The sequence below is a fragment of the Dermacentor andersoni genome, chromosome 3, assembly GCF_023375885.2.
Source record: "Dermacentor andersoni chromosome 3, qqDerAnde1_hic_scaffold, whole genome shotgun sequence".
NCBI classification, from domain to species: Eukaryota; Metazoa; Arthropoda; class Arachnida; order Ixodida; family Ixodidae; genus Dermacentor; species Dermacentor andersoni.
In genome coordinates, this window is record NC_092816.1 from 126,719,058 (window position 1) to 126,853,637 (window position 134,580).

General features: G+C 48.1%; 1 protein-coding gene and 1 long non-coding RNA gene across 2 annotated transcripts; both read right to left on the reverse strand.

The window, feature by feature from the left end:
* Window positions 1–29,459: 29,459 nt before the first annotated feature.
* On the reverse strand, window positions 29,460–32,233 carry LOC126538467 (uncharacterized). The gene is made up of 4 exons (XR_011893065.1): window positions 31,286–32,233; window positions 30,602–30,810; window positions 30,202–30,528; window positions 29,460–29,794 (listed from the first exon to the last, which is right to left on the reverse strand). It is a non-coding gene; the product is annotated as an uncharacterized lncRNA (long non-coding RNA).
* Window positions 32,234–43,241: 11,008 nt separating this feature from the next.
* Window positions 43,242–99,221, reverse strand: LOC129386477 (neprilysin-1-like). The gene is made up of 10 exons (XM_055074486.2): window positions 98,980–99,221; window positions 96,972–97,109; window positions 91,202–91,381; window positions 79,472–79,631; window positions 67,363–67,461; window positions 61,486–61,782; window positions 59,211–59,408; window positions 53,048–53,280; window positions 49,309–49,443; window positions 43,242–43,585 (listed from the first exon to the last, which is right to left on the reverse strand). The coding sequence occupies exons 1-10, from the start codon at window positions 99,058–99,060 to the stop codon at window positions 43,247–43,249; spliced, it is 1,860 nt and encodes a 619-aa protein (XP_054930461.1). The 5' UTR covers window positions 99,061–99,221; the 3' UTR covers window positions 43,242–43,246.
* Between the last annotated feature and the right edge of the window lie 35,359 nt (window positions 99,222–134,580).

Consider the following 134,580-nt stretch of genomic DNA (forward strand, 5'->3'; position numbering starts at 1 on the left):
GACTGCCTCAGCGAGACGGTTCGCGTGGCTTGCACTTTGTTTTTAGCCTTGACGGCGTCAAAATAACCAATAGTATTTGTTCATGCTCTAGATAACTGCAAGAATATGAATTGTGCATGCCAAAATTGGACATCTATGACGAGCTCGAGCTGGATCGCATTCGTCGTCGGCATCTGTGTCGAGCGAGCTAAATCTATTGGGTCTATCGGCTGCACTCTAAAAACAGTTGCACCATTTGAAGTGTATATTTGCCACTGAACAATAATCGTCACCTGTCTTGCTTGCGCTTCCTTTCTTAAAAACGCTGCGCTCGTTACTTTCCTGTCGGGAATGCTCTGTCATGCTGATAACTGGCATGCCGTTCCTAACTCGGAAGTACCGCGCTCGCAGCGTTAAAGAAAAATGAAATGCGGGCAAGACGGATGACTATTATTGTTCTGTGGCAAATATACACCCCAAAGGGCGCAACTGTTTTGATAGTGCGGTGTCAGTGAATTGCGCAACATTGTGGTGTGTTGCTCACGTGAGCAAGCATTTCTTCACAGTCTTTGTCTAAAATGAAGCCGCTCCGCGCGAATATTTTTTGTAATCACTGTGCACACATGTCTTCCGCAAAGTACTACACAGTTCGCGTAGCGCACAGAATCTGATTAGACAAGGTTCGGTGACGTTAGACAACGGATAGGACCATCGATAACATTTGAGGAACTTCGGGTACATGCACGTGCGTCCTGCACTGAGAGATAACGTATAAGATTTGTTAGTCGGTGAAAAGCCGTCACCAGAGAAAGATACACAAGTGCATGTGTGAAAATAAAGAACGGAAATAAAGGTAGTTATTTACCTCGTTCCTCTTGGACGAGGCAAAAGACATGCAGGCCTGGTAAAGTCCGGCTGCTTTCTCCCACGATGCTTGATTGGAAACCGGCACGTTGACGCCGCTGAGGTAGTCTTGCGTCGTGTATATGAGGTCTAGTTCAAGCTGGAAAAGATGAAAGCCGCATGACAAACGACGCCCCGACGAGTGGCGTTTCTCAGATACCGCATTTACGCCAGTCAGCGTCTAACTACGGCACTGCCCTGCAAAACGCGTGGAATAAGCCAAGTGGCTCGCATGGCACGACACTATCTTCGTATATTGAGTATTTCCTCTCAATGAACTTGAAATATGTCGCATGGAAATGGCACAGAGTCTGGTGTAGATGAAGTGCATTTACAATGGCATCAGTGCTGAATGAAAAAGCCATGGGCCATCCACCGGTAAATGCGAAAGAAATGCGTTAGCATCACATGGTACCTCTTCGAGGTGCGCAATCTATTATTTCAATCGCCGTTATCGCATTGTATATTGTTGTTGAGGAGCGCACTCCACACATCCTGCCTATTCTAGGAGCGAAAAGCAAATGACTGTGGTCAGGAGCAGCGCGCCGCCAGTTGGGCTGAATGTATATTATCAGGCAGCGTTTAAGTTGTCGCACTGTTCTGAATTCTCCCGAGCGAGAGACCCACGACGTAGGTCCGAAACGGTGATAATGAGTATGTACAGATGAGAAGATGAAGCGCATGAATAATGCTTACACTAATTGCGCCGCGCGCGTGAGCGGCCAGCCAGGCTACGAGTTGGCCAAGACGGAAACGCGGAACGAAACGTTTGAGACGCGAAACATCAGCGATCTCCCAACCACGGTAACGAAGGTCCGAAGAAACCTCGGCGGGAGTAACACGATAGTTCACTGGGGATGTTTCTTCATTAATAATGTAATGTCCATGGAAGCGGGATTCACACTTCTGACTCAATCCGGCTGCACGAGTGGCCGTCTAAAGCAGCACTTCATCTCGAGGACGAAAGGACACGTCTTTACGAGAGATGTAACATTGTTTGCGATCTTGAGGACTGACTTTTGTGTTGAGGGGAGCACATGGCCGACATTCGTCAAGCATCGAGACGAACTTTTACGGTATAGTGGCGCAGGTGTTAGTTGGGACACTTAAGAAAGCGGCGTCGATGGTTAGTGTTGCCGAGCGGCCGTAAACAAGGTAGAAAGGTGAGAACCCTATGGTTTCCTTGAGAGCGGTAAGCCGTCTGTTTGGGGGTCAAATGCGGATATCGTCTTATGAACTGTGTCACAAACTCTGAGTACTGCTTCGACTATTCTTGACATGAATGTTTTGCCGCGATCACTCAACAGTACAAGAGGTGCACAATGACGGATCACAATGGCGTCCAGAACAAAGGCGGCTGTCAGATATCGCAAGCGGTGCGGAGTAGACGGTGAACTGCAGTGTGGGGTGTACACGGTTTAGAGAACGACTGTTCGGGATGTACGCCATGTTTAGACAGTATCGCGCAAAGAGCCAATAAAGGCGGCAGAACGACTTTTTCCACATCCTATTTTTGGTGCCGAAACCCCGAAAGCTATCCTTCATTCCCACGAGCTGTTCTTTCTGATTTGGGACGTGTTTATGCACCGAGACCATCACGGAGCGTGTCAAGAATAAGGCCGCAATCTAGACGGTCAGAAATCACAAGGGTTGTGAATGAGGTGAACAAACTCATCCAATCCGAACAGCCTGTACTTTCGACGCTTCATGTCCTCTATAGCCGACTGCAGGTGGTGAAAACGAAATTATCTACGCTGAACGTCGAACTCGAAATCTTAGTAAATGAAGTGATCTCAAAACCATCATTAACGATGTGCTAATGTACTTCGCCTTCATCATCATCATCAGCCTAGTCACGCCCACTGCAGGGCAAAGGCCTGTTCCATACTTCTCCAACTAGCCCGGTCATGTACTAATTGTGGCCATGTTGTCCCTGCAAACGTCTTAATGTCATCCGCCCTCCTAACTTTCTGCCCCCCCCCCTGCTACGCTTCCCTTCCCTTGGAATCCAGTCCGTAACCCTTAATGACCATCGGTTATCTTCCCTCCTCATTACATGTCCGGCACATCATCATCATCATCATCATCATCATCATCAGCCTGATTACGCCCACTGAGGGGCAAAGGCCTCTCCCATACTTCTCCAACTAAGATGTCATTTCCACTAAGATGTCATTTACCCGCGTTTGTTCCCTCACCCAATCTGCTCTTTTCTTATCCCTTAACGTTGCACCCATCATTCTTCTTTCCATAACTCGTGGCGTCGTCCTCAATTTCAGCAGAACCCTTTTCGTAAGCCTCCAGGTTTCTGCCCCATACGTGAGCACTGGTAACACACAGCTGTTATACACTTTTCTCTTGAGGGATAGTGGCAACCTGCTGTTCATAATTTGAGAATGCCTGCCAAACGCACCCAGCCCATTCCTATTCTTCTGGTTATTTCAGTCTCATGATCCGGATCTGTGGTCACTACCTGCCCTAAGTAGATGTATTCCCTTACCACTTCCAGCTCCTCGCTGTCTATCGTAAACTGATGTTCTCTTCCGAGACTGTTAAACATTACTTTAGTTTTCGGCAGATTAATTTTCAGACCCACCCTTCTGCTTTGCCTCTCCAGGTCAGTGAGCATGCATTGCAGTTTGTCCCCTGAGTTACTAAGCAAGGCAATATCATCAGCGAATCGCAAGTTGCTAAGGTATTCTCTATCAACTTTTATCCCCAATTCTTCCCACTCCAGCAATTAACACCAAATGTTTGGGTTCGACCATCAGTGGTGGCGCTATCAATTTTGGCGCCATTGAATTTTGGTCCCACCAAAGGTCGAGGGTTCGACTCCCACCAAACTGCCTTGGGTCAAGTGCTCTAATTAGATATATCTTAATTAACGGTGCCTTAAAGAACTTCGCCTTAATTAACACCAAAGTTTTGGGTTTGAATCTTACCAGTGGCCATGAGTTCGCCCATCAATGGTGGAGCCATCAATTTTCGTGTCATTGAATTTTCGTGCCACCAAAGTTGGGCGCTGTGGCCCCCACCAAAGGTGGTGGATTCAAGTGCCTTCATTGACGTTGGCCTAATTAACACCTAAGGTCATGGGTTTGACTCCCACCAGTGATCGTGAATACCACCATCAATTTTCGTGTGATTGAATTTTTGGTACAATTACGTTGGTCGGTTAATGTTTCAATAACGCCGAACAACGGATCTTTTGATCCATCTGGAACTTAAGGCTCTCACTTCAAAAGCTTCATGGAATAGTTGTAAGTTATGCGGTTCTAGCTCTGTATTTCTCAGGAATACGAATGGAAAAATTCACAAACACCTACCCTAAAGCCAGCAGCGCAAATGAGTAGCAAAGTTCACATTATATCTGGAGCCTAATAAACGACACTTACTTACTCCCAACTGCATTTATTAACTTATTTATTTTAGCCCACGGCTTTCTGTAATGCCAGAACGCCCCTGAGAAGTGCATAAAATTAGGTAAACACATAACTTCAATAAAATCTTAATATTTTCTGATACTTTTCATATAGATATAGCGCGCGAAGTTATCAAAAGATGGCCCTGTTAAAAATGGAAGCATATCATGTCACGTGTGTGAACAGAATTGCGAAGACCAAAAATAAAAACACGTGCACCTCCAACTTTGTATCACTAAAATTTAATGAATGGAAGTCACGCCGTGCACGTTCAATTTACTCAAGAAAGTGCCTAGGCAGGCAGGTAAAGTATGAAATAATTATGGTGCTATCCATCTGTTCTACAAGGGGAGCATGTGTAAGCGCTAAGGCCCTTGTGTTAGTGAAACAAGAGAAATGCTATATTTCGAGAAGGCACATTTTGTGTGACTGGCCTTCCTTTCCACCAACTCATTTTTGGAACATGGCTTTCAAGCACTTGTTCTTGTTTCCCTGTGGTTTTTCTTCCCGTCAGGGTTACTGTTTTCCGCATTCATTCTTTTCGACACCATCCTATTCACCAGCACATTACAAATTTAACCCTAACATGTGCCTGCAACGTGAGTATTGTGTGCAACACAAAAACACGCTCCAGCAGGTCGCCCAAAATAATGCTTCATGGACTTGTTGGTGCTTGCTCAATTATGCACCCACAGTGAAACCTACACAGAAAAATGTGTAAAATGACATATTAGCTGCCCAATATGTCTTCATGTGTATCTTTCCAGAGGTGAGCTACTATTTCACGGTGTGGTCGGTAGGCCGATGCTGCTGCTGCAATTGCGGAGTTTCCTCATAGATGAAGCCCTAGCAAAAGGACAATACTAGCTCAATAACTTAGAATAAAGGCACTAAGGTACATTGAACATAGAGATAGTGTGAGGGATTGCAACTTACGTGTTTCAGCATACTCAGACCCCGGAACCTTCCGCAGACGTACCCGTAGAAATCTTTGCACGGTTCTTTGGAGTAGTCGATACTGGACCGTAGCCGCTGCGCCACGTAGTTGCAAAATGGCGATGTACAAGTGTCGCTGCTTCTGCTGCGGGTCGGTAAATAATGACGCCCAATCGCAGGTGGCTTAGCGACTGAAGCCGTAGTCAACGGTTTATGGGCCTCCATATCGGCTGATGGTGGGCTGCTTACGTCAGGCACGGAAGCCTTCGGAATCTCGAGCCCAGCCAAAGTGTCCACCTAGTTCACAGGGAAGACAAGAAATTAGTACAATTAATGGTCGTTGCCTTATTTCCTAATTGTATGTGACGCTTTATCCACAAGGACGCGCTAAGGAATCAGATTGAATAAAACTATTAGACGGCCTGTCATACCACAAATGGAAGAGAATCTTACTCCCCCTTTTTCAAACAGTGCTATATATTGATGCAGGAAGCTGTTTAAAACAATTACTTTTGTATTTCTGTCTCTTAAATGTGATTATTGTTCACAGTATGACAAACGGTTAGCTCGTCAGCCATTATTACCGTTATTACCATTATTAGCATTGCCCAGCACCTCCACCACCTTGTTACGTGCGAAGTAGACCATGTATAACCTTTACGGATGAAGGGGACCGTTTACTTTAGGTCGTGAAGGTGAGCGCAAGAGCGGCCAGCTGCTTGATCAGCTCAGCGTCATTCTCTTCTTCCTTCCCCCACTCAGGACCGCAAATTCACCGGTCTTCGTTTTATTCATGCGTAACATCATGTCGAAATTGGTACCATCATCATCATCATCATCATCTTAATCAGCCTGTTTTATGCCCACTGCAGGACGAAGGCCTCTTCCCTGCGATTGCTAATTACCCCTGTCTTGGAGCAACCGATTCCAACTAGCGCCCGCGAATTTGCTAATTCCATCGCTCCACCTAGTGTTCTGCAGTCCTCGACTGCGTTTCCCTTTTTCTTGGTACCCATTCTGTAACCCTAATGGTCCAACGGTTCTCTAACCGATGCATTACATGACCTGCAGAGCTCCATTTTTTTCTCTTGATGGCAATTACAATATCGTCTATACCCGTTTGCTCTCTGATCCAAACCGGCCTCTTTCTTTATTAAAGTGGAAAGTTGGGCGAGAATGGTATATTCATAATGGGAACGGCGCGAACAAGACGACGACGGAGTGTAAGGACAAAGAACGAGCGCTGTTTTGTGTCCTTTCATTCCGTCGTCGTCGTGTTCGCGCTGTTCCCATTATGAACGCTCTCTTTCTGTCTCCTAACGTTATCCCTAGCAATCTTCGTTCCATCGCTCTTTGCGCGGTCTTTAACTCGTTCTCAAGCTTCTTCGTCAGTTCCAAAGCCTCTGCCCCATCTGTCAGGACTGGTAAAATCCACTGAGTGCACACCATCCTTTTCGATGATAATGGTAAGATTCCAGTCAGGAGCTGACAATGTCTGCCGTATGCGATCTAACCCATTTTTATTCTTCTATGAATTTCCTTCTCATGATCAGGCTTCCCTGTGATTAATCGACCTACGTAAACGTACTCCTTCATAGATTCTAGAGGCTGACTGGCGATCATGAACTCTCGCTCCTTTTCCCGGTTATTCATCATTATCTTCGTCTTCTGCATATTAATCTTCAATCCCACTCTCTCTGTTAGGGTCCTCAATCATTTGTTGTAACTTGCCTGCATTGTTGCTGAATAGAACAATGTCATGGGGAAACCGAAGGTTGCTGAGATATTCGCTGTCGATCTTTACTCCAAAGCCTTCCCAGTTTAATAGTTTGAATACTTCAAAGCATGCAGTGAATGGCATTGGAGAGATTGCGTCTCCCTGTCTGACCCCTTTCTTTAGAGGTATTTTCCTGCTTTTCTTGTGTTGAATTAAGCTCGCTGTGGAACCTCTGTAGAGATTTTCCAATGTATTTACGTAGTGCCTCTGTAACTGCTGGTATCTCTACTGAATCAAATGCCTTTTGGTAATCCATGAAATCCATATAGACAGGCTTTTTGTATTCTGCGGATTTCTCGATAACCTGATTAATGACATGGATGCGATCCATTCTAGAGTATCCCTTCCTGAAACCAGCCTGTTCCCTTGGTTGACTAAAGTCCAGTGTTGCCCTTATACTATTGGAGATTATTTTGGTAAATATTTTACATAATACTTTGAGTAAGCTAATGGGCCTCTAATTTTTCCGTTATTTAACGTCTCCTTTTTTCTGGATTAGTATATTCTTTGCATTCTTCCAGTTTTCTGGGACCGTTGCAGTCAATAGACAATTAGTATGAATAGTCGCCAGTTTTCCAAGCATTGTGTCTCCTCCATCATTGATTAAATCAACTGTTATTCCATCTTCTCCTGCCGCTCTTCCTCGCTGCACGTTTGCAAGGCCCTTCTACCCTCATGGCTAGTTATAGGAGAACCTCCGGTATCCTGTTCATCACTGTTTCTAAAGAAATTATCCTGACTCTTCTGGGTACTGTACAGGTCAGTATAGAATTCTTCCACTGCTTTTAGTGTACCTTCGATATTGCTGATGATATTACCCTGTTTATCTTTCACTGCATACATTTTGGTTTGCCCTATGCCAAGTTTCGTTCTCACTGATTGCAGGCTGCGTCCATTTTTACGGCTTCTTCAGTCTTTATCACGTTATTGTTTCGAATAACACTTATTTTTGCCTTGCTGATGAGTTGCGACAGTTCCTCGCATTCTATTTATTTCATGGGTTGGACACTTCCATTCTTTGTCATTTCTTTACGAGGTCCTTTGTTACTCGGGAGAGCTTGCATACTGGTTGCCTTGGTGCCTTGCCTCCCACTTCAATTTCTGCCTCTGAAGTCAGCATAGTTACAGTTTCATTCATTACCTTTATGCGATCTTCATCTCTCTGTTCTAAGGCTGCGTATTTGTTTGCAAGCACCAGCCTGAATTTGTCTGCTTTTACCCTTACTGCCTCTAGGTTGAGCTGTTTCTTCTTGACCAAATTTCCTCTTTCTCTGTTAAACTGAGGTGGATCCTATCATCCCTGCACTTTACCCTACCTATCACTTCTACATCATGTACCATACTGGGATCAGCAGGAAGTATGAAATCAATTTCATTTCTTGTTTCATCATTAAGGTTTTTCCAGGTCCACTTTCTTTTGCTACGCTTCCTGAAAAAGCTGTTCATTATTCGAAACTTATCCCTTTCTGCGAATTCTACCAGTATCTCTTCTCTAGTGTTCCTAGAATCGACGTCGTAGATGTCAATTGCTTGTTCACCAGCCTGCTCTTCCCCCACTTTTGCATTGAAGTAGCCCATTACTACAGAATGCTGAGTTTGCACTTTTCTCATCGCTAATTCAACTTGTCCATAAAACTGATTTACTTCATCATCATCGTGACTGAATATTAGAACGTAGGCTTGTACTACCTTTAATCTATACCTCTGATTAAGTCTGATTACGACTACAACTACCCTCTCGTTAATGCTGTAATATTCGTCAATGTGGCCCACTATGTCCTCGTGGCCCACTATGTGGCCTTGTGGTCAAATATGTGCTCGAGAGAGGACTGAATGGTTAGCTGGAGGAATATTGCGAGTGATTACAGATTCGGAATGGGTCCGGTACCCCCCGCGCACCCACCAATTACTATGCCGGACCTCTTACTATGCGGAATCCTACCACGTATATCTTCTTATCTGGTAGACATCTATAGCAGAGGACGTGCCTCACCAATTCATCTAATCTCACTAAGGCCAATAATATCCCAAACAATCTCTGATAATTCCTCAAAGAGTCCTGCTAAACTAGCCTGACACGACAGAGTTCGGCAATTAATCGTTGGCAGGGTCAGTTTCCATTGGCTGTCTGTCTGGACCCAGAGATTCTTAACACCCTATGCTGCATTAAGATCTGACCGCCGTCCTGCTCAGGTGCTCACAGCTACGGGGGACATGGGTTAATTGCACCAGGGATGCCAATTTCTGTTCTGGTGAGGGAGGGTCCTTGTTGAAGCTTAGAGGGCCTTCTTTATTTGGTTGTACCTGGACTCATAGAAAGATTCGAACCTCCGAATCTACAGGAGTACGAAGGTAAACGAGCGAAAACGAATATAAGTGCAAATGTAGAAGTAAATGGACGTAAACTACGGCCTTTTCTGTCTTTCTTTTCCTTTTTTTTACTCGATGACAACGTGTATGTGAACTTTGCAATAGTTGTTACGTTTTTTTTCTTATTGCTTTCGTGATATATCAAACCTTCTCATCACTTCTTTCACTTCCTTTAGCGCTACATCTTTTTTCGGCGGGTTGAGCGGGGGGAGGCTCTCTCTAGAAAAGCAGCGCGGGGCATGCCGGTAGGGTCAGTTTAACTCGATTTAGCATATCTGAAATGCCTGAAAACATACTTGAATTATCCACGGTATACGGGTTCTCCTCATCGCGGCAGGAGGCACATCATAGTATTTCACAGTGGCTCTAACGCCGTGGTTTCAGAATCTCCTTACCCAATCGGCCATGAACTCGGCTAGACACACGATATATATTTGGCGAATTCAACAGCACTTAAAGGCAGTGTGGAAAAAAAATAAGAAATAAAAAAAAAGCTTTCGGCGCTTACCGCGAATTCACAATTCGCGTGTGGAAGGAGGTATACCAAACAGTTCAAGGTCTCGGCTGCCTGGCTCATGCAGCGCAGAAGTCTCTCCGAACAAGATGGAACTTGTACTGATGCGCCGCGCAAGGCTGAGACGTTGCGATCATACAGAGTTTAATACTTTCCTAAAGCCCTAAGTTGTAAAGACGAAATAATCTACCAGCAGATAACAAAGTACATGTTGTTTCAAGCATATCAGAGAAGCAACCATTATTGCTTTTGTCTCTGGGATCAAATTGAGTTATTCAAAATATCAAGCGCCATCTACTGGCCTGCTGCAAACGCTATCTACCGTCTAGATTGAGGTACGTCAAGATGAAACTGCTTGCTCCATAGCATACGTACTACACGTGTAGCTGCTGCTTTCACCCTTTTCTGTGGCGTCTGCTAGTGCTACTAAATTTTGTACGCATAAACACAGAACCTTGGCAACATTGGCACGGACTTAGAGCTGTTTTGTTCAGACATTGGCACAACAAAACGAGAAAATCAGATAAATCCTTACGTCAAACAGTGGCCAACACACACGAAGTTGTGGAACGTGTGTTGCTTTTTAGCACCTATACATGCCTGTGATAAGTTAGTTAAAATTAAATCGCAAATATTTATTTGCTTTACTTGTTCAGATTTCACACAGTGGGTTTTAGGGGATTGCAAGAGACGACAAATACAGTCGTTTATAACAAGGCTCACATGGCACATTTATCTCCGCGCAAGCGAGGTGGTTCACGCCACGGCTCGGGTATTTGCGCGCCGAGCCGCCGAGCCGCCCTGGCCAGGCTCGAGAAGGGACTGAATGGTTAGCTACAGGGATATTACGAGTGATTACAGATTCAGAATGGGTCCGGTACCCCCCGTGCACACACCAATTACTATGCCGGACCTCTTACTATGCGGTTGCCTGACACTTCCTTCCAACCAACACGTAGCCGAACCTGCGTGGTGGCATATAACAACTCCCGCTCAGGCCAGTATACGGACAAATGTGAGTTGTATGAGTAACCGACGGACCTGCCAGACAATCTGTGGCCTTTCTCTCAGCCAACCCGACATCATCATCATCATCATCATCATCATCATCATCATCAGCCTGGTTATGCCCACTGCAGGGCAAAGGCCTCTCCCATACTTCTCCAACTACCCCGGTCATGTACTAATTGTGGCCATGTTGTCCCTGCAAACTTCTTAATCTCATCCGCCCACCTAACTTTCTGCCGCCCTCAGCTACACTTTCCTTCCCTTGGAATCCATTCTGTAACTCTTAATGACCATCGGTTATCTTCCCTTCTCATTACGTGTCCTGCCCATGCTCATTTCTTTTTCTTGATTTCAACTAAGATATCATTAACTCGCGTTTGTTCCCTCACCCAATCTGCTCTTTTCTTATCCCTTAACGTTATACCAATCATTCTTCTTTCCATAGCTCGTTGCGTCGTCCTCAATTTAAGTAGAACCCTTTTCTTAAGCCTCCAGGTTTCTTCCCCGTACGTGAGTACTGGTAAGACACAGCTGTCATAAACTTTTCACTTGAGGGATAATGGCAACCTGCTGTTCATGATCTGAGAATGCCTGCCAAACGCACCCCAGCCCATTCTTATTCTTCTGATTATTTCAGTCTCATGATCCGCATCCGCAGTCACTACCTGTCCTAAGTATATGTATTTTCTTACCACTTCCAGTGCCTCGCTACCTATTGTAAACTGCTGTTCCCTTCCGAGACTGTTAAACATTACTTCAGTTTTCTGCAGATTAATTTTAAGACCCACCCTTCTGCTTTGCCTCTCCAGGTCAGCATGCATTGCAGTTGGTCCCCTGAGTTACTAAGCAAGGCAACATCATCAGCGAATCGCAAGTTACTAAGGTATTCTTCATTAACTCTTATCCCCAATTCTTCCCAATCCAGGTCTCTGAATACCTCCTGTAAACACGCTGTGAATAGCATCGGAGAGATCGTATCTCCCTGCCTGATGCCTTTCTTTATTGGGATTTTGTTGCTTTCTTTATGGAGGACTACGGCGGCTGTGGAGCCGCTATAGATATCTTTCAGTCAGGCGGCCTGACAGAGCGTCATAATTACAAATTGAACAGTGGGAGGACGTGCTGCTCAGCTCGGCACCCGAAGACCAAATCGGGGACGCTCAGTAAAACGAGTTCTTCGTCGAGCTGGTCAATTATTGCCGGCATAACAGCAGCGCCGAAAAACCGACAGAAAAGAGGAACATTGACAGAGCACTCGTTTTACTGAAGTATATTTACTCTACAGTGAGCCCTTCTTTCTCTGTTAAGCCGTAAGCAGCGATTGTTCGTGTCCGTCAGTGTTCCTTTCTTTTGTGTGGGTTTTTTGGGACTGCTGTTATATCTGACATAACGGCGACGCTCTGCAGGCCAAAAAATCGGGAAATCATGGAAGAATGCTGCCGGGAACCGCGACCATGATAAAGAAAATTTCCTTTTACACACAGACACTTTGATGGTGTTGCGATGCCGTTTTTTCTTCAGTTACCATGTGGAAATTACGTTTTCTCAAATGTCTTTCTGGTTATTATCCTTAAAACTCACTTGAGTTTACCATGTAAAATAAATGTTTCGCGCCAGTAATGGGTCCAGGAATCCAAGGTGTTCCAGTACCTACTCAGAGTCTTATAAAATGAAGGTTCTACATGTCAGAAAGACTTCCTCTTTAATTCTGCAAGGTTCTGCCCCCATGACCTGTGCAGCTGTAACAAATGCTTATTTTTCATAGCGCTTACACAAGCCTCTATATCTCAAGTTGCGCGTCTTCAAAAAAAGCAATATCATATTAGCATTTATTCCATTTTTGTGACCGTGCTAGGCTCCTTATCCTTCCCGTGTTCCTTACCGATTTCTGATTACGTTCACGTTGATGTCTCTTGCACGAATAACTGCATGCGAAAGCTCAACAAAGCCATGCGCTATAGTTACTAGCTCAATCGCGTATTTCTTACTGTTCGAAATGCAGGTGATGCTGCAAAACTAGTCGTAGGAGTGCTTCAAAAAATATTTTAGGCCCTGGTTTGCTTCTTTCGTGTTCTATTTGTGTACGGTCACCAGAAGTCCTTTCTAAAATTTCATCGGGTGTAACTACCGATGCTGGCGTTTGAAACACTCAAGTTTGACGACTGGCGGCGGCCGAGATCCACAGCTGTTAGTGAAAGAGCGATCCCACAAGTCGTATAGAAACTGTTTAGTAACATGCGTAAATTGCGTTTCGGCGGGGAGCAGGCAGAGCAAAACATGAAAGCCGGCGAATGGTACCAAGTAGCACCTTCGGCACTTTATCTACCCTACACTAACGCGCAAAGTGTGGCAATAACTTTTACGTAAATTCGGTTAAAGAGCCTAAAGGCGAGAAATAAGCGTTGGACTCGAGGGGGTGCAAGCATCAGACGTTGCAGGCATGCGCACTTACACTTCGGCAATAAGTTAATGCACGGAAATGTAAATGACGCAAGGAGAAAAAAACATACTCTGCCAGTTTCGGAAATAACCGTCCGCCTTATACCCGCTCAAATATCATCATTATCACAATCAGCCTGGTTGCGCCCACTGCAGGGCAAAGACCTCTCCCATACTTCTCCAACTACCCCGGTCATGTACTAATTGTGGCCAAGTTGTCCCTGCAAACTTCTTAATCTCATCCGCCCACCTAACTTTCTGCCGTCCCCTGCTACGCTTCCCTTCCCTTGGAATCCAGTCCGTAACCCTTAATGGCCATCGGTTATTTTCTCTCCTCATTACATGTCCTGCCCATGCCCGCTCAAATATACGTTCAAGTAAGTTCTCGATTGAAAGAAAGCGCTACACCTATTTTATTAAGCTGATTAGGGTTGCAAAGGCAAAGCGGAATTTATCGCGGCAATTGCTTCTAACGCACAGTTTTTTTTTTTTTCGTGGAGTCCTATTCGGGCATCGCTAATAGAACACGTAGCTTTCCTACTAAAATGATGCCAAGCAACTGATTACGCATTGGTACAGCGTGTGAGAGCTATAGTGAAAAACGACAAATCTGCATAAACGATCCGGTAGGTTATTCGTATTTTTCACAAGTCTTCGAGGGTTGCGAGTTTCGGTATCGAAACATTTGAAAACTGTGCGTTTAGCTTATCTCAAAGCTTATTGTAGGCCAACAAAATTTACCTTACGGGGGCTACTCCTTTCACGCTGATAAGCTGCAATGTAACTTTTCTACTTTAATAAGCGTGAGCAGCAGTGTGCCCTATTCTCGTTGACACTTACAACTTTATCATCTACAAAACACGTATATATATATATATATATATATATATATATATATATATATATTTATATATATATATATATATATATATATATATATATATATATATATATATATATATATATATATCAATTATTATCCGAAGATCATGGGTAACTAGTGATTACTTAAATTTTTGTGCAGCATTTCCGGTTCAGCAGGTATTCGGATTGGCATGCGATGGCCTGACAACGTCTCCCACTCTCAGGCAGAAAAACAGAAGAATAAAAACAGGGTGAAATAAAAAAAAAGACTAGAAAATAAGCCACACATCCAGTGCATACAAAATAATCCGTCAAAGATATGTCGTCGCAGTAGATGTGTAACAGATTCGCGTAACATAATGAGGAATCGCAACCAAACCTTCACGAAATTGACATAAAGGACGCGTGGGATTGTCTAAGAAAACAAAGAAAACGAGCAGCGCAGATGAGCCGATAAGCGGGCACAAGTGATGCCGAAATATTTGAACATCTGTTGCGGCAACGACTTTATAAGAAAGACATTTCTAGTGAATTCTGATACGTGATGACGTGGGGTATGGTGTTTGGTCTCAGAAAATGCTATCGACGCCAGGGCGTTATGAATGATCTTACGCTACGATCAATGCTGCCATGGTGCTCACCGTATTGGCGTCGCCTTCTGGCGAATGATTGGAGAGCAGAAATATGGTCAGGAAACTGCAGCACAGCACTCCAGGCACCATAGCGAGCAGGCACAAGAAGAACAGCCTTATCCAACTAGTCTCGCGTTGACGCCACTGCTCGTAACTGTCATCGACAAGGAGCCTGCGCTTGCCAAGCAAGCGTGTTCCGGGATCCTGGATAATAAGTGTTTGATACCGGAAGAACAAGTTAAGAAATCGTGAATCGTATTAGAGAGATTAACTTGACGCGAGTGCCGTAAATACGCTCCTAAGTAACGAAACGCATTCAAACCCGCATAAAGTGAAATTCCGTGCTAAAAGTACTTGATCCGATTTAGTATGTATGCATCACAACGGCACGCGCGCCTAACTAATGTAGCGCATGAATGCGACATATCCGAGACCGCAAAGCCGCCGTGATCAAAACTAAAGCTTTTGTACCACTTCGAACAACTGCACCGATCCACCCCGGCGGCTCAGTCGCTATGGAACCGCCCTTTTGAGCACGAGGTCATGTGATCAATTCACATTCATTGGCGCTGCATTCCGGCGGTAGAATAATGCTTAACACACACAAAAAAATTCTCTCGGTGGTTTTAGCTGGCAAAGCCACAATTTCGTTATCGTGCACGCCGTAGTGCGAATAATTTTGACTAACTGGAGTTCTTTCCCGTGCCCTCAATGAACGCGTATTTGTGCAATTCGCCGACGTTGAAAGGCGGGTGCTTTGGCGGGGATCTGTTCACGTGATCTGGCGCTTAGCAGCGCAACGCCCTATCCACTAAGCCACAACTAAGAGAGAGAGAGAGAGAGAGAAATAAACTTCATTGTTAGACCAGGCTTCTTGAGCCCAAAGGTGGGTGGCCTCCTCAGTCCAGGTAACCATGGCTCGCTGCCACCGCCCGAGCCCTGTTCACCAACCGTAGCTGGCTGTCAGGGTCTTGCGTCACCAGCAGAGCCTCCCACTGGTCTTCCGATTCTTCCTCTATATTCGCTTCTTCCTGCATGTTATCGCCTGGTGGTGATGATGATGGTGGTACTTCGCGGTTATTTCTGCACTCTAGCACCATATGGCGCAAGGTGTTGGGCGTGTCCGGCGGGCAGAACTTGCAGTCTCACCCGTAGGTGCCCGGATACATGGCGTGCAACAGTGTTCCATGCGGGCAGGTTCCAGCCTGGAGTCTTCTCCAGGTTACCGCTTGCTCCCTACTCATCGTCTTATGCGCGGGTGGGTAGCGACGCCTCTGCTTCCTGCAGTGCGCCAGGATGTCCGAGTACTTCTTGGATATCCGTTCATCATCCTCGTAGTAGTTGTTGGCCCGTGTTCTCTGCGTGTCGGAGATGGCTCGGCGTGCATGATCTTGAGCCGCGGCGTGCGCCGCCTGGTTCCCCGCGAGAGACTCGTGTCCCGGCGTCCAGAGGATTTGTGCTGTTTCTATGTCGGCGTTGGTCAAGACCTGAAGTGCTGCCTTTCCGATCCTTCCGTTCACATAACTCCTGCATGCTTCTTGCGAGTCCGTCACCACGGTAACCAGGGTCGTCTTGCATGTTGCGATGGCCAGAGCTATGCCCAGCTCCTCCGCTGTGCTCGCGTCCTTGGCACGTATGGATGTGGCTGTAAGTTGTTCGCCCTTCTCGTCGACCACGCTGATTGCTAATCGGTCGTTTGTTCTGTACGCAGCTGCGTCCGTGTATCTCACATTTTCTTTGCTCTTGGTGCGTTCCAGTATGTGCTTGAGCGCCTGTATTCTCGCCTGTCTCCTTTCCTTGTCGTACTCGGGATGCATGTTTCTGGGAAAGGTACTTATGTGTAGCTTGTCTCTGATCTCGTGAGGCTAACAAAAAGGCTTTCGTACAGTGTTTAGCGTGCGCTTGAATAACACCTGGTAGAGGAAATTCAACTATAGCCCTCTACTGCGGCGTATTTCACAAACTGCGCTTTAGTAATCATATCGTAAGAAGCCAACAAACAATGACACCAAGAACAACATAGGGCAAGTTACTGGTACTCACGAATTGAATTAAATAAATACAATTTAATGGAAATGAATGTGAATGAAGAAACAACTAGCCGCAGAAGGCGAACGATCTCACGTCTTCACATTACGCGTGCGATGCTCACGTCCGCCGCCAAGGTTTGTGAGTGATGACGCTGGCTAAAACTCCCAAGTTTATTTCTAGTAGCAAAAACACAGACACCCAAGAAAGTGTATAGAAGAACGGCCCGGGCAGTAGCTCAACTGCTTAGAGCATCGCACGCACAATGCAAAGACGTGGGATCGTTCCCCACCTGCTTCATTTCATTTCTATTAGTTTCATTTATATTTAAGTATCATTTCTTTATTTCAATTAGCAAGTACTAGTAATTTTCCCTATGTTGTCCGTGGTGTTATTGTTTGTTGGCCTATTATAATATAGATAATAAAAATCGGGCGTCTCGGTTAACTCCTTTCTTCTCTTTCAAAATGCGCTTTAGGGAAGTTAGAGAGTACGGTTTCATTGCCAAGTGTAAGGTTGTGTTTACTATGCGCGGCGTTCTATAAATGGACGTGAAATTAGCCTCCAGAACACAAAATAATGCATCATTATTTTGTGCAGCTCCATAGTTATGCTGCGAAACCTCACTTACTCAAGAGCGCTTTTGTTAAACTGGTGGTTCTAATTGTTCGCTTCTCTTGCAAACGTTGAGGGACATCCGCTGCCCTGTCGGCGCTTCAGATGGTGAGATGACACCGCTTTATTCAGCACGTGCTTAGTCTGTCTACGTGTGGACGCGTCAGGGGTATCTTAGTTGCACGAGACAACCACAAGTTTTGGTGACGTATTTCGCCGCCTTTTCTCAAGCTACGTTGCTCTTGGTACGTCTTTTATTTTCACAGTTTATCACAACCTGTAAAGGAGAGTGGTATATAACATACTTAATCCCATAATCACGTTCTGCGCAGCTAAGTCTGTTGTTCAGCACTAAAAGATGCTTTTGTGATTTCTTTGCCTCATAAGTCGAAAAATTCTTTACCCGTCGTTATCGAAAAATTGACTGTCCGGCGTTATTACACCGAAATTCAATGGCACCACAAGTGGCAGCATCAAACGGTGGTGGGAGTCGAAGCCACAACCTTCGGTGGGACCAAAATTCAATGGTACCAAAATTGATGGTGGTACATAGATTTAGGTGCACGTTAAAGAACCCCAGGTGGTCGAAATTTCCGGAGTCCTCCACTACGGCGTGCCTCATAATCAGAAAGTGGTTTTGGCACGTAAAACCCCATAATTCAATTCAAAATTGATGGTGCCACCATTGACGGCTCAACCCGCCCCAATTGGTGGGAGCATAACCCACGATATTTCGTGATAATTAGGACGAAGTTAAGGCATATTTACTTAAGATATATGTAATTAGGACACTCAAATACATGACCTTCGGTGGGAGTCGAACCCACGACTTATGATGTTAATTAAGGCGAAGTTAATTAGGGAACTCAAACTGACTTTTCGTGGGAAACGAACCCATGACCTTTGGCGGGACCAAAATTAAATGGTGTCGCCACTGATGGTCGAGCCGACGACCATTGGCGGGTGTGGAACCCACGACCTTTGGTTTTAATCAGGATTAAGATAATTAAGGCACAGTTATTTAAGATATCAGTTTATTAAGGCACTCGAACCTAAGAACTTTTGAGGGAGTAGAACGCACGACATTAGAAAAAATATGTAAATCATGATGAGTCTACGGCGTTTGGGAAGCCTTCGGAGCTGGCTAACTGTGGCATTGTGTTGCGCCATGCGTTACGCGTGGTGCTTCCCCTGCCTGCGTGCCTCACACCCGTAGGCGGGAGCCGAGCGCTACTTCGAGCGCCTCTTACCCAAAGACCAATGGGTAAAACCGTGCGACACCTGCGACCATTTCTGGTGAAGCAGCTTCTGCAATCAGAGGCGTCTTAGACCAGAGGTGCAGCGTCACAACGTCAGCGTCTCAAACCCCAGTGATCACGAGAGAAGAATGTGAGAACGGCCCCCTCATCACCAGTAGGAGTACCAGCGCAGACAGCGCTACTACCGTGCGGCGCTACTATAGCACCGTGTGGTTTTTAGCAATTTGTTTGCGACATGCTCCGGAACGGCCCACGAAAACGCGTAGACAGTCGCAAAACGCCACCGGCACTTCCCAAAAAATACTAAACACAATAATATGCGCCCAGGCTCTACTATACACACTCGACAAACCTAAATATCTCGAGTTTAATTTCACGCATGAGAGTTCCACATTTCATGACAGTCGCACTATAAGATTTGTGACTGTCATGCCACGGGAATTATGCTCGCGTTTAAAACAGGCATGGAAGCATGTTACTTCTGCACTAACCGCGCGAAACCAACTATGCAAATTATCTTGTGACACTTTGAAGCGGCTGTTTCTTAATGAATACATGGAGGTCGAAACGGAGGCTACAGTTACGTAATAGTGTTTAGGAAGACACGTGACCAGCTGCCTGGCACACTGGTCTGTGACTGACACGGGGCGTTGCCTGCGCGGGTTGACATCGCCTTACCATACTGAATATTTCCGAAGATTGATATTGAAGATTCATGCAGTCTAATCAGAGTAGCCGTGTGTGTATGATCTACGGCGAAGTATGCATACATGCTACAAAAAGCTGAAGGCCAGCAAAATCTGTGACATTCCGTTTTGCTGTGGCGTAGATCCTGTGTTACCTATTATACGTTAAACTGTTCAACAAACAATGTACAAACATGCATAACGTCACCATAGTTTGACTGAATGACGCTCGGAGAGCCCTGAAACACAGGCGATGATCTTGTGAGGCCGTGAGTGGTGGTATGTTCCTACAGAATGAAGCGGCGCAGCCGAATGCGGATTATGATGATGATGATGATTTCTTGTATAATGACTCAAACCCACTGTGAGGGATAACCAACAAACCGACTGCCATTATAATAACATTGTTATTAAATAAAATACGCAAAAATCTGAAAGAAACCAATAGGGGAAATGAAATCGTGTGCAATAATGTGGTCAGCGTTGTATTTGTTGGTGCATTAAAAAAAGAGCTTAATAATATTATTTCGTACAATTAAGTAAATTATTGACATAGATAGCGCTGTAAATTTGGAATAATAGTATTGTTCTTATTATTATCGTGCACTAGTGTTTTTCGTATTTCACTGTGTTTATGTTCTCTTTATTTCTACTTTACTCATTCAAGCAAAAGTAACCGACTGTCATGAGTTGACAATGGCGATGTTGTTTTTGTGGCCGTAAAATGTGGCCCGTACTCACCAAGGAGATTGTCCATAACACGGTAATTAAAACGCTAGAAAATGAGGCCTCAATTTTCAATACAGATAAAATTTAGACAAGAAGACATGAAACTGGCTTAGGAAAGCAAGATATGGAGAAATTCAAATATAGGACGAAAATGGGAAACAAACTCCCATTGCAGTCAAGATGACACCACCAACAATGAAACGTATACAAATTCGATGGATACCCGCAGTGCGCTGCACTGCTGCATATGTACAATACACATTTTTGTGCTCATAATTCGGCGTGCGCTGCTTTGTCCTGTGGATAGCTGAATTCTGCTGAAAGGGTAAGCTGGATACAGCTATGGAGGCAATTAAACCTTTTCTTGCGTTTTCTTCCAGAAAGTTAATGTGGGGTGATATAACATAGAACTATTCCAAACTTTCTATTCCAATTATGCAATGAGCCCACCGCGATTGGTCAAACCTTTTTTGGACCACCCCCACTTAACCTGTCTGTCACGCGATGTCACGAAAACCGCGATAGCTCCCCATCTGATATGAAGTGTACACACTGATTATGCAGAATTTCACCGAACAAAACAAAAATTGTTATTTCTGATTCGACCACTTATTGCCATTAGCCCTCGGCTATCGGCCAAACGTCTTCGGGCTGCACCCACTTCACTTGCCTGTCACGCGACGTCACAAAACCGCAAAAACGTACCGCGTCAAAGTGACGCGTACGCGTTAAAGATGCATTAATATGCCGAACAAAACCGAATTTTCTTCTGCATAGCCACAGGCCTGCCCCGTTCCGAAAGGAATAGAAGATGGCTGCCGCCGATCGTTCCGGCACTCGCTACTTGCCCCTGCCGTAGAGCATGGGTTTATTTGCGTGTAATAACTTTTTGCGTGGGCGTGTAACATTTTCGAGAACTTTCGGCACGTTTACGACCTCGTTCTGCCAACTCTCTTCTTTGCTGAGCATTCGGTTTAGCGTCATTCTTAAGCTACCGTTGCATGCCGCCGCAATTGTCGACGAGCCACCGCAAGCTAAGTAAAAGAAAGCGGACCAATCGCAGACGCCGACACCACCCTCTCCATCCGGTTATCGATATTCAGGGCAGCGGCTTGGCACCATCGCATCCCTCTCCACTTGAGCATGCTCCTCGCCCCTTGTCAGCCAATTAGATAAGACAAGCCGCTCAGTGCAGGCAATGTTAGTCGTTTTTCAAGCAAAAGAATAGTGACCTCCTATGAACGAGAGGAGCATTTGATTGGTTTGTTCAGGCAACCTTGCGGGTGACCGCCCGACGCTTGCGTCGCGGTTGCGCAACTTTGACGTCAGGAGATTGGAATAAAAACATACTGGAATAGTTTTACGTTATAAGGCCCATGGTGACACAAAAAGAGACAACACGACATTTGCATCAAATAAGCTCTTATAGTGCACTTTCACATTGTCGTGCCCATGATTCCGTGCGCTTCGGGACCAGATGCCTAAACTGTTCCGAAATGTTTTATTTGAATTGGATTGGAAAAACTTTAATAAAAGTCCAGCAGGACGCACGTCAGCGCGCAGTGGGCGTCTCCCAGGCACGGACCGACAGCGGCCGCTCAGCGGCCGTCAGCGGACCGACAGCGGCCGTCCAGCAGGCCGCTGCGCGAGCCTGCTGGACGGCCGATTGCTGGTCTTGTAGGAGCGGGCTTCCTATGGTCTTCTCCCACTTGTGGGAGGTAGATTCGGGCGGAGCGTTTCTGCACTCCCAGAGCACGTGCGCGAGTGTCGCCGTGACCCCGCATGAGGGGCACGCATCGTCGGGGTAGACGTCCGGGAAGATTATGTATAAGGTGGCGGGGTTTGGATAAGCATGTGTCTGTAACGAGGGCAGCGTTAGCGCATGCGGCCTGATCAGTTTGGGGTGCGGGGGCGGAAAGAGACGTCGTCCCAAGTAAAAGTCTTTGGTGATTTCATTGTACGTTAATGGGGCGTCCCAGTTCGCCTCCAGCTCATGGAGACGCGGTTGCCTGGGGGTGACGGCGCGGTCGGTAAGCGCGCGCGCAGCGTTCTGGGCTGTCTCGATGAGGTTGGGCGGGGCGCACGGGATCCCACCCAAGTGTGCGGGAAACCAGGTGACGTTGTGGTGTTTGACAGTGCTCGGATCAGCACCGCGGAGGACGCGTAACGCCTGGTCGGAGACGACCCCCTTTCTCGAGCGCTTTGATGGCCAGTCTCGAGTCGCTGAATATTGCCTTTCCCTTATCGTCGAGCATTACCAGGGATATGGCCACTTGCTCCGCCACCTCGGGGTCACGTGTGCGTACTGTGGCGGAGTACAGAGTCCGTTGCGAGGACGAGTCCGCTATCGCGGCGAAGGCTCGGTTTCATCGGTAGGCGGCGGCGTCCACTAAAGCGACGGCGTCCGCTTTCTTGTTTATGCGTTTGAGGAACGCGGTGGCCCGGGCTAGGCGCCTGCCACGATTGTGTTCCGGATGGACGTTTCGCGGAATGCGATCGTGATCAGGACGCGTAGCTCACGGGGACCCGGCGTAACCTCCGGTGGATACTGGGTGTTCTGTGGGAAGTAGCCGAGCTCGCGCAAGATGTGACGGTCGGTCTTGGTCATCGTTAGTCGCATCATCTGCGCTCTCTCCTGAGCCTCAGCGATCTCTTCGAGCGTATTGTGCACCCCGAGGTCGAGGAGTCGATACGTCGGCGTTGTGATCGGGCGCTTCAATACATTTCGGATGAGTGCATTCAGCTTCTCACGCTTAGATTGTTTCCACTTGTGCATTGCTGCGACATAGGTAAAGTTACATAGGACGCACGCGCGTACGAGACGCAGCAGATTGTCTTCTTTGACGCCGTGGTGACGGTTGGCCACTCTGCGTACAAGTCGCATTGAGTTGTCCGTCTTTGTCGTCAGCTTGTGGACCGTTTGGATGTTTGATGCGCCCGCCTCGATAACCATTCCCAGTACTCAGATGGAGTCGACCCTGGGGATTGGGCGACCGTCTCTGATGCGAACGGTGATGTTGCGCTCGGGGGGAGGGGGGGCAGGGAGGGTTCTATCCCTTAGGCCTTTTGCCTTGTGGTTTCGGGCAGTACAACAGCAGCTCCGATTTGGCGGAGGAGCACTTGAGGCCAGTGTGGTTGAGGTAGGGCTTTTATTTGAATCTATTCATATGAAATTTAAGCAACCACCGCGCAAGCCTCGAGATGTAACTCGAGATGTTCTCACGTTTTTTTTTTTTCTTTCAATGCGAATAGCCTTGCCTACATTGAGCAGATTTACCGTAATAGTGTTAAGGGCCCAGTATCGCAGAAAATCCAGTGTCTGTGGCGCCGACCGTCTTGTGAGCGGAAAGTGCTTTCCACCACGCAGGTCCTCCGAGCAACACAGAGGCGTTACGGAATAAATGAGTCTCGCAAATTATTATGCGTGACCAATTTCGTAAAGCACGACTTAAACACATCCGACAGGCATGATAGCATCGAAGTGTAATTTGAATGTACGAGAATACAGAATTATCATACACGGAAACTCAAACACAAACCTCTTCTACAGCGTTTCTACTATTCATAGAGCGGCGCGCCCGGCTTAGTTCTTTGCAACACCGTCCAGCCGGCGCTATCCGCCATGCATCCGAGGCCGACGCAAGGTGCCGCGCTTGTACCAGAAAGCTCGCCTTTGTGCATAGCCTTCGCCGCACGCGTTTCCCCGTAAATATTACGATTACATAAGCTGCGGTTGCAGGCAAAACCCTCTTATCATAATTATTATTTCAAGTGTGCTGTTTGGGCTTGGCACTAGACTACCTACATGCCACAAAGTAGGAAGGACAACCGTCGTTATAGTGAAAAGGAATGATGATACTAAATGGCAGAAAGTGCATGGATATCGGCATATTGCGTTCTGGAATGTGTATTATAAAGCTTTTGCAAAGGTGTTAGCTACCCGCTTGCAAGTCGTGATAATACCTCTCTTAGGTGATCTTCAAACATGCGGCATCGGAGACCATTGTTTTCAGACCAACATTCACGTTGCGTGATCGGCCCTAGGGTTCTATAATAAAATTATTATAATCTATTTTATTCCTATCTCCTGACGTCACATTTACCTAACCGCCGACGCAAGCATCTGGCGGTGACCTGCACCGCTGGCTGAACAGCCCAATCAAACGCTCTCCTCGTTTATAGGAAGTCACTTTTGTTTGCTTTCAAAACGAATAGCATCGCCTACGTTGAGCGGCTTTTCTGAATTGGCTGACAGGAGGCGAGGAGCACGCCCAAGTGGATAGGGTTTCGATGGAGCCGAGTCTGCACGCTGAATATAGGTAACCGAATGAGGAGTGTGGTGCCCGCGTCTGCGATTGGTCCGCTTCCCCTTACTGGACGACGCAGAGGTGACACCGAATTTTGAACGAAGGTACAAAACGTTTATTGTCTTCATCGCTGGTTATCCGGACAAGTAAGTACGCACGCGCATCCTCGTATCACCTCTAGTAATATATTAATTCTATCGTTTGACGTATAGTTCGAACTCCCGAGGAGCCACGCGCGTACGAAGAGCGACAGTAGAAACAGAGACGATAATGCAATCGTAGCTGGCGGGCGCCAAACACCACCGATTAAGATCTTGCACAAAACTCCAAGCGCATGCGGGACGTCACTCTTCGTAGGCGTGTCGCCGCTCCTCCGGAGTACGGATATATGAGGTCTCCCCATTGCGACGACAGAAGAAGAGTAAAATTCAAAATAGAGAGCATGAATTTATTTCTCTGGTTTTTATATACATTAGCGGGGACGACGGGACCGCCTCCCCGAGGAGCTGGCGGAAACTAGACACGCGTGACTTTCGACAGCACCGCCACCGCAGGAGAGCGGAAGGAAAGGAAAACAGATGCGCAACGATTGGAACGCTGACAAAGAGAGGGCGGTGCTAACGTGACATGGCCGACGTGGGTTGGCCTTTGGGCTGATATCCGATCGTAGTATCTGTTCTGACCCTTGTGCCTGGGACACTTTTTGGGTTCCAGGTCTGGCAAGGGCTGTTCAAGGGCGTGTTTACAAATCCGAGCGCCTTCTACCCAAATTCTACTGCGATATGTGAAATTGCGCTTGGGCCCTTTCTCAACCGTCGCCAGCATGGGGCTACATTTCTGTTCACGCAGGACATAAATGCACGGGCTCCTACCTATAAACAGATTCACTGTAAAAATCTCATTGTCCAAGACCCTTCCGTCAAAACCCCCGTTACTTGAAATACATAATGCTATGCCGACGTCCGAACGTGCCTTTATTAAAGCTTTGATCGAGTTGTTGGATAATCTCCAATAAAGTCAAATATAAAGATGCAAACGCTAATGCAGTAGAGCTAAAAACAAGATGTGCAGCAGCACATTGTTCATTCCCAAAATGTGCACTTCTTTCGAAATATCATGAATTCACCTACGCACCGTAGGTGAATACTAATCTGTACCATAAGTACTTGTGAACTCGGGCACGTTCAGAAGTGGCACTATCAGCGGGATCGATATGGCGCATCATCACCATCATCATCAACCTGGTTACGCCCACTGCAGGGCAAAGGCTTCTCCCATAATTCTCCAACCACCCCGGTCATGTAATAATTGTGGCCATCTCGTCCCTGCAAACTTCTTAATCTCATCCGTCCACCTAACTTTCTGCCGCCCCCTGCTACGCTTCCCTTTGACGGGCACCAGGTATCGAATTTTGTCAGGTACGGAACGCTCCTGATGAAACGTTCCCTATATCGAAAGCAAGTGGACGTGTGCCACGCCTGTGGAAGACTCGGGCATCGCGCTGATGTCTGTCCAATACCGAGCGACGCCGTCTGTCGGGGATGCAGCCTGCCAAATCCCGATGAGCAGCATCAATGCACCCCTAAATGCAAGATCTGCGGCGGACCGCACCTTACCGCCGGTAACGAGTGTGCGCATAGATTCAAGACACCATACATCGTTCGCCGACGACACTTCGAGCGTGCCAGGCAGAAAGAGCAGCTCCCCACGCCGTCGATCGTTCGACCCTACGATCCGCAAGCCTCATCCAGCACCAACCTTAGGGGCAGAAGACGTTTGCGCTCGAAAGGCCGCTCTACAAGCCGACGTGGCTCCAGAAGTCGCTCTACCTCGAGATCGCGACTCACATCGCCTTCTCCAGCGCGCTCCAGCTCCAGAGGCTACTGCAAGTCCCGTACAGGGAGCGACTCGTCCAGCAGGTCACGATCGAAGACCTCCAACAGCGGTAAAGGCAAGTCCTCTCTAATCTGGGCCGATAGGGCCCGTGACAACCATACGCAGGCGTCCAACTCTAGAGACTCGCACTACCCGCGTCTCACGAACGAGATCGAAGAGCTTAGGCGTGCCAATGATCTCAGGAAAGAAAACGCTCTTTTCAAGCAGGAAATCAGTCGGCTAGCCGCCGAGATGGCGGAAATACGAAGATTTGCGCTCACACAGCCAGCTTCTCAGCCTGCCGTACACTCTTCGGTCATGGACACGGTGGAGGCCCTTCCAAAGACGGTTGTAGTGAAGCGTCGCGCCCTGGATGACTCAAGAGGAGACGAGATGGTAGAACTCCTGTCTGCTCTCAAGAACGCCATCTCCAACATACAGACAGGTCTCTCTCACGTACAAGAACTGATCGCGCATCCTCAGCTTAGCCTGGTCGCACTCAGCGCTAGAATACTTAGGCTGGAGGGGACCAGCCACGGATCTTTGCCAAGCACATCTACAGCACAAGTCCCAAAGTTGCACAGCGTCATTGCCTCCCCGACGGAGGGTGCCATTCTGAATGCGGCACTTTCCCAAGCCCAAACATGGATAACGGAACTAATGTCGCAACAATGCGGCAGTGGAATTGCGCAGGGTTCTTCAGCAAACGGGCGACCCTGCGACAACACCTAAAAGCGTAAAGGACAAACCCCAAGTAATCGCCTTGCAAGAGACGGCCACATCATCACCCATCAAGCTTCCCGGTTTCCTGACGGTGGGTTCCACTGAAGGAGGAAGGGGGGTCGCTAGCCTGGTCAGAAAAAGTTCACGTGCTTTCAGCGAGACCTTGGTCCCGCGGACAATGGGGTCAAGTACGTCATGGCCGAACTCCTTGTCGACCCCCCTAAGCAGCGCTTAAGAAGAAACAGTATCTTAATACTCAATGTTTACTGCAGACCCAGCGTTCACAGAGCCAGGCCTAGTGGCATTCTCAAGAAGGCCGTGCATTTGGCCGGCTGTCAGCCTCTATTCGTCGTGGGGGATTTTAATGCCCAGCATCAGGCGTGGGGCTATTGTACCAATACGAAGAAGGGTAGAGACATATGGGACGCGGCAACGGAGGAAGATATTACGCTGATAACCGATAAAGACTTTCCAACCAGAAGAGGGAAATCGGTGTGCCGAGATACGAATCTGGATCTTGCCTTTGTCAAGAACCTGGAAAACGTCAAGTGGACCAACACAGCCATGGACCTCGGTAGCGATCACTGCATCATCGAAACGGTGATCAAGGCTGCCCGTAACAAAACTAGGACCTTTAGGTTCACTGACTGGGACTTTTTCCGCTCTAACCGCTCCGAGCGCGTCCTTAACAAGGGTATGGACCTAGGGCCGGATTCTGAAATCCTCCTAACCTTAGACCGTTTCCTTACCTTCCGCAAGGAGCCCTCCATGCTACCTAAACGTTAGGCGCCCTCGGAAGGCCACCGCGAATTCTAAAAGCTTTCTTTCGCCTTCCCTGCGGAAGGAGCGCCTCGCCAAAGGAAGTGTAACGTTAGAGGCTTCTGGTTTCGAGATTACCCACAAAAAATGCGAAATATTTGTAATGAGTTGCCGAGACAAAGTGCCGGGACTGTTAAAATTGCATTTCTACTTTTATACTGGGGCATAAATTACATTTCTTTGGTTAATAACGTAAAAATGGTTCGAAAAGGATGCGCGTGGCAAGAAAGCAATCTCAGTCTAGCAACTATGGCAGCATCTGAGTTCGTTTGGTCAGGCGTCGCTTTTTTCCTTTCTTTGCGTGCGCTTTCTTTCGTGTGTGTGTGTGTGTATGTGTATTTGCCATGCCGGGCAAAGCATATTTTACGGAAGAAGAAAAGGACTTGTTCACGGAACTTCTGCAAAGGTACAGCAATGTGATTGAAAGCAAGAAAACAGATGCTGTGTCGCTGAACGCGAAGGCGAAAGCGTGGGAGCGGCTGTGCACAGAATATAACAGCATGCCGCACGTGCGTCGACGCGAAGTAAAACAACTAAAAAAACTGTGGGATAACCTGAAACAAAAACTGAAAAAAGCAAAGGCGCAGCAGATCAGAGACGTCATGGCCACAGGTACGTTTTCGTCTTTGTTTCCCCTAAACGTTGCAAATATTTTCCACCTGAAAACTTGCAAAAAGAGAGCGTAACGTATTTCAGGTGGCGGACCACCGCCTGAGCCGCTAGACGACAGGCTCACCCGAGTCGAGGCGCTCGTGCCGCACGTGGCGGTGCGAGTGCCGAACCCATTTAACAGCGACAGGCAGTCGCAGACGCCAGCCAGTGAAGCCGTTACAGACATTATTGACAGCATGATGCATGAGACCAATTCACGGTACCACGACAGCGACGATGGTAAGTATAGTTTCTACGACTACAACTGTTTTTTTTTTGTAGTTTTGCGGCCACCTTGGCACGCCTCACCGCTCAATATGTGCAGTAATTGCTCGAGTGCTGCTCACGGGCCATTTCATTACGATAAAAGCCCAAACACTTGCTGGCCTCGCTGCCCGACGTTTCCATCATATAGCGCGGCAAAATTTGCGGTTGGACCGCATGTCGTATGTACTGTAAGGAATTAATGAATGTCAGTGTAATTACCTGTTGGTGCAAAATTGTGACGCACATTTTCCGCTCAAGGAGCAGGCTTTGCGTAATGAGCGCCTGACCTGATAATATGAAAAATAGCCTATTCCTTTGCACATTACTCCGATATTTTGCTACTTTCCCAAATTATCCCAATGTTGCATTGCTGCGCTTCCGGGAGCACAGACAACCGATTCCACTTTTTATGCGGAACTAGTTCCTCTGCATGGTTAGGTGAAACCCGTATGCCTGTTGTGAATGCACGCATTCAAGCTACCACTGCAACGCAGCAGCACGATCTTGTGTTCGAGCAACTCGCTGTAGAGCATGTACAGAGTGTACATCATGCATTATGTACAGTGTGACGTAGTAAATAAAGGCGGTAGAGTGTAGTGCGCTGCAATAATTGCTGCCATTCTTTCTTCTGGACAGAGTAAAGTGGCATGAACAAGTTTGTTTTGTGGTGAACCGTTTATTTGTTCTTTTTAAAGCACTGTGAAACTTTTATGAACACTGTTACTTGCAGAGTTCGGGATGAATAGTAACCTTAGCCAGGCAGGTGGGTTTGCCGAGGCTACATCACAGCAGTGCTCGCCAGCACCTCCTCTCAGCAGTGGTGGGCTGCCTGCAGAAACAGCAACCTCAAGGCCATCGGGCAGCCAAAACAGAGAAGATGCTTTCATGGACCAAGGCTCAGGAGCTGAGCCAGTTGTTCGCCGTCGCCAAAGTGGTCGTCTTGCTGCTGTCGACACAGCATTATCGACGGAGCTGGAGGCTCGCCTTCGTGCTGTAGACGACGAGAGAAATCAAAGACGTATTGAACACGAGGCCAGGATGAAAATGATATCAGGCGAACATGCTTTGAAGATGCAGCAATATGCCGATGAACGGCGCAAACGGAGTGCGCTGCACAGAATGAAGGTGCGTGTTCTAAAAGCTAAAGAGAAGGTACAAAACTTCAAACAAGCAATTCTAAAAAAGCAGCTCGAACTCCTCAGACCAGGAGGCATTGCTGAATGTGACCTCGTTCCACAAGACTAAAGGCATTTTTTTTCAGAGGCGGCAGCAATAATAAACCTAGCCACAAGCCATATAAATGAATAAAGTCAATTTCATTTATCCTGAAGAATCGCCACTGTCTGATATGCGAACACTTCTCCACTTTTAATTACGCAGCACAGATCGCAGTTTTACCTCTACACCGTGTCCATATCGCTGTCATCTTCACTTTGGGCACTTGTGAAGCAACGCTGGATAAGGTGCCTTCGATGTTGGGTACCCAGAGGTGAGTCAGGTTCACACAATGCCACACCTTCACCTTCAGGCTCCGGCTCGTCAACATTAGGGTTGGGTTCCCGCAAAGTGCAAGCAATGTTATGCAGTGCTGCACATGCGGTGATAATTGCAACCGTCCGCTCTGTCAGCGTTTCCAGCTTTGTCCTGAGGCATGCAAAACGTCTCTTCCAGAGTCCAAAAGCTCGCTCAATGGAATTCCTCGTTCTAATGTGACTCCTGTTGTACCTGCCAGGAGAACAGCAAAATAATGACTTCGTGCTTATTTCACATTGCTTGAACAAAATTCTTTCTTCCTAACCTTTTCTCTGCAGTTGTTTGAGGGTTCCTCAGTGGGGTCATCAAATAGGGCGAACATGCGTAACCTTGATCGCCAAGGAGGATGCCAGTTACTGCCTTCTGCTCATACATGACACTTACTCTGCTGTTAGTAAAAATTCGACTATCGTGGACAGAGCCAGGCCAGCTTGCCACGACGTCGAAAAACTGAAGCTCGGGCCCTGAGACCACCTGTAAAAGCAAAACAATGATTTCACACAGTGGCATATGCGTTGACGTATTGCATGCACACAGATGCCATGTACAGTTGTCCACACACTCGCCTACACCGCTCAAAATGACTGGGCTTCCTTTGCATTTATGGCATTTGCCGCTGCCTGCTAGGGTGAAGAAATCTTTTTCACGCAGGGTTACACAGCTATGGTCACGAATGTGCACGCCCTCTAGATAAATATGTGGTCGACATATATAAATTTCTAATGCCACATGTCAACTGCGCTCAACAGATATACATACGTAATGCGACACGTTAACTGTCATTTCACCTTACAACCTTTCGTTTTACCTCTTTTTTTCTCTCTGTGTGCGTGCGTACTTTTGTGTACAATGGACACAGCACCTGCATGATTCATGTACGGAAGTGAAGAGAAACGCGAATTGCGCTGCAGTCATTTCTAGCAGGTTTCGGGGAAAACTGGCCACTCACCTGCACATTTATGGAGAATACTCCTTTCCTGTTTCGGAAGACTTCTGCGTCGTCTCCACCGGGACTTTTAATGGGTATATGAGTACAATCGATGCACCCAGTAACCCCAGGGAATCCTCCGATTGAATAGAACCTTGTCATGACTAACCTCGCTTCACTGGCGTTTGGCAGCCGAACGTACTTGGGATACAGACGTCGGCATATCAGCTGTGTCACCTCCCAAATACACCGGCACACAGAGGGTTGGGATACACACACAAGGTCTCCTACAACAGTTTGCATGGAACCCGTTCCGTAAAAACGCAGTGCAATGAGGACCTTCAAGAGAGCAGGTAGCGGCGCTCCTCTATTGTCAGTGTTACAATGCAGTTGCAGCTCTGCCAGTATGGCTGTAACAGCTCGCTTGGAAAAACGATACCGGGCTAGAAAGTCCCCTTCGTCGTAGTATTCCAGTGGATTCTGCCTGTCAGTCAGGCGCCGGGCTAGAGTCAAAGGTGGAGGCTTGTACACAGTCCCGTAACGGAGTTCATTTGCTCGTCGAAGAAACCGTGCATAGCTTTCGAAGCTATCGTCTTGCAAGGCCGTCATTCTCGCCGCTCGCTTTCCACAAGATCACAGTGCAAAAAAGATATGGCACAAAACGCGGTCCGCGTAACCAAACTGGGCGTCAGTACACGGCGGCTGGCTACCGCGGCCTTGGCTGCGCACGGCACCTACCCTAGCCGAGCGTACCGCGTGCAAAGTCATGCGGAGAAGCATACGTTCAGGTAGAGGAGCGCGGTTAGGACGCATGAAGGTAGCATGCCGGCTCCCTAAGCGCGGGGAAGCACCAAGGAGGCCCTAACTTAGTGCCCCTTAGTAAGGTACGTTCCAGAATTGACGCCAGGTCGCCTCACAGCGTGTGAGGCATCCTTAGTTAGGAAAGGAGCGTTTCAGAATCCGGGCCCTAGACTTTTGGTGCGATGAGATAAAGAAGGATGCGGCTAGAGCCACCAAGGACGTGACAACCGATCTGGAGGTGGACAGGATGGACAGCAGGCTCGCGCATCTATTGGAAGCCAAGCAGGCACTGCTCGCGAGATGGAAGACTCAGCGCCTAACAGAAGACTACGCAAGAAAATTTTCGATATAAACAAGACGATAGAGGATCATTGCAAGGTGCTATGCAAGCAGCAATGGGACGAGCTGTGCGACTCGGTGGAGGGCCAGCTCAAGAACGGTAAAAGCTGGGGTCTCCTCAGGCACCTACTGCACGATGGCAACACCAAGTCGAATCAGAAGAGGGCTTTGGCGAAAGCTGTCCATTTGGCCACCTACTTGACTCCAGATGAGGCGGTCACGGAGCAACTCATAGACAAGTACCTGGCGGCCACGGACGATCCGGTGCCCCCCCCCCCCCCTTTTCCCGAGTACGAAGGGCGTGACGTACCATCCATGGGCGACGATTTCACCGTGGCTGAAGTCAAGCGGGTTCTCGCATCCCTCAATGGCAGATCTGCCCCTGGGCCCGATGGGATCACCAACAAAATGTTGAAGCATCTCGACGATGACTCAATCGAGTTTCTTACACATAAGGCGAATGAAATCTGGTCCAGCGGCCTCCTTCCCAAGAGCTGGGAATCAGCCTAAACAGTACACACACGTAAGGCGCCGAGCATCGACAATCTAAGGCCCATCTCCCTGACGTCGTGTGTTGGGAAGATGGCCGAGCACACAATGCTTAACCGCCTCACTGACCATCTCGAGTCTAACGAATGCTGTACACACAACTATATAGGCTTTCGGTCGGGGCTTTCGACTCAAGACGCCATGAGACTGATCAAGCACCAGATCATTGGCTCTACCTCCGCTGACACTAAGGCAATTCTCGGCTTGGATCTGCAAAAGGCTTTTGACAACACATCGCACGCCTTTATTCTCAAGAGCCTGACCGAGTGTAACGTCAGCAAACGGGTGTACAATTTCGTGCGCTCCTTTCTTTCCTCGAGGACCACTAGACTCAAGATTGACGAGTTTTTGACCCACGAAATTCAGCTTCGGCCAAAGGGAACACGTCAGGGGGCGGTGATCTCCCCGGCGCGTTCAACATCTCCCTGATCATTCTTTCGAGGGCCTTGAACAAAATACCGAACATTAACCACACGATCTACACGGATGACATCACCATCTGGTGCTCCAGCGGATGTGAGGGACAGGTCGAGGGTGCTTCGCAAGAGGCCATCGATGTGATGGAGCGGTATTTTATCCCCACCGGGCTAAGGTGCTCGCCCGCTAAATCCGAGCTCTTGCTCTACAAGAAGAGGCCCGGAGGCGGTTCTCACCGGTCCTGGAAGCCAGCAACAGAGAGCCACATTACGTTATTCACGGGTAAGGGCTCCCCAGTAACGCGGGTACACACTATCAGGGTCCTAGGAATGTTTATCGAGTCGAACGGGGCCAATGGAGCAGCCCTCAAACGCATTTCTTCCAAGACTGAAAGCGCCCTCGGCCTGATCCGAAGAATCGCCAACAGGTACCGCGGAATCAGGGAGGACAACCTGATCCGGATTATCCACGCCTTCGTGCTATGCCACCTCGCTTATTCAGGGGCTATGCACAACTGGCTCGTATCGGAGCGCAACAAGATCAATGCCCTAATGAGTGAGTGAATAAACTTTATTGTAGGTCCGGCGAGGACGCGAACTCGTCGCGCACCCGGCTAGTCCCACGTCGGGACCGGCAGGTCTAGCCCACCGGCCCGGTCGCGGGCACGCCGGACGGCCAGGATTTGCTTTTCTAGAGCGGGGCTACGCAAAAGCGAATCCCACTCCTCCTTGATGAACTTCGGGTATGGCGACCCGCACTCCAAGAGCATGTGAGGTAGAGTGGAGGTCTGGCCGCAGGACGGGCAGGCGTCGTCGCGATACACGTCGGGGTAAGCCTCGTGGAGAGCGGACAGACACGGATATGTGCTGGTCTGCAGGAGCCTAAGCGAAACGGCTTGCGCCCTATTCAACTTGGGGTGAGGGGGTGGAAAGACCCTTCTGGACATGTAGAAATATTTAATAATCTCATTGTGAGTAGCGGGAGCGTCCCTGTGACCGTAGAGAGAAGGGGAGTCAGTGCTCCTTATACAGGAAGCGCGGTCGGTGAGGTCACGCGCAGCCTCGTGGGCAGACTCATTGAGGTTCGGGGGAGCACCCTCGACCGATCCTACGTGAGCGGGAAACCAGTGAATTGAATGGTTTGTGAGAGCATGTGGACTCGAGCCGCTAAGAAGACGAACAGCTTCCTTGGCGATGCAACCCTTTTGAAAAGCCCTAACTGCCGTTTTGGAATAACTATAAATTTCGGACCCACGACCGTCTAGCAGGGCGAGGGCGATGGCGACTTGCTCGGCGACTCCGGGGTCTGAAGTGCGAATTGAGGCGCTATGGGAAATGTTGCCGCCCGAGTCGACCACAACGACGGCAAAGGTCTTCCCGTCACTGTACTCCGCAGCGTCGACGAAGCTTGCGCTAATGTCGTGTCGCTTGATCTGTTTGAGGATGGCGGCTGCTCTAGCCTTGCGTCTGCCCTCGTTGTGGACGGGATGGACGTTTCGGGGCACAGGGGCGACTTCTAACTTGTCTCGAATGCACCTAGGGATCGGGGTACTGACCATCGGGAATCCCGCAGGGTGGTAACCCAGCTCTTCGAGGATGCGTTTACCTGCTGCTGTGGTGCCCAGGCGAGTAGGTTGCGCGCGTTCTTGGGCTTCGGCAATCTCCTCGGCGGTGTTATGTACCCCCAGCTTCAAGAGATCCTCGGTATGGGTCCTGATGGGTAGCCCGAGAGCCCTCTTGACTATTTTGCGGATAAGAGCGTTGAGCTTGTCTCGCTCCGCTCTGAGCCAGTTGTGCATAGAAATCGTGTACGTGAGGTGGCAGAGTACGAAGGCATTGATCAGCCTGAGAAGATTGCTTTCCTTCATGCCTCGATGCCGGTTTGCGATTCTGCGAACGAGGCGGAAAGCGTTGTCCGTCTTTGCCATAATCTTGCGGAGAGCAATTCCGTTTCCGCCGTTGTATTCGGCGAACATGCCCAGGACCCGAATAACGTCGACCCTGGGTATCACCCCGCCGTCACAAGTGCGAAGTCTGATGCTTCTTTCTGAGACTGGCTTCCAATCTTTGGGTCTGCCTCCCTTATCTTTTCTGTAAAGTAGCAGCTCCGACTTGGCGGGGGAGCATCGAAGTCCGGTGGGGCGGAGATACTCCTCGATCACGTCAATCGCCTCCTGCATGGCTTCTTCGACTCTGCCCTCGCAGCCGCGGGAGCACCATATGGTGATGTCATCGGCGTAAATGGTGTGCTTGACGTTCTCGACGCGCGCCAACCTCTCGGAAAGACCAATCATACAGATGTTAAACAATGTTGGGGAGATGACGGCGCCCTGAGGAGTGCCCCGCCCTCCGAGGGGCACATCTTCGGAGCGGAAGTCTCCAATGCGAAGCTTGGCCTTCCTGTCAGTTAGAAAATAGCTGACGTATTTGTGGAATCTGGAACCGAGACCCAGGTCTGAAATGGTCTTGACGATGAAGGTGTGGAGCACGTTGTCGAAAGCCTTCTCGAGGTCCAGACCCAGCAGAGCCTTGACGTCTCTGGAACGGCCATCCACAATCTGATGCTTGATAAGTTTCATGGCATCCTCCGTTGAGGGTCCGGCGCGGAAGCCGATCATGTTGTACGTGTAAACCTCGTTGTCTTCGAGGTACCCGTTAAGCCTGTTGAGGACGACGCGCTCCATGACCTTGCCGACGCAGGAGGTCAGAGAAATCGGCCTCAAGTTTTCGATGTTCGGGGCCTTGCCGGGCTTGGGAATGAGCACCGTGCAGGCCGTCTTCCATTCCGCAGGTACAATGCCGCTCTTCCAGGACTCGTTTATCTTGTCGGTCAGAAAGACAATCGACGTGTCGTCGAGGTTTCTCAACATTCTGTTGGTGACTCCGTCCGGACCCGGCGCAGACTTGCGGTTGAGCGCGAAGATCGCCTGTCTGACCTCGGCAATGGAGAAGTCTTCATCCAGCTCAGGGCGTGGAGGGCCTCGGTAGTCCGGGAGTTGGGTCGACGGATCTCCGTCGCGACGGACAGGCAGGTACTTCTGTATGAGTTTTGCGACGAGTTCATCGACCGTGTTAGACCTGGTGGCTTCGTGAAGGGCCCGGGCCAACGTATGCCTTTGATTTGACTTCGAGCCGCTGTCATCGAGAAGGTGCTTCAGCATACCCCAGGATTTGCCGTTGCGCATTTGTCCGTCGATGGATTCGCAGAGCTCGTCCCACTGCTGCTGGCATAGCGCCTTGCAGTGGTCTTCGATGACCTTGTTGAGCTCCGAAATCTTCTTTCGGAGTCTGCGATTGAGCCTTTGACCCTTCCATCGGCGGAGCATGGCGGTTTTGGCCTCGATCAGGTGGGCGAGTCTGCTGTCCATCCGCTCGACGTCGAGATCTGTTTCCACTTTCTTGGTGGCCGCGGAAGCGTCGTTCCGGATGCCTTCACACCATTCTTCGAGAGTGGCGGGTGCACTGGCTCTCCCGGGTTCGTCACGAATCTTGCGAAAATGGTCCCAATCAATGAACGTGAATTCCCTGACCCTACTCCGAGAAACCTTGAAGTTGGTCTTGAAGTTGAAGTGGTCGCTGCCGAACTCCATGGCGGTGTTCTCCCAACCCACGTCCTCGACGTTCCTCACGAAGGCGAGGTCGGGTGTCGAGTCCCGGGTGATGGAGTTGCCAATGCGCGTAGGAGAATTCTTGTCAGTGACCAGAGTGAGGTCCATCTCGTTGGCGTCTTGCCACAGATTTCTCCCCTTGGTAGTGTCGTAGACGTAACCCCAGATGCCATATGGTGCGTTGAAGTCGCCGACGACGACGAAGGGTCGAGGGCCGGCCAAGTCGGTCGCCTTCTTGAGAATGGTTTTGAACTGCTGGCGCGAGTCTCTGGGGTTGCTATATACATTGAGGACGAACACGCTGTTTCTGCGCTGATTCCGCTGCGGAACGTCGAGCAGGATCTCAACCATGACATATTCGATTCTACCACTCGCCAGCTTGAGGTCGTGGGTGATATGAGTTAGCCGTTTATCGATCAAGGTGCAAATCCCTCGGCCCCCGGGCCGGCCCGACACGGCCCTGTATCCCTGGAGCCAGGCTGCGGAGATTAATGTTTCCTGGCGAGCAATGACCAGAGGTTTCGCAGAGAAAGACCTGAAAAACTGCTGCAGAGGGGCTTTTTTGTTAGAATACCCTCTGCAGTTCCATTGCCAAATGCGAAAACTCTCTCTGAATCTATCCATTATGGCTGACCTGACGGACTACCACCTAACGGGGCAGTTAGGCCTGCGCAAAGAATGGGTCCTCCTGTCGCCGCGCTGGTGGGATAATGAAGTGTAGCTTCCTTTAGTATGGCGGGAACGGTTAGCGGTTGTACGACGGAGGCGGATGAACCCATTCGCGCCTCAATGGCGTCGATGCGATCTGCGAGAGCTCCGAGGCCCCTGTTGGGGTCCCCGAGCGCAACCTGAATTTGGCGAACGTTATCACTGAGGCAAGCGACGCTAGCGGTGACCTGTTTGAGGCCGTCTGCCAGGCCAATGAGACTTTGCTTATTCTCGCTGACTTCTGCAGACAACGCTCCCGATTCACATGTTTGTTTGAGTACTGCCCTGCATTTGGAGGACGTCGCAGTACCGTCTACCGGAGCTGGGATTGGAGTCTCGGTGGCCGTGATTGGCGCACCGTTACCCGACACATTCGAAACGAGTTTCCTGATCTCTGCAATTTTGCTAACTAGTGTCTTGATCGTGTTCTTGAAGTCGTCGTTTTCTTTGCGTAAGCGAATGACTTCCGCGTCTCTAGCTTGCTCTGTGGGCGGGTTGCTACGAGATGTCGGAGCAGCCTGGGTATTGGCGCCGGGCTTGGGTCGTACCAGATCGGCCCAAAGAAGGGTAGGCTGCTTTCCGCAACGTGTGGAGGCGGGCTGAGGCCCGGATGCTGGCTGGGTTATGGAACCCGGGAGGCCCCTGGAACCGGATCTGGACCTGGATCTGGATCGCAGCAGAGATCTTGACCTCGACCTGGCCCTAGAGACGGAGCGGCTCCTGGTGCGACTTGCCGGCCTTGATTCGCGCTCTCCATGGGCGGCAAATGTTCGGCGTTGAGAGCGCGGGAGCGTTGCCCCCGTCTGCGCCTGACGAGATATGGCGTCTGAAACCGTCGCTTGCACTCCTTGGCGGCGGTAAGGTGGTCGCCTCCGCACAGCTTGCATTTGGGATCGCACCTATGCTGAGCGTCGGGGTTTGCTTCTCCGCATCCTCTGCAGATGGCGTCGTTGGGCGAAGGGCAGAGGTCAGAGCGGTGCCCGAGTCTCCCGCAGCTGTAACACACGTCCATTTGCTTGCGAAATAAAGTGCACCTGACGATAGTGCCGCCGTAGGAGACAAAATTTGGCACCCGGTACCCCTCGAACAGGACCACCACGGTGCCGGTGTTCTTGATTCGTTTGGCGCCCAGCGCCGTGGGATTTCTCGGTTTGACGAGTTTTTTATCGATCGCCGCGGGCCCGTCGGTAAGGGAGACGCCTCGGATGACGCCTTTGCACGTGTAGTGGGGGGCGGCCTCATAAGCGCTCACCTCGAAACGTTGGCCGGCGACGGAGATGCCCTCGATGCCAAGGTAGCGTGCAGCGTTGTCCCTGTTTGGTGTGCTGACCACCATTATGTTTTGTTGAAAGTTGGGATACATCGTGTCGGTGTCCCGCGACGTCGAATCGAGCCCGGCAGCCTGCCATATGGCGTCGGCGACTGCGGTAGGTCCACACTTGCTGATACACAGGCCTCCCCTGGGCCGCATGACGATCTTTGCCTCTTCCTTGGGCATCGGAGGCATCCTGGCCCCTCGAATGATCTTGCTTTTAATGCCCGCGCGGTTGGCGCTACGCCGAGCGTTGAAACCGGTGTTATGCTGAACGTCGACCGCACTGGCATCGGCCGCGTTTCTCTTGCTCATTGAAGAACGTCTGGCGGCAACGAGCTGCCAACCCGAGTCTTTAGTGAAGTCCTCTGGGGATAAAAGCTCCCCTTCCACCTCACACTCCATTACTAAGTCCGTGGAAAAGCCTACGACGAGAAGAGGTGGGCGAGCGATGCTTCGCCTCGCGAACCCTAACACGGTTAGGCACAGCACACGGTCACGGCGTAGTCGAAAGAAAAACGGCAAGAAATGTCACAAAAGTCCACCCACAAAAGTCGGGTATCGGCGTGTTCCTCTTGACTTCACGGATCCGAAAATCTGGAAAGTTCAGGGGTACACACTCGGAAAACATCCGAAAATGTTGGCAAAAAGCGGGAGCCGAGCGAACCACGTCAGATGTGGCTCAAACCCACTTCTGTCCGCCCCTAATCAGACTCAATGCCCTAATCAGAAGGGTTTTCAAGCTTGGCTACGGCCTTCCCATCCGATCGCACACAAAAGACCTCATCAATTTGGGAATTCACAACACTTTCGAAGAAATCTTTGAAGCCCAAGAATTTTCCCAGTTTGGCAGACTCTCTGGTACCCCAGCGGGCCGAGCCATACTTGGCAAGCTGGGACGTATCCCTACGGTCGTCAGTCTCGACGCTGTGAAGCTGCCCAACAACGACGTAAGATCCAACATTTACATACACAGGATGCCACACAATATGCATCTCACCTACAACGAAGGACGAAGACGAGCCAGGGGTAAAGCTCTGCTCCCCAGTGCCCGCTTGAACAAGGACCGAACATGCTTCGTAGACGCTGCTTCGTACGTTTAAGAAGAGGCCTTCTCCTCAGTGGTCATCGGTCATCGACTGTGATTCTAAAGTCCTTAGTTGCGCTACCATCCACATTTCTAATTCCAGTGTTGCAGAGCAGGTTGCTATTTCTCTTGCATTGACCGACAGTGTGCATGACACGATTTATTCAGATTCCAAGGCCGCTGTTAGGGCCTTTCAGATGGGAATGGTGGCTCCCCAGGCCCTACGTATCATCCAAAGTGCTGAAGACATGAAACATCACTCGCAAAGCTCTTGTTCACAAGCGCTGCACGCGACAATACAGCACCCCCCACAAATAATTAGAAGGGGAGGACACCATAGACCTCCGCGAACTCAAATGGGGGTCTTTCCAAACCCACAAAGATTAAACAAAATTTTTCCAAGGTTGTATGGGCATACCTGTCCGTGGTGTGGGGGCTCGCCATCGCTATATCACATTTCGTGGGGCTGCCAAAATAAATCACCAAATTTAAGTACCTTTTTAGGTAAATTTCAATTAGCTAACACGTTGGAGCAATGGGAGGCACAACTCGCCAGCTGTCACCCGGAGGTGCAGCTTGCGCTTTTGGATCACGTCAGGCAGGCAGCAGCAGCCCGTGCAGCACTGGACTTGGGGCCCCACCCATCGAGCTCATAACCTTTCATCTCAACCCCTTCCAATAAAGTTATTCCTTATTCCTTATCTCGTGTAGGTTTGGCCTCCCGTTTGCTTAGAATCGCACCTAGCAGAACTGATGCTGGCAAGGTGTACCTTTATAATTAACACCTGTGTGCCTATTGCAACCATTGTACTAAAAAGGAAGTTTGTAGTTTTGTGGGATCCGGCTTATTCCGAGTTCTCCCTTTCGATCCGCCGTATCCTTATCACTCAATTAACTGGTCGTGTATACGCATCTAAGGACGCTTCGAAGTAATGATGCTGTCAGGCGGACAATAGAAAAAGGAATATATATATATATATACCAGAAATAAAGCAGTTCTGGGTCCGGGTGCATATTCACAGTGAAGCAGACGCGCGTATGAAGCGGTTTATTGCCGTTTCGGCCGGGGTCCGGCCTTCATCTGATGAAGGCCGGACCCCGGCTGGAACGTCAATAAACCATCTTCATGCGCGAGTCTGGTTCACTGTATATATATATATATATATATATATATATATATATATATATATATATATATATATATATATATATATATATATATATATGGACAAGGTAGAGGCATGATATCGAAACAAAAGAGTCGCTTTGTTGATGGTATTGGTCATTGCTTTGCTAGCGCCTTCATCCACGTGCGGGAATTGCTTGTAACAGTATAAGCGCGTCATGTTTTTTTTTCTTGTTTTCGTCGTTGTCCAAAACAGTGAGCGCCATTAAATTCGGATAATATTACGCAGCGAAGCAAAAAAACGTTTAGCAAATCGTATAAGAGCTGCTTATATATATATATATATATATATATATATATATATATATATATATATATATATATATATATATATATATATATATATATATATGTGCTATATAGCATATATAGCATATACCCTATATATGATATATATATGACCCTTTGTCAGCTTCTTCGCCGTGTAAATTTGCTCGGTTGCCACCTGATGGTGTTCGGCCAATGGTGGCGCGAGCGGCGCTTTGGAAACAGAAGCGCAAATCTGCTATCGTTCGTAGAATATACAGTAACTCTTAGCATATCGGCTGCAGCGCACCGTCTAGCGGTCGCCTTGATTCGAACGCCGAATTAATAAAACTTCGGGACTAAGCTTGAATCACACCTTACCACAAGTACCTCTGTGTGGACACATCCAGGCGATTGTGGTTCATCTAATGCAATCGGCAGTGTCCCTCCACCGGCTGTTCTCCCACTTCTCCCGCCTAGTGGTGAGTGTATATAAAAAGACGCATACACACGCATACGCATATCACTTCGCGTGATATTTTAAAGAGCAGCGCTTTGCGAAACATGAAGTCATACAGAAACCACTATAGACAGCAACTTTGCGAACCGTTGATGAGCGAAGACGCGTGTGCCGCACTATATACAGCCCAAGTTTAATACAGCCTATTCGTGTTGCGCCAGCTGCTGCGAAATTGTCTGAAAATATGCAGATTGTGTTGGAGAGCTGCCAATTTCTGGCCAGTAACCTTTCAGACGCTTTTCTAGGCAACCACTATCAGAGATTCGATGAAGCCGTAAAACGTGCCGAAACGCAAAAATGTTGCATTCACTTGCGCTGGCGTCGACAGATCGTTTTGCGCCTACAATTTCATTCTAACTCCAACATCTTGAAGTGATCCTTCTCAGTTACTATTGCATTTAGAATGATCTGTAAGCAAACCGTAACGAACACTCCTTTTGATGCGAGAATATTTTCTCTGGTTTGCTCTACTTGACATGAATTTCAGTTTTTAATTTTAAAAGTTTACGAACTCTACTAGCATATTTGTGTTTTCCATGCTTTCTCCCCTTATTGCGCCACAGAAAGCGGGGATGACTGGAGAATAAAAGTAGATGACTTGCTTGTTACGGCTCACAAATATATTAATCAACGGCTTCACAACAGCCCACCCATATAATGTATTGTAGAGAGACACAAGGCAAAGATCACATAAGCGCTTGTGTTTTACTTTTGCCTTGCGACTCGTTTGTTGTGTGCGCGCTGCTGTCTCATAAACAATAACCACCAACTCCCTCAACTTTCAGTAGTTATACTCTGCTTCTCCTCTTATTATGGAATTATACCACGCACATTTTCCACAGTATACAGGTCATGGTTCGCGAACGTTGTATGATGCATTCTTCAACCCCTACTCAAATAAACTTTTCTGTGCTCATTTCTAGGTTTAATTTTCTATAAATCTCTTCTCTCTTTATTAGACATTCAGCGCCAGTTATCCCTCACTTTCGGCTCCTTCTAACGATTTCAGTAATCTTAATTACACATTCTCCTTGTAACTAGCAATTCCGTCTAAAACCACAATACTGATATAAATAAATTCATGCCGTGAATCTAGGTGTGATATTATTGCAGCTATGATTGACCTTTTATGCTTGCCTTCTCCTCGAGAAACACGTAAACACAAGCACGCTGCAAGAGCGCTCAAAGCAGGATGGAAGGCGAATTTTTACTACCAAAACGTGCACTTCTTTTGTGGATTCATGGGTTGTCCGGCGGCGCAGCCATAGGCCCTCGAGAACTCGGGCATGTTCATCAAGGGCACAATACAGCGGGAGCGGTGGGGTGCATAGGGCGCCTTCGAGAAGCTGTATTTGTTGCACCACTTTACGCAGTGGTTGACGAAGAACAGGCGCTCCGCCGACATGTCGAGCCCGGCCAGCGTAACGTTTCTTTGTGATGGGGACAAGGAAGTGAAGGCTGCATATGCCGTCATCGTGCCCACCAAGTCGGCCAGGTTTTCGGAGTCCGCCGTGTCATTGATCACCTCCTGGCGGGCCCTCGAAAGTAGCTGCAAATAGCAAAGACGCTACGCGTTAGAACCTTTCGCCCAATGTTGACACGAATTAATCTACCAAGCGTACCATACAACACGCTGTATAACTTTCTATGGAGAACTAACAGTGCCGTTACTCCCGTTTCCTTCTTTCGCTGTGCTTGTGCTTATACGCGGTATAGGATAACATAAAAAATACGTGACACTCAACCTATTAAGGGTGGCCACATGCCCTGTCATTACGCCCTGATACTGCGGGTAATCATGTCATAAGCTTACGCTCTCTTCGTCCTTCGTCGCATTCTATCTCTGCCATTGTCAGATTTTCATGACGACTCACAAGAGCTAAGACACCACGGATTGCTACAAACCTGTCAACACTTAATTAGTTGACAATAAGATGTCGTCCTATACACAATAGAGCGATTCGCCTTACAGTATCGTCCTCGAATTCAGGCGCGCAAAAAGCAGCGACGACCAATGGCAAAAGAAAATTGGTAATTTCTTCCGCAGAGCGAGTCACTGACAGCGATAGCGAGGTTTAGCGTGGCGCTTGCACTCATCGCACGGTATGTCATATATATGTGGGTGTAACATTTTTGCCGGATACCGATAGCAAGGACAGTTCCGATGGGCGGAACAGTGCTCCCAGACCAATGCATGCAGACAATCGTTTGTGCTCTTGGCTTGATAGTTTTCCAGCACTACACACTTGGCGACAAAATCAACAAAGGTGTTTAGAGAATGGGTGCCGAGGAAAGTGAAGCGCAGTTGAAGATACAGAGAGCTAGGTTGGGTAATGAAATTAGGTCATTTGTTGGCGCGAATTGGAATCAGCTAGCCCATGGCAGGGGTAATGGGAGATCGCTGAGAAAGGCCTTCGTCATGTGGTGCTCATAGAAATAGGCTGATGATGATCATGGTTATGACACGACGAGCATATGGAGACTCCCTAACCATCCAAAAGCGAGCTACACATCTGTGGCCAATAGCGGGAATGTAGGAAGTAGTCGACCGTGTAATGGCTGTCGCAACAAGGAAAGGCACATCTATGGCTCCCCCTCCACCCTCACCTGTCGGCGTAAGATTGCAGAAAAGTCAGAACACCGTTGGTGGCCGTTGCCATAGCACTTCCAAAATAAAGCCCCCAAACATGATCATTGCATCTATGCCTCGGTTCAGATGAAGATATTTTTTCAACTACTTTAGATCACTTAGGTCACTTAGCCCACTTAGATCACTCTGGATGTGAACATGCTGTGCTGAGCCGCCGCGGTTCACACCGGGACATAGCCGCACATGATGGCAAAGCGGCAGCTGTAGAAGTCATCTAGTGCTCATACTGGGCATGTAAAAGGCAGCCACGTTTAATAACCACGTTATTCTTATAAATAGCTGCTAAACCTGCCTTCATCACACTGTCACGACTTTTCTCTCTTTCGACATCGTTAGGATTTCGAAGCTCTACGCCGATGGAGTTGGGAAGCATTCCAGTTAAACGACCCTTATTTATTTAAATGTGAACACTGTTAAGCAGGCACTTATATCCCCGTAGAATGCGTAATGTATTGCTAGTCGACTGAAGAGCGCAGCTGCCCTCCCGGTTTCGACACGTTCAATCAGCACACTTCTCAAGTGAGCCTAGGCAATCCACCTTACGCTCTTAATCTTGTTTCACGTTGGTTTCATTTACAACAGCGTCGCTTACTCGAACTGTCCGAACTTACCAAGGTAATCACGTGGCTGAAGCTGCATTCGATAATTATATGTGAATGAGCAGTTATTCTTTAAGTGGATATTTTTTTTTTATCCTGGGGGAACAGCTCATAGAAAAACGAAAGAAGCGGTTTACTCCAGCTACCGTTTTTATCGTCTTGCTTCATGTTACAGTTAAACCCATTATTAGTGTGGGCCCCGTTAAATTGTTTTATCTGGAGCCGTACTCAACATACCATAAGCTCCCGCATGAATACTAGTTTCGCCTAGGAAAGCACACCGCAGTAGAGGCGCCGCAAGCACACGCCGCATTTTCACGGTGTACATTTGCGCAGGCGTAGGAAAGTAACACAATGAAAACTATTTTCTTCACAAGAGACATTTTCTCTCGATATATAAAGTTCGTAATGTCCATTAGATTATTAGCTCTTCATAAGCGGTGTCTCTACAGGACGAAAATATACCTGTGTTTCGAGTGGTGTGCTCCATTGATGAATGATACATGTTTTTTTTTTCGTTTTTTTTTTACTGACACTGCTGAGCTATTTTTGCAATCACCGGTTGCACCACTTTGCTGCTATTAAAACAAGGTAAGTGCTTGGTCTTTCGCAGTTATGGCTACGTTGGAGGTTGAAACCGTCAGGTCACTCTTAATGGACTAACAGGAAAACCACGGGCTGGGAAGGTATTTCTGTTCTGTTCTCTTAACTTCAAAGTTTAGCCGTTTTTACAGCAAAGCTGTTTATGACTAGGATCCCGAGATTTTTTCGTGGCGTAACGTCGACAGAAAACTATCACCACCAAAGGCCCATACCCCCTAAATGCAGTTTCTTACCCTCATAAGGTAGAGGCTCAGCAAGGTGATGCGAGTAGTGGATACATTCTTTGGAATGACACGTGCAACATGCAGAACAGCATACGTTTCAGTAAAGACCAATATCAAAACAAGCATCCAGAGCACATATTTGATGGTGAAGCGCTCCTGCGCCTACGTACAATGCGAACGGAGCAAGCAGCGCTCCCCATATGCCCTGCCCGGTAGAGATTACTGTGCGCACGATGCCGCGCCGGCCGGCAGCTTCACTGTAGCACGCGAAGCAGGGCGTGGCGTAACTGCACTATCGCACGTAAAAGAAGAATCCACGTAGCAACTGATTTGTGTTGTGACAGCGCTATGGGATGGCTGCATATAGTGAGGAATCCTGAAAAGCAGCTAGCCTACGAGGCACAGCGAATTTCTCTGCTCTCTGATCCGCTATTTGAAGGTGCACGAAGTAGCGACACAAGCCAAGTTGCAGGTAATCGAAACGTCTTATGCTAATGATTAGTTACAGTGCATCTGAATGTTGCCCGTGAATAATTTTTACCTAAGTCGCAATAAGTAATCGTTCAACTTGTCGATTACAGCTTGACTGCCTGAATAGCTTCAAAGCGTGCATTCGGGATATGGATGGATCGATGAATGAATGAATCACATTATTGAGGTCCCTCGGACCGCTCCCACGTCGGGACAGAGAAGCCATGCCTCTCCGCCGCGTCGCTCGCCCAGTGGACAACCCAGAGCTGTGCTACAAGGTCCGAGATGCGTAGAGCTCGGTCCCACTCTTTCTTGGTGGTCCTGGCCCCCTGTGCCAGCGGGCAACCGCAGAGCATGTGAGCAAGGCTGGCCTACAAAAACGACACGCATTGTGAGGGTGCGCGTCCCTGAAATATTTTGTGCAGGAAGGCCGGGCATGGGTAGGTGCCCGTCTGAAGCCGTCTCTGCGTGACTTGTTGTGCTTTATTGAGTGCTTTGTGCGGTAGCGGCATGGTTCCCTTGAATAACTTATAGTGCTGGGTGAGATCGCTGTATGTGACGAGGGGGTCGTGCTCACTCTCTCATCCTGCCGAGAGGGAGCCTGGGCTCGCACGGTGAGGTAGGTCTCGTGCGGCCTCGTGTGCCGTCTCTTTGAGTTGAGGGCGTTATTTTTGTTAGGGTGTTATATTTTTCCTCTGGTCGGGTGTTAGCCCGTGACTGTTACACTCGAACTCCCGAGGCACGACGCCGATTTTTCGTAGGATCCATTTGCCCACAGGTGTGCCGTGCTGGTGATCTGTGCCCGTTCCTGTGCATCCGCAATTTCGCTCAGCGTGTTGTACATGCCTAATGCGTCCAGTGCCTCCGTGCTCGTGTGCATGGGTGGACCCGTGGCTCTCTCGGTGATTTTACGCAGGAGCGTTTCAAGCTTGTCTCTCTCCATTTTCGACCACTTGTGCATGGCCGCGACGCACACGAAGTGACTTATTACGAAGCCCTTTGCCAGTCTAAGCGGGTTGTCCACCTTGAGCCCGTGATGCCGGTTGGCCACTCGTCTCAGTACGCTTGTGGCGTCCTCGGTCTTTGTGGTGAGCTTAGGGACTGCGATGGTATTCGAGCCATTCACCTCTATTGTAATGCCCAACATCTTTGTGTGACCGACCACCGGAATCGTGTTGACTTCAGTGGTGTACAGGCGGACGTATGGGTCGGCGCCTGTGTCCCATCCCTTTGGTTCGGGCTATCGTCTCTTGAGTCTATATAGCAGCAACTAAGACTTGCTCGGCGAGCACTGCCGACCTGTTGATTTAAAGTACTCCTCAAGGGTTCGGATCCCATTTTGGAAAGTGTGCTGGATTTGTCCTTCGCTCCCCTTTGCCACGCACATGTTCACGTCATCTGCATCGATGGTATGTTGGAGGTTCTCGATTCGAGTCAGTTGCCTGGACAGTCCTATCATTTCCAGGTTGAAGAGGGTAGGGGATATCACCGAGCCCTGCAGGGTACCCCTGTCGCCCAGTTCGCCTGGCTCTGACTGCAGGGAGCCGACTCGTAGCGAGGTCTGCCTTCCCCTCAGGAAGTCACGGATGCAGTCATGGAGACGTTGACCAAGTCTGAGTGCTGGGATTTGTTGTAGAATGAAGGAGTGCCAATTTGTTATCAAAGGCATTTTCTAGATTTAGGCCTAGGATGGCCTTGACGCGTCTTGTTGTGCTGTCTATTATCTGGCTTTTGACTAGCTTCGTAGCGTCTTGCGTCGCCAGCCCCAGTCTTTTATGCCAAGGGCTGATGTCTTGACATGTCACGCTTCACAAAATTTGACATTTTGTGAGAGTAGAGTTCACTTTTTTAATGGGAATCAAGGAACAGACATTAGCTGGATCACAAAAGCGTGCTGTTGTGATCGACACAGTGCAGTGCCATTGCGATGGAGATCGTGGAGCAGGCGCAGCTGGTGGCGACGAGAAACTTCTATTTGAGGCCACTGAACGGTTCTGTCGTTGGAGTCATGCCAGAGTTACCAGAGTTACATGCTTTGGAGAGATTGAACCACGTCCTAATGAGACAGCTTGAAACGAACCACAGCAACAATGGCAATCAGAAAAACTACATCGCTTTCCTCTTTCCTTCTCAGCACTTCCTAACATTCCATCAACTTCGACGCGCTCTGTCTTAACATAACCCGTTCAGTCACTGTGTTTATAGTTTTGCAATAGGCGCGCCCAAATATTGTGGTAAAAGCAAAACTGACTAATGAAAATTGTGATATTGAAAACTTGTTGCCGACATTTGGAACACATTCTACTTTGTGCACTACAAGTTGAATAATGTGTATAAAGCGTTATAGTAAGATGAGCTAGAAGGCAGACGGCTGGCTGTGCGCTCATCGTCGGAGTAACTGATGAGATACAGGAGTCACTTTTTTCATTGTACTTCACAACGTTTGACACCAGACACTGTTGAAATTGGTCAATTGGTTCTCGCGTAGATCCACGGACGAAAAATGGTTTGCATTCGCATATCTCACGAGTTGTAGAGTTCTGAAGAGATTCTACATGTCAAATACTAGTAAAGATCACTCAAAAATAGAACATAGCAATCCGTTCTGCAGTTGTATGGTTTTCACAATTCTAAGGATGCAAGAAACCGGGTGAAACTACATTTTCACTAATATTTGTTTGCTGCAGAAAGGGCTATAAGAAATTATCAACTGGCATCTACTCACGACAGATCTATGTTGTTTTCGCAGGCAGAGTGTTCTGTTTGTGTATTCCTTTAAAAACTCGGCCGTGACCCAAGGTTGGCGGTATTTCGTTACCCCTTGTACGTCGAATGCGTGCATAATCTCGTGTCCCACAATCTGCAAGTAGAAATTTACGATTGTCAGAGAAAAGAAACAAACATAGCATGTATCAGCGAAACAATTTTAGCAGCGGTAGAAGGGACTTCACATACAAATTTTTTAGCAAGTCTCCTGGCTTAGGCGCAGGATTGCCCTGTTGACGTGTTTTCTTCTTGCTTTTTGTTATGCGGAAAAGAATGGCGCTCTTCTACAATATGCGAACCTACATATGGCCTCTGCACAGACGACGCTTCTCTTCCTCAGCGATTACTCCGCTGTCGCCGCCGCTTCAAAATACGCTAACTTGCGGAGCGATATTGCTGCCACCCGCTCCAGAATGTACAACGCGGCTGTCCCGTGGCGTCATCACGGGAAAAATATATTGCGATTTGCATTCACTCGGAAATTTACGAATTTCACGCGCTTTGCATTTTTTTTTCAGTTTGCATCTAACCTCTTTCTCCCGATAACCGAAGTTGTCGACTAGCTTCGGCCTCTAGGTATGTGCTGGCTGCTGCCCTGCTAAGCAGAAAGCATGAGCCACTCTCTTGCCTTGTGGGAAACATCGCTGACTGAGTACGTGACCAAGCAGACAATTTCAGTACCGCGTAGGTGACACTGGTTGGTGTGCACTTTTGCGGAATCCCCCAGACGAGCTATGCTAAGGTGACCAAAAAAGGTATGCAACTGTAAATAGAAAAAACCCGTAGCGTCCCTTCCACAGAGAGCAGCTCAGCATGGAGCGCGACAGCATGGAGAGTGATTGTAACGAATATTTGGGCTGTATACTCAGGATTCTTAGGAGTTTCATCTAAATCGTTGCGATTAAAAGTTATAATGTACTATGGTACGTATCAATTCGCATTGTGGTTGCTCGAGAGACTAAGTTAATATGTCTCCAGTGTCAACGCGGAGTGTTGCTGCCTTAGTCTATACTCAATCGCAATAACGCCGACCTTTTTAGTGAAATTCGCACGGTTATAATTATTTTCTTTTCCACTTTGACCACTCACGCAAAATGTTAAGTACTGCGGAAAGTGAGTTCTGTAACATGCTCAGTCGAGTTCCCCAGTTGAAACTTATGCAACACAAAAGACACGTTCTTTGTCCCCTTTCGTCTATTTGAGCTATTTACTGCGCAAATGCGATTACTATACGACAACGACGACAAAACCAAATACAACAATTGCAGTTTTCTGACAATGACAATGGTCACTAAGGAGGTACCGAAACAACAAGGCTGCAACAACGACGTCGACGAGATGATGAAATCTGCACGAACGACGGTGCCATGCACTATATGGTGACGGCGCAGCGACGACAATGGCACAATGCGACGGATTAGGCACGAAAGTCACAACAAGGACAACGACAGTAACGACTTTCATCGTAGCAACATAGGCAGCACTTAGATGAAGAGGATTACTGCACTTCGTCGGCTGTTGGTTTGGTAATGGAGAGCTGTTATACTTTCAGTCAAGCTTAGGTAATAGCGGAGACATACTTAGCGTTCCGTTCCCATTTTGCTCGCTATCTTTTTTCGCTTCACGGCATAGCGCTTAAAGCACAAATATACTTTGAGCTGAACAAAGATTAGAAAGGGAAAACAAAAGAGACTTAGTCTGGAGAAGTATACCTCAATTTTCGACGATGCATGTTATTTCGAGCCATTGTACCATTACGTCTCTCATGCCCGTAATTAATCTATGCATGCCTAATATGTCACGCTTAGAACTCTTATATTTCCTGCACGTGTATACTAGATTTCAGGCTTCAGTCGCCAGTAACACTGCCATCGCTTATGAATATGATGGTTACGCAGCACTTTCGAATTGTGCAGTAATTATTTACTTGGAAAGCCGCGATTACTAGAATCGTAAAGCAGACTTTGAACACACATATGCCGCCACGTGAATGCTATTTTGTCCAAATATTGCTTTTCAGATTGACTTTGTTCTTTCAGAACAGTAGGCAATAACACTGCATGATTCCTGAAACAGGCGATTTGAAGGTTTGGAGCGCATATACACGTAACTTACTGCAAGAGCCCTAACGACCTTACCCAATACCTTCGTTACCATTTCTTGGAAGCGTGAAATGCAGGAAGCTCCACCTAAACGACTCCCAAAAGGAAGAAACGATGTCTTGCGTTCAGCCGACGTTTTATTTAAACAAATTAAAACACAATCATGAACAACTGTGTTATTCCAGAAGCTTCCCGGTGGTCTGACATTAACATGCTAAAAATACTTTACTAGACAAGATTTCCAATAACTCTGCGCACTTAACACAATCAGGAGAACGCGTGGACATTAAACCGTACTTCTTGGGCTTCGCCACGAAACATTTATGTGCATGTCTTCGTGAATCAGTAAAATGGAAGCATTCGCCGCGAGCTTCAACGATAATACTTTTAACTGTCTCCTCAGAGCTGGTAAAATAGGCATCATGCGAGATATTCATGGCAGTGTTAGGCAAACAGCAGTTGCAGCCTGACTGACCAATCCTACATGTACTACATAGCGTACTTTTGCTTCTCGGGTATCCTTACTTGCCTGGTGAAGTGCTTGTGATGGAAGCAGCGTTGCAACTTTAACCTGTTTAATTTGAACATGGAAGCAGCATTGGAACTTTCACCTGCTTAATTTGCACTGACTTTCTCGCAACTCCCCGGTGCATTGGATTTCCTTCAGTATTTTTAACATCACCAATCCAATTATTTTCCGGACTTTTCCTGTTTCACACTCCAATAAGGTAGGTCATAGTTTCTGTTAAAGGTCCGCTTGCCGAGAATTCCCACAAAGATGCGCTTTGTTTACCCTAAGCTTCATACTGCTCCTTTGGACGGCCAATCAAACATTACGGCATTGTTCTATTTACGCATCATTTTAGTGCAGGCGAGTTTCCTTAATGCGGAATACATACTGAGCTCAGTTTAGTAAGCCATATAAATTGAAGAATATCGCCGATCACAGCCGGCTAATGTATATTAATTAATTTACTTGAAATGGCCAGCACGGACCTGCACACTTTAATCTTTGCCTCCTGGTCACCCATAGTACGCGCGCATCGTAAACGAGCACTTGAACACGCATTTGGCTCAGCGAAGACAGCTAGCAAACAGCCTACGCAATTCGAATGAGCCTGAAATTACAGTATTCACTAAATGATGTCAAATCCTACTAAATTCAGACTTCGCCTACAAATAGCCTACAACATACTTAAGCTAGATGTGAAGTCGCAGTCAAGATACGCCTTCAGGGGCACTGGAATTAGCGCGTAAGGGGGGTCTAACATACCTTCAGGAACTTCAGGCCGCACTATGTTTCACGGCTGTATAACGCTCTCCAGTGCTTGCACAAGTGTTTTTTTTTTTTTTTTTCGCGGAGCCTGTATTTAACGAGCGCAATTTGAGGTATGGCCACAAATCAGCCACATATGGTACGGTGCTGCGGCAAATTGAAGTATACAGGACATGTAGAGGTGCGAACTGTGCATAGTCATTCACCTCTGGCCATATTAATTTCTGCGCGTTTTCTCAGTGCTGCAAACAGGTTAGTACCTTCGCAGAAATGAAGCTTGTGTGCGTGCATGCAGCGTGAAAATACGCAAGTGTACTTACCATTCCGAGGCCGCCGTAGTTCAGGCTGAGTGGCCCGTACGGATAAAATAAGGGATGCTGTATCATGCCCGTCGGTACAGTAATATAATTAATGAAGCTTATATAGTGGGCGTTCACTTCTGCCTCGTCGTAGAACCAGGTCGTCTGGTCGGACCAAATGTAATGGGACGAGAGAGACAGTGCCTTGATCCATGACGGGAAAAGTCGGTCCATGGGTGTCTCCGGGTACGGTTCTGCAGCATTGAAAAAAAAAATTATAATAATAAAAGTCTGAGTTATTTCTGAAGAAACTGAAATACCGCAGTAAGATCATTCTGGTTAAGCAATCAGTAACCTAGGCTTTTTGTAAAAATTGGTGTGTATTCCCAAATAGTGTGTACCGAAGTACGCTGTGCAAAAATGAAAAAGAAAAAAAAAACAGCCATGCACAGATTCCAATAAAGGTCCAATGCTCAATTTAAAGAAAAGAGAACGATTTGCCTTGGTTGATAAGGATGACGTCACCATTACCCAGATGAGTTATCAAGAGTACCCGTTAATCTGCATGATCACTAAACTCATCGACTGATCACAACTTTGCAGATATTAAATAAAATGATTTCCCGTTTATACTAGATGCACGAAAACTGCACTTGCCGTCCTTGAATTTGACGAAACAACTGTAACAGTGCCTTTACACTTTACCCTCCTACTATAAATAATGAGGCAGTAAGGAATCGATTTAAGGCCTGTAATGGCCTTGACTAGATCCATGACGTGCTAGCGGAATCGTGTCTAGCACCAAGGTGTGCTCGTCAAATGCACTTTCTGACAAAATCTTGCTCATCTGTGTCAGTTTTCTGTTACTACAGCAGAATTTTTTCAAAGAAAATCTGACATATTTGGAGGTCACGATTAATAGAGCCGTTCGTCATTGGTACACCTGAATCTCGGACGCACAAACTAGAGTTCATCGACATGTGACAGTGCTTCCATAATTAACATATTGACGAAGTTATACATCTTTGTAGGTTAGTAGAGCGCTAATAGGAATGTTTTCAGTCTCGGGATTTCCCTAAATAGCAGAGGTCGAGCGCCGACATAAGGCCTATTTGCATTGTCACTATGGAATATTTGCATTTTTTTACTAAGAGTTTTCTTTTACCAGTGTCGTGGTAATGTATGAAACAATGCGATGAACCTGTGTGAAACTACCTCAATGCAGCTTGAATTATTAACACACAACGTGGGCAATCGTGTGAGTAACATTGTATAAATGTTTATTGGGTGTAGTTTTAGGATAACAAAGAAGCTCAAAAGCAAGTTAAGAACCGGGAAAGTGCGACTGAACGAAAAGTGTTCCGCATAACATTAAGAGGCAACAAGACATTAATGTGGATCGCAGCACAAATATGCTAGATACACTAAATAAATCAAATCGAGCTGGGCAGGTCATGTGAGGCGCAGGGCAGATAACTGGTGGACCATTAGAGTTAACGAATGGGTGCCAATGGAAGGAAAGCGATGTCGAGGGCAGGGGAAAATTAGGTGGGGAGAAATAAACAAATATGCCGGTGATTTTTGGAGCCAGCTAGCGTAAGACATGTTTAATGGGAGATCGCTTTAAAGGAGATCGCTTTAATGGGAGATAATGGGAGTCATTCGTCATGCAGTGGACATAAAAATAGGTTGTTGATGATGACAACTTACAGCCTTTGTTGAAAACTGTCGTCCGTAGTGTCATACTACGTTATCAGGAATGTTTCCCAGAGCTCAACTTTCCGTCTTACGTGTTCTTTGCCATTAGGCGGCTGCCTTCACTCATAATATATTGAGCATCAGGACCGGCTGGAGTATTTTTCTTACGAACGATTCTAGCTTAATTTTTTTTGTGGGCACGCACCCTCAAGTGTAATTCGCACTGATAAGTTACCAACTAATTTTGCCGAAATAAATATTTAAAAAGACTCATTCACAAAGCTACACCCGCTTGGAAGTTGAGCAATCTAAGGATGCTTGCCGCTTCGAAAACCAGGGAGGCGATGCAGTCGCCGAAGACTTGCATGGAATGGTAGCGCAAGCGGGAAATTATTTGAGGCGCGAGATATCACGCATAAAATTCCGAGGTGATGATGTTCCGAGTGAATTCATCTGCACACTGCAGAGCGTAGAGCTGAGCATGCTTCCTTGTGGTACCGCAGTTTCCTGTGTGAATTAACGGGAAAGCGAATTTCCTATTTTGACCCGGAAAGTACGATTGTGCAAGTAGCGTGCTATAACGTTTAGCATGTTGCTGCGTATGCCTAGCGCTGGAAGGTCTCGCAAAATTCGGTAGAGCCACGTTGTGCCGTGCGTAGTTTTCATATAGAGAAATGCAAATATGATAAATTGTTTCTGTATGAACACATCACGAATATACGTAGGGATGCGCGCGAGATGGTGAGGTGTATAGCGGCTTTCTCTGAAACCGCCTTGGTGAAGATGAAGCATTCCAGGAAATGTAGAATACGACGACTAATAATTTTTCAAATAATTTGCAAAGGCAACTCGTGAGCACTATCTGGCGGTAAGTTGCCACAGAGGAGCAGTTTTTCCTCTGTTTCAAAACCGGAATGACATCGGGTTTTTTCCATGTATATGGAAGGTATCCATGAGCTCCTATTGTATTGTAAAATGAAAGTAGTGGCACTTGAGTATCGTTGTAAAGATGCTTAGCCATGCCGTACATGATTCTGCTAGGTCCGGATGCAGAACTGAGAGAAGCAGTAAGGGAATCTCTCAGCTCAGCGATGGTAAAAGGAAGGTTAATATGTTCGTTATTTTGCGGTCAATCACCTTGCAATCTTCCACGTCTTCCTGTTTTAAGAATGGCTCGGAATAGTGAAGTGAACTGGATATGCTCTCCAAGTGTTCGCCAAGAGTGTCGGCTTGGTATTCCAAAGTATTCCCTTGGTCGTCGACCAGGGGTAATGGCTGGGTAGGCTGGCTATTAAGTCTCTTACGACCATTCCAAATTTTCACCTCCTGCGTGTTTATGAGACAAACCTCTCCCAGCTTGCCCTTTTTTGCCTTTCTCCGCGACCGCCTTGCCTTTGCAAAGGGGAGCTGGTCCGACAATATCTGCGTGAACATTCAGGAAACAATTGCTTGGTAACAGGACTTTTCGAACTTGGCTTCTGGCCTCACTTATTGTGCTCCTCTGGGCAAAATAAGCGACCCTGCGCCCAGTTTCGCAGGTGATCCTACATCCGAAGCGACACATAGCGCTCACTGACGAGTGTCCTTGGCGCTCTGATAATGGCGTGGAAAATGGAGTTATGTGCAAATATTTTTTGTAGGTGAAAGAAATTTAGACAGCAAAGTTTGTGATGTCGAAAGCAAGCTCAGCACTTCATCGCAATTTTGTGCTGATGGAAGCGGTTCTAGCATTACCGGGGCAACTTTCATTCTTTCAACACAACGCAATGCATCCCTAGAAATGGTCATTGCATGCTTGATCTATGCTCAAAATGTGGCAAGAATAACGCCAGCACGCAGATAAACAGTGCATAACCACATTTGTTTGACTTGCTGTTACCTTTACCATCGAGTATTATGCACCAATATACTACCACGGTACAGTGCTATGCAGTTTATGTGAGCCATATTTTGCTAAATTATTTTGGATAAGTTGCATTTGCAGCTGTGCATATAAATATTTTCTTGTTCAACCGACATGAGAACTGTCACTATTCGTCAGCAAAACCGTCTTATAGAACTGCCTTTTCAAGAACGTTTGAGGGCGCTTCTCGTTCTCATTTTACGAAAATATATCAAAATGGTATCTTTAAATAAAGGGTGTCGCAAGCTGCTTGCGTTCAGTCTGTGTTCATAGTGCCTGTGAGCACGTGATTTCTCACATTCGGTGGCCCAACCTATGTAATCGTTCCAAAGCTTTACATATTCAATTTATGTTCTTTCAACACAACGTAATGTATGTGTAGAAATGGTCATCGCATGTTTGATCTATGCTCAAAACGTGACAGGAACAACGCCAGTACGCAGATAAACAGTGCATAACCACATTTGTTTGATTTACTGTTATCTTTACCGCCGAATATTATGCACCAATATACTACCACGATACAGTGCTATGCAGTTCATGTGGGCCCTATTTCGCTAAATTATTTTGGATGAGTTCCATTTGCAGCTGTGCATATAAATATTTTCTTGTTCAACCGACATGAGAACTGTCACTATTCGTCAGCAAAACCATACATGGAAAAAAGCCAATATCATTCCGGTTTTAAACCAGAGAACAAACTGCTCCTCTGTGGTAACTTATGGCCAGATAGTGCTCACGAGTTGCCTTTGCAAGTTATTTGAAAAATGATTAGTCGTCGCATTCTACATTTCCTGGAATGCTTCATCTTCACTAAGGCGGTTTCAAAGAAAGCCGGTATACACCTCACCATCTCGCGCGCATCCCTACAAATATTCGTGACGTGTTCATACAAAAACAATTTATCATATTTGCAGTTCTCTATGTGAAAACTACGTACGACACAACGTGGCTTTACCGAATTCTGCGAGACCTGCCAGCGCTTGGCATACGCAGCAACATGCTAAATGTTATAGCACGCTACTTGCACAATCGTAGTTTCCGGGTCAAAATAGGAAATGCACTTTCCCGTTCATTCACGCAGGAAATAGTGGTACCATGCTCAGCATGCTCAGCTCTACGCTCTGCAGTGTGCAGATTAATTCACTCCGAACATCATCACCTCTGAATTTTATGCGTGATATCTCGCCCATCAATTAATTTCGCACTTGCGCTACCATTCCATGCAAGTCTTTGGCGACTGCATCACCTCCCTGGTTCTTGAAGCGGCAACCATCCTTACTCTGCTCAACTCACGCTTTCTATTTCACTTTTGGAAAAAAAATAAGCTTCTACTAAAAATCGCCACAGTTTTGCAAGGCGGGTGAAGCGTTGATGGCTATATCAAATGATTAGACCATGGTACGAAGGAAAATTTCTCGTTTTAACAGTTGCATAAACAGCTGTAAAGATTCGTTTACAAACTAAACTAAAAAGCGCATTGTCATGTGCGCACATGCAAAACACGAACACATCTCACTCAATGACCGCGGCCACTCTCTTTCCGAACGAAGTGTGATGAGCGGCAGCAGTGACGAGCGAGTTTCGCTTCGCTCCGCCTCTTGCTTCAATGTGAACGAGGCTCGCGAGAATAAAGCACACGCGAAGGCATCAGGTATCTCAGGTGGGCTAGCCTTCAAGCCAAGTGAAGATACCCTGCAAAATATAACGTGACCGTGTGCACTCACACGCGCACCTGAAAGGGAAAAATACATGGGCGCTAACCAGCCACCTCGCCTACTCTCCCCGCGCTCCCCCCCCCCCCCCCTCCATCTTAGCACGCGCACATCTCTTCACTCGCCTCAGTGCATGATTGAGGAGACAGCGTTCGGACTTCCACCTCACGAGCGGGAGATGACATGCCCTCATGAAGCCGCTCTCTCTTTCGGCTCACCCTCGCAAATTTTCACCCACACCAACTGCATAAGGCGCGCGGTCGCTATGCTACTGTACTTAGACTTTATACTTATTATCATGCCGACGGCGACGATGACGGCGCAAGTTGGCCTGGCGTGTCCATGTAAATGATATCGCAATAAAACTAAAGAAGTGTTAGGTAGCCGTGTTAGGTTCTAATTGTATCTCACATTACAGTTTCGCGTTGAGCTGTGTAGTCATATTATTAAAGAGCCTCAGGAATATTCCTAAATGTCCCCAATGACCAGGTGAATAAAATTCCACAAATAAATTGAAAGGAAAGCGGCACGCTCATCTAATCATCAGCCTCGTACGCATGCGATAATTCATTTTAATTTCAGGCATACCATTTTCAATATTTCTGTACACCAGTGCCCTAAATTTGGCAGCTGTGATACGAATATAACGCTGACTCACGAAGAATGTCACTATATTTAGCTGTCTTAGGCTGAAACGCGTTTATAGTCCGTCAATTTGGTGAAGCTCCGATAAGCTTCTTGCACAATCATTGCAAGAAGACTCGTTGCACTAACGCGGATGCTTCCACATTCGTACTTTATCTTTTTTTTTTTTTCAAAAATTTGCTCTGATGAACATTCGATGTTTGCTGCTAGAAATATTACTGACTGTAGAGCTGATCCACGAAGTCAGGGTCAAATTGTTGTGCTGGACTTCCCACGAAGATCGTCATGTTGTCTAACCTGCCGAGCGCCCCTTCTCGACCTTCGTCCGTGAGCCAGCTTGACGTCTCCAGGGACTTGCGGAAGATACTGCGGATTGTGGTCACCATACGCTTTGCCTCGTCCACCGCGTGCGGAGTCACCTCTGTTGAGCAGAGAAAATTCCAAGCCATGGAGCTACCACAAGCTTGATGTGATACACTGTTGCACATTGTGAGGCTTAAATTCAAGATGTGTAAGAAGTGGAGTACAAACAAGAAAAGTTGCGATGATGGAGTATGGTGTTTAATAACGCAAAGGCTAGCTTTGCCCGAAGAGCGCCGCAACAAATGGTAATTATATGTAATTATATGTAATTATAACCATCAATATAATGGCAATGTTTCATGATGCCAACTATAAGCATAGATCTTTCGCTACCATGAAGCGCTGTAATAAAAAATCCGGAGGATGCTTAAGCTTCGCCTTTAACAGTGAAACGCGATAGCATTCAAAGTTCCCAGACTGCGTCTCACGCTTCCCGGTATGTACAGCTTGTGCAACCATAATGCTTAACGAGAAATGCTGGCGGCGAACGCTATGCCTGAAGCTGAGCTTTCTGGTGGAAACGAGGCCTCTAAGGTGGGCAGATTCCGGAAGTTGTGCGATGCCGCGCCAAAAATTTTACATCATTTTTATGTTTCTGTTATTGTTTCGCCATTTTATTATTTATGTCTAAGAAGACATAACATAGAAGACATGCACTGTCGGTGTTCTTGTTTCATGGCACTTGTCTCATAATTCTGAGGAATAATTCTTTCAAAAATTTAGGACAAACTATGAGTAACTCTAGCGATAGAATGGGGTGGAAGCATAACCCACATATACCGCATGTCATATAGGGAGGTGTGGCATATAGATATACCTAAATATATGCAGAAATGTTTGCTTATGCACAACTCCGATGACGACCACACCGACACGGTCAAACACTGGATTTCGTTCAACGTAAACTACTAAATAAACTAAATGTGCTTTAAACTGAGCGGTACAATATCAAGTTGAAAATGAGTTAACTGAGTTATACTTTCGCCATGATGAGAACGGATGCATGCTGGCATTCGCATTGTTTTTCAGCACAGAGATGGCACTGTTGTCGTTACCGGAGCTCAGTCCACGTGATAAATTACCTAGACGACGTGGACAGCAAAAAACTGTACCAAGCAAAACGTTTCGCTCCGATTAGTATTCTCTCCCAAATCTTGATTTGTTAGCACAGAACCAAGAGCTTGTCATAAAGATGAGTGAATATTATTATTCCCTGTGAGTAGAATACTTAAGCACGTGTAGCTGCCACTCACATCGACAGCGAAAGAAAATGCCGTTTTAACATAAAATAAAGGCTGTGCTTACGCTTTCGATGCTATGCCTCTTTTGAGGTAGGTTGCATTGAAATTATCGAGATAACCTTTCTAAATCACAGTTTGAGGACACTTCGCTCACAAAAAATCGTCGCAGAGTCCAAGTGTATTGAAAAATACTGGTGCAAAATTGTGTGCAATGTTGTCACCGAGACTACTGAGTGACGTTAAAGAGTACTTGACACGTTTTCTTAAAATATGAGCAATATGTAATCGCATACCTGATGAGAGAAAGATAATCTTTCAAGAAGCATGATCCTGACGAATGTTTTGACAAGTTCCTTTATCAAGAGGAATACGAGGAATGCTTTGTTAATTTTATTCCCTAACAAGTCATTCGCACCCCTTTCCCGAGGAGAACGTGGAGAATTCGCTGCCTACCCCATAGATTTTGCGTTTCCTTTGCAGTGTCAGGGAACTCGACAGTGTCAGGGAAAACTAGAAATACGGGTGTTTTCTTGCTTGCTAAATATGCAGAAGAGTGCGTGCCTGTGTACAAACACGTGCGCACTATTGAGTCATGGTAGATATCAATCGCAGAATATCTAGAATTTCTAGAGTATTCCCACTGACGTCAACTCTAGCCGGCGGGTAGCAATAACATATGCAAAAAATACATGGTTAGGAAACATTGGGTTATGCTTGCAGTCTGTTTGCTAGTGGCTGCCTTAAAATTACCACTCGCCCAATTGTCGAACCAAGATCGAGAATTGTTCAGTTTTCCATCGCACCAGTACTGTGCTTCAGAATATTTTTAAAATTTCTATCGTGGCGATTATCTCAATGTTAACACATTGTGAAGTAGGAATAAATGACACTTACTTGACTGCAAGTAGGGGCTCTTCACTGCCAGATTCATGACTTTTTTAACGTGCTCATAGCAGACGTTCGAAACGTGTTCCTCAATAGCAGGTCCAAGAAGGAACATGTCTGGCACGGTGTACCGAACCAGCTGCCTGTAGATGCTCCAGGCGACCAGGTATCGTAGCCCGTTTTCGCCAACAGATTGGCTCTCGAACAGCTTGACGAGAATTGTAGTCACGTGTTTTTGATGCAGAATTCTGCTCGCACCATCATAGGTGCCGCTGCTGTACTTGTAAAAAAAGGTTGCCCATTGATCTGGTAAGTCAACGAAGACAAAAATTGCAAGCACTTAGCAGGAGAGCTGCAATGTCACATTGAAATATTTGGTTCCGCTTAATGTGCACGGTACTTCCCATTGGGACATCTTTTCTTTTTGTCGTACTTCTCAACTGAGTGGTTTTTGCAAATAATGAGGTACTTATGGCGACTGCGATAGCACGTGACAGCTGCATTTGCATCTGACGGAAGCTTGATCTGTGTATTCACGCAATTACACTTGAAATACATGCAATAGGCGGCTGTGTCATGTGCAAAAATTATTAAGATTCTTACGCAACTAAATGTTTTATTTAACCAAACTGCAAATTAAGGAATCGCTCACTAATTTTTTGTCGAAACGTGGAAACAGGGAGAAAAAAAAAGGCGCATCTTGTCCACGGAAAAAGCGAAAGCAATCCTGAATTTTATTTAATTTCTGTACGCATGTTTTTGTAAGCGTAATATTTCTCAAATTTTCAGAAGAGAAACTCTTATTAAGGAGAATGCGAATTGTCAGCGCTCTTCGGTAGCAGAAATCTTGTGCCAGCGTGAATTGCTCATGATATCATTTTCTGCGGCTTCGCCAGCTAGTCCTGCATTTCCATGCACCCCACTCCTCCGTCCTTTGCATGCTTCAGGAAATTGCATTTGTGCGCAACAAGACCTCGTGTTCCTGCAGAGCCACTGTTGCTCTTCAGAAAGCAAATAATCAGCAGCGGCTAATCTATATGTACATGCAGGATGATCGCGTCGCCCTACCATCATTATTCACCTCCTTTGCCAGACGATTCCACACTATGCCAGGGAACTCCTTGATTCGCTGACATATGCCATTTTGTAAGAATACAATGTTTGCGATGGTCACTTTGTTATATTTCTCAAGGCAAATAAACGCTAGAGCCCTACTGCTTACCTCTCAATAATGCAATCATCCAGTCAAGAATATATTTGAGCACCTGATGTTTCTATGACACAGTTCACCATCTGTTTCAATTTTACTTGGCGTACTGGAAATCTTTTTTTTTTTACTGATTCAGAACCCAAATGCCGAACACGCCAAACAGTGGGTTATCTCGTTGCCCTGTCGGCGTCCACCATTTCGACTGTGCTAGCATGGTTACCTACGCCACTTGCATGTACACCCACAGAACATTGAAACTCTATATTTAGGAACGCTAATTCTATGGAACTCTTGACACGCGTTTAGAAGCGCATGTTCAATACATAAACTCTAGAGTGAGCGTGGGCACCGCCCTCTCGCGTACACTCTGCGCCAATATGAATAATTTTAAGGTCAAAGTGTATGGACCGTGATGAGAAAACATTGCATGGGTGGGATTCCACTAGGTATACGCCCATTCTTGGTAAACCCTCCAAAACGGCAGTATGCAGTTGCGACAAAGGATGAATAAAATACTTCAATATGTCTGTTTATGCGTTTCACATGTCTGGAAGTACATATGTCGTCGCCATTCTTTCCTCGGCAAGAATCGTAATTCAGATTCGTCCTCATGGCATTGATGCGTAGACGTTTTGAACAGTGTAATGGAATAAAGATAAATATTGCATGAGAATTCACTTTACCTAGAATGCAGTTAAAGCATGCTCGGCGCTTTACCGTTGTACACCATTTCATTTATCGCCGCGTTAAAGCTTCGCTTCTCAGTGATGCTAACATGTGCGTAGATTTGCCTTTTCTTTTCTGCAGTGGTTGTGTTTGTGGGCACTGTGTACAGACCTTAAGCGTCCTGAGCGCACCAGCTCTGAAAGGATCAACTCGACGTCGTATGTGCGTCTGCTTCCGGCCTTCTTCGACCGAAGTAATGGTAGTGCCCTGTATTTACTTCATTTCCGTCTCATGCAGCTAGATTGGGATGCTTTTCTTACTACATCTTCCCATCCTAAATGAAGCTTACATCGAGGCTCAAGGAAGATATCTAATTTTCAAGAGCAGGTATTATTCATACACCTGCTTCCGTTGTAGATTTACAATAAACTGCACATACTCGGCAACACTGAACGTTACTTTCCTGTATTCATTAATTTTTTCGTCAAGTGATATTTAGTTCTTCTACAGGGAAACATTCGAACCTAAATGTGTGGTCGCTATTTGGGCGACAAATTCTATAAATAGCCCGCTATTATACGAACAAGGACGAAAATTCAAACAATAGAAAATGAAGACCAGTAGCCAACACTGCTTACCTGCCAGCGAACCAATATCTGAATTACTTCTATTTGGTGTTTTTACGTACCGCCAGTGAGTCACAGTCATAGACCAGCCAACTCATAATTACGCTAACTCACATTCATTTTAAAGGAGTGAATGTAAACGGGTGTGAGCATCGCTAAGTGTGAACGAGAGTCAGTACAGGTGAACGTGAGTGGGGTTCAGTATAAGCGTGAGTACCTGTGCACGTGGGTGGACACAAATGTGAAGGTCATGAGTACCGGTGAGTTTGTGCAGATTTGAGAACCAACGAAACACAGAACCTCTTAAAACGTCTTGAAATGGCTGCATACGGCTATAGACATCCTGGTATACGGTAAGACTGAAAACTGAATTTCTTTTAAATATATTAGCATATATAGTGTCTGCGGCAACAACCCACTACCGGTGTCACCAGTGTCTATTTTGGTAAAGGCATTCAAAACCTCTAACTCGAAAACATCTTTGCAAGCAAAATCTTACTTGTTGCTTCACGGCTTCTCGTTCCCGCGTCGAAACTCGGTACTGGCTCATTTATGCGACACTTAGCAACTGGTGTTTTTCGAATCCTCTATGACATCAAAAATCAGCCTTTGAATTGTCAGAGAATACAATTCACCTGCTGCTACTCCCTAATGTGGATCCTCAAAATAATGTCGAAGGCAGGTTATGGAACCATGGCCGTCTGTGTTACATGTGGCAGCATCCGAATAGGCAAACGAATTGCAGGTTTACACAATTTTGTCGATATACCCGTATGCCATCGTTGCGCCCATGCTGATGCTTTTGTTCTTCTTCATGACGTTTGTCAGCATTACTTTCACTTTCCCTCCCTGTTTTCGAGGGATCCCTCTTACGACGACAGTCTCGTGGACTAGGAGAAAGTATTGGTCGTCTTCAAAGAGCTTTTCTACGTCTTCTGGTGTTTTTTGCCTGCAAAAATGATGATAGTGGAGCTAGTGGGATGTTAACTTGATGTCCAAGCACACTCAGGACATAGTGACTCACCAAGCTCTCCATCTCATTGTCTACGCATAGCGTTATCTATTTCGACTTCAGGCTAATCATTGTGCCGTATTGGCTCAGGAAGTCAAGGACGACAATTACGTCAAAAGAGCACTTTTGGAGCACAACAAACATCGCAAGGTATATCCGGTCATTAACTTTAGTTCTTACCGTGCAGATTCCACTTGGCTTATCAGGTCTCCTTCAACTGTGCGAGTTTGAGGGCCATCCCGTGCAGTCTTGACTTACTTCACCTTGACGGTCAACGATGAACTGATGAAGGAGTAGCCGCCTCCAATGTCGGGAAGAGCGGTGAGTTCATTGCCGTCGATAAGCATGTCGAGGTCTGTGGTTCTTTGTCTTTTGTTGTAGTTATGGCGCAGCATCCGTTCGCGGCTGTGTCGCGTTGTCCTAGTGTTGTTACATCGGGTAGTCAGGCTTTCTTTAGGCGGCGTTTTCTTGTCTTCGAGGCTTCGCTCGGGTGGCGGTCTGCCATCGTTACGTCATCGAGTAGGTCTTTTCAGCGTGTTCGTCATCGGCGCAGGATTTTTGAGATTTCGACGAACAGCAATTGCAGTTCCATCGGTTGTTGCTTTTAGTTTTCCGGATATGGGCTTACCGACTGGCCACAGGCTCGTCCTGTGTACAGTCGGCACTGCCGCGACTAGCAGCACCCTAGTTACGGTGAACGCGAAGAAGTCGGGGCCTCCACTGCACTGTGGGGATGTAGTCGCCGATGTCAAGTGGTCGCGTGCCAATCTGTGAATGCGACGCGGGCGAAGCCTCGTAGTCCCATCTCACGATATGGGCCGCTTCTCCGCTTCTACGCAGTGATTGCAAAGCGAGTTATGCTCGGAAGCACACCACATGTCTGTCTTCCTCGGGGCGTTGAGCGGGCTGAAATGCGGATGGGCTCGCGGCGAGTGATGATGAAAAGTATTTCTTAAACAAGAAAGAGAGATGTAGACTCACACAGGAGCCCTACACATACTAGGTCTAGTCCCTAGTCAAGGAATCATTGGTCGAAGCCGACAGCCTGGCTCTTATGACCTAGGCCTTTTGGCCCTGAGGGTCTGAGCAACCAAGCATGGCAGCCTCCTAGTCCTCTTAGGTAGAGTTGCGGGGTGAGCGCTGAATTTTGCTGGCAGGCCCCCACCAATTAATAGGTGTCAGCGACCTCTCAACTGTGTTGTCATCTGTCAGTGAGTGTAGGATCTAAATGTTTCATTACTGCCGGGCACAGCATTGTTTCTTGTGTATAAGCGGTGTAGCACGCATTCGTTCGCTTTTCCCAGTTCCCTAGCTGGAGCTGGGTACCGGCGATGGCAAGAGCTAGCATTGCCTTTCAAAGTGAGTACAGATTTCACTTTGTTGCAGGTCTTCAGGGGCCAAAGCGTCGCCCGGTAATGCAGTGCTCAGACTGCCCCATCAGCAGCTTCATTTCCTTGAAGACCCTGATGGACAGGAGTCCCTACCATACAGTTTGGAGTGGAAAATACATCCCTGCTGTTTTGTAGTATTGTTCAGCCAGTAGGGTGACCCAACCGGTCTCGTAATGACGGCACGCCCCACGGGAATCCGTAATGATATATTTAGAATAATAAACTTGTGAATTAGATGGAACATTGTATATTTTCTATCTCTGAGACACCGAAAGATTCATCGTAGGTTAGAAAGTTTTATTTCAACGAACTTCTCACCTGACAGATTAAGGTGTAGCGCCACTGCTTCAGCGAGCTTCATGGCCGTGTCCACGCGGTGCCCATTATGTCCAATACTAATTTCCTCTCCTGTTTCGCCCATATACTATTAGTTGCACAGTGGACATTCCAACATGTAGGTAATGTTTGAACTACTGCTCGTAAAACTGGATTTGATTTTGTTCGTTTAATCGGTTGCGGTGGTCATACCTTCAATTATTTAAAAGTATATTTGCATGTTTTACACCTGAGGCCAGCGGTGGCTGCTATATGAGTGCACTTACATATTTTAAAGTTTATTATTGAGCATTATGTGACTCGTGGTTGTTGCAACCGGAGGTTGGAGTGGTTTGGCGAAAGCAACCGCCTCGTAAGAACGTTTGCTTACAGAGACATTTCTTGTTCCACTTCTCGCCGTTTCAACTTTTCATCGTCTTGTGAGGGCATCTTCTTTCGATGTTTATTTCATGTAGACTAAGGCAACGCCATCTATGCATTGACATGGTTTCTCGAAGCGTAACCAGTACTGAATTAGGTCAACTATTTCATTTTTTTAGCGAACTAAACTGTGACCGCTATTTGGCGTTAATCGACAACGTCACATATTTGGAACTAACATATTTTGTAGGAAGGTAGCGAAACTAGTACAGAACTTCCACCTACCTGCATTAACGTAAGGTTTTGTGAATTCGGCGAGATCAATAATTCTTCTGAAGTATATGGGTTCATCGTACACAGCTGTGCTCGCCGCAATATCTCCAACTGCAAAATGGTGGAGACAGTTCAGTTATGGACTGAACATTTGACAGAAAATTTAACAGGGTCATTTTACTACCATTACATCAGCTCCAATGAATGCCTCCATTATTTTGTCGCTTTTTTTCAAGCACACGCATACACCCCATACTGAAGCAAAAGTAGGAATGGCTTATCGCGATCTGCTAGACATACATTTGCCCACCGGTTGTTATGGGACTGCGGAAAAATATTTTTCATTATCTATTCTATTAACCAATAGTCAGTTTACCCTTGTATAATCTAACTACTTCAATATAGAGAATCAACAGCGTTTCTTTTTGTTATTATTTACACAACCCTGGAGGCCAACGTGTGGCCCAGGCGAGAGTACAATATACCTTATATAGCTGTGATGTGTGAAGCAGTCACGCTCAAAACAAATGAAAAATAAGTTCCGTGCACACTGCATGGGTCTGCGTTCATTGCAGAAAGAACCACTAAAACAATTTCGAAGAATGAAGACAATACGAGCAATGTACAATGTCCTGGATAAGGACCCTTGGAAGTAATCAAGCCGTAGCAAGCGTAACACAGTGAGCGAAAAGGGGAACAATTCATCGTTTTAGACACAGGCACACACACACCTAAGGGGATATTGGCCACAAGCACAATTTTTTTCGCGGCAAGTCGTATATACTGGCGCTGACATAATTCAGTATGATAGACGTTGGAATCGGTAATTATTTTGTATAAAAACGAAGACAATATGTCCGGCCGTTACGGTATTTCCAAATACGATATCTCAGCACAGTTATATGCGTGTTTTCATTTCGTGATATATTCACGCAAGGAATTTAAGACCGAGAACGCCGCACTAACTGGCAGTGGGCTAGTGTCGTCAGCGCCTTCGCAGAAGGACGGGCACTATGACAACGCTGGCATGATGAGCTGCATCGGGGGCTGCTATGAAAGACGAGGACGACGAAGGCGCCAGCAGTGGCACGAGCGCGGAGGCGAAATGGGAACGCTGGCATGATGAGCCGTACCTGAGCCAGTTGTGGAAGAAGACAACGACCGCGCGTGCAGTGTCACGAGCGCGATCAGGCTGTTACGGCGAGGGACGGCGACGCTGAACCTAGGAACGGGCGCCTGAGAGCTGCAATCTAATCCTACGGCGACATCTTGTAGTCTCGTGTCGCACTCTGCTTTCTTCTTCACCATTTCGCCATACTCTGCTCCTCCGCTTTTCTCCCCGAGCTGTATTCGCTATAGCCGTCTTTCATCCCCCCTGCGCACCACATTCGCTCTTTCAACCTTCGCTGTGCTCCTTCGCTCGGTTACGCCGAGGCACGCCGACCTGTAACGTACGAACGGGCGCCTAAACGGCTGCGCTCTAGAGACAAGCATGCGTGCGCGAAAATTGGAGTTAGCTTGTTGAGCTCTTGATGTTTAGTTGGCCTGAAATCCATTCAAAGAGACATCGAGATACGCCGAATGTGTTTGCACAAGCGTTGGCGCATTGCCCCATTCTGCTGTTCTACAGCACTCGCCTGTGCCGCGCAGTGCAGCCTTTCTTATCGTCGGCCTTGCGTCGCGCGTTCACCCTACGCAATCGTTTTACGCTATACTAAGACTCTCTGATATCATCAAACATGCTGAGCGCATCCAGCATCGCCTACAGGAATAAGAGCCTGAAGCACTCGTACACCTAACACAGCAGTCCATCAATGTACGGGGCACTATCTGGTCAATCAGTGTCCAGGGTTTTGTAGCGGGTTTTTCACGTATTTAGAGGGACTGCCTCGTAGGCAGAACAGAGCTTCGTCTGCGCACAAGTATTGATCATCATCAGCAGCAGCATGGTTATGCCCACTGCAGGGCAAAGGCCTCTCCCATACTTCGCCAACTACCGCGGTCATGTACTGATTGTGGCCATGTTGTCCCTGCAAACTCCTTAATTTCATTCGCCCACCTAACTTTCTGCCGCCCCCTGCTACGCTTCCCTTCTCTTGGAATCCAGTCCGTAACCCTTAACGACCATCGGTTATCTTCCCTCCTCATTACATGTCCTGCCCATGCCCATTTATTTTTCTTGATTTCAACTAAGATGTCATTAACTCGCGTTTGTTCCCTCACCCAATCTGCTCTTTTCATTTCCCTTAACGTTACACCCATCATTCTTCTTTCCATAGCTCGTTGCGTCGTCCTCAATTAACGTAGAACCCTTTTCGTAAGCCCCCAAGTTTCTGCCCCGTACGTGAGTACTGGGAAGACACAGCTATTATACACTTTTCTCTTGAGGTATAATGGCAACCTGCTGTTCATGATCTGAGAATGCCTGACAAACGCACCCCATCCCATTCTTATTCTTCTGATTATTTCAGTCTCATGATCCGGATCCGCCGTCACTACCTGCCCTAAGTAGATGTATTCCCTTACCAGTTCCAGTGCCTCGCTACCTATCGTAAACTGCTGTTCTCTTCCGAGACTGTTAAACAATACTTTAGTTTTCCGTAGAATAATCTTTAGACACACCCTTCTGCTTTGCCTCTCCATGTCAGTGAGCATGCATTGCAATTCGTCCCCTGAGTTACTAAGCAAGCTAATATCATCAGCGAATCGCAAGTTACTAAGGTATTCTCCATTAACTTTTATCCCCTATTCTTCCCAATCCAGGTCTCTGAATACCTCCTGTAAACACGCTGTGAATAGCATTGCAGAAATCGTATCTCCCTGCCTGACGCCTTTCTTTAATGGGATTTTGTTGCTTTCTTTATGGAGGACTACGGTGGCTGTGGAGCAACTATAAATATGTTTCAGTATTTTTACATACGGCTGTAGACCCTGATTCCCTAATACCTCCATGACTGCTGAGGTTTTGACTTAATCAAACGCTTTCTCGTAATCAATGAAAACAATATATAAGGGTTGCTTATATTCCGCACATTTCTCTATCACCTGATTGATAGTGTGAATATGTTCTATTATTGAGTAACCTTTACGGAATCCTGCCTGGTCATTTGGTTGACAGAAGTCTAAGGTGTTCCTCATTCTATTTCCGATTACCTGAGTAAATACTTTGTAGGCAACGGACTGTAAGCTGATTGGTCTATAATTTTTCAAGTCTTTGGCGCCCCCATTCTTATGGATTAGGATTATTTTAGCGTCTTCCAAGATTCCGGTACGCTCGAAGTCATGAGGCATTGCGTATAGTGGGTGGCCAGTTTTTGTAGAGCAATCTGCCCACCATCCTTCAACAAATCTGCTATTACCTGATCGTTCACAGCCGAATACCTGTTCTGTAGCTTGATCCGGAATTCCTCTATTTTCCCTCATACCGCTAACTCATTGATCGGCTTCTTGTCTACCAGTTTCTTCCGTTCCCTCCTCAAGTCTAGGTCAATTCGAGTTCTTACCATCCTATGGTCACTGCAGCGCACCTTGCCGAGCACGTCCACATCTTGTATGATGCCAGAGTTAGCCAAATGTATAAGGTCTATTTTATTTCTAGTCTCGCCATTCGGGCTCCTCCACGTCCACTTTCGGCTTCGCCGCTTGCGGTAGAAGGTATTCATTATTCGCAAATTATTCTGTTCTGCAAACTCTACTAATAACTCTCCCCGGCTATTCCTAGAGCCTATGCCATATTTCCCAACTGACTTGTCTCCAGCCTGCTTCTTGCCTAGCCTGGCATTGAGGTAGCTCATCAGTATATTGTATTTTGTTTTGACTTTACCCATCGCCGATTTCACGTCTTCAGAAACGCTTTCGACTTCGTGGTCATCATGACTGGATGTAGCGGCGTAGACCTGTACAACCTTGAATTTGTACCTCTTATTAGGTTTCACAACAAGACCTCCCACCCTCTCATTAATGCTGTAGAATTCGTGCATGTTACCAGCTATATCCTTATTAATGAGGAATCCGATTCCTGTTTCTCGTCTCCCCGCTAAGCCCCGGTAGCAGAGGACGTGCCCGCTTTTTAGCACTGTATATGCTTCTTTTGTCCTCTTAACTTCACTGAGCCCTATTATATCCCATTTACTGCCCTCTAATTCCTCCAATAGTACTGCTAGACTCGCCTCACTAGATAACGTTAAACGTTGCCAGGATGAGATTCCAATGGCGGCCTTTTCGGACCCAGGTATTCTTAGCACCCTCTGCTGCGTCACAGGTCTGACCGCCGCCATGGTCAGTTGCTTCGCAGTCACTGGGGACTGAGGGCCGGGGTTTGATTGTTGTACTCATATAGGAGGTTGTGGCCAAGCACTGCACCAGAGTGCCAATCCTGCTCTGGCGAGGGAGTGCGTTACCGGTTCTGGTCACGGGATCAGGCCGCACTCCAGGCCTGTTTATGCAATTTAATCAACATGCGGATTTTTTTTTAATCCGGTGGAAAATTTCGCTGCACCGCGATTCGCACCACGGTCCTCTTGCATGCGAGGCGGATACTCTACCTCTACGCTATCGCTGCACGCTGCACAGGTATTAAAGCTGGCCATCTCATTCTTTAATTGGCTGCTCCCCAATTGCGGCCATCAGCATGATGCTGTTCAGACTTGCCCCGCGCGCACCAAGCTTTTCTACCGGTATTCCAAGACGGGTCATTTCGCCACGGTTTGTCGCAGTGGCCGCTTCACGCAATTACCACCGGCATGGCGCCAGCAAGCCTCCACGTCACACCGTCCCTTTAGACAACCTTGTACTGATCGCGTCCAGTCGATAGCCCAGACAGACAACCAGCTGCAACCGGCTGTCCAGAATCTGGGATTTTACGCCGATCTTGAGGTAAATGGAAAACATTTATCCCTATTTATGGCCACTAGCTCCTCGGTTTCGATTATGCTTTGCCAGGACTTCGTCGAACTTCAGATTTCGGATGCCCGGCAAGTAGCTCCTCGAAAATATTGAAAGGTTAAGCAGGCACTATAATCCCGCTTCTTGTAATGTTCAGAAATCGCACTTCTCAAATCCTGTTCTACGTTGTCAAAAATGTATGATCCCTGTTGTTACTGATGCAGCCCACGAACTGTACATGACTATCGCAGGCGACCGCCTTCAACGCCGCGTCACCACTACCCAGACAGTCCCAGTGAATTTCTTCAAATACACCACGATCCACCCTATTCCACCCTATCCACCCTATTCTGCAAATCCACCCTATCCACCCTATGTCACTAATCCACCCTATTTATTACAGTGGGCTTCCTACCTGCCAGGTTCAGTCGGTTTCAACACCTGTTTACTCCTGGCCTTGACCTCGTACATAGTGCCACCCATCAGGTTCATATGCGTTCTTCAATTCCACCACAACTAATAAAGCTTGGAAGCCTCCCTCTCGCATTACGAGAAACAGTCAAATAGGAAATAGAGAGCTCATTACGACAACATGTCATAGAACGTGTCTCGTCATAGGAATGGGTGTTCCCGTTTGTTCCCAAACAGAACGGAGCCATTGGAATGTATGTGGGTCTGCGCGCAACTAACCCGGCCGCTATCAGTGACAGCTTCCCGTTGCCTCACGTGGAAGACTTGCTTCACTTTCGGCGAGGTGCTAAATGGTTCTCAAAGTTAGACGGCGACTCAGCTTGACTCAGATTGGGGGCACACGTATGCAAACAACCTATGCACTGTGTGTGCCTTCGTGTGTGGCACTCCCGCCTTGTCCATTAGCCCAACTTTCTGGAAAGAACGTTAAGTTTGGGCATGTTGTTATTTCGTGTTAGCTTTCAGTGAAAAAAAAGGAATCCCGCGGACACAGTTTAGACAGAAGTACACGAAGTACTCACTTTCAACAATCGTTCACAAGCATGACACAAGTATATAGGACACTAACAACAGCTTGAGCAGGTGCATTTGTACAATGTCGTAAATTCTTACATCAAGCATGACAAATATGAACGAAACAAATGATAACAAAATCAACTTAGGAAGTGCGCAGTTGAATGATTACTATATTACTGTTTACTGCCACCCCTCTGAGCCGCTGTTTGCGTGTGATTCCGTCCGTTCGTCCGCCCATACATCCATGCATCCATAACCCCCCCACCTTTTTTTTTAGAACGGTCCATAGAAGACGCACGGGTGCACACGTCCCCCAACCTAGCTATGTCCACGCTTGCATGACTTCACGTGCCATTTGCTTGTCACTGCAGTTGATATGCAGCACAGCGCATAATGGAGGTCACAAACATAGTTTCTGCAGTGGAAGCTAAGATGGGCCATCACCGCCATGTTGCATATTGTTCGCGTACTCCCGCTACCAGTCATTCGTTCAACGTCCCGATTCTTTGCGGAAATTTCGGTCGCATCATAACAGCAGCTCATAATCATCGTTGGCCCAACACTGCCCAGATTGCAATGCTCCAGCCATGCTACGCGTGCGGGCTAACTCATGAGCCGCAACCTTACAAGGGTGGGAAGCATGGAGGAGGAAAACCTAGGAGGGAGCGTCACGTGACAATCCTGAAGCCTAGTCATAACAAATTTAGAGGAGTGGAACGACGGGAAATAGGACCGCACGTATCGGACAAGCAGTACATTTAGTTGGCTCACTTCGGTTGCGTCTAGTGCGGGGATATCTGAATATGCGGGCGTATCGTATGTGCAGTATAATGCTATGTATAATTATTCTGTATAATGCTTCGCTCCTTCTGTTAGTATTATTGTTCGTGTTCACTTTTACTATTTATGCCTCTCCCCTCTGTAATGTATTTATATCCTGAGGGTATGGGGAATAAATAAATCAATGAATAAATGCGCCCATACTAAGCTTGGAAAACGCACGCCGAGGTTAGTACGGGAATTCAAGTTTGTGAAGCAGTCGACTCTTTGTTACGCCAGTCAGGACACGCACTGAACTGCCACACATTGCGTTGACGCGACCTGCCGCAGATGGGCACCAAAGCTGTAGAGAACGATAGCGTCGGGTAACCGACATTGTGCCAAACAACCCACCAGCACCACCTCAAGTACGACGGTTTCGGGGCGATATTAGGGAAATCAAGAAACCGGTCGCCCTGCAAATGTGCATAGGCAACCAAGCCACCCGTCCGACGGCGATTCGTCGCGTTTGAGAAAGTCTTCTGGGAAACAATGACGCCTTTCGCCCCCGCAAACATGTGCAGATAATCAAGCGATCGTCCAGGGTCCGCAGCGACAGCTTTTCTGCGCCTGAAATGCAGCGGCGAGCCCGGAACCCCGAACATATTTAAGGTTGTGCCTGCCGATTTTTGATGGTAGTCGGTTCACGTAGACGTTGTCGGAAGGGAAGGTGAAGACTTCGACATTCAGAGCGCAGCCTAATGCTATTTACTTCTCTCACAACGAAGGACGCACGCCCGAACCTTTTACTAAGCAAAAACGCGACAAAAATATTTACCAAAACAACTCGTCTCTTTCTAGGTCAAACACAGCGGTACAAAAATGAGCAAGAAATACGCAGCGCAGTTTAGGGCGCCCAATAGTTGATTTGACGAAACAATCGACGACGCTCTGGATTCGGGACGGGTTCCAGAATTCCTGTCCAAAAGACACCGCGCACAAGGCGCCGTAGAGCGGCAGGGAGGGCGTGAGGTTGGCTTGCCCAGGCTAGTGGAATCACGTGACGCTCCCTCCTAGTATTTTCTTTCCTCCATGCCTATGGAAGCCAGTAACAACGGCTGCATAGCTCTTGAAAAATTGTACATTAAATGAAGTGACGATACCTGTAGGTTTAGTTAGAGTGCTGGTGCCCTCCGTTAAATTCTGTCACAAGCACGTCCTGTTGATAAATATGTAAACATTTTTTTTTTAATTCCGTTCAAGTTCTTTCTGCCGCCATTCCCATTTTCGAGCTTTTTGTTTTATAGTAGGTTCTTTAGCCTGTTTAAGTGACACGGTGAGAGTTAGCGAATACCATTTAAAACAAAGTCTTAGGGTGAGGTTAAATGGCTGGAGTTTAACTTTTTTGTAAAGATTATGCTTCTTTATATATACAGCGCAGTATAGTCCTCTAGTTTTCCACGGGTTTTTGGAGGTTGAGTGCATGTGCTTACAATATTTGTTAGCTTCTTAGTCAAAGTACCCAATGCTTTGTTAATACAAGATTCCTGGGATAATAGGTCCTAGTCAGAGCCGGATAACATAACAAATTTTGCAGGATTGAAAGAACACTTACTACCCATTTTAATATCAGATGTAGTTTGAGTATATAATAAGAGAAATATTGTCATAGAAAATGCGATATCTGCACGCCGTTTCTATAATGATGTGCTAGAAATAAAGACCGTCGATCCACTGTGGCAGTCAGCCAGACGACGAAAGATTTCTGCATGATAGCCCGGTATGGAAAATAGGGCATCGTCAGCTACAGACAGCCATGTTTCGGATAGACATATGAGCGAATAGTGGTGATTGGTTAACGTAGGCAAATTAACCATACCATTAAAGTTTTTCAGTAAGCTTCGGACGTTAAAATGTATGATCGAAATGTGAGAAGTGGAGGTGGAACTAAGAAGTTACTTGAGCTCGTGAATCATGTGTGAGGCCATCATGGCACACAGTCACCAAGGCACAACGATGGTGCTTTTTAGGTAAAAATTGCCAGATCACCGACTCCAGAGAAGCGGTACACTCGACGTTTCCTGTATAGTGAACGAGCATTGAGAATAGCACACGTGCGTACGCTTTCTCATGTCTGAGCTTCGTACCATGTGAACAAGGGAAAAAAGCTATATTCGTACACTTTTGCGCCTGCTGTACCCTTAAACGCAACCCCTAACATAAAACAAAAACAGTTTTTATGTGACGTGGCTAACCACGAAACTCCAAAACATGTGAAATATCCCTTGAGAATGCCTCGCCGCGGCAACTCGGCGACCAACTATAACGTCTCCAGTGCGCTGAGACGTGGAAAAACATAAAAAATAGAGAAAAGGACGCGAAAATATTATGCAGCTCCCACGCGCTGTGGGAATCAATGTAAGCGAAGCTTTCTGTGCTGGTTGCTTTGATTGGGGACAATCAGCGGTGATGTTGACGGCGAATGTTTAATTTATACAATGTTTAGTCTAATACGAGAGTGGGGAATTGCTTAAAAGAAAGTGATGGGCAAGTTGGTGTGCCATGATATTGCAGCAGCTCACGTACATCTGACACGTACACGTACACATAAAAGGGACATACATAGGCACTGGACTGCAACTCAGTCCAGCGCCTGCGTATGTACTCTTTATATGTACGTGTACGTGTCAGATGTAAGTGCGCTGCTTCGATATCAATGCTGAGTTGATGTTAAACGTAACCTTGCGTGCACCGCTGCTGTTTGTCTACGTCGGGCACAGAACACACAGGAAGAGGTGTCTGCATCGGACTTGTTGTGCGCCATATTTCATAACCTCTGTGAGGGTTGAGCATTGTCATTGCCTCACATACCACATCGCATAGAGGCATAAATATTAAACTTGAATCGGATTATGAGGTATGCCGTAGTGGCGAACTCCGGGTTAATTTTGACAGTGTCCCAAAATCTAAGTTTTCTTTAAAGCCATATAAATGCGGCTGCCGTGGCCGGGATCAAATACGCGACCTCTATAATGCCATAGCCGCATGGCTACTGCCGCGGGCAAAGAAATTGTGAGTTGACGTGTGACCGCTTCCGTAGTGTAGCCTCAACCTTGCAGTGCGCTTTAATTAATGCGCCTCTACTTCTGCATTCCCTACGTAAGTTGCCCGCTTGACGTATCTGCATAGTGCTCATTTTTCAGAAATAGCAGAAACGTACTGTACCGCTGCTTGAACTTAAGTTTATCCGGTTTCTCCGGAACGACTGCCGTGTCTATAGGCGCCTTGCAATAAAGACTAGCTGTGCCAGTCGCTCTATTAGCAGCGGCGGTGAGCACGCGCGAGTAGGCTCTCACCGCCATTTCACCATTGTCCGTACTGGGCTCTGGTCCACCTGAATGCCTCATTTTACAATTTTTGAATGGATTCACTGCGGCCTCTCGGCAGCTCATCCGTGAGAAGTGTGAACAAAAGGAAGAAGCGCAGATATTGCTGCGTTAAGGATTCTCGGCATTAGATTATGCCGCTTCCTTTCAAGACCGTGGGAAGCAGCCCGGCGGCGGAAACGGATTGTCGCGGTTCAGCGCGTCAGGTGAGGGTCACTCTTGCGCATTTCTGTTAAACAAAATAAAACGCCAACCGAAAAGACAGAAGAGAGAGAGAGAGACAAACAGCAGCAAGCCGCTGTAAAAACGCACAATCATGTGAAAAGTGAGTGAAAACGCGCGATTTGATGCCCGCTGTAGTAATTTGGTTTAGACAGTTGCTTACTCGTCCCGATCCCACAAAAAATGCGCAGTGGTTGTTGTGTAAAACCTAGCTTCGTATGCGCTCCGTGCTGCAGCTTTGTAAGCACTGTGCCTTTTGTTGCGCATAAATAAGCCAACGTGAAGCTTCTTTCTGCGCCAGGATCTTGACGCGACTGCTGTAACCGGGCTCATTCAAGCCGATGTTTCCTCGCGATTATAACAATAGCATTAAGGCTGGAACGCAGCACGACACACGTTGAATATTCCCCAATTAGTATTTATATCACCCACGCCAGCACGCATTTGTTCAGTCTTCGCGTTCTTTAATCACATCTGACTGCTCTCAATTATGTTTCAGCGGTGATGAACTCTCAGAACGGAGCTGCAACGACAATACTAGAATATGCTCCTGGCACTTTGTCAGAGGAGAATAAAGCACTTACCTGCCTACTCACTCAAACCTCTACAATTGTGAGGTGCAAGGCACTGTCCAAGCAATAAAGCTACAAATGACAGTTGAAAAGCGACTACGGCCGTATTTGCCCACTTAATTGGAATAAAATAATGACTTGTTACTTTTAGCTCGACGTCGTGAGCAGGCTTCACACCCCTTGGTGGTTGCTTATTGCCTATAAGATGTAGGGCTGCTAAGGACAAAGCCACGCGATCACATCAGCCACGGCGGCTGTATTTCGATGGGGCAAAATACGAAAACACCGGCGTGCTAATGTTTAGGTCCACGTAAAAAAAACCTGGTGGTCCAAGTTGTTCCGGAGTCCCCCACAACGGTGTGCCTCATGATGGATAGGGGCTCTGGTACGTAAAACCCCCTAATTTATCTATTTAAGCACTTCTCTGCGATGTCCGTGCTGTTTACTTCTTTGACACGATATAGATGGTTGTAGTCGTAAATTTGACGTCTTCTCTCAAGCGTCGGTGTTCGAAACTGCACCTCGATGAGTTCGATTGCATCAAAAGCATAATTTAGAACGACAGCCATGTCCAACTAGCGCCGCAAAAGTATGCCTTCGTGGAAGTGCCCGCCTCGGCGTTTCGCGGAGGTGACACGTGGCAATGACGGCGGAGCCTATCGCTGAGCCGCCTGATCATTTAAGGTAGGCTATGGTAGTAGCACTTCCTTGCTTTCTAATGTCACCTTCCCTTCTAGCATAAAAACTGCCTCTTCTTCTATTCCTCTCTTCAATTCTATCTATGTCCCCTCTGGACTCGCACTATAGTTAGTCGCAAGGTAAGCGCTGCAGTTTCTGCAATGGTTTGGAGGAGTGTCGCAGATAATTACAGTTGCCAAGGCTAATGTGGCAAGGCCCAGGGATCTCCAGAGGGCATTGTGCACAATCGACGCAGTGGGGTCCGAACGAGTTTCTCGCGTCGATTTTTCTCTCTGCCTCGCTCTTGTCCTTTATAAATACACTCTGAACCACCCCCTGACGCGGTGTGCCAGACATCAGCAAGAACAGCAGTGGGAAAGTCGAAGGGAGAGGGAAAAAAAGCTGCGCTTTCGCTTTAAATTCTTTAGGGTTCTTAATTATGGCCTTCATGGTTTGCAGCGAAGCTCGGAGGAAAATGAATCAAAGAGATCATAGCACAGACAACGCCACAACACATTAGCAATGTGCGCTTCTACAGGGGAGCACTTCGAAGCTTGCTACAAGCAACAGCCACACCTTCAGCACAACTGTGCCACTGATATTCACAAAACGCGAGATAAAAGCATCTCTCACGTTCTTTTTCATATCCGGATATTTTGGAAGCCAGCCGGTGGTCCTCAGGTGGGGTGGCACCATATAACAAGAATAGCTGTAGGTACACATCAATCGTTTGGCTTTTCGATTGCCCACGCCACGCTGTTAGGTACATATCTTGTTCTTTACTGTACTCGATCTGTGGATCAATAAAAACAAGTTAGAGAGATTTATAATACTTAGATATTTTACTCACATGGGGAGAAATTCATCGCAACTTTTTGCAGCAGCCTCTCACAGCAGAATTGCCCACAGGCTTAATGCACATATCGAAGTAAACGGCGTAATAATCGAAGCTTCATTTTAAACTGTTCATTGTCCGTTTAGGAATCGCACATCCCAGGGCTGTTTGTAGTGCCGCACAGCAACGTTCATAGGCGGAAGTACGCACGTAGTGTACAGTCCCACTCATAACACAAATGTACAATCTGTAACTCTGACAGATGTTAATAACAATATTTCTGGCACAGAGACAGGTTCAAATTAAAATCTATTTCCTTGAAACGAGGAGTCGAGAGAAAAAGCTCCGAGGAACTTCACCTTGGGTCCCGCTGGTTGACATCATAAAACTGCAGCGCGCTTACAATGGATACATACTGTAAACACAAATATAAGCGTATATATACTGTTACGCTAGGATTAAAGAAGAGAGCGGAAGAAGAATACATCGTTTGACGCATCCTCAAGTCCGATGCCTCTTGACGTCGTGCAAATTTCGCGGCTGAAGCCATACTTCGCTCGCAATTCTTCGGCTACCATGCGCCGAGACGGCACTTCGACGCCCGGGGGTCCTTTACGGAATGATGAAAGGAGAGGAAGAAGGATCACAGGACGCTGGCTGCTGCGTGTTGTTAGCGGTCAGTGATCTTAACTATTGTGACTCATTCTGTATATATATTGGAAATACACTCTTCGTATAATCCCAACATCCCCGTAATATACATATATATATATATATATATATATATATATATATATATATATGTCATATGTATGTATGCATGTATGTATGTATTTAGGTATGTACGAAAAAAGTAGTCCTTCGGATTAGGTGTTTTATAAATTGAAAGAAGTGCAGACGCACGTACAATGGCAAGAACAAACATTTCGAACAAATGTATGCGTCTCGGCTGCGGTCCGGTCTTCACCCAGCCTTCAAGTGCACGCACCCAGGGCTCCCCCCAATATGCATTTCCTCACTAAGGGTGAATCATATTTGAAAAGCACAAAAAGAACTAGTACGTCATCATGAGTACTAATGTAAAAAAAAGGTGACCGATGAGCATCAACACGCGTACATTTATTATCGTTCACAAGGGAAGGGCGTTTGAAATATAAGTTGAAAAGGCGCAGCCAACAGAACGCCGGGGAACGGGATCACATATTAGCATAGACCATGCGAGGGGTCGCACCTGCCAGTAGAGCGTTTGTCTTGTTCTTTGTTTGAGGCTACTGCAACTTTCTTGAGGCCAGGAAGACGATTCAAATCGGTTATATGACACCCATACTGTGACCTCCAATCCCTTGCGAGTTCCAAGAACTGCATTCGACTGCATTCTTTGCGCTGGCGGCATTTCGTGATTGCGGGCAAACTGTGTTTTGTAGAGAATCTATGCGTGTATGAAGAATAAAATAAAGGAAACTTATATGACAATATGAAGTAACAAACATCAACAAAATTGTAGGGCTCGCTACGATTTATGCATATGGCATCACGTAGCTGTGCAGCCGGTATTTTGTGGGGGCCTGTGGCTTCGTGAAGCTATATCGGCAGCTTTTCCCGCTGGTCTCTAGCATGATGTATGTCTTTGACAACATAACAGAAGGACGAGAACAGTTATGCGGAAATGTACACATAGCTTCATCCGCATGGTATATATTGCTACGGACAGAGGCCATAGTGTGGCTGCACTGAGGACGACGAAGACGACGTGTGTGCCGGTTTTGATATAGCGTCGCCACTTTGGCCTCCGTGAGCTTACCTGTAAATAAATTGTAAATAGTATTCGGCTTCAGCTTCACGTAACATTAATTTGGTGGAGGTAGACGTTCCCCGTACCCGTCATGGAGCCTCGCAGCGGTCGCAACGGCGACAATGGAAGTTCGGCTCCTGCTGGCGGACCTTCATCTCCGCAAGCGTCTCCGCCTGCAGCCCCGACCTACGTCGCCGTTTCCCCACCTCGGGATCCTGGTGTTTTCAGCGGAGTCGGCAGTCCTGATACTGACGACTGGCTCCGCTTATACGAACGTGTCAGCACCAGTCACAGGTGGGATCCGACTATTATGCTTGCTAACGTACTTTTCTACCTCGACGGAGCTCCATTGGCGTGGTTCCAGACTCACGAAGAGGAGATCTCGAGCTGGGATCTCTTCAAAGACAAGCTACGCGACCTTTTTGGCAATCCGTTTGGTCGACAAGTCAACGCCAAGAAAGCCCTTGTCACACGTGTACAGACGTCGACCGAGTCCTACGTGTCGTACATTCTCGACGTCTTGGTCCTTTGTGCCAAGGCTCACCCGACCATGTCTGAGGACGTGAAGGTTAATCACGTCCTCAAAGGCATTGCTGACGACGCCTTCAGTTAACTGGTGTTTACGAACGTCACCAGCATCGATACCATCCTGAAGGAGTGCCGCCGTCTCGAGCATGCTAAAAGCCGCCGGGTATCCCAGCACATCACGCGACTTCCCAACACAGCTGCTACGTCATCCTGTGAGGACCTCTTCCACCAGCCGTCGCGATGTGACAACTTGACCCGTATCATTCGTCGTGAGGTCGAAGCGGCACAACCGGCGGCCCCTTCATTCCCGTTACCTGATCATTCTCCGGTGACAATCTCCTTGATCCAGGCCGTCGTCCGTCAAGACTTGTCCAATGTCGGCGTGCAATCCATTCGTTCCGTACGCTCGGAACCTTTGTCTCCACGCACGTCCCCACCGCGCTCTTTTTACTCCTCTTATGGACAGCGCAACCCCTCCGAATGGCGAACCGTGGACGACAAGCCGATTTGTTTTAACTTCCGACGCATTAGACATGTCGCTTGCCACGGCCGCAGCCGCTGGACTTCTCCGACGCGCTATTATCCTGATTACCCCCCTCGCCCCTCTAGCGCATCCTTTTCCTTCGCCCCTTCTATGCCCGCTCCATCATCTGACCCTGCGACACCTTTGACACGACCCCGCTACTCCCGCTCGCCTTCTCCCTCCCGCCGCCAATCTCGCTCGCCCCCGTCTCGCCGTGCTGCTTCTCCGACCTACTCGCCGCACCCTCGACCGGAAAACTAGACAGTGCTGCTTCTGGAGGTGAAGCTGCATTGACGACATTGGCACGAAATCCTCGCTTCACCTTACCCACGAACAAGAACCTTTTGGACGTTCTCGTCGAGAATGTTCCTGCGTGCGCGTTGATTGACACCGGGGCGCATGTGTCCATTATGAGTGCTGCTCTTCGCTGTCGGCTCAAGAAAGTTCTGACGCCTGCCCCGAACCGAGTTGTACAAGTCGCCGACGGAGGGACTGTCGCTATTGGTGGCATGTGTTCTGCCCGACTCACCATTGCTGAGAGAGACACCGTCGTTCTCTTCACCGTCATCGAGCATTGCCCTCACGAACTCATTCTCGGTCTGGATTTTCTTGCCCATCATTCTGCCCTCATTGACTGTTCGGCCGGCTCACTTCGCCTTGACTTGCCTCTCCTTACCGACCCTGTGGACCCGCCTCACAGCCATCTGAGCTGTATAGATTTCATTCGCCTACCACCTCACTCTGTGACACACGTCGACTTGTTGTCCTCTCCAGCTGTACCTGACGGCAATTACGTGGCCGCACCGATTCCGGCCGTTATGCTTACACATGGTGTTACCGTGCCGCACACTGTGCTGAAAATTACTGGCCACCGCACCTGCCTTCCACTTGTCAATTTCGCGCTAACCGCGCAACTTCTGCCTCAGCGCATCTCCTTGACTATAATTCGCGCTTTGCAGGATGATGAGGTCGAGCCATTCACAGTGGAAGATCGTTACAGCTTAGCCCATACCGTGACGTCATCGCATGGTACTGACGTCGACATTAAGATGATGGTCTCCTCTGACCTTACATCTCCTCAAGCTGAAGCTTTTTGCCGCGTTCTTGAAGGCTATCACGACATTTTTTACTTTGACAATAGACCCTTAGGTCAAACGTCCGTCGTGACCCATCGCATAAATACTGGCGATGCGAACCCTATTCACCGACGTCCATACCGTGCTTCTGCGTCGGAACGAGCTGTTATCCAACAGGAAGTCACAAAGACGCTTGCAAAGGACCTTATCGAGCCTTCCTGTCGTCCCTGGGCACCTCCCGTCGTACTTGTCGAAAAGAAGGATAGAACGTGGCGCTTTTGTGTAGATTATCGCCACCTGAACAAAATCACAAAAAAGGACGTGTACCCTTTGCCACATATTGATGACGCTCTAGACTGCCTGTACGGTGCCACCTATTTTTCTTCTATCCACTTACGGTCCGGCTACTGGCAGATATCCGTCGATGACATGGACCGAGAGAAGACTGCATTTATTACCCCTGACGGCCTTTATCAGTTCAAGGTGATGCCTTGCGGTCTCTGTAACGCGCCCGCCACCTTCGAACGGATGACGGACTCTTTGCTTCAGGGGTTCAAGTGGTCCACCTGTTTGTGCTATCTGGACGATGTCATCGTTTATTCGCCCACATTCGACACGCATCTAGACCGTCTTTCAGCGATTCTTGATGTGTTCCGCCGCGCCGGTCTCCAGCTGAACTCGTCAAAATGTCATTTCGCTCGCAGTCAAATCGCCGTCCTTGGACACCTCGTAGACGCCAGAGGCTTGCGACCCGATCCGGACAAAATTCGCGTCGTTGCGATTTTTCTTGTTCCGAAGTCTACCAAGGACGTTCGTAGTTTCATAGGGCTGTGCTCTTATTTCCGACACTTTGTGAAGGATTTTGCGACCATGGCACGTCCCGTTACCTACCTCTTGAAGAAAGACGCCCCCTTTTTTTTTTTTTTTTTTGGGGGGGGGGGGGGGTCCTCACCATGCCGCATCTTTCTCGCAGCTGACTACTCTCCTTACCACGCCTCCAGTTTTCACCCACTTTGACCCGTCTGCCTCAACGGAAGTTCGAACTGATGCCAGTGGTCACGGCGTAGGAGCAGTGTTAGCACAGCACCAGCGTGGACATGATCGCGTTATAGCCTACGCCAGCCGACTTCTATCACCCGCCGAGCGCAATTATTGAATCACAGAGCGCGAGTGCCTCGCTCTTGTGTGGGCTGTTGCGAAATTTCGTCCATACTTGTACGGACACCCCTTCTGTGTCATCACTGATCACCACGCTCTCTGCTGGCTATCCTCGCTCAAGAACCCCAAGGGACGACTCGCTCGCTGGGCGTTACGCCTGCCAGAACATACCTTCTCCGTGGTATATAAGACGGGACGCTTGCACCAGGATGCCGATTGTTTGTCCCGCTACCCCGTCGACAAACCGGCTGATGAGGACGCCATCGCTTGCGTTTTCTCTGTGTCCCAGTTGCTTCAAATCGGCAACGAGCAACGGCGCGATCCTTGATTACGCGCCCTCATCGACCGTCTGGAGTCAACTCCTGGCGACGCCTCTCTCCGGATGTTTCTCCTTAAGAAGGGGACATTAACCACCGCAATCTCGATCCACGCGGCCTTGACCTTCTGCTCGTCATTCCATCGCACCTGCGTTCGACTGTCCTCCAGCAACTTCACGATGCTCCCTTGGCTGGACACTTGGGCGTCTCACGCACATACGACCGTGTACGCCGTCGATTCTTTTGGCCGCGTCTCGCCCGCTCCGTGCGGCGCTGCGTTGCCGCTTGGGAGCCGTGTCAGCGCCGGAAGAAGCCCTCCACACCTCCAGCTGGATGTCTCCAGCCGATCGATATCCCACTCGAACCATTTTTCCGTGTTGGTCTAGACCTTCTTGGGCCATTTCCTCTCTCGGGCTCCGGAAATAAATGGGTCGCCGTCGCTACCGATTATGCTACGCGGTACGCAATCACCAGAGCCCTCCCGACAAGTTGTACTACTGACGTTGCTGACTTTCTGCTCTATGACATCATTTTAGTGCACGGTGCTTCGCGCCAATTACTCACTGACCGTGGCCGCAGCTTTCTGTCGGCAGTCGTCGAGGACATCCTGCGCTCCTGCTCGACAAAGCACAAGTACAGCACGTCCTACCACCCCCACACCAACGGCCTCACGGAGCGCCTCAACCGGACCGTCACAGCCATGCTTTCCAAGTACGTTGCACCCGACCACCACGACTGGGATCTTCACTTACCATATATGACGTTCGCGTATAATTCATCGCGTCACGACACCGCCGGCTATTCACCGTTCTATCTCCTATATGGCCGAGAACCCGTGTTGCCCTTGGACACTTTGCTGCCCTCGGCCACACGTTCCGCCACTGAATACGCACGCGACGCGATCGCACGCGCCGACCACGCGCGCCAGCTCGCCCGCTCCCGTCTCGAGACCTCACAGGAGCATCAGAGATGCCTCTATGATTGCCACCATCGTGACGTGCACTTTTCTCCGGGTTCTCTGGTGCTTCTCTGGTCACCCGTTCGCCGTGTGGGCCTTTCCGAAAAGCTGCTGTCGCGCTACACTGGTCCTTACCGTGTGGTATGACAAGTGACCATTGTCACGTATGAAATCATCCCCGCCGATCTCTCAGCGTCATCATCAGCTGCAAGTGACATCGTTCACGTGGCAAGACTAAAACCCTACCACAAACGTTTCACCGCGGATGTGTAGATTAAGCACCAGGACGGTGCTTCTACAGCCGGGGGTGATGCTACGTAACAGCCGCCACAGTGTGGCTGCACTGAGGACGACGAAGACGACGTGTGTGCCGGTTTTTATATAGCGTCGCCATTTTGGCCTACGTGAGCTTACCTGTAAATAAATTGTAAATAGTATTCGTATTCAGCTTCACGTAACAATATTATATACCACATGCCGACTATCCCAGTTAACTTAGTCCTATATTAAAAAAAAAACAAAGAGCTCTAGAGAAATCATAGCGACTGCATAGTAGCGGCAGTCGTGTGTGTTTACAGCCTGTATTTTTTCATCACTAAGTATAATTAATGATTGCTTTTAATTCGTAAGCTTTCTAATTATTACTTCAGTCGCAAATATGTCAATTACAAAGTTGTAGGATACCTTAAATAACTTCCGAAACAAGAATTTATTGGGCGTTGAAGTGTGCCTGGTTGTTTTTTCCAAGAAAAAACTAAATCCCGCGAAGTACACGAAATATGAAATAGATGCGCGCTGGCGAGGCGCTACTCTAGTGTCTCCAAACAACCTTTGTAAGATATACGGCTGCAGTCATTTATTCTATTTATTTCATTAGTTTTGAACTAATTCTTTTCAAGAAAGAGGTAATTTGCAAAAAGGGAAGGACAAACGTTGATTGGTAGGGCAGCGTCCTTTTTCTCATTTTGCTTTGTGCACCCAAGGAGGAACTATTGACTTTGCGTAGTATACTCGAGCACAAAAAACCCTTCCATCGAATGCAGAGGAAAACCCACCAAGCGCATCCACAGATATGTTTAATCCACTTTATTCGATTAAATTATTCTTCCTTCCTCCTCTTACGCTGCCTGTTTGAAAACGTCAAAAATACGCCGCAGTACTCACAAAAGGAGAATTGCATTGCTGTTGCCAAGGTCACTGTTTCACACCACACTATTAATACGGAGATCGCAGTATATTTAGTACCGAGTTTCACACCATTTGTTTCACATAATGGCACTTGATAACGCTAGACATGGTAAGATAGCTAACAAAACGAGGTAGTAGTCACTTTACTAATGGGTCTGGGCGGTCGATTCCAAACGCAGTTCGCACCACCTCATGTGAAGATTCTCACCTCTTCTGCCTACATCGAACCACATGTGGCGTACTTCAGAGTCCGTTATTTATTTTGTAGGGCAGAAACTGTAGATAATGTGGTGCTATCTGCGTTCGGAATCGGTAGCTGAGACCCATCAGTACCAGTGGCTACGTTGTCTGGTTAGTTATGTTGTCAACTCTATCGTTACCAACTGCAGTTATAATACGGAATAAGAAAACACAAGCGCCTCCTGGCAATGTCTTGTTGGGAGCTCGGTTTAGTAGAGGCAAGTAATACAAGTTTTGACTGGTTGAGATCGGAGAATAATCTGGCTTTATTCTGAAGTAAAAGCAGGCTTATCGTGTGGCTGTGGTGGCAGCTCAGTCGGGCTGCCACCTCATTTCCACGAAAGAGAAAGAGCCAATTACCCTACGTCTAGGCATGGACAAATAAAATGGATCGCCCAGAAGAGGGGACAACTTATGGTGACGGACGATCGCTACCAGACCTCCCCCCTAGAATGCCAGAAGCTTAGGTGTGAATGGCGGAACGAATGAAGAGTTAATGTCCAAGATAGGCTGATTTCACGCGGTCGCACAACTCTGTCTCTTGTTTGGCGCGTACATCAATCTTCAAGGTTTTCTCTGAACGCGCAACAACACGAAAGGGGCCTTCATAGGAAGGAGCCAATGATGGCTTGATAGAGTCGTGCGGCAGAAAGGCGTGCGTGGTTGTATCCATTGTCGGGAAAGTAAATACAGGCTGCCCGCGTGCGATACGTGGGAGTCTAAGTCGAAGCTGGTCGTGACAAGAATGTAGCCTCTCTAAGTACTGCGAGGCAGCTGGCGGACTTCATTGCTGCGTGCGGAAAAGCTGGCCTGGAAAGTGGACTACTGACCTATAGAGCATCTCGGCTGCGCAGACTCTGAGGTAATCCTAGAGTGTTGCTCGCAGCCTCAGTAGTACTAGGGATAGCCTTTCCACCTATGCTGTCTGTCGAGGGTTAACGACACCTTTAGTTGTTGGTGGAGACGCTTTACCATGCTGTTGCTCTGTTGGTGGTGAGCCGTGGTGTTATGAAAGGAGCGTGCCGAGCGGTCTCGTCACTGAAGAAAAAAGCGAGCTTTGGAACTGCCGGAGTCGGTAGTAGTTATTCGCGAAGGACAGCCATACCGGGACAGCCACCTAACAGCAAATGCTTCCGCCACTGTTTCGGCCAATATGTCTTGTAGAGGCGTCACCTCAGGCCACCTTGTGTACCGGTCGACACACCTCAGGAGGTACTTGAAACCTTAGCAGGGCGAAAGACGCAACACCAAGCCTAAAAGCACGTGATCGAAATGGCTCTCTGGTGAACGAAACGGCTGCACCAGTGAACGCATGTGCCGGGTCACTTTCTCGGCTTGACAAGCTTGGCAGTTTCTTGCTCAGCTTCTAACATCCTTGTTGATCCGTGGTCAGGGGAAAGCGGTCTCTGATAAGCCTACGGTGTCGCTCTGATGCCGGGATTGCTTAGCCCGTGAAGAGAATTGAATATATGCCGTCGAAACTGATGGGACATGAGCGGGCGAGGCGCTGCCTGCGATGTGTCAAAGGAGGCCAATATTTCAAAAGAACGTCTGCTTGCGCAAATTGGCGCTTGGATTTCCTAGGTAAATTTGAATGTGGTGGGAAATACATTTCGTGAAAAGGGAGAGAAAAAAGAAGATATTGAAGCGCCAAACTACCAACTTAGAAGGAAGAGGACCGGACACTGACCAAAATGGTTAAAAATATATTTACGTTTCGTCTCCCCAACGAGAGCCTTGTTCCCAAAACAACAAACGGCACAGCTTGTGTCCTTTTTATGAGCGGATCAAGACATGATTAAGGCATTCGGCATACATAGACGGCACATTGCCTTCGTTGGGATTAAAAGTGTGCGTCACGGTTAGAATGATTAGGTACTCAAAATAAAGACGCGTACAATGATTTCGTCCCTTGGCAATCACGCCAGACCTTTCCCAGTTAATCTTACGTGACCTAGTTGCGCACGCGTCTTTGGGATCGGCAGAAACTGCTGGCCGACATGTTCCATATGGTGCCCCTTCAACACAAGGAGATGTACTACGGATTGTTTCGCCACAATGGATGTGCTCCAGCTTTATATGGTCTGCTGAACGTACACAAGCCCGATCTTCCCCTGCGCCCCCTAGTGGACTTCATATGTTTGCCGCTCCACAAGTTGGCAAAAATTCTTCATAGAATGATATCGCCACCGGGAGGCAAAAGTGCTACTACCCAAATACACAACACGTACGACTTCATGGAAAAGGTTAAAGGGGCAAGCGTGGATCCCGGCAATGCTTTAGTTTCTTTTGACGTGGTATCACTGTTTACAAGCGCAACAACAGGCATGGCCGTGGATGTTTGCGTCGCCGCCTTTGACAAGGGCCCGACGTTGCCCGACCGATCCCTCGTCGAGGTTCATGACCTAGGTAGGCTGCTAAAGTTTTGCCTATCAAATACATATTTCACGCTCCAGAAGAAATTTTATCGGCAAAACCTCGGAGCGGCAATGCGGGCGTCAATTTCGGTCACAGTCGCTAACTTAACAAGGAGGCTATCGAAATTCAGCGGTTGTCCTCGTTTACACCCTCACCGAAGGTCTTTTCAGATACGTCGACAACTGCTTCAGTATTTTGCAACCACATAACCTTGACCTCTTCACGGCTCATCTAAACAGTATGCAAGTAGCAATTAACTTTACTATAGAACCAGAATCTGAAGGCCAACTGCCGTTCTTGGACACCCTTAAGCAACGCGAAGAGCCAAACCTCTTGTTCAAGGTGTTTAGGAAGCAAACTCACAATGGTCGCTACCTCAACTACACAATGGTGCACCCTACTTTGCAAAGGGGTCTGCCGTCAGCTCCCTTCCTCGTCGGGCGAAAAACGTGCGCACAGCAGCGGAAGGACCGTATGGAGGACAATGCACTTATGCGGCGGGAATTGAGGGCTTGTGGATGCCCTGAGTACTTCATTGACTCAGTAGCGTACCAGCTGGCTCGCGTAGTGCCCACCCACCCTGGACCCCCCAAAACACTAACTTCAATAATATATGACCTAGGCATACGCGAGACCCTTACACGCGTTCTGCGGTAATATTAGTCAGGCTGCGCACGTTCCCTCCCGAAAACTTAGACACTAGGTCGTGCACGTGAAAGACCGTTTCGAGAAGGACAAGTTTCCAGGCGTGTTGCATGTCATTTTCCGTCATAAACTCACTAGGCGACCCGCAGAAACTCGAAGCATGTGCACCTAAACCTCGCATCCTTGTACTTCAAATGTATACGAAAAAACAAACGCCCTCCTAACTGCTAATAATATTTTACGCCCATCAAATTTTCTACATAATGTCCCAAATAATACTGCACTAGATGATAAGCAAAAAGCGCTCAGTTAAGGGCTTTTCACTTTGGTGTGTAGCCTTGCTAAACCACACGCGCACAATGAGATGTGGCATGGTTACGCCAACTACATATTGTAAGAAAGTCATTCCGTGTTCATCACCAGTATTACTAGGCTTCATAAAACGCATGCACACTGCGTCCTGGCCTTATTACGCAATGTTTAGGTTTCACACACCTTCCCCACTATTACTACAGCCTTAATAGAAGGCACAAGCACTGGGTCGTACCTTTACCATGTACAACTTAAGTTGCAAGAACGTCATTCCGCGTTCATCATGAGTATTAGCACAGCATTGCTTAAACGCACATACATTGTTACGTGGCATCGTTATGCCAACTATTGTACATAGGATTCGTTACCGCACCTTTATGGATCTCTTGTTGTAATAGAACTCGTTCAAGGCGAAAACGACGCCAAGTACAGCTTGGACACCTAGGTCAAGCGATGCGCGCACCATCATTTCAACTGGGTTGACTGCCGCCAATCTTGTCTCGTTCATCAGATCGAGGTTCAGGGATCTCATCCACGTCAAGAGATCTTTAGTCTGTAATGGATATCAGTCAAAACAACCTGAGCTGAAACGCTCCGTTAAAGTATCATTCATGGACACCCGCTATGTCTCTCCTAAATACCAAGCATAAAGTTGAAAACCACGTGAAAGGAGTTGCGATTTGCGGGCTATTTCAACCTACGATCGTAAGGCACATTACACACGCTCTAGTAAAATAAGCTACTCGATCGAAATTTAAGCATGCGTATTGCAACAAATCTACTTCAGCAACTAGAACTTAAAAAAATGGCTGTGGCTTAGCTAAGGTTAAGCCCAGGATGCGAAGCATACTAGCCTTTATTTTAGTTGTTGAACCACTGTTTAGCCTGGTGAACTGCTGTTGCTTGGCTATATTTGGTTCGGCTAGACGAAGAAACAACTCATGCGCTACTCTGCTTCGCCTTCAAGAGTGAAACGGGACAGCGTTCCCGTCAACACGCCAAGGGGTGTAAGACAATGGGCTACGGCGAAGCGACTACGCGCCCAGCATTGAACGCGGTGAGCGTCGAGCAACGCAGCGTTCGGCGCGGCAACGAAATGTGCGCCTGAGCAAGCGACGCACGCCTGAGCCTTAGAAACAGCTCGTTTCTAAGGCAACACCGCATTCACTAGAGGCGCTTTTGTACCGCTTTGAAGCATTGTACTCGTGGCTCAGTGGTAGCGTCTCCGTCTCACACTCCGGAGACCCTGGTTCGATTCCCACCCAGCCCATCTTGCAAGAGTTGAGCCCGGCTTGCAGCTGTTGTGACGTCAGTGCCCTAGCGGGAGGAGCGGGAGTTAGGCCGCAGTACCATCTGTGCGACCCGCAAGCGAGCGCACGAGTTGAGCCTCCGCTTTTGCACCTGTTATGACGTCATATGGTAGCTACGCGGCCGCGCGCGGCGCAGCAAGGAAGAGCGTGGTTGTGCGGCTAGTATGCTTCGCATAAAACGCAAGCACAGATGCAAAATTGTGATGTAGACACGCGCAAACTACACGTCGCGAATGTGTACCTTATCTGCAAAAACAAAAATCCAAGGTCGCGGAGTGCTGAACATTGCAAGCAATATGACAAGTGAGTAAGCTAAATAATACGTCAAAGGCTGGTATATTAACCAGGCTGATCGTTGCAGGCGGTCGTGCATTTTGGTAGAGCACAATATGATCAAAACGCTGAGAAGTAGGAGAAACATTGAACGTGCCCTATGACACTCTTACAAGTGTTAGATAGACGTTCAGGCAGGTACAATCTTTCTCGTGCACTGCAGAATCCTCTTAAAATTTACAGTGACGTTCACTTTGTGAACGCGGGTGACGTGCTGTTCCCTATTTGTTCATTGCGCGTAGATCGTTTTAAAAATATTTTCATTGTGTCTAAGTGTTACAGTTTTATTGCGATGGACACTTGTATGGACACTCCAGGCGCATTTATGTCCTCACCGTCGCCGTGAGGTTCCGTACAAAGTCCAGGGGCGATAAAAGCTCCGCCCCGTGCCGTATGCTGTATGCTCGCGTGCAAGTGTGCGAGGGTGAGCCGGTGACTCCTGCATCCGTTGTCGTTCGTGCGGTTACATGATGCATTCCAATCATCATCATCATCATCATCAGCCTGGTTACGCCCACTGCAGGGCAAAGGCCTCTCCCATACTTCTCCAACTGCCCCGGTCATGTGCTAATTGTGGCCATGTTGACCCTCCAAACTTCCTAATCTCATCTGCCCACCTAACTTTCTGTCGCCCCCTGCTACGCTTCCCTTCCCTCGGAATCCAGTCCGTAACCCTTAATGACCATCGGTTATCTTCCCTCCTCATTACATGTCCTGCCCATGCCCATTTCTTTTTCTTGATTTCAACTAAGATGTCATTAATGCGCGTTTGTTCCCTCACCCAATCTGCTCTTTTCTTATCCCTTAATGTTACACCTATCATTCTTCTTTCCATAGCCCGTTGCGTCGTCCTCAATTTAAGTAGAACCCTTTTTGTAAGCCTCCAGGTTTCTGCCCCGTACGTGAGTACTGGTAAGACACAGCTGTTATAAACTTTTCTCTTGAGGGATAATGGCAACCTGCTGTTCATGATCTCAGAATGCCTGCCAAACGCACCCCAGCCCATTCTTATTCTTCTGATTATTTCACTCTCATGATCCGGATCAGCAGTCACTACCTGTCCTAAGTAGATGTATTCCCTTACCACTTCCAGTGCCTCGCTACCTATCGTAAACTGCTGTTCCCTTCCGAGACTGTTAAACATTACTTTAGTTTTCTGCAGATTAATTTTTAGTCCCACCCTTCTGCTCTGCCTCTCCAGGTCAGTGAGCATGCATTGCAGTTGGTCCCCTGAGTTACTAAGCAAGGCAATATCATCAGCGAAGCGCAAGTTACTAAGGTATTCTCCATTTACTCTTATCCCCAATTCTTCCCAATCCAGGTCTCTGAATACCTCCTGTAAACATGCTGTGAATAGCATTGGAGAGATCGTATCTCCCTGCCTGACGCCTTTCTTTATAGGGATTTTGTTGCTTTCTTTATGGAGGACTACAGTGGCTGTGGAGCCGCTATAGATATCTTTCAGTATTTTTACGTACGGCTCGTCTACACCCTGATTCCGCAATGCCTCCATGACTGCTGAGGTTTCGACTGAATCAAACGCTTTCTCATAATCAATGAAAGCTACATATAATGGTTGGTTATATTCCGCACATTTCTCTATCACCTGATTGATAGTGTGAATATGATCTATTGTTGAGTAGCCTTTACGGAATCCTGCCTGGTCCTTTGGTTGACGGAAGTCTAAGGTGTTCCTGATTCTATTTGCAATTACCTTAGTAAATACTTTGTAGGCAACGGACAGTAAGCTGATCGGTCTATAATTTTTCAAGTCTTTGGCGTCCCCTTTCTTATGGATTAGGATTATGTTAGCGTTCTTCCAAGATTCCGGTACGCTCGAGGTCATGAGGCATTGTGTATACAGGGTGGCCAGTTTTTCTAGAACAATCTGCCCACCGTCCTTCAACAAATCTGCTGTTACCTGATCCTCCCCAGCTGCCTTCCCCCTTTGCATAGCTCCCAAGGCTTTCCTTACTTCTTCCGGCGTTACTTGTGGGGTTTCGAATTCCTCTAGACTATTCTCTCTTTCATTATCATCGTGGGTTCCACTCGTACTGTATAAATCTCTATAGAACTCCTCAGCCACCTGAACTATCTCATCCATATTAGTAATGATATTGCCGGCTTTGTCTCTTAACGCATACATCTGATTCTTGCCAATTCCTAGTTTCTTCTTCTCTGCTTTTAGGCTTCCTCCGTTCCTGAGAGCTTGTTCAATTCTATCCATATTATACTTTCTTATGTCAGCTGTCTTACGCTTGTTGATTAACTTCGAAAGTTCTGCCAGTTCTATTCTGGCTGTAGGGTTAGAGGCTTTCATACATTGGCGTTTCTTGATCAGATCTTTCGTCTCCTGCGACAGCTTACTGGTATCCTGTCTAACAGAGTTACCGCCGACTTCTATTGCACACTCCTTAATGATGCCCACAAGATTGTCGTTCATTGCTTCAACACTAAGGTCCTCTTCCTGAGTTAAAGCCGAATACCTGTTCTGTAGCTTGATCTGGAATTCCTCTATTTTCCCTCTTACCGCTAACTCATTGATCGGCTTCTTATGTACCAGTTTCTTCCGTTCCCTCTTCAAGTCTAGGCTAATTCGAGTTCTTAGCATCCTGTGGTCACTGCAGCGCACCTTACCGAGCACGTCCACATCTTGTATGATGCCAGGGTTAGCGCAGAGTATGAAGTCTATTTCATTTCTAGTCTCGCCGTTCGGGCTCCTCCACGTCCACTTTCGGCTATCCCGCTTGCGGAAGAAGGTATTCATTATCCGCATATTATTCTGTTCCGCAAACTCTACTAATAACTCTCCCCTGCTATTCCTAGTGCCTATGCCGTATTCCCCCACTGCCTTGTCTCCAGCCTGCTTCTTGCCTACTTTGGCATTGAAATCGCCCATCAGTATAGTGTATTTTGTTTTCACTCTACCCATCGCCGATTCCACGTCTTCATAGAAGCTTTCGACTTCCTGGTCATCATGACTGGATGTAGGAGCGTAGACCTGTACAACCTTCATTTTGTACCTCTTATTAAGTTTCAGAACAAGACATGCCACCCTCTCGTTAATGCTATAGAATTCCTGTATGTTACCTGCTATGTTCTTATTAATCAGGAATCCGACTCCTAGTTCTCGTCTCTCCGCTAAGCCCCGGTAGCACAGGACGTGCCCGCTTCTGAGCACTGTATATGCTTCTTTTGGCCTCCTAACTTCACTGAGCCCTATTATATCCCATTTGCTGCCCTCTAATTCTTCCAATAGCACTGCTAGACTCGCCTCACTAGATAACGTTCTAGCGTTAAACGTTGCCAGGTTCATATTCCAGTGGCGGCCTGTCCGGGCATTCCAATATCGACCACCAACTCGCCCGCCTCTCCCTGTTAAATTATCTTTAGAATGTTCTCGCCTTTCAAAAGATGGGGTCCACGTCTGGTTTCGCGATGTGGGTTGCTCTATTGTCGTTATCTCAATTGGCAAAAGAATGTACATCATGTCTGTTGTTTTATGTTTCCTGCCACCTATTCTTCTATTTGTAATAAAATCCTGCATAAATTTTCTGTCCTCTTAAATAATCTTCATATAATATCTAAATCAGTATTTTTATTTTTCGAAATTTACTGCAACACTGCTTGCTATTGTCATATTTCTCGGCAACAAGACAGCAACCGGGACGAGTAATCCCAATATGTTTTTACCTGTAACCATCCCTAGAGTTTTTGCAGCCAGAAGATATTTTGTCGAAATACAGGTAAAAGAACCATTTTCAAAAGAACAACCACACCTTTCTAGCATATACATAGGGCCAGCGCACTTTACAAAGTACGCGTCTATTCATTTTCTTGGGACGCTATAAATATGCATTTTATATTGAATGCCATGCATTCATCGTTTACGCCATTCTTTTCTCAAATTTACACAGAAATTCTGGCTTCCAGAAGCATAGGCTAAGCTTGACAAAAAATAAAGAACGTGCATGTCCACCAGCTCCTGCTATGTTCAGCACTTCTCCAAATTTCGCAATCAATAGCTCAAGTCCATCATGCAGCTTACAAAAAAAAAAATACAATATGGACGTTTTGGGAGGACCCTTCTTAGCACAATGGCACACTGAGGAACGCAGTGTGTTCCTTCTTTAGTTATAGACTAATTCAAATGGTACTGCGCTTTTAAATGTACGCTAGGTGCTAATGGGTTGACGAAACCTTTCGCATTGGCTTCTGGCAGTACAGTGGAATTGTATGTGATAATTAGTTGCTTAGTATCGATTTCTTCATAAAAACGCCAGGTGTACTTCGGTACATATACAAGCAGTACGTTTTACATGACCGTAGACAGGGTGTGCGCTTTATTGCAGTAATTGCACTTGCGCGCTATGGTTTCGTATGGATGACATGTTACCTGCAATGGAAGTTCAGCGCAAGCTTATTTGGATTTAAAGGGTGCATTATGTCGACATCCAACAAGAAATTTTCCTCTCGTTACTAAGACAAGATTATGCTTACCTCCGTCCTGTTCGACTTGAGAAAGGAAACGCATGCCCGGAACATCCCAGCTGCTTTTTGCCACGAAACTTGATTAGACGATGGTATTCTTGAATCTTTGAGCAATGATATGGTAGAGATTTTAATATCATTGATAATCTGAAAAAAAAAATTACCAATACATGAATGACGCCTCGGACAGATATTGTTGATACATAAACTATGTATGTCGTGTAGTAGGCGAGCATAATGGTGCTGCAAGCATGCCCTTTGACTGCTGGTTCTCTCAAGCGAGTTCTTGATATGTTTTTTATACGTGAGAAGTGCAAACATATAACTTGAACTGAAACAGGCACTGAAATTAAGCCGCAGCCTCCGCTACGGTGGAATTCCTACGTGAAAACTTGAAATACGTACGTCAAAATTCATACCTAAAAATTGCAAACAGATGATTTAAACTGAAACAGGCGCTGAATATGAACTAGACCCTGCGCTAAGGTGAAATGCGTGCGTCTTCGTACCCGTCAAATTATGCATCCTTCAAGTCGCCCGGCGACCACTTTTGCCTTATCATTCTTTCCACGCTCAGCCTAGGAATAGAACGGCCTTCCACACGAGATCGCCGCAATCACCTGCCCATCCACGTTTTTGAACTGTATAATTAACATATTTACCAGCGAGCAAACTTGTACTTAAACACCTTTTCCTTGTGTAATCAATTTCTTCTATTTGCTACCCGCCCCTCATGTAACACCCCGAATCCTGAGGGCCTTTAAGGTAATAAAGTGAAGCGATGTGAAGAAATAATATGCATCATGCTTTCACTGACAATGTTCGCTGGAGGGAACTCAAGTGAACGTCGTCAATGAAACGCTGGGAAGAGTGCGTAACATGTCACTGGAGTGGCTTTAGAAAATACCCGTTGGGGGCTTCTTTTCGCTGCATGAATTTGCAGTACAAGATATCAAAATACTGTGATGAATGTGGTGCCGATTTTCCAGCACGTGCAAGTCGTCGTGCGTGGACAGCAGGAAAAGTGCACCATGCAAGAATTGGGTGGTAGAAGCGTAAGCGAAAACATGTTGAAGTCGTGTTCTAAAAATAATGTTCGTTGTTGTGAAATGTGCTTAATATTTAAGGCTATAATAAAATTCGGAACTCGCAAAATTAACGTCAACCATAACGCGGTAAAACGGATATAGTGGTTCTTCAGCAACTTCTCTCAGTGCGAAACTGCTAATGACCGCACCTCCCGTCACTGGCCAGTAAGATCTGGCATTTAGCCGTGCAAATATGACAAATTATTATTAATTCATGACGTTGCTAAGTGCTAATAAAAATAATGGCACATTGTACTGTCGTAGCACGTCCCGCTGTCGAGTCCTATAAAATGTTCAGAAACAAAGCGTGACAGCAGTGTACTCGCTAGTGATATATTGCGCAGGAAATACGATGACAGATTAAGAGAACAGGTGACTTCGGTGCTGGCTGTGGTTTTTAACTCTGCGCAGGTGCGGTCTGGCGTTCTCCTTGTTTTTTTGTTTTTTTTTTAAATCGTCGCCGCGCTCTCCTTCACAGCGTTGCTTCCTGTGGTTTTCAAGCTTCTCTACGCTGTCATCCCGAGCAGAAAATAGAGTAAGAAGGATAAAATTTAAAAATAAATGATAAATAACAGCCTACGTTCCTGCGATCACAGACCTTGTTGATGCTTTTTAGTGTTGATAATCGCCGCTAAAAAGGCGCTAAATTAAACGTAATAACTTCACCTTTTCCACCCATGTCGACGTTACCGTTCCTACTCCTACACGCGACTCGTTTTAGCGGCGAATATGAATTTCACGGTTTTGTCCGCTAACCGTCGCTCGACATGTAGAGTCATTTTTCGCCTATTGGTGACCGTACGGCAAGAAAGAGAAATAGTTTTGACTGTACAATTTTCGCATTCCTCGCTTCTTGGAAACAACATTAGGCAAATTAACGGAACTGAAGGATACACCTCGCAGAGCCAGAGGTAGCCATTGTCACGCACCTCGGAGAACTGGTCGTGTCCCCTGAAAGTGTTGCAGACGAACCGAAAGAAGTCTCTGCATGGGTCCACGGTGTAGTCCATTTTTGCCCGCAGCCAATACGCCACCAAGGCACAGTGAAGCCCTCCGCACACGCCACCGCGTGCGCTGAACGATGCTCGACGCGACGGTAGAATATGTACCGGTGCTGTTGACTGGTCCGGTGAGCGCGTTATGTTGAGCGCGGGCTTTTTCTGAACATAGACCGCTTCCAATGTGTCCACCTGGCGGTCAGGACGCAAAGATGAGTAGTACAATTAACTATGCTTGCCTTACTTGGCAAACGTGTGGGGCACTTTTTTTTACGCGGAGGAGCAGATACGCAGTAAAGACGAAGCAAATTGAACAAAAGTAACCGACCGGTCCTCTGAATATCTCCCAAGAAAAGAAACGTTCTGTCCACGAGCCCCATTTACTAAGCCTATCGCGAGCTTCGTTAAGTCAAGGTGTTCTCCGGGAGTGAGGCAATATGCAATTTATCAAAAATGACCATTCATGATTTCCGTCTTCAGCTCTGCACACTTTGTCTTCAGTATTCACAAGACTATACACTGCCTGTTTTTTTATATTGATATATCATTTTGTTACATCATGATAACCTTTGCACACTTCTACTTTCAGCCTACGAAAAAGGTTGGTGTTTAGGATAGCACATAGACGCATATTGAATGCAATTTTGCCTTGACCATTCCATTATATATGAATTTTTCCCAGTGTGCTCAAGAAGCATTTTTCTTTTGCAGATAGAGGGCACGATACCGTACTGCAAACAATAAGTAGGCTGAATTTAATACATGCCGCAGGTTGCACGTAGCTAGCGGATATAAGCAGTATTCACCGTATCAAAAGCGCAATCGTTCAGCATGCACGATAACAGCATTATATTACAATGAATTTTATATACATATACATATATATACATATACATATATATACATATATATATATATACATATATATATATATATATATATATATATATATATATATATATATATATATATATATATATATATATATATATATATATAATGATTCAAAGTGTTCTCAGGTGACCGGCCGATATGTAATCACTGTTTAGCCAGTACGAACAACTGGTTGACGATCTCCACTCACGTCTCAGATTTAAAGAAATGACGGAATCAAGAGAAAACCCGCCGATAATTGCACCCCTTCAGTCATCGTCTGTGTCCCTTCAGGGTATACGTTGGCATCGCAAAGTAGAAAACTTGTGGACCTCGAAGATCGCAACACAAGGTCGAACCTAATTGTTTATGGCATTAACAAGCGCAGCGGGTAAAACCAGGCATCTTAAGGAAAGAAGTTTTTGACCGAGAACTTGAAGGTAAATACAAATCTATAGCCCGTATCCACCGTCTTGGTCGTCAGGCAGGCCGCCGCCCTATGATCGCCTATTCGCAATATTACGCTGAAAAAGAGGCCGTCTTTCAAAACGCCAGCCGGCTTAAAGGAACCCCTATTTTGATAGAAAATGACTACAGTCAGGCAACGCTGCGCGTTCGTAAACTTCTCTTGGATAGCGTTAAAGCTGATCTGGAGAATAGGAAGCGTGTATCTCTTTTGCATTATAATCTAAGAATTAATGACACTGTATGTATGGGACGATACTAAACATGAACGCGTAGCACTTTCAAAACAGAGGGACAGCACAGATTGACATAACACACGTTCTATGACAAAGTATATAAGAGTACTCCATTATAATGCGCGAAGCCTTCTAAAATAAGGTAGGAAAACTTGAATTATTGTTTCTTGAACACGACCCACACATAACAGTAATCGCAGAAACCTGGATCCGGTTCTAATTCCCCCGAACTGTAGTCTTTAGACGTAACAGTTCTGCGGAAACCCGCAAGGTGGCGAGAAGTAATGAAGTAAGGGAAAATGAGACATCCGCCCAATCCTAGCAATTGCTACAAAGGAAACCCATACGGGTTTCTCGAAAGATAAGCTGCGCAGTTGAAGGAAAATTCGCCACGGTCCGGGACTCGAACCCGGAACCGTTGCCTTTCCGGGACAGTCACTCTACCATCTGAGCTAACCAGGTGGACAGCAGATTTTAATTTCCCTTGTAGCAATCACCGCGACCCCACTTCTGTCTTCGACGTTGAAAATAAACCTTTACGTTATATTATGATTACGTGTGACTTAAGACAGACAATTACCGAGTGAAAACCCCCCTTAAACCTTTTTAGCCCATTTCCTTTTCTCTCTTGTGTTTATCACTTAATGCCAGAGAAGAACCTATCCAAGCTTGCCCACCTGTCTTGTAAAAGGGTCCGCCTTCCCTGCGATATAAGGCTTTTGTTTTCGATGAAATTTTCAGCAGTAAGGAATTGACCAATGCTTCGTTTTGTTTCTTGCGCGCTTTTAGGTCATCATTCCTACAAAGCAGTCACCTTTTGGATGAAGAACCGCTATGTTGTGGAATGTATTTGTTTGCTGCGTCGACGGTAAAGGCGGTAAAATAGACTACTGCGTGGTTTATACTAAATCAGTGATAAGATTGTAGGATTAGTAAGCTGATTCTATAAAGTGATGCCGATTGGTGGAGGCTTGTTTCTATCGAGGCGTATGTGGAGGAAATTCGCGTTGCTGTATTAAGTTATGCATTACATGGAAGTAGTTCCTTTCATAATAATTTTTTGTCACTCTCCACTCTAAGTAATAAAGAAGCGGTGCAGGGCTATTTGCCAGGTGTATAAAAGAGCATGAATCCTGCGAGTGCTCAACAAACAGATCACTGAATACGCAGCCAAGCTGTGCCGAGAGAACTGGATGAGTACGTGCGACGGGTTGCAGGAAAAGCTGTCGGCGCTGAAAACCTGGTGCCTGCTCAGACACCTGATCGACCCGTTGAGCAGAAAGACCACAACCAACCGCAACCTCACCAAGGTTCTGAAAGCTTACGATGGCAACGGCCAAAGGCTCATTGAAGACCTCAAGGCGATCTACCTCAAGACGGAGAGAGGGCGATTTCCGATACCGGAGGAGCACGGGGGACCGGAAAATCCGGCGTTGGATGAACCGTTCACCATCACGGAGTTATTAACAGCCATAGACGAAAGTAATAAGACGAGCGCACCCGGAACGGACGCCATTACCTACAAGCTGCTCAATAACATGAGTGAGATGCGGCAGCACGTGGATCAACAGAACCTGGGAAAGCTCAAAGTTGCCAGCAGAATGGAAAAAGGCCGAGGTACGGTTCATACCTAAACCCGGCAAACCTCTGACAATCGAGAACATGCGCCCTATCTCGCTCACGTCCTGTGTGGGCAAAGTCATGGAACGCATGGTTCTCAGAGGACTTCAAGCACACCTGGACGAGACAAATCAGATGCTGGCGACAATGTATGGATTCCGCCAGCACCTCAGCACCCAAGACGTCCTGATCCAGTTACACAAACCAGTGATTAAAAGAGCAACGAGGCACGCGCCCCGGTGTATACTGGCTTTGGACCTCAAGGGTGCCTTCGACAACGTGTCCCACGCCAGCGTGCTCGAGAACCTGCGCAAGACGGGGTGTGGTCGCAAGACCTACGGCTACATTAAAGATTTCCTAACTAATAGAACAGCAACTATCCGGATCGGAAATGAACGGTCAGAGCCTGTGGAGCTCGGAGACAGGAGTACCCCACAGGGGTCTGTCCTGTCGCTCTGCTCTTTAACCTAGCACCCCTCCCCTGCCCGAACTACGCAATCAAATCGAGGGCGTGGACCACACGTTCTATTGCGACGATATAACGGTGTGGACGAAACGCGCGGGATCCGATGCCTGGGCGGAGGAAGCCCTGCAGAGAGCGGCAACGGCCGTCCACGAGCATGCCACGACCTGCGGCCTGAGCTGCGCTCCACAGAAATCGGAGCTGCTCATGGTACAGGCCGGAAGACCAAAGAAAAAGCCGCCGCCGAACATAATCATCACCATCGACGGCACAGAGATCAAGCCAACGCAGCAGATCCGGATACTGGGCCTGTTGTTGCGCAGCGACGGCAAGGCACATGCAGCCGTCAACAAAATCAAGACCACATCAGAGCAAGTCGTGAGCATGATCCGGAGAGCCACCAACCGGAACAGAGGAATCAAAGAAGAAGACGCACTGCGCCTGGTGCAGGCATTCGTCGTGTCACGCGTAACGTACTCCGCCCCGTACCTCCAGCTTGCGAAGGTGAACCGCGAGACGCTGAACACGACGATAAGGAAAGCAGCCAAGCTCGCAATGGGCATCCCAGTCTACTCGTCAACGCAGACGCCGCTGGAAATGGGTGCCCACAACACGGTGGAAGAGCTAGTGGAAGCACACCTATCCCACCAGAGAGTGAGGCTGAGCCGGATAGAGCACGGTCGGGCCGCCCTACGCAAGATAGGATGGCAAATTGAACAACAACCGATAACGGAGCCGCTCCCCACAACGTGGAGAGAAATTGTTAAGACCAAGCCCCTCCCCCGGAACAAGCAGCCGGGGAGGAACGGCGAGAGACGCTCTGCGCGGGCCAAGGCACTGGCTCGACAGCTGGAAGAGGACCCCAAGGTTCTCTACGCGGACGCCTCACTTCCCAAGCACGGAACCAGAGCAACGGCGGTCGTCGCCACCATCGATAAACTGGTCACAGGCGCCTCGATACGGACGACGAATACGGCTGAAGCAAAAGAACTGGCCGTGGCCCTCGCACTTGCACAACCGGGAGTGAGGACCGTGGTCACAGACTCCCAGACCGCCTACGCACGCTACCGCAAGGGGAACATCTCTCCCGCGGCACTAGCGATCCTCGCCAAATGCAAATCACCGGGACGGGCCGCTGAGCTCGTGTAGGTCCCGGCTCACTCACAAGTGGAAGGCAACGCACTCACCGACCACTATGCCCGAGAACTGTCAATCCGGGCCGAGGACGAGCCAGAGCTACCGCACCTCGTGACAAGTTACAAAGAAATCACCCAAATGTACAGAAGCGGCAGATGTAGGCTTCCCCGTCTGCATCCGCAACTCAGCCGAATGCAGCAAACGATCGTTCGACGCACGCAAGCGGAATCGCTAGCGCATCCCGTGCTCTTGCACAAGATGTTTCCAACAGAGCATGACACTTCATGCCTTTTTTTGCAGACGGTGAAAAGGCTCTCTAGCACACATCCTTGCAGAGTGCACTAAGCTCAAGAACCCCCCATCATCGCTACCCCCCACCCTCCCCAGCCCCAAACCCCCCGAGCGATGGGCGACCTTGTTGTCCAGCCCCGACCTACCAACCCAGCTCGCGCTGGCGGCTAGGGGCCAGGAACTGCTGGACGCATATGGGACCTGAGAAGAAGGTTCCACCCCATCTGGTGCCAGCGCGCACCAACCGTCACTAAGGGCTCAGTACACAAGTTGATTCTCTCTCTTTCTGCGAGATATTATAATAGGTCGGTTCCTTTTTGTTAAACAGGCATGTACTGGAAGCTACAACCAAGTTTCCTATAAGTAGACCTGTGGCATCGTAACGGGGGTGCCCCTGGCGAGAGTTATGAACATTGAAGTCATCGGTGATAATGCAAGGTTCTGGGAGCTGTTCTGCCTGACTAGAATTCCGTTTTGCTGAAGTAAGCTGCATGCTAGTTCACGGATACGTATATATAACCGACGCTTACCAACTTGTCGAATAGAGGCGCTGGTATAGTTACTATTTCAAGGGCTTCCGGCGTGCTATATGCTGACCGCATGAGACTTTTCGACAATAACTGCCACCCCACCAGACGAGGCAATACAAATGTTGCGGTCATATTGGGAAATTTGGGAGATGGCACATCACGGTAGGAAATACGTTTGATTGCGATTTAAGTGTTTTCCCTCGACACAGATCACTTTATTCCGATAGTCGGATAGTAGTTTGGTTATATCGTGAAGGTTGTGAATGAATTCTATAACATTACGACTCTATCTGCGTCACCATCTCACGGGTAGAAATGTGTTCCGTGTGTCTTGTAAGAATTACAATTCGTGTTAAAGAATTTGAACCCCTGATGTTTTTTTTCGTTACTTTTTCCGCGGTCAAGAGAACCGCGTCGATCCATCGGCACCAACACGGCCAAACTTGTGGTAATCGCCCCCTGGGAGGCGCATGATGCCCGCGCTTGCGGACGGTTTGTGCAGCTTTCAGGCCTCGCCTGGTGAAGGGAGGCATTATGGCCCAGTGGCCCTGGCGCCTCCGAGTTTTGTCGTTGAGTGAGTGAAATAAATTTTATTTAGTGGTAGTACATTTAACTACGGCCACCACGGAACGGGCACCACTGCCGAGGACTCGCTGAGCGCGGACCGGATGACACTGCCCCTTGACGCACCGTATCAGCACAAGTTGTGGATTGAAATGCTGAGCCACATTTTCCGAGCTGGTTGAATGAGATGTTTCTTTTATATTCGGACTGATTATTTCTTTCTACATTTTTTTGTGTTGGACAAGATCTTGAATAGACTGCGCGGTTTGTACATAGAATATAACCGGACAATTATTTGCGCGTTTGCCTTGGGTCCAACATTTCGTATCTGCCAGTTGACCAAGGCAACTCTGTGAGCCATCGCCATACTTCCGACAGTCAGAGAAACTGTGTGTATTATGAATGTATGCTCTGACACGGGTTTTGGTGCATCCGGTTTCCAGGCTGCATGAAAGATCACTGGATGAAGCGTAAGAATAAAACGTTTTGCAGGAATCTCTTCATTTACTCGCTTTATCATGATACGTTTCACGTATACAGCATTCTGGTCTTTCCACCTTTCTATGAGCCGTTAGGTTGTAAAATCAAGAAGATTGGAGTCGGAAATAACGCAAGTACGGTGTTCCAGGAGCACTGGGGAGTGGCTGATTGGGGTATCGACGAGGGCTACAAGTATCGAGAGTTTTTCATGCTGGACCTTGCTACGAACCTCCAGAAGGAGGACGCCGCTGAATATTTTACTAGCTTGACTCCCACGTCCAATTGTTTCAGTAAGGCTCTTAGCGAGAAGGAATGGCGAGATTAGCATTACTGGCTTTTCAGGTTAGGTACTGTCGACAATGTGGAAAAGGGAGAAGGTATGTTTGTGCTGGACAAAACATTTGTGGCTTGCTTTGTTGTGCACTCGCTTAGCGGCGGTATGGTGGCCTAAATCGGGAAAGGGTAGTCTGTGCGTGATGGGTTGTCATGCTCGGCAGCAGTGGCAGCTACCCACCTCGGAGCCCAACGACAAGACTCTCCAAGATTCGTCAATATGAAGAGTTGTGCAGGCAAGTTGTACATTCCTGCTTTCACCTTATGCATTATATACAAGGTTGATTACGTCGCAGCAGGTCAGCCCAAGCCGCCGAGGAAACAGAAATGAAGCAGACCACAAGACATTACAGGAAAAAGAGCGGAAAGGAAAGGAAAAGCTTGATTGGTGGATCCTTGAGTTTTGATGGCGCATGGGCTAATTCTAGTCAAAGAGCGCGAAGCACATGGTGCAATGAGTTGACAAGTGTTCATAAATTACGAATGTAACCTGGGTGTAAGGGGGCCTAAATTCAGCCTCTGTATTAATGCAGGAAAATTATCATTAATCACAGCACCATATTTTTACGTGCACTGGACGGCAAAGATCTCTTCCTGGGATCTTGAATTACCCCAGCCTTGCGCTAGCCAATTCCAAGTTGCGCCTGCACATTTAATAATTTCAGCACCCCACCTAGTTTTCTGCCATCCTCGACTGCACTTCCGTTCCTTTGGCACGTATTCTGTAACTAATCATGCACCGTTTATCTTCCCTATGCATTACATGGTCTGTCAAGCTCCATTGATGTTCTCTTAAACGTCAACTAGAATATTGGCTATCCACGTTTGCTCTTCGATCCCACACCGCCCTCTTCCTGTATCTTAACTTACACCTAATATTTTTAGTTCCATAACTTGTCCTCGAACTTTTTTTCAGAATCTGCAAGTTTCTGCACCTTATATTTATTTTATGTGGTTGTTTGTATTTTATTTTTAACAATAATTGTAACCGATACATACATGAGGTCGGCCCGTCTTGTTGCTAAGTTCCTTATTTGCATGAAACTACAAATATCTACGTTGTAAGAATCCCCACAATTACTATCTGGGTAAAGTGTACATGAATGCATGTATAATAAAGAATAGCTACTTTCTTTTGTATAGACAATGGGACGTCAGCTTCTATCGCAGAGCTACATAGCTTAGCAGTGTGTTCCAAATATTGTTGACTATGCTGGACTTCTTCACCTAAAATACGTTTTCAAAGAAAATAGCAAAATGCGCAAGATCGACTGGTGTAACATCATATTGCACATTAAGCACAACATATTGCAACGAAGACTCCTCCATTATTTGTGGGAGGATGACACTTCATTTAACCGTAGCGATTTATACTGCTTGGCATCATAACTAATTCATGGTTCCGAAAATTCAGCGCGAACACAGGGAACAAAGGAGGAAGTGCACGACACGAATGCTGTCTCACAACTGAATTTCTAATGTGATCTACTATGAATATATACATATACAAAACGAAGTAAAGATAATTGAGAAAATACCAAAGAAAGACCAGAACCAAACCACTATTCAGCACCCTAGAAAGATACAAAAACAGCAGGCGTGACGCACTCTCGGATGCTACGTAGTGGTTTGGTACTGGTTTTTCCGCGGCCTTAGGACTGTTCTATTTACTTCCATTTCCCTGTGCATATATTCCGGGTAAACCCCCATAAAAATTCATTTGTGAGACAACGATCGTGTCGTTCATTTCCTTCTTATTTCCTTGTGTTCGCGCTGAATTTTTGTAACTAGCCTAATTAGTACTCTTGAGTCATAACTAATGTTGTCTCTCGACATAATACGTTAAGTATATACATATGTGTGCACCTCAAGAAGCCAGCACGTTTACGAGCTGGCATCAGCGTCCAACCAAACCGCGCATAAAAGATGTCTAATTTCTACCCAGCAAATGTCACATCTATTGGTCTTTGTGCTAAACTATATTGCCTAACATCCCCTGCCTGCTTGGCCCTCACCGTGGTGGCGGCGTCATCTGTTGACCATTTGGACAGCAGAAGTGTGCTTAGCAATATGCCGGCCAACACTCCTACCACCACAACGAGCAATAAGGTGATGGACAGGGTGATCCAGCCGTGATCGGGCACCTCCTCAGTGTCGTACCCGAAGAGTGCAGGCTTGTCTCGCGTGTTTCTCCATGGAGCCTGAGTGATGAGCGTTCAAGAAATAAATAGGTGATTAGTAAACTCTGAGCCATATTATGGTGCCTCTGTGACTAGTGCGTCACAAATATAATGCAAGAACTTTGAACAATTCAATGTCGAGAGAGTTGGTAAAAAAAGTAAGCATGCACAAGAAAGTGCGACATGGCATGTGTCTTGGACTTTCCGTTGCTTGTGTCTCTGTTGGCATGCCTGTCTTTATGTATAAGAATGCGAGAGAGATAAAAGAGATGAGAAAGGCAGGGAGGTTAGCGGGAAGATAGATGTCCCGTTTGCTCCCCTCCATTGGGGAAAGGATAAGGGGATACAAAAATTGTCAAAAGAAGAAAAAAGTGCAAACACATGAAAGGAAGGGCAGAGGGTGAAAAAAAGAAAACCACACACATGAAGGAATGCAGGAGTGTCACAGCAGTTCAAGTGGGCTTCTTGAGCGATTTGAAGCCACGTCACAGTGACACATAGGGGAGAAAACCACACAAATTTCACATATCGTGCGGTCATCATAGATGAGAAGCGTACTCATGAGATACCTGACTCAAGCTGACTCAGGCTTTGACCGGGCCGTATTGAACCATCAGTAACGAGAGCATTTGCGAAGAGAACTTATAGTTCCGTTGTGGTGAGTCTGAATCCCAGAGAGCTCTAAGGAACGCTATATTCTGCAACTGACTCTGGATGCGTTTCGCTAATTTTCCCAAACTTTTCCAGCCGCGCGATAGACTGAGCACAAACAGCAATGCACCGCATGTGTTTTCGTAACAGACGGAAATGAAGTTGGACAACGTTGAACAAGAACCAGAGATAATTTCTTTTTAGTTCGACACTGTGTATGAGGCAGCAGTTCACAGTAGATAAAAGAGCACACGTCGGCGGTGAGAAACAATATTACGTCTCTGTAAGTAGCTATTGTGGTACATGCGTGTGCGTACGTGTGTGTGTGTGTGTGTGTGTGTGTGTGTGTGTGTGTGTGTGTGTGTGTGTGTGTGTGTGTGTGTGTGTGTGTGTGTGTGCGTGCGTGTGTGCGCGTGTGTGCGTGCGCGTGCGTGTGCGCGTGCGTGCGTGCGCCTGCGCGTGTGTGCGTGTGCGCGTGCGCGCGTGTGTGTGTGTGTGTGTGTGTGTGTGTGTGTGTGTGTGTGTGTGTGTGTTTGTGTGTGTGTGTGTGTGTGTGTGTGTGTACGCGCTTGTATGTTTGTGGGATCCAATTCAGAAGGTGCAATTCAGATTGACACAATTCACATGTTCTCACTAAGCTCACATCCACTCGAACTTACCCAGACTCACTCACACTCACACACATAAAGAATTGCGGAAATGGTGGTCATTAAATTCAAACGAAGCAGGCAGTTGTAAGTGCCTGGAAATACACACTTCTGGATGAGCATGAGGGCACCCGAATGTGACCGTGAGTCAGTGCAGACAAGCGTGAGTGTGAACATAAGTGAGTGGTATTCCGTATAAGTGAGCATGATTTGGAGTGTTCACGAGTGCAATCATGTCTTAAAAGACGATTGAAGATTAGCGCATGACGGTGCCCGCGAGTAAAGATAAATGCGAACATTATTCAATATAACTCTGATCTTGCAATGGATAAATGACCCTTTTATTAAGCTGGTGATTCAGATGACGGTTTCTGGGTGTTGAGCAACAAGTACATGAACGTGGAGAAAGGACAACACATGCGCACAACGCTGTCTCTGTGGCTTGCTTGCTTTTGTATGTGTCGTTGAACTAGATCCGTTACAGGAGAATGCCTTCGTAAGACGTATGGACCAGTCGAATCTGGGCACTGCTTCAGGTGGACTGTACACCTGTGAATTCATTCAAGTGATTAAACCGGCAATTGCATGATTGAGTCCGCAATCCCATTTTTTGTATGTTCTAAGTTACGTGAATCTGGGCACGAGTGTGTGTGATTGGGTGAATAAGTTTGCCTGCCTGCCTGAGTCTGATTTTGTGAGCTTGAGTGCAAATGAGCCTGGCTGAGCAGAACGTTTGCTGAAAATAAGCCCGAGCAAACCTAAGTAAAAAAAATTATTTTCAATTAAGGTGTATGGGTGAGCTCCGCTTATTTTATCCACCTATTATAGTCTAACATACTGACACGTGCACATTTCTTATCTTTTTTTCCGGTGAGCACCCTTCCACCTGCTAGAATCTGCTAAAGGTCTCACTCACGTAAAGTGCACTTGCATTTATACGAACTTTCTCAATTTTTGTCGCCCGTTCTACCTGTAATCTATGTTGTCGCGAAACCTTGTACATTTTGCATTGCATGGTTGGCATGAATGGTGTTGTGCACAACGATAGATACGCGAATACCAGCGATTACTCTGCAATCTTCGATGATTCATGTATAAACAACCAAACATCAACGCATGTGCTCGTCACTATCGCTCTGCTAAATTGTAACGTTTTCTTGTGGGCACAAGCTCGTTACGTGACTATTTAATTTCATGGCTCTCAGCCCTGTGAAGGTCTGATTCTTCATCGGCACAGCAACGTCACACGTCGTGGAGATGCTTCAGCATTCGTCTACTGGTCACCGCCATGAAGCAGTGAGCTGCACCTAAAGCGCGAAAACGACGCCAACGGCGGCCCTGATCATTGAGCCAGCCTCCGTGCAAGAAACTTGCTTCGGGAGCACGGGTATCTGCCAGAGACTTGCAAAAAAATAAACAAGGCCAAGTCGCCAGCCACGATGACGGACCCTGATTCGCCTGCAGCCATCCTATTACAACAGCCCAGAATACCACGTACCTTCAGTGGAGCTTTGACGGGCGACCTGTAAATCTGGCTTCAGACTTTCGAAGGGATCCCATCTTTCAACAAGTGGAACACTCAGATTAAGTTGCACCATGTGCGCTTCTCCTTGTAAGACGGCACGAGAACTCGGTTCGGGAGTCGCGAGATTCCCCGCAGCTTCTTGACGTTCTCAAGCGTCATCCGAAGACAACGCGCCGAACTTCTCCTGCAACTCCGAATGCAGCTACCGATCGAAAACTTGGCCATCTTCCTTGAAGAACTGGCCACTCTTTTCCGGCACGCCGAGCCGGAAATATCCTACGGGAAAAATGTGCGGTTCCTGATGCGACAAGTAAGGAAAGAACGCTTCGCTCGACTCAACCGAAACCCACCGAAAACAGTAGCAGACCTTCTGACAGAGATGACGACGACTGAAATGGCGCACAAAATGAGCGCTAGGCAATATAACCAGAATATACTCACGCCGAAGTACCAACTCCAAATATTAGGCTCCGGTGACTTCCGAGATATCTGGGCCATTGTGCCCGAAAACCTGCACAAGCTGTTCTGTTCGTGGCAACCTCTGGTGACCTCGATGGCGCACATCTACAATGAAGAACTTCAATCCTCATTGGGAGATTCGCAAGAGCAGCCCGAATCGAGACAGCTTCTGCAAGAAGCTATGGCCGGTGACGCCGTCCGATCCTAACTCCATGTCTGCGCCAGGGTACCGTCTTGCCTGCATTCCGTCCACCACCACCGCCAACCCCGCCAGCATGGTGGCCTGTTAGCGTGCTCCATACGATTACAGCTTGCTATCACCGTAGAGAAGCAGGTTATGTCAAGCACCGTTGCGTGTACCACAGTATTGAACTACGTAGGTCCACCGTCAAGGCCACCATCCATTGTAAAGGGACCTTCCATGTGAGAGACCGTACTACAACGCAGCAAAGCTGTGGAGATATCAATTACTTTCTCTTCACACACTATAAAGCTGCTACATCTCACCGCAGTGCAGTCAGTTCACCGGCCCCGCCCGCAGCCGGTCTCACAGCCCTGACCCGGAAAAGTGAAAGCAGCTGTTTATCGAACTGTCAGATACTGTCAGTCCCACCGGGATTGACAGTATCTGAAATAAATAAATAAATAAAGCTGCCTGAGATCATCTGCCGTTGGTGATGACAATATCCGAACCACCTAGACAACGCAGCCGAGACATGTAGCATCCTAGACAGAGCCTAGAAGCAAAAGAAATGCCACCTAAAACACTTGATGACCCAACAAAACATAACTGGGACAATGCGACGCAGTCGTGATTCGACGCCACGACATAATTACAATCCAAACAAAGAAGCGCTGACCAAGGCGTGCCTCTCGACGACCACAATGTCGCCGCTGTAGTAGACATCGTAGCCGGCTACTCCGTCATCAGTGGATCCTTCCCCTCCAAGTACAAGGAAGTTAGACTGCATAGGACGGCCCTCAAGTTCAAACACCTGGAATGTACCTAATAAAACCTACTAGAACCTGCACCGCAATGGTTACGGTTTATAATCAGGCTTACCCTGCGCTTTTTCTTGTAATGTAACAATACTCACTAGACGTAATTCGCGGCTTGGTCTTCCTAAGCCAACAAAGTACAGTTATTGACTTAAGATCGGAATCGATGACGCTCCCCACGAACCAAGCTTTACCGCCAGATAGGAGTCTCAGTCGACGTGCCTTGAACGTGATCCAAGATCAAGTTAGCATTCGGCCTCGCTCCAGCGTCATTATTTGCGTCGGTACTGAAACATTCCCGAACACAGAAGTCGAACTAGAGGGCGACAAACATCTGCTGCTCGACCATAAAATTTGCTTCGCAAGAGGAATCGCTCCTCATCACGGAGAAAAGCCTAAAGTTATGGCGACAAATATCATACAGGAGTACCAACGCCTCAACAAAAGCACGATGATCGCATACATCGAAGAAATCGTGGAAGCCAGCAGTATGTTTGCACTCTCGGCAACTGCGGTATCTGTCTCGAGTGTCGGAATTCCCGAAACGGCCTTCAATATGAACCCAAGCGCTTTCATTGTAAACGGCACAAAGATAAAAATTATCCTCCTATGGTGCAACGACTGCTCTTCGTCGTCATCAAATATGTGACATACACTACGAGAAGAAAGGGGGTTAACCGAGGGGCCCGATTTTTATTAGTCATATCAGAAGAAGCCAACCAACACTGACACCAAGGACAACATAGGGGAAATTACTTGTGCTTAATAAATGAAAGAAAGAAACAATAAATTAATGCAAATTAAAGTGGATGAAAAAACAACTTGCCGCAGTTGGGAACCGAACCCACAACCTTCGCATCGACACTAGCTCGACAACACTGGCAAAGGCCATACTACGTTTCTACTTCAGAACGAGAAGCCGTAATGCAGCAAGTCGATCAATTGCCGCGCGGCGAAATACTCGGCCGCCTAACAGTCCGTGGGCGCCTAAGTTGGCCTTTCACAAAAAAGAACAAAACTGCTCTTTTGCTTCGATTATCGGCGCCTGAATAAAGGTCACAAAGGAGGACGTATATAACCCCTCCTACGGACAGACGAACCGTTGGACCAGCTCTGCAATGCGAAATACATTTTGGTGATGGATCTTAAGACTGGTAACTTGCTATTTGATGAGAGAGATCGAGGGAAAGCCTCTTTACAAATTCAGACGGAAAGACTTTGATGCCAACTGCTTATCTCTCACCACAATTGACCCGCCATCGCACGACGACCAATATAAGAATTATCAATACTAGACAACCAAGACGAGACGTCCAAGCAGCACCACCCAGAGTGATTTATATGGCAGCGGAACTAAATGCGCATTGAGGGGGGCTTACAATATAAATAAATCAATGGTACAATCAAACTTTGGAAGTTTATCTACGCATGGTTTATTCCATTCTATAAAAAGGCTCTATTTGTAGCATTGTAATTGTCATTTGAACGTGCGTTAAACCTTCTTGAAACTGTATAAAATTTACGCCTTGAAGAAGTTCAGGAGGTATGGGGCGAGAGCGCCCCATACCTCCGAGAGGGGAATGGGAACAGTTATTACCTTTGCCGATGCTTCCGCCCCACTATCAGACTAAACGCCACACGCAACACCCGCGGCACATCAGCGAGGAGCTTTGCGCCGGTCCTAACTCTCTAACATGCATAATCATGCGAACAACAATTAAACTTTGGAGTCGGATATCTCGGAGCACAGACACGATAGAAGAATTATCCCAACTGATACGGTGTAGAAACACTACGACCTCTAACTTTTCAATACGAACATACCCGCTTACTGCCGTCAATAAAAAGTTCAGTATTCAATTTTAGGTAATTGAGCTGCTGACGGCGATAATTACCATCTCACTTTGTGTCCCCCTGGCCACATAAGTTATTTTCATAGGTGGTCTTCGCATGCCTCCCACGGCCTAATCTTAAGAAATCCGTAAAGCTTAACTTTTTGCACTCTGTATACAGCTGTATGAATCCTAGCTGCTGGTGTGTTGATATATATAGTGTGAGCGGGAAGAGGTTTAATGTACACGAGATCACATTCGATTACAGCGAGCGCTGCATAACACACACGCCCTGGGCCTCGGCGTCGCACACATAACGTCTGTCCCTTCTTCGCTCCCGTTATCAGACCACTGATTACTGTATAGCTATATGCGGCGGAGCAGCACAGGCGGCGAGGCGCAGCAGTAGGAAAGGGTTCGGCGGGCAGCAAACTTCACAATACACATATGTGCTTGTCATCATCCTTTGAAAATCATACAAACAAACGAAATTCTCCAAACACTAGCTGAAGTTTATTTCGATAAGAGAAACATCCGCTTCACCATCCAATTCAGAAATATTACAACCGTGAAATTCACGAGTTGCTCGCGATTATTTAAAGTTGCGGCGCTTTTATTTACGCAGATCAAATTTTGGAACTTAGGTTGAACAGCGGGAATAAAACAGGGCCACGTGGAAACAAATACCACAGACAGCGCTTGTCTGTGGTATTTGTTTCCTCCTGTCCTTGTTTTATTCGCGCTGTTCAATCTCAGTTCTAAATATGAACCAACTAACCCTCATCAACATTTTACTAATGAAATTTTAGTTACCCTCATTTGTGCTCACAAGCCCGAACATAGACAACGGGGTCATACGTGTAAATTCGCAATGTCATATTTACTCCTGTATCCCTGCTATATTGAGGTGTATACAGCGCGACTAAGTCAAAATGATTCCTCTGCTTCAGCATTCGCCATACGAGGCTTAGTGCTCATGAAACATTTATAGTATCACAAGCGAGATCTGGCACCTTCGCGGAATTTTTCGCTATCCGCCCGCGACAAACAGCAAGTGGTTTTATACATTGGAAATCCCAGTCACTGCATGACACTTCATCCTCTGCACTCTCCGCATGAGCAACACAACAAGTTGGGCCTGCGAACCGTGCAAGAAATTCCGGTAATCTTGAAACATAAAAAAGCTCATAAACTCATAACCCACTCGTGAGAAAAGTACAAAAGTTCATAGCTCTAATAAAAAAAAAGCTGTTCCAGATTACTTCTCTTGAACCGCTTCATACCACCAAATATTCGTTTTATAGCCCTTGAATTATAAGTAATCAGCCGTGACAATGGCATATTGCCAATGCCGGTCACAGCCCGCAAAAGAGAGCAGCTCTGTAGATTTATCACATCGAAATTTCAACATGATAGAACTATGCAGTTTGAGTTATCCCTTGGTATTTCCCTCAAGTTTTTGATATTGTTTAAACAGGCTAAATCGTCAATGGTATTCCGAAGCTTTCGATTGCGGCGTTTTTCGTATTCACTCTGCTCCGTCAAGACACGAAGCTAAGCAACTCAGTCAATAAAGAAGCGACACATTACCATGGTTCAGCTTAGAGGGCGAGGAGGCTCCGAGAACACAGGCGAGAACCGTGTGCGGCACAATGTGAGGTGGTTCCCTAGTTCAATATCGAGCAGTGCAATCAGCAACGGAGCATACACCAAGAATAGAACGGTCGTAGTCCAGTGCAAGTGATTGAAATAGTAATGAAGACGACGATGTCCTCAGAAACTTGTGATGCATACCCACAGACACAGTGAGAGGAAAAAGCTGGCATTGGAATATTTTGTCCTGCACTCGACTGGCCTTTTTCTTCAAGACTGTCTGATCTTGCGCCTATTTTTCTGGCCGAGTTTTAGCAGTAATCCTAATTTTACGTAAATTAGACCAAATTATTATTAGATAGGAAAATCTGCCACCTACTAACACAAAATGACAAATTGTTTCCGGTTCCTTGCATAAATCTCCAGGATGGGGAACGGGGGTGACGATCACGACATCAGACCTCTGCCTCTAAAGATATTGAGTTAGGACACTGCACCGAAGCTTCGCGACTGTAACTATAAGGTGTCATGTTAAACCTTATACAGTTATAAAACAGACGTGAAATATCCAGTTATGATAATATATTTACATTTGCTCTTCTTAGACGAACAGCACTTGTGAATACAGATAGATCCTTGTGAGATTTAAAACAATTTGCAATGAATCACACAATATATACATTGGTGAATAGTAATTGCTTAATCTAAAGCAACTAGAGAATGAAAAAGAAAAAGCAAGGAGTTTGTGGGCAAGGTGACGTGGGAGAGAGTGGTAATGAGACGCCTATTTCCTTTTTATCGTGCTCTCGCTATTTGGCGTCGGCAGACTATATTGGTTTCCCTTCATGAAAAAAATTATGAAATGCGGCAGCAACAACAAAAGGATTCGCCTCTAAAACAAGCAGTAACATTTCAGCGAACTAACAAAGGTGCCGAAGGCGCTTGCCTGCCGTTCTGACGTGCGAATGCATCGCACGTTCTAACGGCTAAAATGAGCACCGCTCTCTTTTTGCAGTAATCGTGATTGCGACAGCGGGCTGAACGGAAGTGTACCCATTGGAGGGCAGACGAGCACGAAAGGACTCACATGCGTAAAGCCATTTCTCGAGACCAGGCGCTTGCTCCGACAGAGGGCGCGAGTTTGCAGCTTTACACGCGCTCTGACTTCCTGCAATACGCCGTCCCCACCTACGCCTATTGCAAAATAAATCGGCCACACGTTTAGTGGTATTGAAATGTCAGCATTGATATCATGAAAGAAGCGGCCGCCATCATCGGCAGTATCTATGAGGCGAAATAAACCATCCTTTGTGGAAATGGGATGCAACATCGGTTGGCTGACGTGCGGGCACTGTTATACTGAAGATCTGTTGTTAGCTACAACGTCGGTGTCAGCGTCCGTAAGTAGAATTAAGGGTGCGATTAGAACCCGTCCTTTGGTTTCTATATCAAAGAGCGCTTCCCAAACAAGTATTTCTAGCTCTCTTTTCAGGCCCACGATAAGATTTGTGTTTCCGAGCAGTGCGGAACATTTGTAGTGTCTGCAGTACTCGGTTACAGCGCCCCATCGTTTGACACGAAGGGGCCAGAAATAGCTTGAAGCGACTCGGGAAGCAAGACATAGGAATATCCAACATCACGACAGAACATGTAGGTTTCCGTAGGGAGCGCAAGCGCCAATCATTGAGACAAGCCTGGAAGCCTCAACCATCTACGAGTGCGGTGCCTCAGCGCAGACTCAGGCGCCACCAGTAGGGAAGTCATTTCTTTGTGCTAATGAGCAAATACCCTCTGCAAAGCACGCGGCACCACTACAACTGGAGCGCGAGCACGATCGCAAATTGGACCTTAAGATCCCCACTAGCTGTAACATAACTAAGGCACATATGTTTTTATCTAATGGGTAAATAAATGTAACTTGCGTATTTGTTTACGTCCCCATTTCAATACCTTACAGACCGTACACCATATGCAGCCCAGAAAAAACTTTTGTCGTAATCCACTGTGTCTGCACCTCAGATGAAGCGTACCCGAACTTTTTGTTTTCTTGGTGTTATCCTTATAGGTTATCATACCATTACCTAGAGCGAAATCTTAAGCTCCTGTTATATTGTATACATAGTAAAGTGGGATATGGTGGCTTCGGATTAGCAGCGTTCTTGGCAAACAAGGATACATTCAAGACACGCCCGGCTAGCACTTTTCCGTCAGTCACAATGGTTCATTTCATACTAAAATGCCACGTTCACAGCAGGTTTAACTTTATTACTGCACGAAACCGTGTTTTATTCGATCATGAGGTCTTGTACTAAGGCGTACAATTATACCAAACGTAAAATGTATCGGCGGGTCAATAAAGCTGGAGGACCGCCGACAAGATCCTCGCTCGCATTGCTACATCTTGTGCTCAGTTCTGCCTTCTTTTCGCTTGATTAATCACTGCAGGTCAGTGAACTTCATGAAAAGATGTAATACGCGTGACTAAAAACCTTTTATAAGGACTATTTTAGAAACAAACTATATGTGCAGTCATATGGCCACGATTTAGGTGAAGCCTCGCACAAGGGCAGCCTACACGAGCCTCGAACGCCCATGCACCGTCATTCCCATGACGTCGCAGTGCCCGTTAGGAAATTCGCATAGCCTTCGGCGCCGATTTCCCTTCTAGGAAATGCTCTGATTAACTCTATGTTTTTAACTTCCTCCCTATTTTTTTCGCTTTGCTTGTTTTCGTATGTAGCTGCTCAGGTGAGCCAGTTATCACGTATATATACACTCGCTTTACTTGAATGATATCAGTTGATACCTTGTGACTTCGAGCAATCGGTTGTTTCGTTTCCTTTTATTAGTTCAGTTTCCTGTGAAAAACTTAGAACAACAAACCTACGAACGTCCATCAACTATTCTCCATTGTTACTTTGCTCATCGCAATGCAATATTTTTTTTTCATAACTTCGAGTTGTCACTCCTACTTCAGAAAAAAAGTCTGCGGAAATATTTGATCGATGGCTGGTGCAAGACTTCTGGACAAATGATCACATCCGTACGTGTTTGAAAAAAAAGAGTCAGGAAATGTATTAGCATTGCCGTACCTCTCTCCTTTATTCAAATATAAGGTAATACAAGAACGGGAAAGTTTTACTAAGGGATTCTTTGTGCCCATTTGAGTGCTTGCAACGTCCTGTTGTTTACATGGCTTTGAGTTCGCTAGCGTGCACAATAGGTGCGGAGGTCAACGCTCTTGTCTAGAACACGATATTGATGACCAAAGCAACTATTAAAGCTTGAGCAAACGACCAGTCCAGCGAAAGTAATTAAAACTCTATATGCAGACACTCAAGCTCACAGCCAGTCACATTTCCTCTTGCAGGTATTGCCAGCGCAACCCTGAGGTTGTGGTTCGTGCGCATTGCCAGCGCTCGCGCAATCATATGCTTCAGCATATTGTCCTTTTCGAAAAAGACTGCGTTCTAGTCAGCGAGAATGAAACTTATTTTATTATTTATTTTATTGTGCCCTCAAGAGCGAAGTATTACAGAGGGGAGTGGGCGAAAACATAACAAGTAAATAGCAGAGCAGCAAGAAATGGTTAGTTATTACAGCAAAATTGATTAGTTAATTGTATCCGGGAGTGATGATGTCTGATAAGGCCGAACGAAACTTTGACTTGTCCTTGATTGCGACAACTGGGCAGGGAAGGTGGTTCTATTCCTGAGAGGTCCTAGGAATAAATGATTCGTTACACGTTCTGGTGCGGCATTGCATCATTCCAATCTTATGGCTATGATCAATCCGAAGAGGAAATGTAGGTGGGAGATCATATAAAATTATCGCGCAGGTAGGAATTGTGGAAATATAGCTTATGAACTATACAGCTTATGAGACTGACTTTGTTTTGGTCAGGCAGTCTGGATTGAAAAAAAAAGTGATATAATGGGTTCGCCCAGCTGCCTCCTTAATTCGCGCCGAGAGAGAAGAAAGAAGAAGAAGCACGTCACCAAAGCGTTTCCCTGATGAAGGGGGCTTCGAGTCTAATTCCGAGGCGTGGACAGGTACGAAGATTTGGACGTTATCAGTTGAAAGTTAGCGTTACTGTTCTCTTCGCGAAGACCCATAATCGAAGTCTGAGCCAATGAAACAAGCTTTTAAGAGCGTTTTCCTCAGGCGCGCTTCTGCGGCCTTTAACCAGAATTGTATGTGTGCGCGGTGCCGCACTAAACGGTTCAGTCTAAGCTAAACTAATTCACTCTAATCCTATAAAACAGAAGCGGAAATTTCTGACTGTTCGGCGATAAATAATACTAGCGAATAATGGAACCAGATGCAATTACCTTTTACACAGGCAGCGGATTTACGGGGTGCGAGGTTGCCGGCGCGGCTTTGACGCATCAGCTGCAATCTGAAGAATATACCACATGTTGGTCAACATTTTAGTGGCTGCAAAATATCTAATTACTTTTCGTTTGTGCTTTAAAATCCTAATTTCCGCCTAATGTGTCGTTTCCGTCGTTTAAGTGTCAGCATTAGGCTTCACAAATAATCTGAGCACCTGCAACAGACAAGGGGCGTTTAATGGTGTCTATGTGAGCCATAGGCTGAAAGTAAGACAAAGAAATTGACCACACTGACCGTGGCCATAATGTTATCAAGCCTTCCTTCCTGTAAGTCACTGGCTTCGACTACATCAGAATTTTAGCGATTTTGGTAAACACGTTCGCCCCGCCTCCTTCAACGTCATCATCGTCATCAGTCTGCCTACGCCCACGGCAGGGCTAAGGCCTCTCCCATACTTCTCCACCTACCCCGGTCATGTGCTACTTGTGGCCATGTTGTCCCTGCAAACTTCATCTCATCCGCCCACCTAAGTTTCCGCCGCCCCCTTCTACGCTTACCTTCTCTTGGAATCCAGTCCGTAACCCTTAATGACCATCGGTTATCTTTCCTCCTCATTACATTCTTTGCCTATGCCCATTTCTTTTTCTTGATTTCAACTAAGATGTCATTAACTCGCGTTTGTTTCCTCACCCAATCTGCTCTTTTCTTATCCCTTAACGTTACACCCATCATTCTTCTTTCCATAGCTCGTTGCATCGTCCTCAAATTCAGCAGAACCCTTTTCGTAAGCCTCCAGGTTTCTGGCCCGTAGGTGAGTACTGGTAAGACACAGCTGTTATACACTGATAATGAGAGAGATAATGGCAACCTGCTGTTCATTATCTGAGAATGCCTGCCAAACGCATCCCAGCCCATTCTTATTCTTCTGATTATTTCAGTCTCATGATCCAAATCCGCGGTCACTACCTACCCTAAGTAGATGTATTCTCTTACCACTTCCAGCGCCTCGCTACATATAGTAAACTGCTGTTCTCTTCCGAGACTGTTAGATATGACTTTAGTTTTCTGCAGAATAATTTTTACACCCACCCTTCTGCTTTGCCTCTCCAGGTCAGTGAGCATGCATTGTAATTGGTCCCCTGAGTTACTAAGCAAGGCAATATCATAGGCGAATCGCAACTTACTACGGTATTCTCCATAAACTCATATCCCCAAGTCCTCCCACTCCAGGTCTCTGAATACCTGCTGTGAACACACTGTGGATAGCATTGGAGAGATGGTATCTCCCTGCCTGACGCCCTTCTTTATCGGGATTGTGTTGCTTTCTTTATGGAGGACTACAGTGGCTGTGGAGCAGCTATATATATCTTTCAGTGATATTACATACGGCTCGTCTACACCCTGATTCCGTAACGCCTGCATTACTCCTGAATTTTCGACTGAATCAAACGCTTTCTCGTAATCAATGAAAGCTATATATAAGGGTTGGTTATATTCCGCACATTTCTCTATCACCTGATTGACAGTGTGAATATGGTCTATTGTTGAGTAGCCTTTACGAAATCCTGCCTGGTGCTTTGGTTGACAGAAGTCTAAGGTGTTCCTGATTCTATTTGCGATTACTTTAGTAAATACTTTGTAGGCAACGGACAGTAAGCTCATCCGTCTATAATTTTTAAAGTCATTGCCGTCTCCTTTCTTATAGATTAAGATTATGTTGGCGTTTTCCAAGATTCCGGTATGCTCGAGGTCATGATGCATTGCGTATACAGGGTGGCCAGTTCTTCTAGAACAATCTGCCCACCACCCTTCAATAAATCTGTTGTTACCTGATCGTCCCCAGCAGCCTTCCCACTTTGCATAGCTCCCCACGCTTTCTTTACTTCTCCCGGCGTTACTTGGGGGATTTCAAATTCCTCTAGACTATTCTCTCTTTCATTATCGTAGTGGGTACCACTGGTACTGTGTAAATCTCTAAAGAACTCCTCAGCCACTTAATTGTCTCTTAACGCATACATTTGATTCTTGCCTAATCCTAGTTTCTTCTTCACTGCTTTTAGGCTTCCTCCATTCGTGAGCACTTCGTCAAGTCTATCCATATTATGCTTCCTTATGTCAGCTGTATTACGCTTGTTGATTAACTTCGAAAGTTTTGACAGATCTATTCTAGCTGTAGGGTTAGAGGCTTTCATACATTGGCGTTTCTTGATCAGATCTTTTGTCTCCTGCGACAGCTTACTGGTATCCTGTCTAACGAAGTTACCACCGACTTCTATTGCGCACTCCTTGATGATGTCCATAAGATTGTCGTTCATTACTTCAACATTAAAATCCTCTTCCTGAGTTAAAGCCGAATACCTGTTCTGTAGCTTGATCCGGAATTCCTCAATTTTCCATTTACCGCTAACTCATTGATCAGCTTCTTATGTACCAGTTTCTTCAGTTTCCTCTTCAAGTTTAGGCTAATTAGAGAGAGAGAGATGCAAATGAGAGGAAGGCAGGGAGGTTAACCAGACTTAAAACGTCCGGTTTGCTACCCTGCATAGGGGAAGGGAAAGGGGAAGACGGAAAGAAGAGCGTGACAAAAATGAAAGCGTGAAAGCTTCAGGTAGGCCACATGAGGACTCCAGCAGAGGTCACGATCAATTATTACGCCTAAGAATCGGTGCGTCCTGACATAAGGTATGCTTTGACCGTCGATAGAGACATCGTATGTACTCATTGGCTTTCGGCTAAAGGCGACCAATGCGCATTTTTCTGGCGAGATCTTGAGGCCTTGTTCATTTAGGTATGCCGATGTTGACGTGGCAGCTTTTTGAAGCCTGGCGCGTACTTGCGGCCGTGTCACACCAGATGCCCAGACGCAGATGTCATCGGCATACATTGATATTTTAACTGTGTTCGGAAGTCGTTCCACGAGACCAATGAGTACAAGGTTGAAAAGTGTGGGACTCAAGACACTCGGCATACATTGATATTTTAACTGTGTTCGGAAGTCGTTCCACGAGACCAATGAGTACAAGGTTGAAAAGTGTGGGACTCAAGACACCGCCTTGTGGAACTCCATGGTGCGTATAGTATTGCGAGGTTGGGGCAGCTTCAGTGTTAAGAAAGAGAGACCGCCTATGTAAATAACTGCGAGTCCAACGATACAATGGACCGCCTAGGCCCACCGATTCCAATGCTTCAAGTATGACGTCATGAAGAACGTTGTCGTAGGCTCCCTTTATGTCTAAGAACATTGCGACAGATAACCTCTTACACGTCTTTTCGTGTTGAACGTAGGTTACCAGATCGATAACGTTGTCGATAGCACATCGGTGACGTCGAAAACCAGCCATGGCGTCCGGGTAGATTTCGTAATGTTCAAGGTACCACTCAAGTCTGGCGAGAATCATTCGCTCCATTACCTTCCCAACGCAACTTGCCAGCGCAATTGGTCGGTATGAAGTAATCTCTAAGGGAGACTTGCCAGGCTTAAGAAGCGGTAGCAGGCGGCTGATCTTCCAATCTTGGGGAACGTTGCCCTCCTGCCACGACTCGTTATAGATATTAAGGAGTGCTCTTCGTGCCCGTTCACTAAGGTGACATAGCATGCGGTAAGATATGCCATCCGGACCAAGCGACGACGACCGATTGCATAGGGCGAGCGCCGCGTCAAGCTCTTGCGTCGTGAAAAGCCGATCCATGCGTGAATCTCGTGAATCTGGAATACGGTTCAATGTAAGCGAACCTGTACGAGTTGGCTGGCCCGCAACCATAGCACAGAAGTCTTCCGCCACATCAATGTCTTGTCGGCGCTGGAATAGTGCTAGGGCCTTAAACGGGAAACGCTGTTCCGGAACAGAACGTAGACCTCGCACAGTTCTCCATATTTGAGATAGCGGTTTGCGGGGATCTAGCGACGCACGAAATTTCGACCACCGCTGAGCCTCTAGTTTGTCCATGCGGCGTTGTATCTTCTTTTGCATTCGCCTGGCTGTTCTTAGATCCTGAATTGACTTAGTGCGTCGATATCTTCTTTCGGCACGACGGCGAATCGCACGAAGCCGCTCCAATTCCAGGCCGAATGCAGAATACCTTGGAGAACACGTGAGTGTGCGCGTGGCTCTCTGTGCCGTTTCCTTGATAGCTTGTTGAAGTTCACAAGAGAGGCCTTTGTGACAAGCGTCCTCAATGTGGTATTTAAAGACAGTCCAATCTATTCTTCGTATCGTGGTGGACGTATACGTGTTCGACATTCCCTTGATCTTGAGGTAAGTGGGGATGTGGTCACTTCCGTGCGTTTCAATGTCCAAAAACCACTGAACATGTGTGGCGAGGCGGTGGGAGACGAAAGTCAAATCGAGGCAGCTGCTGTACGTTATTCCCCGCAGAAATGTTGGACTCGCGTCATTCAGCAGGTAGAGACCATTGTTGGAAACTAATGAAGCTAGTCGTCTTCCCGTCGCGTTAACCTTAGAGCTTCCCCAAATGGTATGGTGTGCGTTGAAGTCCCCGGTGATAATCCATGGACCAGGTTGTGTTTTTAAGATGTCTTCTAGCCTTTTGGTGTCAAATCAGCTTGATGGAGACAGATACACCCCCAAGAGTGCAAAGGTGACATTCCTATTTTTAACAGTCATGCACACATACTGATTGTCGTCATGAGGTTGCACCGGTTGGACGACGTAAGTACACGGCGAATAAACACGACGACCTTGCTACTTTTGATGTCGCTTGATGAGAACGTTGTCTCCTAGCCGGATAGTCTTATTGGATGGGATAATCTTGGTTCACAGATGACAATGATTGGAAATCGGTTAGTGAGAACAAATTGACGAAAATCGGCGATGCGAGATCTTAGACCTCTCGCGTTCCACTGAAGGATCGACGCTTCTCTGACCTCCTTACGAAAGGACTGGTGATTGTCAGTCATGGCTTCACTCAAGGCTTGCTAGGACGGGGCTCAGCGCGTCGAGCACTTGTAGTCCACTTCGAGCAGATGGAGTGTGAATGCTTGTCAGCATGGCCCTGATGACATTCACAATGGATCGCAGCACCGGGATCATTTGGCAGTCGACTGTTGCAGCCTCACCAAAAGAAGCGGGCTTCGATGGGAACATCAAGCGTGGAGGCTCCTTAGAAGACTGAGAGCTTGCAAGCGCCGGCCACTCTTCCACGGGGGCAGCGTTTCCCGTCTGAGGCCTCCTTGTGCTCTCGGGCGTTCTATTTGAGGATGATGGCGTTGGCGCAAGCGGCGCACGAACTCCACCCTGTCTTGAGCGTTTTCGTCGATGACGACGTCGACGCCGGATCTAGGCTAATTAGAGTTTTTACCATCCTATGGTCCCTGCAGCGCACCTTGCCGAGTACGTCCACACCTTGTATGATGCCAGGGTTAGCGCAGAGTATCAAGTCTATTTCATTCCTAGTCTCGCCATTCGGGCTCCTCCACGTTCACTTTCGGCTATCCCGCTTGCGGAAGAAGGTATTTATTATCCGCATATTATTCCGTTCTGCAAACTGTACTAATAACACTCCCGTGCTATTCCTAGACCCTATGGCATATTCTCCCACTGACTTGTCTCAAGCCTGCTTCTTGCCTACCGGGCATTGAAGTAGCCCATCAGTATAGTGTACTTTGTTTTGGCTTTACCCATCGCCGATTCTACGCCTTCATAGAAGCTTTCGACTTCCTGGTCATCATGACTGGATGTAGGGGCATAGGCCTGTGCGAACTTCAATTTGTACATCTTATTAAGGTTCACAACAAGACCTGCCACTCTCATTAATGCTATAGAACTACTGTATTTTACCAGCTATATCCTTATTAATCAGGAATCTCACTCCTAGTTCTGGTCTCTCCGCTAAGCCCCGGTATCACAGGACGTGCCCGCTCTTTAGCACTGTATATGCTTATTTTGTCCTCCTAACCTCACTGAGCATTATAATATCGCATTTACTGCCCGCTAATACCTCCAATAGCACTGTTAGACTCTCCTCGCTCGATAACGTTTTATCGTTAAATGTGGCCAAGTTTAGATTCCAGCGGCGGCCTGTCTGGACCCAGAGATCCTTAGCACCCTCTGCTGCGTCACAGGTCTGACCGCCGCCGTGGTCAGTTGCTTCGCAGCTGCTGGGGAGGAGGGCCGGGGTTTCATTGTTGTATACATATAGGAGGTGGTGGCCAAGTACTGCACCAGGGTGGACAATCCTGTTCTAGTGAGGGAGAGCGTTACCGGTTATGGTCACCGGGATCAGGCCGCACTCCAGGCCTGTTTATGCAAGTTTTTCTACATGCGGTTTTTTTATTTTTTTTATCCGGTGGAAAATTGCGCGGCACCGGGATTCCAACCACAGTCCTTCTGCATGCGAGGCGGATGCTCTACCTCTACGCCACCGCTGCACCGCTGATGCCCCCTTGGACAGTAAAAAATACGAACATTGCAGCAGCTAAACATGAAGAAAGGAGAATGGCTAGCTAGTAACTTGCTTCACCATGTCACATCCGGACAGGCAGGCAGGCAGGCAGGCAGGCAGGCAGGCAGGCAGGCAGGCAGGCAGGCAGGCAGGCAGGCAGGCAGGCAGGCAGGCAGGCAGGCAGGCAGGCAGGCAGGCAGGCAGGCAGGCAGGCAGGCAGGCAGGCAGGCAGGCAGGCAGGCAGGCAGGCAGGCAGGCAGGCAGGCAGGCAGGCAGGCAGGCAGGCAGGCAGGCAGGCAGGCAGGCAGGCAGGCAGGCAGGCAGGCAGGCAGGCAGGCAGGCAGGCACACACGCGAGACAGATGGCAGGCAGGCAGGCAGGCAGGCAGGCAGGCAGGCAGGCAGGCAGGCAGGCAGGCAGGCAGGCAGGCAGGCAGGCAGGCAGGCAGGCAGGCAGGCAGGCAGGCAGGCAGGCAGGCAGGCAGGCAGGCAGGCAGGCAGGCAGGCAGGCAGGCAGGCAGGCAGGCAGGCAGGCAGGCAGGCAGGCAGGCAGGCAGGCAGGCAGGCAGGCAGGCAGGCAGGCAGGCAGGCAGGCAGGCAGGCAGGCAGGCAGGCAGGCAGGCAGGCAGGCAGGCAGGCAGGCAGGCAGGCAGGCAGGCAGGCAGGCAGGCAGGCAGGCAGGCAGGCAGGCAGGCAGGCAGGCAGGCAGGCAGGCAGGCAGGCAGGCAGGCAGGCAGGCAGGCAGGCAGGCAGGCAGGCAGGCAGGCAGGCAGGCAGGCAGGCAGGCAGGCAGGCAGGCAGGCAGGCAGGCAGGCAGGCAGGCAGGCAGGCAGGCAGGCAGGCAGGCAGGCAGGCAGGCAGGCAGGCAGGCAGGCAGGCAGGCAGGCAGGCAGGCAGGCAGGCAGGCAGGCAGGCAGGCAGGCAGGCAGGCAGGCAGGCAGGCAGGCAGGCAGGCAGGCAGGCAGGCAGGCAGGCAGGCAGGCAGGCAGGCAGGCAGGCAGGCAGGCAGGCAGGCAGGCAGGCAGGCAGGCAGGCAGGCAGGCAGGCAGGCAGGCAGGCAGGCAGGCAGGCAGGCAGGCAGGCAGGCAGGCAGGCAGGCAGGCAGGCAGGCAGGCAGGCAGGCAGGCAGGCAGGCAGGCAGGCAGGCAGGCAGGCAGGCAGGCAGGCAGGCAGGCAGGCAGGCAGGCAGGCAGGCAGGCAGGCAGGCAGGCAGGCAGGCAGGCAGGCAGGCAGGCAGGCAGGCAGGCAGGCAGGCAGGCAGGCAGGCAGGCAGGCAGGCAGGCAGGCAGGCAGGCAGGCAGGCAGGCAGGCAGGCAGGCAGGCAGGCAGGCAGGCAGGCAGGCAGGCAGGCAGGCAGGCAGGCAGGCAGGCAGGCAGGCAGGCAGGCAGGCAGGCAGGCAGGCAGGCAGGCAGGCAGGCAGGCAGGCAGGCAGGCAGGCAGGCAGGCAGGCAGGCAGGCAGGCAGGCAGGCAGGCAGGCAGGCAGGCAGGCAGGCAGGCAGGCAGGCAGGCAGGCAGGCAGGCAGGCAGGCAGGCAGGCAGGCAGGCAGGCAGGCAGGCAGGCAGGCAGGCAGGCAGGCAGGCAGGCAGGCAGGCAGGCAGGCAGGCAGGCAGGCAGGCAGGCAGGCAGGCAGGCAGGCAGGCAGGCAGGCAGGCAGGCAGGCAGGCAGGCAGGCAGGCAGGCAGGCAGGCAGGCAGGCAGGCAGGCAGGCAGGCAGGCAGGCAGGCAGGCAGGCAGGCAGGCAGGCAGGCAGGCAGGCAGGCAGGCAGGCAGGCAGGCAGGCAGGCAGGCAGGCAGGCAGGCAGGCAGGCAGGCAGGCAGGCAGGCAGGCAGGCAGGCAGGCAGGCAGGCAGGCAGGCAGGCAGGCAGGCAGGCAGGCAGGCAGGCAGGCAGGCAGGCAGGCAGGCAGGCAGGCAGGCAGGCAGGCAGGCAGGCAGGCAGGCAGGCAGGCAGGCAGGCAGGCAGGCAGGCAGGCAGGCAGGCAGGCAGGCAGGCAGGCAGGCAGGCAGGCAGGCAGGCAGGCAGGCAGGCAGGCAGGCAGGCAGGCAGGCAGGCAGGCAGGCAGGCAGGCAGGCAGGCAGGCAGGCAGGCAGGCAGGCAGGCAGGCAGGCAGGCAGGCAGGCAGGCAGGCAGGCAGGCAGGCAGGCAGGCAGGCAGGCAGGCAGGCAGGCAGGCAGGCAGGCAGGCAGGCAGGCAGGCAGGCAGGCAGGCAGGCAGGCAGGCAGGCAGGCAGGCAGGCAGGCAGGCAGGCAGGCAGGCAGGCAGGCAGGCAGGCAGGCAGGCAGGCAGGCAGGCAGGCAGGCAGGCAGGCAGGCAGGCAGGCAGGCAGGCAGGCAGGCAGGCAGGCAGGCAGGCAGGCAGGCAGGCAGGCAGGCAGGCAGGCAGGCAGGCAGGCAGGCAGGCAGGCAGGCAGGCAGGCAGGCAGGCAGGCAGGCAGGCAGGCAGGCAGGCAGGCAGGCAGGCAGGCAGGCAGGCAGGCAGGCAGGCAGGCAGGCAGGCAGGCAGGCAGGCAGGCAGGCAGGCAGGCAGGCAGGCAGGCAGGCAGGCAGGCAGGCAGGCAGGCAGGCAGGCAGGCAGGCAGGCAGGCAGGCAGGCAGGCAGGCAGGCAGGCAGGCAGGCAGGCAGGCAGGCAGGCAGGCAGGCAGGCAGGCAGGCAGGCAGGCAGGCAGGCAGGCAGGCAGGCAGGCAGGCAGGCAGGCAGGCAGGCAGGCAGGCAGGCAGGCAGGCAGGCAGGCAGGCAGGCAGGCAGGCAGGCAGGCAGGCAGGCAGGCAGGCAGGCAGGCAGGCAGGCAGGCAGGCAGGCAGGCAGGCAGGCAGGCAGGCAGGCAGGCAGGCAGGCAGGCAGGCAGGCAGGCAGGCAGGCAGGCAGGCAGGCAGGCAGGCAGGCAGGCAGGCAGGCAGGCAGGCAGGCAGGCAGGCAGGCAGGCAGGCAGGCAGGCAGGCAGGCAGGCAGGCAGGCAGGCAGGCAGGCAGGCAGGCAGGCAGGCAGGCAGGCAGGCAGGCAGGCAGGCAGGCAGGCAGGCAGGCAGGCAGGCAGGCAGGCAGGCAGGCAGGCAGGCAGGCAGGCAGGCAGGCAGGCAGGCAGGCAGGCAGGCAGGCAGGCAGGCAGGCAGGCAGGCAGGCAGGCAGGCAGGCAGGCAGGCAGGCAGGCAGGCAGGCAGGCAGGCAGGCAGGCAGGCAGGCAGGCAGGCAGGCAGGCAGGCAGGCAGGCAGGCAGGCAGGCAGGCAGGCAGGCAGGCAGGCAGGCAGGCAGGCAGGCAGGCAGGCAGGCAGGCAGGCAGGCAGGCAGGCAGGCAGGCAGGCAGGCAGGCAGGCAGGCAGGCAGGCAGGCAGGCAGGCAGGCAGGCAGGCAGGCAGGCAGGCAGGCAGGCAGGCAGGCAGGCAGGCAGGCAGGCAGGCAGGCAGGCAGGCAGGCAGGCAGGCAGGCAGGCAGGCAGGCAGGCAGGCAGGCAGGCAGGCAGGCAGGCAGGCAGGCAGGCAGGCAGGCAGGCAGGCAGGCAGGCAGGCAGGCAGGCAGGCAGGCAGGCAGGCAGGCAGGCAGGCAGGCAGGCAGGCAGGCAGGCAGGCAGGCAGGCAGGCAGGCAGGCAGGCAGGCAGGCAGGCAGGCAGGCAGGCAGGCAGGCAGGCAGGCAGGCAGGCAGGCAGGCAGGCAGGCAGGCAGGCAGGCAGGCAGGCAGGCAGGCAGGCAGGCAGGCAGGCAGGCAGGCAGGCAGGCAGGCAGGCAGGCAGGCAGGCAGGCAGGCAGGCAGGCAGGCAGGCAGGCAGGCAGGCAGGCAGGCAGGCAGGCAGGCAGGCAGGCAGGCAGGCAGGCAGGCAGGCAGGCAGGCAGGCAGGCAGGCAGGCAGGCAGGCAGGCAGGCAGGCAGGCAGGCAGGCAGGCAGGCAGGCAGGCAGGCAGGCAGGCAGGCAGGCAGGCAGGCAGGCAGGCAGGCAGGCAGGCAGGCAGGCAGGCAGGCAGGCAGGCAGGCAGGCAGGCAGGCAGGCAGGCAGGCAGGCAGGCAGGCAGGCAGGCAGGCAGGCAGGCAGGCAGGCAGGCAGGCAGGCAGGCAGGCAGGCAGGCAGGCAGGCAGGCAGGCAGGCAGGCAGGCAGGCAGGCAGGCAGGCAGGCAGGCAGGCAGGCAGGCAGGCAGGCAGGCAGGCAGGCAGGCAGGCAGGCAGGCAGGCAGGCAGGCAGGCAGGCAGGCAGGCAGGCAGGCAGGCAGGCAGGCAGGCAGGCAGGCAGGCAGGCAGGCAGGCAGGCAGGCAGGCAGGCAGGCAGGCAGGCAGGCAGGCAGGCAGGCAGGCAGGCAGGCAGGCAGGCAGGCAGGCAGGCAGGCAGGCAGGCAGGCAGGCAGGCAGGCAGGCAGGCAGGCAGGCAGGCAGGCAGGCAGGCAGGCAGGCAGGCAGGCAGGCAGGCAGGCAGGCAGGCAGGCAGGCAGGCAGGCAGGCAGGCAGGCAGGCAGGCAGGCAGGCAGGCAGGCAGGCAGGCAGGCAGGCAGGCAGGCAGGCAGGCAGGCAGGCAGGCAGGCAGGCAGGCAGGCAGGCAGGCAGGCAGGCAGGCAGGCAGGCAGGCAGGCAGGCAGGCAGGCAGGCAGGCAGGCAGGCAGGCAGGCAGGCAGGCAGGCAGGCAGGCAGGCAGGCAGGCAGGCAGGCAGGCAGGCAGGCAGGCAGGCAGGCAGGCAGGCAGGCAGGCAGGCAGGCAGGCAGGCAGGCAGGCAGGCAGGCAGGCAGGCAGGCAGGCAGGCAGGCAGGCAGGCAGGCAGGCAGGCAGGCAGGCAGGCAGGCAGGCAGGCAGGCAGGCAGGCAGGCAGGCAGGCAGGCAGGCAGGCAGGCAGGCAGGCAGGCAGGCAGGCAGGCAGGCAGGCAGGCAGGCAGGCAGGCAGGCAGGCAGGCAGGCAGGCAGGCAGGCAGGCAGGCAGGCAGGCAGGCAGGCAGGCAGGCAGGCAGGCAGGCAGGCAGGCAGGCAGGCAGGCAGGCAGGCAGGCAGGCAGGCAGGCAGGCAGGCAGGCAGGCAGGCAGGCAGGCAGGCAGGCAGGCAGGCAGGCAGGCAGGCAGGCAGGCAGGCAGGCAGGCAGGCAGGTAGGTAGGTAGGTAGACGCCAGCCTTTTCTTTGAAGGTATTAAAGGAAAAGATCCAGCTTACCAGAAACAAAAGCTCGTATCATAGAAACTGGCTTTAAGCAATACGTTTCTTCAAGCCCTCTCGCCCTCTTTCGTCAATCTTCTTTACCAATCCTAATGCTGCTTTCACTCTGCCTCCAGTGTACGAATTTTTCCGTGGCTGTTATTAAACACTGGATTGAAAAACGGTCTTCCGGAGCCAAATTCGCTTTCCTCGTTTTGCAATTAGCTCACGCGTCTCTTAGGAACCATGTTCAAACATTTCTAGTTCAGTCACGGACAGGCCAGTACCCGACCTCCTTTAGACGGCTTTGTGATCGCGGTTACAATGGTGCAGTGGAGGCTACGTCAAATGCACTGCAGTCAACTGGCCACATGACATGTTAGCGGAGACGAATGAGCTTTTGGCTCGGAATTATGTTAAACGAATTAGGTAGAAGCTCTAAATGAAGTATTATTTCGTGTTGTAATCAAGTGACTATGACATACGCTTTTTATCGTGGTAGCAAGGTAGCAAGTGTTCCCAAGCAATCTTGGTCAGATATGCACATTGATAGATTTGTATGAGCGCCAAGAGAGACGTATCACATCGTATTGGCAAGATAGTATTCTATCCTCGTTTAAAGGAAATGGCTATGTTGACGCGGTGCTTAGTGGTGCAAGGACTAAATATGGCAAATTAGACTCGCACAAATTCAGAACTATGCGCCTGTTTTCTATAGAAGCTGAAATGGCGCGCAGGACGAAGCCAACCTTGTGGACTTGTCTAGAGGACCAGACGAGGACGTCGACGTTGACAAGGGTGACGACAGCCAGATGGGGCAATGGGCAGCTATGCTGCTTTTCTGCCTGATTGGAGTTTTGCCAGGAGTGGCGGCGAGCGCGACCTTTACACACTTGCTCCACGGGTCCGTCGAAATGGTAGAGACTGAGAAGGTGAGGTGTGCATCACGGTTGTAGGAATGCAGAATTCTAACTTGCAGGCTCTCGCTGTTAGGCTAGTTTGTCTGTCATGGTGATTGGAATGCTAAGGGCGAAATGATTCTGACGCATGCGCATGAAACCCTTGTTGCCTATTCTCTGTCCTATTCTGTTGAGGTAAGTTGTTTGATCAACGTAGTAAGCCTAAATGTACGCTTCTTTGCAACGCCATCGGGCGTGACGGAAAGTCGTATAATGTTGTCGGCGAAAATATGGCTGACTGGAAATATCTATAACGTGCAATGTAAAAAAAATTTGATTTCCTCGCGATATGCTTACACATGGGCTCCGTTGAAGCAACGCTAGGCACAAAAGTCTTTTAGGGCCGCGATAGATGCGATGGCCGTGGCACTGTTCTCGTCGATTGCATTTGCCGGCTCTGTGCAAATTAAGGACCACTGGTGTTATGAATAACGATTAGTCAGCCTTGTGTAAATAAAAGATTTACGCTTTCTTTGCACCACTCGTGAACAATAAATATCAATAAGTCGGTGAGCACTAAGCGGCTGCATATGACTCTACGTGCGTCTGTACCACGTAACAATACTCGGTGCTTTGCGAAAGCCATATAAACCTATCCAGCTCAAGTAGGGGAGCGAACCTAGAAATGGCCCTACTTTTATGCTCTTGCGCTGCGTTTCGAACGCATTTTGCGAGTGCGAAAGCAGAGCACGGCACTGGTCCCTAGCGCCTCCTAAATAGTACGAGGCGAGACGGTTACTCGCATTTTGTAGACGGAGCTTTTACCAAGCCGTTATTGTATTTCAAGGTCAACTGCAACAAAATTTCACTTCGGTTAAATTTCGTATACTGGTTGTCCTGCATAACTTGAGCCAAAGTTTTAAAAATGAAAGGCACTCAGGACGCGAGTTGAACCGAATGCATAATGTTGGCACTGGCCTAGAGTTACTCAGGCTACAGGTTGCAGGCGAGACTGGCCCGCGACAGGGCGTTATGCCTGCTGTGGGTATCAGTACATGCATCTCTTATCGCATGACGTTGCAAATGCCCTGTCGCGGGCCGGTCTTCCTGCAGCCCTGCTTGTTCATCCATCGCACGCTTGAGAGCAGCACAATACCAGTCCGCAAGCGCCCCGTTACGTACATTTTTTTTTTATATTTCGCGGGCTTTCTTGGGAACGCGCTAAAAAAGGACCACGTGAGATATATCGTGCTAGAAGCAATTTATTGCGAGGTTTCTCAAGGTGCTCCACAACTTTGTGCATCACACTTGGGGCCTGCAGCCAGTACTCAACAAGTTGATTAATTACGCATAACTAGCCCGTTAATTAAGGGAAAAATAAAAAAGATAGCCTGAGTAACTCTACTCGAGTGCCAACATTATGCATTCGGTCCAACTCGCGTTCGTAGTGCCTTTCATTTTTAAAGCTTTGGCGCAAGTTATGCGGGACACCCTGTATATGAATAGCACATACCACTGAACCAATCTTGGAAACGCCGAAGGGCTGGTAATCGTTGCTTTCTTTCTAGCAGCCTTTAGAGAGCGCCTAAGCAGACGCGCGTGCACCTGTTGCTTGTCGCCGATGACGTGAGCTGCAGCACGTCACGTCCAACATTTATCAGCGCGTTGTGGGCAGCCGCGGGCGCCCGGAATAGTTCCCGTCGTAACGCTTGGACAACCAGAGACCAATCAGAGCACGCGGTTGTCGGACAGCGCGAGTGCTCGTCGCGGGACCCCACGGCGGCCACGCTATCTGCGCTACGCCGCAGCGCGGTCTCCGATATCACAGGCCTGCCGCATTGCGATCTCGGAGGCTGCAGGCAACTGTGCAGAGCCAAGCTGGAGCTCGCCTTCAGCCTGGCTGTGCTACACGATGGC

Bases quoted from the DNA above. Each gene is read 5' to 3' on its own strand.
- LOC129386477 (XM_055074486.2), bottom strand. From the start codon at position 99,060: ATGGACTACACCGTGGACCCATGCAGAGACTTCTTTCGGTTCGTCTGC. The intron at 91,382-96,971 runs GTAAGCATAATC...TATCCATTACAG, and splicing joins TCAAGTCGAACAGGACGGAG to ACTAAAGATCTCTTGACGTG. The intron at 79,632-91,201 runs GTGCGGTAACGA...ATTGATCCACAG, and splicing joins ACAACAAGAGATCCATAAAG to ATCGAGTACAGTAAAGAACA.